This window comes from Trifolium pratense, linkage group LG2 (genome assembly GCF_020283565.1).
Source record: "Trifolium pratense cultivar HEN17-A07 linkage group LG2, ARS_RC_1.1, whole genome shotgun sequence".
In the NCBI taxonomy this organism is placed as follows: domain Eukaryota; kingdom Viridiplantae; phylum Streptophyta; class Magnoliopsida; order Fabales; family Fabaceae; genus Trifolium; species Trifolium pratense.
The window spans coordinates 19,620,875-19,750,584 of NC_060060.1; the positions used below are offsets into that span (position 1 = coordinate 19,620,875).

General features: G+C 34.0%; 11 protein-coding genes, 1 long non-coding RNA gene and 1 pseudogene across 20 annotated transcripts; 6 read left to right on the forward strand and 7 right to left on the reverse strand.

Moving 5' to 3' along the window:
- Positions 1 to 12,500: 12,500 nt before the first annotated feature.
- On the reverse strand, positions 12,501 to 38,003 carry LOC123903889. 7 transcript variants are annotated; one of them, XR_006808215.1, is made up of 7 exons: positions 37,766 to 38,003; positions 37,256 to 37,547; positions 14,273 to 14,429; positions 13,738 to 13,945; positions 13,401 to 13,643; positions 13,191 to 13,274; positions 12,501 to 13,089 (listed from the first exon to the last, which is right to left on the reverse strand). It is a non-coding gene; the product is annotated as an uncharacterized LOC123903889 (long non-coding RNA). The 7 variants fall into 7 exon arrangements; XR_006808216.1 differs by having other exon boundaries at positions 12,501 to 13,113; XR_006808212.1 differs by having other exon boundaries at positions 12,501 to 13,274; positions 37,256 to 37,522.
- Positions 38,004 to 39,042: 1,039 nt separating this feature from the next.
- Positions 39,043 to 40,499, reverse strand: LOC123903893 (crooked neck-like protein 1). Its single transcript, XM_045953575.1, has 2 exons — positions 40,482 to 40,499; positions 39,043 to 39,671 (listed from the first exon to the last, which is right to left on the reverse strand). Exon 2 carries the CDS (start codon positions 39,663 to 39,665, stop codon positions 39,171 to 39,173), a length of 495 nt encoding a protein of 164 aa, XP_045809531.1. The 5' UTR covers positions 39,666 to 39,671; positions 40,482 to 40,499; the 3' UTR covers positions 39,043 to 39,170.
- Positions 40,500 to 40,842: 343 nt separating this feature from the next.
- On the forward strand, positions 40,843 to 43,441 carry LOC123903892 (annotated as a pseudogene).
- Positions 43,442 to 43,618: 177 nt separating this feature from the next.
- Positions 43,619 to 47,911, reverse strand: LOC123903891 (probable LRR receptor-like serine/threonine-protein kinase At3g47570). Its single transcript, XM_045953574.1, has 3 exons — positions 44,599 to 47,911; positions 44,135 to 44,485; positions 43,619 to 43,975 (listed from the first exon to the last, which is right to left on the reverse strand). Exons 1-3 carry the CDS (start codon positions 47,375 to 47,377, stop codon positions 43,956 to 43,958), a joined length of 3,150 nt encoding a protein of 1,049 aa, XP_045809530.1. The 5' UTR covers positions 47,378 to 47,911; the 3' UTR covers positions 43,619 to 43,955.
- Positions 47,912 to 53,271: 5,360 nt separating this feature from the next.
- Positions 53,272 to 54,586, reverse strand: LOC123903894. Its single transcript, XM_045953577.1, has 2 exons — positions 53,704 to 54,586; positions 53,272 to 53,392 (listed from the first exon to the last, which is right to left on the reverse strand). Exons 1-2 carry the CDS (start codon positions 54,578 to 54,580, stop codon positions 53,358 to 53,360), a joined length of 912 nt encoding a protein of 303 aa, XP_045809533.1. The 5' UTR covers positions 54,581 to 54,586; the 3' UTR covers positions 53,272 to 53,357.
- A 7,283-nt stretch (positions 54,587 to 61,869) lies between these two features.
- LOC123903895 (ABC transporter B family member 26, chloroplastic) lies at positions 61,870 to 71,632 on the reverse strand. Of its 2 annotated transcripts, none has more exons than XM_045953579.1 (18): positions 70,939 to 71,632; positions 70,679 to 70,817; positions 69,544 to 69,586; positions 69,302 to 69,346; positions 69,078 to 69,200; positions 68,878 to 68,981; positions 68,569 to 68,623; positions 68,408 to 68,478; positions 68,217 to 68,319; positions 67,855 to 68,065; positions 67,492 to 67,565; positions 67,318 to 67,374; positions 67,157 to 67,231; positions 63,711 to 63,785; positions 63,350 to 63,631; positions 63,091 to 63,155; positions 62,952 to 63,012; positions 61,870 to 62,515 (listed from the first exon to the last, which is right to left on the reverse strand). In XM_045953579.1, exons 1-18 carry the CDS (start codon positions 70,979 to 70,981, stop codon positions 62,435 to 62,437), a joined length of 1,707 nt encoding a protein of 568 aa, XP_045809535.1. In that variant the 5' UTR covers positions 70,982 to 71,632; the 3' UTR covers positions 61,870 to 62,434. The 2 variants fall into 2 exon arrangements, with proteins under 2 accessions (XP_045809535.1, XP_045809534.1); XM_045953578.1 differs by having other exon boundaries at positions 70,690 to 70,817; positions 70,939 to 71,581.
- A 2,181-nt stretch (positions 71,633 to 73,813) lies between these two features.
- On the forward strand, positions 73,814 to 74,542 carry LOC123903896 (60S ribosomal protein L27a-3-like). The gene has a single exon (XM_045953580.1). It carries the CDS (start codon positions 73,885 to 73,887, stop codon positions 74,329 to 74,331), a length of 447 nt encoding a protein of 148 aa, XP_045809536.1. The 5' UTR covers positions 73,814 to 73,884; the 3' UTR covers positions 74,332 to 74,542.
- An 11,082-nt stretch (positions 74,543 to 85,624) lies between these two features.
- LOC123904341 lies at positions 85,625 to 86,422 on the reverse strand. The gene has a single exon (XM_045954019.1). It carries the CDS (start codon positions 86,420 to 86,422, stop codon positions 85,625 to 85,627), a length of 798 nt encoding a protein of 265 aa, XP_045809975.1.
- A 5,686-nt stretch (positions 86,423 to 92,108) lies between these two features.
- LOC123903897 (60S ribosomal protein L27a-3-like) lies at positions 92,109 to 92,742 on the forward strand. Its single transcript, XM_045953581.1, has one exon. It carries the CDS (start codon positions 92,169 to 92,171, stop codon positions 92,613 to 92,615), a length of 447 nt encoding a protein of 148 aa, XP_045809537.1. The 5' UTR covers positions 92,109 to 92,168; the 3' UTR covers positions 92,616 to 92,742.
- Positions 92,743 to 94,535: 1,793 nt separating this feature from the next.
- On the reverse strand, positions 94,536 to 100,230 carry LOC123903898 (protein DETOXIFICATION 29-like). The gene is made up of 8 exons (XM_045953582.1): positions 99,812 to 100,230; positions 98,873 to 99,414; positions 96,058 to 96,144; positions 95,848 to 95,904; positions 95,503 to 95,741; positions 95,178 to 95,296; positions 94,835 to 94,921; positions 94,536 to 94,723 (listed from the first exon to the last, which is right to left on the reverse strand). Exons 1-8 carry the CDS (start codon positions 100,154 to 100,156, stop codon positions 94,646 to 94,648), a joined length of 1,554 nt encoding a protein of 517 aa, XP_045809538.1. The 5' UTR covers positions 100,157 to 100,230; the 3' UTR covers positions 94,536 to 94,645.
- Positions 100,231 to 104,347: 4,117 nt separating this feature from the next.
- Positions 104,348 to 109,882, forward strand: LOC123903899 (copper methylamine oxidase-like). Of its 2 annotated transcripts, none has more exons than XM_045953583.1 (12): positions 104,348 to 104,859; positions 105,616 to 105,725; positions 106,051 to 106,359; positions 106,539 to 106,651; positions 106,739 to 107,069; positions 107,158 to 107,373; positions 107,459 to 107,695; positions 107,841 to 108,026; positions 108,109 to 108,249; positions 108,343 to 108,611; positions 109,116 to 109,197; positions 109,469 to 109,882. In XM_045953583.1, the coding sequence occupies exons 1-12, from the start codon at positions 104,751 to 104,753 to the stop codon at positions 109,589 to 109,591; spliced, it is 2,226 nt and encodes a 741-aa protein (XP_045809539.1). In that variant the 5' UTR covers positions 104,348 to 104,750; the 3' UTR covers positions 109,592 to 109,882. The 2 variants fall into 2 exon arrangements, with proteins under 2 accessions (XP_045809539.1, XP_045809540.1); XM_045953584.1 differs by lacking the exon at positions 104,348 to 104,859 and adding an exon at positions 105,382 to 105,405.
- A 7,052-nt stretch (positions 109,883 to 116,934) lies between these two features.
- Positions 116,935 to 117,747, forward strand: LOC123903900 (ATP-dependent DNA helicase PIF1-like; the record flags this gene model as incomplete). The annotated part of the gene is made up of 1 exon (XM_045953585.1): positions 116,935 to 117,747. A coding segment is annotated over one exon (813 nt), but the record flags the coding sequence as incomplete, so codon positions are not given.
- Positions 117,748 to 119,870: 2,123 nt separating this feature from the next.
- On the forward strand, positions 119,871 to 122,379 carry LOC123903901. Its single transcript, XM_045953586.1, has one exon. The coding sequence runs from the start codon at positions 120,163 to 120,165 to the stop codon at positions 122,014 to 122,016; it is 1,854 nt and encodes a 617-aa protein (XP_045809542.1). The 5' UTR covers positions 119,871 to 120,162; the 3' UTR covers positions 122,017 to 122,379.
- The last annotated feature ends 7,331 nt before the right edge of the window (positions 122,380 to 129,710 follow it).

The window sequence follows — 129,710 nt, forward strand, 5'->3', positions numbered from 1 at the left end:
AACAATACTACAGTTGAGGAAAGCTCAAAGCCATCCCTCAACGAAGGCTGTGTCTTCGCCCATGAGAAGCGCGCCTATACAACGGAGGAGTGCTTAGGTACGGGCATGAATCTTAAAATATAAAACAAAGTCGAGACATTAGGAGCTCGATGATGTTGGCGAGGAAAGTTCTAGACCACGGAACACCATCGTCGTAGTACACGACCGGTAGAACCCCAGCTCGCGATGGGATGTTCACACCCCGAGGAGGAAAGCTTAACAACAGCCCCTCTCCTCGTTACTAGTTTGGATAAACATCTCCAAACACTTAGAATGGTTCCTCGCACCTTCTAAGCCCGGCATCAATGGTACCATCTATCATAACGATGACCACCGTCCAGACACACACTAGCGCGAAGAAACGAATAGTTCGGCGTATAGAATGTTTGGAAAATTACTTAAATTAAAAACCTCACTCAGTCGAATACAAACAAAGACAATCAAAGCGTGATCCTAAAAGCGTCGAGCATGCAAACATTCGATTCGACATTCAGGGGAAATTAAAACATCGCCATACAAAACCTAAATCTAGATGAGATAAAGGTAAAAGGGCAGGTGAATAAATAAAAGTACTGATATTTAAAGACCACGAAGGGTCATAATTGTCAATTACATCAAAAAAGGGCAAAACAGAACGCCCGAACAAAACAAAAGAAAGAAAAACATAAATTACACTTCATCATCAGAAGGGGTGACAATAGCTCCATCACGCACCTCCTTCTCCTCATCTAAACCCTCCTCGATCAAACTGGGGTTGAGAATCCTGAGCTGGGCCATTGCGTTGTTGAAACTAAAAGTAGCAGCAGCAACCATGTTGGACTCAAGCTCTTGGATCTTCGCGATCAAAACAGCACGAGAGGAGGAAGCATACACCCCCTGAGGGTCGAGCTCCTTCTCCCCATCCTCAACAACCCAGTGACTTGGAGCCTCTCCAATTTTTCTTCCAGCTCGCCAATCAAAACCTTCTGCTCATCAACTTTCTGCACAGCACTGTCCCTCTCCTCCGACACCGTCTTGAGCCTGTCCTCCGCCTCCTTAAGATTGGCCGAGAGGGTCTTGCGCTCCTCCCTGTAACCCTCGCAGGAGGCCTCGGATTCTGCCAGCCTTCGCTCCAACAGAGGCAACTCCTTGCGAGCTTCATCCCTCTCCTCCAAGTACTTGCACTCTCGACCATTCAAAAAAGTCGCCACCTCGACCAATTTGAGCAAGGCCATGGACTGGGTGGCAATTTCAGAGCGGAGAGCCTCGGGACCCATGTCTGCGAGGATGGCCTCATCTGCTGGATTAATCTTCACTTTGGTTTCTCCGGTCAGCAGCACGCCATGGGCATAGATCGGAGGAAGGATGAAATCCTCTGCAGGAACGCCAGCGGACAACCTATGGGGACCAGAGTGCGGAGGATCATCGTGGCCAGAAAGATCCACTACTTCATGCTCCTGTCGGGAAGAGGTTTCCTCCTCCAGCCGTATCCTTTTCGAACGATCCATATTAGAGGCTGTGGGGGACTGAGGGGCAGAAGAGGTTGTAGCAGCACTGCTCGCTTCCCTTTTATTCTTGGCAGCGCGAGCTTTGCGAAGAGCAGCGGCACCACTGGTCATCGTACCTACACAAATCGGATTAACAGTTAGCAAAACAAAGACGAGCAAATAAAAGAAGCAAAACAGTTGGTAAAAAGTAAATAATAGAAAGCTGCGAGCATACTCCAAAAAACAGTCAATTTCTCCGGAGTGTCGCAAGCGATCAACTCCTTCGTAGCAATCACCTTCGGGCAGGTCAACCTTCGACCATCTACCCCAAACAAAGGCTCGCCCCCAGGGTCACTCAGAAGGTAAGGAGGCAAGCCCTCCACGAACTCTAGCAATTTTCTATAATCAGCTCTCTCCTCAGCAGACAACGCTCCCAGCGTAAAAACAAACTCCTTGGTCGACATGGAGTAATGATCTCTGCGCCAGTAGAATGGAAATCTGGCGAAATCCTCCTCTATTGGGAGCCCCTGTTCATCGAGCACTTCCTGCCCCAGCTCGTCTATACGGTGCCCCCTACGGACGAAGTTATTCCAGCCTTTCGTCGTTATGGGTCTGACTCCATAGAAAACGGACTTGAACCCCCGCACCGATTCATCGTACATATCAAAGAGGCGCTTTCGTTGCCTCAAAGAAACCCAACCATGTTTGGTGTCCGGTAGCAGGGCTCCTTTCGCGAGCTTCCCTTTCGCCTGTTCCCCTCGAGGACAGCTCCGTTGAAGCCAAAATGATAAAAGAATAAAGGCAAGGTGGGACCCAGACCCAAGTACTCGGCGGTCCTTTCAAAAGCCTTGATAAAGGTCAAAGAGTTCGGATGAAGTTGAGAAGGGGCCAGGCGAAGATGACGGAAGATGGACACCTCTAGATCCGTAAAGGGCAACCTAATCCCCAGATGCTTAAAAGCAATCTCATACATGGGAATCGTCCCCCAAGCCCAATTGCTGCAGATCTTGTGACGAGCAGTAGGAATCCGCACCTCGAAATCTTCGGTAGGAGGAGTCTGTATATCCGTGCACATCGTCTCCGGGATATCACTCTCACAGTTCTGATAAATTGACTCTGTCTCTCGAGGTTCATCCGCCACCCATGAAAGGTCGGCTCGAACACGAATCGACGAGGATGGTTGTTGATCTATAAACGAAACTTGACTTTGAGATCCCTCAGCCATCTAAAGGAAAACCTGAAAAAGCAGAGGAAGGAAAATGAATTCGACATTCAAATCCACCCTTCCACCGCCAAATCAAGTGAAAGGGCGAGGATCCCAACAAACACTTAAAAAACTACGCGAAACCTGAAAGGGACAAAATAACCTCTCCGGGCGCTAAATTCATAAAACAACCGAGCACGAAACGCATGTGGTGCTGGACACTGTTCTAAAGCTAAAACCCAACCGTCAGTGGGTAAAAACAGCGATTTCTCGCCTGAAAACCGCGAAAAACCCTTATTTTGGGGGGAAAAGGGTGCTAATCACCACCTACAACCCTCAAAAAGACTACCCAAGTTACATGAAAAACACACTACAAGCCCCTACCGCGTGAACTAACTACACAATCAAAGTAAAATCCAAAGCAAAATCTTCAAAGATTAACAGGGATAAAACACTTACTTGTTGGTTAAACGAAGATGAGGGAAGGAGTGTGTAGTATAGCAGCAAACAGAATCACCAAAGGGAATGGAAGCAAGAAAAGCAATAAGGGAGATGAGAAACTGTAAAGTTTCAAACAAAAGAACCTCCCTCTTATATATAGGCCAACGCACCTACACGAGCAAATTCGCGCCATTCCCCATCTGAACCGTCAGATTGATCCAACGGACCGGATCGATGACAAACAAGCGGCTCAGATTTAATCTCCAGAGAAACGAAAAGGCGCGAAAATCCGACGGCTGTCGATGACCTCGAGATTCAAATCTCAATTAAATAGCCACTCGAGTGCTATTCGGATAGCCTCTACACGTGGCAAGAGGAAAGCGAAGCGACTCGTCCTTTCAAGTCACATCCCTCTGCTCGCGCAAATCTCGCGAAACCCAAGAAACCACATCCCGAGAAAATCGCAACCAAAAAGGAAATGCAAGATCCTCGGGATCCAATCCCCTTATTTTTTCGCTAAAAATACGGGGAAGGCCGCAGCTACCAAATGAAAACACCACGTTCCTCGACAAGCTCGCAAAATCGAAAACGTGCTCGGATGCGAATTCGATCGAAAAAGTCCGCTCGGAATCGTTCGAAAAATTCACGACACTATTAAATTGAGAGCATACATAAAGCACGAATGCAAATAAAATGTGCTCGAAACATTTAAAGTAAAAGCGATCTTTATTAATAGGAAGCCAATACAAGGGAAGAAAAAGTTACAAAGGACCCGAGCATCTAATCCTCATGCTCGGAATCCGAATCAATCGCGGAATCCGAATCGGTCTCCAGCACCTCCCATGGCCTCATCTTGGACTTCACCTCATCCCGAGACCTTCCTTCACCGAGAGAGGGGCAAGGAGGGTAGAGGTGGGGAAACTTGTGAGCCCTCAGGAACTCCTCAATAAAATCCTCCGATTCATCGGAGCTTGAAGTGTCAGAAGTTTCTGAAGAGAGGATGATCACCTTGGCCTCCTTTCCCTTCTGAGAACGAGCCACCGCAGCCTTGGGAACTTCCGCTCTCTTCTTTCCCCTTTAAGACTTGAAGCTCTCAGCAACAACCTTCTTGGAATCCTTCTTATCCATCGCTGACACTCAAAGCACAAAATATGGGAGGCAAAAGAAAAAGCAGCAAGTATTTATAAAGAAACTTGCCGCCCAAAAGACCTGTCATCATGCCTGACGCCCCATAAATGCAAGAGGCGGCTACTGATACCTAGGATTGACCACTTGGGAAAAACGCTTTCCCTTTTTCCAAAGCTTGACTTTGACCAAAGGGAACTGCGAAAATTCGGCCATCCAGCTCGAAATAGTTATGTTCGACAAATCGAAATGAATCGATAAAGCTTCAAGTTATTATCCTCACCTACGAGCATAACAACTTGGGGGGCTCCTGTTCTGGGCCGAGCATCGAGCTCGAGCATCAGAGGGTGTCGAACAACACGATCCGAGCAAGACTCCAACGGTCTGATACTCTTACGTATCGTAACGGCCGTAAACCGGAATGATGAGCATTTACTGCACATCAAGGCCTTCCAGCCGTTTTCCGGCAGCCACTTGATGGCCATTAATGCCATCAAGGGTCTTGGCCCAGCGCTGAGGGCTATATATATGTGACTCCACTTCATTTGCAAGGTACGCATTTTTTAGCCAAGAAAACCTTCTCAAACACAAACTGACTTGAGCGTCGGAGTGCCTGCAGGTACACAACCCCCCTCCGCTTCAACAGGGGTCTCAACGCTCTCAACCACCGCAAACGCCGGCAAAGTCGCACTCTTCTGGTCTACACGATCAGATACAAATGTGGATTTAATGGTATTTGTATACGTGGATAACCGTATCCGTAGTTAAATTAAAAAAATTATACAAATATTTGTATTTATCAAACATAAAAGATGAGTCTTTTATAAAAATATTCAAACTTTGTGATCAACTCTCTTTTAATTAGAAATAAAATGTATGAATTTGATTATATTTTGGTAAAAAGAAAGAAAATGAATGTTTGACTTTTTATCGTTAAATTGAGAGTGAACAACTGTATGCATATTATTATATGTTACTTCTTCCGATTCCTTTTATAAGAGACTTCACATTTTTAGATTCATTAAATAATAAATGCATATGATCTATAATATAGATTAAATTAATTCATTAATGATTTGTAAACCACAATTAAAAGAAGATAAACAATTTTCAGGTAATAAAAATAAAAAATCTTTATGTCCACAAATATTAGCTTAACTAGTAGAAAAGTCGAAATTGTTAAGTCAGACATTATGACCGAGGTTCGAACCCTGATTCCTCCACTTTGTGTGTATGAGTTTTTAATGACTTGTCATTTCATTTATCTACCCAAAAATAACTTTGCATAAATCAATTTTTTTTTAATATAATTATTTATGGATATCTATAAATATTTACGGATATCTCAAAATCTGTAGATTACCTATTTAACGGATCTCCCTCCGTTGGTGTCTCTAAAGATAGATACACATATAATTAATAATGTTTTAGAGTTTTTGTTAAGATATAGTGTCTAAATAATCACTTATGTGTTGCTCAAAGTCTAATATAATAATTTTCATGATCCAACATGGTATCAAAATATAGTTATACTTAACGGGAGAGCAGAAGTGAGATTCTAGTCATGTGGATCAAATGAGGTAGGTGATTCACACTTAAAGAAGATGTTGAAATTCAAGTGAGTCGATAATCACACATCGAGTAGGACACAGGGCTAACTCCCATATTCAACACACAAAAGTGTCAAATATATTTAAGAACGAAATATTATTATCCAAATAAATTTTATTATAATTTGGGCGACAATTTAAACCAATCTAGAGAATATATGATGATAAGTATTCTCATAGTGGATTTAAAAAATTTAAGTTATATGATGATAAGTATTCTCATAGTGGATTTAAAAAATTTAAGAAAAATATAAAATAGTGCTCCCGGAACATTAATTAAGTTTATTAATAAGGAAATTTTGTCTTAAAACTTGTGCGTTCAACAAGTAAAAAATTATTTTATAAACATTTTTTTTATTCTTAACAAATGCCTCGTGCCCTATGAAGCACGAACTCCGACACGGACACCGCGATACCTCTAATGTAAAATATATAGGACACCGACATCGCTATATATTTATAAAACATATAAATTGAGAATCAAAATATATGATAGTATTTTTAGCAAGTTACTTCTTAAAAAAAAAAATTAAAACAGGATATGATAGTATTTTACCTTTATTTATCCATCTACTATCGAAAAAACTAAAAATAGTGTAATCAAAATGTAATGCCTTAAATCTGTCATTGATCAATATTATTGTTTCGACACATCTTTAACGCTGGTAGATATGTCTGATATGTGTCTAAGGAGACCATAAACAAAAATAAAAAAATTGTGACACTTGTCCGACACGGGTCATACAAGTGTCTTACAGGTGTCGGACACCGATCAAAGAAGTGTCAAAGTAAAGAAAAAATTGAGTTTTTTCCGACACTGCTATAAGCTATCCGACACGTGTTGTACGAGTATCATATGCGTGTCGAACACCGACACGTGTCGGACACCGCGACACGTCTAATCATAGAGGTGTCAGTGATTCATAGCTCGTGGCACTGTTTAGCATCATTGATGACCTATTCGCAAGTGTACGAATGCGTCTAGTAGTAATATAAAGAGTTGTCGATCCACATGGATTGTATTAAATTCGCATGGATATCGTATTTGAACAAACAATTTTTAAGCATAATTTGGGGGTGAATTTTCAAAAGGATTTACTATTTCTTAGTTTCAAGATTTTTGGAACGATTGAGAGTTTTCGGATCGAACTAATTCACAAGCTACATGCGGAATCACACACAATAGAACCGGTTAATCTATTCAATGTTAAATCGATTGTAAGTGGACTCAATCTCTTGCAATCCACTTCTCTCAATCAATCAAAATTCCTTAATCTCTTAAGTGAATTGTGATTCATTGAGAATTGAAACACATGATTCAATTAACATAATCAAGAACATTCAATCTCTTAAACATACATTGATTACTCAAAATTCTAAAGTCTACAATCAAACCATATTCTCACATGCATTCAATTGATCAAATCATTTGTGTAATCAGCTACAAGACACAAAAGCATTAAACACATAAGAAGTTCTGAATTGAATACATTAAAACCAATTACAATTGAGTACGAATCCGCGCGAGAGCTTGATCCTTAGTCTTCACCTCCAACTCCCAATCATGGTGCTTAGTGTGCCATAATATTGCACTTGATCACCAATTGGCTTTCATCTTCCATGATCTTCATCATCTTCAGCTAAAAGAGTAGAGAAAAGTACGAGATGGAGCTTAATTCTCAAGTCTGGATCCCAAAAACAGTCCAACCCTGCACCAGAAAACAGAACATGTATTTATAATAAACGTACCTGCGCCATGCGCAGGCCCCTGCGCCCTGGCGCAAAGAGGCAGTTACAGCTGCGCTGTGGCGCAGGCCTCTTGCATTGTGGTGCAGCTTCCAGATCAAGAATTCATCTCCCAGGTGTTCATCATGCGCCATGCGCAGCTCTTCTGCGCCACGGCGCAGCTCACAGAGTTGGAATCTTCCTAAACAAGGCTTAATTGCGCCATGTGCAGCTATTGTGCGCCTTGGCGCAGGTTCCAGTGAAATCACCTTCAAGAAAGACCAACAATGCGCCATGCGCAGCCTAGTGGCGCCATGTCGCAGCCTCCAGTTAACAACACCTATTCAAAAGCTCTTAATTGCGCCATGCGCAGCCAGTTGGCGCCATGGCGCAGCCTACAGGGGAACTGAGTCTTTAAAAAGGATCAATATTGCGCCATGCGCAACCTCCTGCGCCCTGGCGCAGTATAACCCAGTTTTTCCCCTGTTTTGCTTGCGCAACACTCAATCTAAAGTTCGGCTTCATTATGATCATTCTACTCAACTTCTTAACATTATTTCCTAAAAATCACCTTAAAAATGCTCAGATAACATGTCATGATGAGGATTCATCAATCATCCAAAATATAAATTATACAAATATCTTTCTTGTTTTTTATCAATTATACAAATATCTTAAAATGCATATTTTTGGTCAAACTTCAAACACTCTAATTACAATAGATTAGTAAAAATGAAATATATACTATTTCTTATTGGCTGAAAGAAAGAGTTGGAATAATCAAAATTTTGATCGACAAAAGAATATTTAAAGGCCACATGAATTCTTCCTTGACTTAAAGCCAAGTATTTGATGATCGACAAGGAGAGGATATGGAATTATTTGTCATCCATCATAAATAAATATGATGAAATTTAACTGTGAATAAAACCCCATCACAAGAGTTTATATGGTGTAACTATAAGGCCACGTACTACTTTGCAACAATAATATTACAGCCACAGCCACACCACAATACAATTCATACTTAGCAGCAATTTGGATGGGTTCCACATACAGTTGGTTTCAAGAGATAATAACATTGACCCGGCTATAAGATATGCTTCATGGGTCTATTTTATGAGATGGCATAATGCTCTTTGATGCCATTATATTTTTTAATATATATTTTTATTTTATATTTGAAACAAAACAAAACTTTATATATCCATATATATCCTTTGTAATCATTTATTGTGAATGGCTCTTGTTGTCTTAAGTATACATATATTTGAAAGTTGGAAAGTCTATCTAGTAATACGTATCCTATATATCCTAATATTTTTATATGTCTCAAATTATATCTTCCTATCACTTTAACAATTTTACATAAACTAAAAATATAATCGTCCCCGTGAACTTAACTCAGTTGGTATAGGGAGATCACACTATATGTGCAGGAGTCCGAGTTCGAACCCGGGACACTCAATTTATTCGCCTTTAAGGTAGATTTTCTAGCCACTGAGACATCATACTACTTGACAAAAAAAAATATAATCAAGATATAAAAGTTTCATTAAATAACACCTACAAAATTCAATTCTATTCTATACTATATTATAAATTTTATCAATTGAGTTATGATCACGTGAACGAATAAAAACTTAATTATTTTTATTGGTTTGATTTAGTTCACATTAAAACATTAACTATCACCAATTATATACAAACAAAATAAACCCTCAACCCATAAACCCAAATACAAAATAGGATTAGATCGAATTGGTGGTGGAGGGAGCCCACCCTTACCACCCCACCCCTTGTGTATAAATAAATTAAATTCATGAAAAAAAATTATTTTATGATCGTTATTTATTTGCATATATAATGTTTTAAATTATTAGTATGCATGTGAATCCGAGTACACATACATTTTTTATTTTTTTTTGAAAATGTTAAATAGTGTATCCGGTGTACTAGTTAAGCATACAAAAAAGAAAATTTTATCTTGAAATTTGTGCATTTAATGTATTGAAAGTGTAAAAATTTGTTTTTATCAACATTAACTTTATGTTTTATTTCTATTTTTTGTATGCTTAACAAGTGCACTGGATGCACTGTTTAACATGACCCATTTTTTTTCCCACTAACTCTCCGTTTTTTAGAAAAAAGGGACTTAATAATTTAAAGTTTGGCAGCAAGGTGACTAAAGTTTACCCATAAAATTGTTCTACGAAAGAATCGAATTTGAATTTTCTCAAATGACCCGTCATTTAATAAAGTTGATTTACCATTAGAGCTCAATTACTTAGTTATATTAATCATGCAAATGATTTAATTCAAGTGATTCATAAAATTTAACTAAGGTCAAATAAACCAAATATATGATCAGTTTGATTTTTTATTTTTATTTTATTAACTAGTCTAATTTTTAATATTGCAATATTCTTATCTTGCAATATTCTTATCAATTAAGCTATATGTTCATGTGACATCCGAGTTTAATTTTTAATTAGAACAATCATTGACCATAATTTATTAACCAATCAATTAAACACCAATTGTAAAAGATATTGATATGTGTATATCTATGTTTCAATAAAATAATATTTGAATTATTGAATAAATTTTAGTTTGCATGTGGATTGAATATCTCAATATATTTAATTTACATAAATTTATCTGTATTGTATATTCATGTAGTATTTCTATTATTAATTTATTTTTTTATAGATTTGAATTTTTTTCAAAAGAAAATAGGAAATTGTTCGATTTTATTTCTCTTTTTGTGATGATGCTTTCTTTCAGCTTCTTTTGTGATATCATTTTTTGGTGATATCGGTTGATTTTGTGTGATCCTGCTTTTTTTTTTTGGTGATGCTCCTTTTTATTTTGTTAAAAATGATCTTTTATACTTTTGGTAGAGAGACAGAGATAACTTGTATGTTTTTTCTTTTAATAACAACAAAATTTATTGAAAATAATACCTGATTTTTAATTTGTGTGGATACATGTATGTTTTAAATGTGCCATAATGTAATCGTCATATATGAAAAGGAAATCAGAAAATGGAGGTAAACCAAATATATGGTGCATAGTGCTGGAGATGCATGGATGGAGAGGATGCATGAATTAAGATTTAGCATTTTCTAATTGTAGAATGGATCATGTGGTCCTATCACTCCTATGATTGTCATCTTCAACTACAAACCTATATATGATGACTATAAGGTGTAATCCATTTATGGTTGGAAATTTGCTGAACCGAATTTAGGCATTTTACCGTGACGAAGTTTAGATAGATTTTTTAAGGGGATCAATGAGTCGTAACGTATCATAATTACAACATATTATAATTAAGGAAAATGTTAACAAGTATCTCTTAAACTAAATATGATTAAAAAAATAAATTAGAATTTGTATAACCTACTGTTTAAAAGTATAAAGAATATGTCCCCGTAAGTTTAACTCAGTTGGTAGGGACATTGTACTATATGTGCATGAGTCTGAGTTCGAATCCGGGACACTTCTCTGAAAATCTTGCTTCACTCTCGTAACTGATTTGAGCGTTGGAGCACCTGCAGGTACACAACCCCCTCTCATTCACCGGAACGAGAGAGGAGCACCACCGATGAGGTCGTCTCTGATCCAGGTACGATTACTAATATTCAGGGGCGTCTCCGGGTTTTAGGAGACCCTGCGCAAAATATAAAAGTGGCCCCTTAATATAAAAAATTTATTTTTTTATAAAAAAAACTGTCGATTTAAATTGCGTATAATATAAAAAAGTCATTTTTATTCTTGTAAACATATAGATTAATTGAGATAAGAAATACAAAATAATTATCTTTGTATATAACGTCAAAAAGGAACCTCCTAATCTGAGTTTAAATTTTATGGAAAGATTAAAATGGACTAAAATTATATTTCCGAGTATAGATAACTAATCTATTGATACTCATATGATATTATATGAACATTAACAATATATAACTATTAGATTAGAGCCTAAAAATTAATCTATTAATATACATCTGATATTTTATAGGTATAAATAATATATAAGTAATATTATAGGACCTCAAAATTTTGAATCGAGGCCCTCAAATTTTTGAGGCCCGATAATATTGTTCATCATGTCATCTCCCACATATCCAAACAGGGTCTCTTCTTACGCCTGCTATAGGTCTTTTAATTTATTCTCTTGGAGATTACATTAGAAGGATAATATGCTCTCTCAGGATGATCTCAAAAAAATTAAATACTACTACTTGATTGAATATTTAAATACATGGTCAGGATATGACACTAAGATGTCAAATTAAAAATATGACAACTTTAATAATTCTTTAGGGGATAATCACCTTACAAAATTGACCGTTGTATTGAACTATATTATAATATAGATCATGTCTATAAAACATTACATTAATCGGAAATAATTTGATATGTCAATGAGATACATTAAAATTAACTCATTTTTAGTTTTGATGTATCTCATTGAGGTATCAAATGATTTCCTATTAATGTTATATTATATATACATAATCTATGTTATAATATCTTTCAATTCAATGGTCGATTTTGTAATACGAGTATCCGATAAAGAATTATCGGAGGTGTTATATAAAAAGTTTGACATCTTAGTTTCATTTGATCCTAATTAACCCTTTTATTATATATGTGAGTGATGTTACACTATTTAATAATGTTTTAACGAATACAAATTTTATAAAATTCATATTTAAATTTAAAGGTTATATCATATAGATCTTTAATGATTTATGCATTTTTACTGAGCACCGTTAGTCTTAACGGATTTAAAAAATATATAATTAAATGATTTTAGATTTCCTTAAAACTGAACATGTGTATGACCTATATGAAATAAATTTTTAATTGTATCCCACATCTCCTTAACTTCATGATCATTCCCACCTTTCTCAAATATAAATTTATACCTTAAAGTGAACACTTCCTAACATGCAATACAATAATACATGATCAAGCAATGAAGGCAAATTAAATTAACAACAAAGTAAATTCTATACAAAGCACTCGAGACATGTCAGAAATCTTGAAGATTTTAGGGTATGGATTGGCATTTGAATGTAGACACCAATGCTTTCACGGATTTCGATCCTCTCTAATTTTCCCTCATGTTTTCTCTTTTTTTTCTTAATCTAAGGGTTGGTAAATTACAAAGAATAAAAAGGAGAGAAAATCAACCCTTGGATAAGAAAAAGGAGAGAAAACATGAGGGAAAATTAGAGAGATCCAAATCCTGCTTTCACATGGTACCCTTGGATAAGAAAAAGGAGAGAAAACATGAGGGAAAATTGGAGAGATCCAAATCCTGCTTTCACATGGTATTGCAGATAGGTGCAAATCTTACAAGGTGTAGGGATCAACTTCCACAGGTCAAGCAATCATCTCTGTTTGTCAAAGAGCACACCATCTGCGCCATCTTGGTATCATCATCTCCATCTGGCTCCTCATCCTTAGATTGTTCATGCATTCACAACTAAAACATTTAATTTCAAACTGTACAAACTACAAATCACATCAATGGAAAGATCGACCACAACAAAGTCTAATTACTTTAATGGTAGACATATCAACGGTAATTTTGATGGCATCACTCGCAGCTCGAGTTTGGAGGTAGTACATACCAGTTTTCAAACCCTTTCAAGACAAAATTGAAAATGATGATAACATCAATCAGCAAACAGTTGATCTAAATGTCACGGCAATACATTTAGTAAGAGAATATTGCCATTTTTAACTTGCTCCAATTTGAAAAGTTGATACCTTGGACCAGGCATAGAAATGCAAGGAAGTAAGCTTTCCAAAGTTGGCTTTATCGATGTGTATATTTAAGCTTTGACTCTGGTCTATGTAGAGTTAAGTTTCTCTCATACTTGTATATGAGTTTCACTGCGATGGGTATTTCTGAGAGATTATGTACTGAACCATTGTCGTAGATAATCTTATTCTTAAGTGCAGGATTCCGCGGTCCCATTTCAGTCAAGTCACGAAGAAGATGCCGGTTCACTACAACAAATTCACCACTTAAATGCAAAGAGTTAACAAGCAAGACAAAGCACTAAGAGATTTCAAGATATAATAATATGGTATGGCAATATACCTCAGCTCTGCGATTGTAGATATTAGAAGTATATGGTTCAAAACACTCATTGTTGCCTAGAATTTGACTGGTAGATGCAGTTGGCATAGGGGCAACAAGAAGTGAATTTCTTACACCCGTCTTTGGTATCAAGTATCAACTCCCGAAGTGCACCCCAGTCCCACAAATTGGAGGGTGTCACAACCTACATATCAGGCTGAAGAATTCCCTGCACATACAAAAATCACCTAAGCAAACCACAAACACCTTGGATATTTAGTCATTTACATATCTGATTTTCCGCCTAAGTACCCAATATGACAGAAGACTTTTCTTAGAACAGAAAAATTCGAACCCAAAATAAAACGTTCAAGATCTTTGTTGATTGTAGTAAAGAGATGACATACAATAAGCATAGAGTCTCCAACTTATGGAGTGCTGTAAGATTCACGTGAATGTCGACACGAGCTTTTGGCGTCATTATACTCTCATTTTGTGGCAAAATGATGTATAAAAATAGTTTATTTTTTTCTTATCTAGCTGAAATGAAAGATACCTCAAAGATTCTACCATTGGCATTGTTTAGCTTAACAGGAACTAGCTCAACCATATAGTTCGTAGGAGACAGTAACAAATCCATTTCTCTTCGTCATTTTTGCTCTTCCTTTCTTCAGATAAGGGTTCCAATTTTCCAAGCTCACCAAAAGACTGGACTGCAAATGATCATATAAGTAAATAGATTGGCTTAAACATAAATGAGAAGAGCAAAAGAAATGAATACTCTATCCATTTCTTTTGAACTGTTGAATTTTTAGGAAAGTTTTGTTTCTGCTCATGTCATTTTCAAACGTAAAATGCAACATTACCTATTATTTTTATCAATAACTACTTTTTTCTTAACTATTTACTGCAGGTTGGAAAATATTGATTAATTTCAATAAAAGGTGACAAAAGTTATTGATTTCCTTCATTCCTTGATTGTGTTAAACAAAATTTGAAAAGAAATGGGGTAGTAAGAAACTGTCAATGTACTCTTGCCAGTGAAATCCTATGATTCGATTAGTTTAAGATATTTTTCTGCTTTCAGCATTTGAAAATAACAACTTTATAAATTTTTCTATTTCAGTCTTAAATTTCCAATTAAACAAACTCAATCTATCAATTCGAGTAAACCAATGTACTAATTAGAGCTTTAATATAGTTCAAAGATAATGTAAAGGTTTTGAATTTCGGAGTCACTACCCTAAGTAGAGAGCCTTACCTAACTAACAACTGTTGGAATTTAACTTAATATTAATCATAAAACATGCTCTCAATAATAAAGATTAAAATCATAATCTTACTTTAGTGCGGAAGCCAAATAAACATATGAGCATGTATCTTTAAACAGGATCTACGACATGTTGATTTATCAAGATTATAGTAATAGGAATACCTGGATGATGAATCCATTAGATGAACTAACCACAGAGTCTCTCGGTAGTAATCCTGAAACACAAAGAGAGACGGACGACGAGCATCCGTTGGCTTGTATGGTTCTTCCTCAACCGGTACTCCTTATGCCTTTAGGACTCTTCTGATGGGGAGAAGAGTCAATATGCGGTGTGTACGGTATATTGAGGACCATAGCCTATATATAGTGTGATGGCCAATTAGGGTTCCCATTATTCCGAAATGGGCCATCCTGACATCCACTCATATTGAGTCCATATCCAATTAATTAATTCTCAATAGAAATCTAATTAACCTTATAACTTTATTTGATCACTTAATCAATTAAGGCTCCTAATTGATAAATAGCTAATATAATTATATAAAGATATTTGCCCACATAATATTATTGGAATATTATAAAATATTCCAACAATCTCCCACTTGGGCTACATATCTAAATAATTATATCATTATTCCTTAGGTGCGCATCCGAATGCTATTTATCTTTAGATTTCAACCTTACAATCTGGTTCATCTCATACATCAATAATGGGACCACCGCGGCTGTCGTCACTGACGTATAACGTGACGGAACCCCGACGACCACCACATCAATGTACTTGACGACATAGATCTGATATGGATGAGTGGCATGAAAATTTCATGCAATGTGATCTCTATATCATGCCTATTTCCAACTGGTCCAACTGAAAACTTTAGTGAGATCAAACTGAAGTTTGCAAATTCAATATTTGCACAAAAGATACCGAACCGGTTATTACCTATAATAACCTCAAACTTTATTTCTGCAGAAAACCTTAACAAAATCTGTATCAGTATCAAAACCAAAGTTAGAACACAACAAATTAGAGACTCCCACTAATCCAAGACATCCTTAGTGACAAAAATAATATGAAAGACCCTAGGTGTCACGTCTTTGATTAGTGAGTCAGCTAGCATAAACTTTATCTTGATATGTTCTATCATCCAACAACAACTAATAAGTTGACAAACTTTATAAAATAGTTGTTGAAACATTATCCGACTGACTTATGTCACAATATAACTTGAGTTGTCTTTCAAAAACTTTTACTTTATGCAACCAAGTGACATAAATACTTACAGTCAGTTCTTGAGTTAAAATGTCCATTATATATAGACATCCAAAAGGATCAGAGTCAAACATCTTGATGATCTCCAAATTGTTAGATCTCCGATATGTGAGCACAAATTATTGTTCTCTATAACAATCTTTGTTGTTGCTGTTGGAACAAAATTGATTTAAAAATGTTAGCCCCTAAATCTATAAAGGTTTTGATGATAACAAAGTATTAATAAACAATTGGAAGGACTAAAAATTTATTTTAAGTGCGCAGATATAAGCATCAGATAAGCTCTGAGTGAAGCTCAGAGGATGTGAATTCAGAAGATCACAAGCGCTCAGAAGATGTTGGAGTTCAGAAGTTACAACCTTCAGATGATGAAGTCTTCAGAACTTCTTGAGTGACTAAAGCCTCATCAACCTCTGAAGATCTTTTTGATATCTGTGAAGATTCCCTTTGCAAGTCAACTCTTCTACCAATGAAGAAAAGGACCTTTCAAGCCTGATCAGTTCAGCTACTCTCGTTTTGTCTGTCCTCACTTGAGAACGTGGGTCTTCAGACTTGTTAGCTGAATAAGGAAAGTCTACTCTGCAGTAGTCAAAGTATCTGAAACTCTTACTCAGTTTAGATACAAACAAACTGCATCAAGACAGACTGCTTGAAGACAAAAGATTATCAACTCCAACGGTTCTTTTTGCAACGACTCTTTTCTGGTGGTATATATACTAGAAGGATCAGTTGCATTAATATAACAATTATTAAGGATTGAACGTGCGCTGAACAAACTCTGAATTCTGTGTATACAAGCTCTGAACCTCTTATCAAGTGTTTTTGCACTTTAGTCAAATACTCTGTACTCTTTGTATTTGCTCTCTTTAGGTTCTTCTAAGAGCATCTGTATACTTTCATATACTTTACTATTACTTGAGGAAACTTAAGCTTGTGCGCTTAAGTGTGAAGTCTTAAGCTTGTGTGCTTGAGCATTGATGTGAAGTCTCTTGCTTGTGTGCTTGAGCAGGTGTAATCTTGTGTGATTATAGTGAAATCCCTTGGAAGTGCAAGGGGACTGGACTACTCTCGTTTTGTGAGAGGAACCAGTATAAATTGCCTGTGTACTTTCTCTCTCTATCTTGTTACTATTTGTGTTTTTTATCCGCTGCTAACTTAGTTGAGTTAAGAACTTGAAAAAGTTTTAACTTAGCTAAAACACAATTCAACCCCCCCTTCTTGTGTTTTCACACCTTCAATTGGTATCTAGAGCTCTGGTCTGTTACTTTCACTTAACAGTGTGACAGTAAAGATCTTGTGAGAACACTATGTCTGGAGGAGACGATAGTAGCACTAGAACAACCGGTGAAGCCGGTGAGGCTAGTGGTGCTGGTGGTGGTCCTAGAAATGCTTTTGGTTTTGACTACTTAAGTAATGAATCACATGAACATAGTGGCAATAGGAAAGCCCCTATATTCAATGGTGATGCATCATTATTTGAGTGGTGGAAGGAAAGACTGTATAGCAATATTACTGCTATTGATCATGAGTTGTGGGATTTGGTTGAGCTGGGAGTAACTTTTGAAAACTTAAATGAACATGGAAGATTGTCCATTGAGCATAGAAAGTTACTCACACCAGCTAACTTAAAAACCTACACTAAGCATCATAGAGTAAAGGACATTGTTGTTGGTGCTATTAGACATGAGGATTATGTCAGAATAGAGAACAAGTCTACTGCTAAATCTATCTTTGACTCTATGTGTGCTACCTATGATGGTAATGAAAAGGTTCAAGAGGCTAAGGCTAGTCTCTTGATAAAGCAATATGAACTATTCACTATGCAACAAGATGAAAACATTGAGACTATGTTTACAAGGTTTCAAATCCTTGTATCTGGTCTTAAAGCTCTTAAGAGAAGTTATTCCACCTATGACCATGTTCAGAAGATTCTGAGAAGTCTTCCTATTGCTTGGAGACCTAAGGTCACTGCAATAGAGGAAGCTCAAAATCTCAAGACTCTGAGTCTTGAGGCTCTGATAAGCAATCTCAGAAGCCATGAGATGGTTCTGAATGCTGATTCAGAAGCTAAGAAGAAGTCCAAGTCTGTGGCTTTACAGTCAACTAGGACTCCTTCTAAAGCTCTTAAGACTCAGCTTCTTGACATTGAAGAGGAATCTTCTGCAGATGGTCAAGAGGAGGAAATGGGTGAAGATGAGTTTGCTTTATTCACTAAGTTTCAGCAATGGAACAGATTTAACAAAAGAAATTTCAGAGGTAACAGCTCCAGAAATTTTGTCAGTAAAAAGGATGATCAGAAGAACTGCTTCAACTGTAAGAAGCCAGGACACTTTATTGCTGATTGTCCAGAAATGTCTGCTAAAGACAAAAGCAAAAGATACAGCTCAAAGAAGCAACAATTCAAGAGCAAATTGAAAAAGAGTCTGATGGCTACTTTTGAAGAGCTATCATCTGTGGAAGAAGTTGAGGAAGAAGAAGAGGCAAATCTAGCCCTGATGGCTTCAACTGACTCAGATGCAGATTCAGAAGATGAATCAGAATCAGATTCAGAAGTAACTGATGAGGTATTTTCTGACTGCTCTAAATCTCAACTTATAACTGCACTTAACAAGGTCATTGAGAAACATCTCAGAGTATTAAGTAAACAAAAAGTTTTACAAGAAAAGCTTAACACTCTGACTGAACAAGCAGAACATTTTCAAGGTCTATATCAAGAAACTCTGAATAGAGTAAATGACTTTGAAAAGGGTTGTGCTGTTTGTCACAAACCTATTGATGAGCAGGAAATAGCTCTTCAACAGTTTGTGCATCTCAACCTTGGGAAGAGCAAAGCTGCTAATAGAATTTATAATGTTTTGAGACATAGAGGAGAAGGACTTGGCTATGAATATGGTAGAACATATTCAAAGCTGAAGACCTTTGCTAAAAAGGTTGGAAAATCTTGGGTTTATTATGTTGTTCCACCAAGTGAAGAGGGAAAGAATCCTGGTATTGTTGAAAATGACAATGATGATCTGAGTGATTTAGAAGCTGACAGCTCAGAGGAACCCAGTTCCTCAGGATCTGGAAAGAAAAGTTCAGAAGATAGAAGTTGTTCAGAACCTGAGAACATTAGTTCAGAAGTTTTGAAAGCTTCAACATCTGAGACTTCAAATTCTGGATCCAAAGGAACTTCAGTACCTGAAGCTAGTCAATCTAAAAGATCAGAAGTTTTTAAAAGAAAAAATTCTAAACCTCAGATGAAATACAGGACTCAGATTATTTATGATTCTAGAGTCAGTAGATATAATCAATCAGAACATGGGATTGATGATAAATACAAACCCTGGAATCATAAACAATCCAAATCCTGGAATAATAACAGATTTCAAAAGAAAAGTTTTCAAAAAGGTTATTATTCCAAACCAAGATCTTTCTCTAACACTAGACAACATAGTAAGCATTTATGGACTAACAAGCGTGGACCCAGAAGATGGGTACCAAAAGCTGAAATAATGTATCATTCAGATTTACCAACTAGGAAAGGATATGTCCTACCTAGAGTATGGAAACAAATCCTATGCAAAGGAAGAAGGGCTTATGTCCTAGACAAATGGCTAACAAGTTCTCAAGTTAACAATCAGAACTTGAAAAATGAAGAGGAAGAATACTGGGATGACTTTATCATGAACTGTGATGAAGAGTTCTATCGCAATGATTAAAGTTGTTTCTCATACAGCCTGCCACTCAAAGAAGTATCATGAATCGTTCATGGTATCTGGATAGTGGATGTTCAAGGCATATGACTGGTGACAAACAACTATTTTCTAAGCTGACTATGAAAGAAGGAGGATCTGTTGGCTTTGGAGGTAATCAAAAAGGAAAGATAATAGGTACAGGTACAGTAGGTAATTCTTCCCTATCTATTAATGATGTTTGGTTAGTAGATGGACTCAAACATAACTTATTGAGCATAAGTCAATTTTGCGACAATGGTTATGTAGTTGTCTTTAATAAGGAATCATGTACTGTATCTAAACAATCTGATAACTCCATTATATTCAAAGGTCTGAGAAAGAACAATGTTTATAAATTTAATCTTTCTGATTTGAATGAACAAAAAGTGATGTGTCTTTTGACCTTGAGTGAGGAAAAATGGATCTGGCATAAGAGGTTAGGCCATGCTAACTGGAGGTTAATCTCTAAGCTTAGTAAGCTTGACCTTGTCAGAGGTTTACCAAAAATCAAATATCACTCAAACACACTTTGTGGTTCTTGTCAAAAAGGAAAAATTACAAAATCATCTTTTAAACCTAAAAACATTGTTTCTACCTCAAGACCATTGGAACTTCTTCACATTGATCTTTTTGGGCCAGTTCACACTGCCTCTATCAATGGAAAGAAGTATGGATTAGTAATTGTTGATGATTACAGTAGATGGACTTGGGTAAAATTCTTAAGAACAAAAGATGAAGCTTATGATGAGTTTAGCATCTTCTGCAAACAAATTCAAAATGAAAAAGGCTACACTATTTTAAAAGTTAGAAGTGATCATGGTGGAGAATTTGAAAATGAACCTTTTGAAAACTTTTGTGAAAAATATGGCATTCTGCATGAATTCTCTTCTCCTAGAACACCTCAACAAAATGGGGTTGTTGAAAGGAAGAATAGAACTCTGCAAGAAATGGCCAGAACCATGATGCATGAAACTAATGTAGCAAAATTTTTATGGGCAGAAGCTGTAAACACAGCATGTTATGTTCAAAATAGAATCTATATCAGATCTAAATTGAACAAAACTGCTTATGAATTGTTCAAAGGAAGAAAGCCTGACATTTCTTATTTTCATCAGTTTGGATGTACATGTTATATCTTAAACAACAAAGTCCATCTAAAGAAATTTGATGCTAGAGGTTATAAGGATATCTTTATAGGATATTCTGAACGCTCAAAAGCATACAGACTGTATATTTCTGAAACACACACTGTGGAAGAAACTATGCATGTCAAATTTGATGACAAAGATCCTGACCAAGTGTCAGAGCTTGTGGAAGGTTTGTCTAGATTTCAGGTATCAGAGGATCAATATTCAGATATTCCAAACTACTCAGAACATCCTTTCTCTGAAGAACCTCTGAACATAACAGTTCCTACAGACTCTGAACAACAAAGAACTGAAGCAACTGCTGAACCTGATGTTGATGAGTATGAAGATGATAAGCCCCCAAGAAATACCTTCAAATACAAATCATCACATCCAGAGGAACTGATCTTAGGCAACAAGGATAGTCCAAGGAAGACAAGATCTCAACTAAGAAATGAGGAATCTTTAGTTGGTCTTATCTCAATGATGGAACCTTCAAAGATTGATGAAGCTCTGAAAGATGATGCTTGGATTGTAGCAATGCAAGAAGAGCTGAATCAATTTCAAAGGAATGATGTATGGACTCTAGTGCCCAAACCTTCACACAAGAACATTATTGGAACAAAATGGGTATTCAGAAACAAGCTGAATGAACAAGGTGAAGTGGTAAGAAACAAGGCTAGATTGGTTGCACAAGGTTATAGTCAACAAGAGGGGATTGACTATACTGAAACCTTTGCACCAGTTGCTAGACTTGAAGCAATCAGGTTACTTCTATCTTATGCTGTTAATCATGGAATAACTTTGTATCAAATGGATGTTAAGAGTGCCTTCTTAAATGGTTTTATTTCTGAAGAAGTGTATGTTAAGCAACCTCCTGGTTTTGAAGATGTCTCAAATCCAGAACATGTTTTTAAATTGAAGAAATCACTGTATGGTCTGAAACAAGCTCCAAGAGCTTGGTATGATAGACTCAGTAATTTCCTTCTTGAAAAGGGTTTTGAGAAAGGGAAGGTTGACTGCACACTCTTTAGAAAAACAACCAAAGAAGACATTTTAATCATTCAAATTTATGTTGATGATATTATCTTTGGTTCAACTAATGCTTCCTTGTGCAAGAATTTTTCTAAGATAATGCAGGATGAATTTGAAATGAGCATGATGGGAGAATTGAAATTCTTTCTTGGAATTCAAATCAATCAGAAGAAGGAAGGAACTTATGTTCATCAATCAAAATATACCAAGGAACTTCTGAAGAAATTCAACCTAGATGACTGCATGATAATGAACACTCCTATGCATTCAACTACCAACATGAGCAAGTCAGATGATGAAGGAAAAGTAGATCAAAAGGTCTACAGAGGTATGATTGGTTCCTTACTCTATCTGACAGCCTCTAGACCAGATATTTTATTCAGTGTATGCTTATGTGCAAGATTCCAGTCAGATCCTAGAGAATCTCATCTTACTGCTGTAAAGAGAATCTTTAGGTATCTGAAAGGAACAACTAATCTTGGACTTCTCTATAAGAAATCCAATGATTATGTGCTAAATGGATTCTGTGATGCTGACTATGCTGGAGATAAAATTGAAAGAAAATCCACAAGTGGCAATTGTCAATTTGTTGGTGAAAACCTTATCTCCTGGGCTAGTAAGAGACAAACTACTATAGCTTTGTCTACAGCAGAAGCAGAATACATTTCAGCAGCTAAGTGTTGTACACAACTACTCTGGTTAAAATATCAGTTAGAAGATTATCAGGTAAGCAGTAACAATATTCCTTTATATTGTGATAATACTGCAGCCATTCATTTATCTAAAAATCCTATCCTACACTCTAGAGCCAAACATATTGAAATCAAACACCATTTTATCAGAGATTATGTTCAGAGAGGCATTATAGATATTAAGTTTGTTGATACTGAAAATCAATGGGCTGACATATTTACTAAAGCCTTACCTGTTGAAAGATTTGATTTTATAAAGAAACGTCTGAACATGTTTTCAATCTCTGAATGAAAATTTTTTTTTGGCAATTAAAGTGTAAGAGGTTATGTATATCAGAACTTATGTCTTAGAACATCTGAAACACAAGCTCTGAAGTACTTAACTCTGATAGAATATTTTAAAAACTCAGAGGCTCTGAACTATTTAAATGGAAAACGTTTGGTATTTGATACTGAACAGTTGTCCATTAAAATAGCAGTTACCGAGTAATTTTCTGCACGTGGTCTACGTGTGTCAGGTAGTGGGTGGTTAATGATGATTTTTGGTATTCAACTTTCTGTCAATTAGCGTAACTTCCCAAATTTGCTATTTTCGTGTTAACTGTGTGCATTTAAATAAAACTTACACAATACACTTGCACACTTCTCACTCTCACAACCTACACTTTCACTTTCTCTCTAAACCTTCAACAAACTTTCTTTCTCTCTCATTAGTTCAAAACCCTACCCTAATCTCCAACAATGGCTGGTGCTTCGTCTTCTTCGTCAACAAAGATTCCACCGTTTATGTTCAAAAATCTTCAGATCGTTGGGAACGAGATGGAGTTTCCAGAATCTGAACTCACTTTTCTTTCAGAGAAGATGGTTGATTTCGACGGTCTACAAGCTAATGGGTTTGACATTAAAAAGTACTTTATCACTCAGGGTTGGGATAAGTACTTCGACATGCTTAATGGTCCTATATATCCATATTTGCTGAAGAAATTCTGGATGAAAGCTAAGGTTTTTGACAAGCATGAAGCTAAGAAGGAAGAACTTGCTGCAATTGAAAGGGATCCTAGTCTGAAAGGAAAAACTAGGAAGGAAATGGGTCTGTTGGAATTCACTGGTATACAGATTAGGTCAAATATCTGTGGGATGAATATGGCATTCTCGCCTATTCACTTCAATGCTTTACTTGGTTTGCCTAACTCTGGGATAGAGTTAGATGCATTTGAGAAGGATACCAGATACAGAGATGATCTTCTGCATCTCATCTGCACAGATTTTTCATTGAAAGGCAAAGTCAAAGGACTGACTGATGAATGCAGAGTTCTTTTTCATTGGTGGGACTGATACAATCTCCTGGACTCATCGTCATCTGCTGTATTTCCTTCTGACAGGAAAGAAGGTGAATCTCGGAGACTACTTTTTTGAAAGGATATGTGAAGCAATCTTCGCTAGCAAATCTCAGAGGAAAACAACTATTGTTTATCCTAGGCTGCTATCAGACCTTCTATATCAAGGTCATGTTGTTGAGAATCTTAAGAAGTTCCATCCAGAACTTGTGCAGAAGAAGTTCTCGCCTGAAATCCTACATGCCAGTTTCCTTACCAAGATGCGTCTTATTTCTACAAAGCTGGTTGCACCTCCACAAGAATTATCTGCTCGTCTTGAAGATCGTTTGTATGTGGATGGATATCCAGTTATTTCAGAAGCTGATGCTGAGCACATCATTCAGGACTATTTGGAAGTGCTCAGAGAAGAAGGATTCACTGTTGATAGGAGTATGATTCCTCCTGCGCCTGCAAACATGTATAATCCTACAAGGAGACCTAAGAGAAAGGTTGTTTCTCAAGCTGATCAACCTAAGCCAAATCTCTTGGCTCAGAAGAGGATTAAGGTGGAGCAAGCTGCTGCTGAAAAGAGAACCAAGAAGAAACATGAAGAAGTTGCAAACAAGGCTGCTGAAGGACCTTCCAAAGAGCCTATTGTTGTTGAGGTAGACAGTTCATCTGAAGAAACTGAGTCTGAAGATGAAACTGAATCAGATGAAGAGACTCTTGCTGCCAAACTTCGTAGAAGACAAGTTCCTGTTCCTAAAGGTAAGTCTTCTAAGTTTGTCTTTAATGAAGCTGAAATTGGAATAGGTTATACAAAACCCCTTAGGACTATACTTCCTGAACCCACAATTATTCCAACCTCTGATAACCCTCTTTCTGAATTAGAAAAACATCTTAGCCCATACCCTCTCAATAATCAAACCTTTACCCATAAATCTTCATCACCCCCTAAACCAAATTCACCTCAACCCCAATCACAAAAAGAAACACCTACCATTCCATCATCTGAACCAGAATCACATATTCCAATCATTGAACAAGCTTCTCCCACAAAACAACCCTCTCCAATTAAATCTCCTGAACCAACATCCACACGCAAATCTCCTGAACCATCTTCTGAACCTCAACCAAACCCAAGTGCTGAACATGCTTCTCCTGAGCGTATTCACACTTGTGCTCCCAAGCCTTCAGAGGCAGAAGTTGTTATTATTAACAACCCTGCTAATGAATCACCAAACTTCTCTACCATTCCTAATCTCTCACCCTCTTCATCTAACCCTTTTGATAATCTATCCACTCAGCTTCATGATGACTTACTTAGATTATCTAAGATAAAGGACAGGTTCTTAGTTTGTCCCTCTGATGTGGATTTAGAGGTGTCAAGTCTTAAGGCCAAGATTTGCAAGGCTTTGGATGCTGTAGGTGAAGACATTAAGGCTGCTATTGGTAAGAGAGATCTGGATGTGATAAGCTTTATGAAGGACAGTTTGGCAATGGCTGATTTGAAGAGATTGACTTCTTATAGTCATGAGGAATTTGAGCGTGCCAAACTTGAAGCCATTGCTGCTGCTGAACAGCGTTTATCTGCTTTCAAGGTTTGTTGGGTTGATTCCAAGCTTTTTCAGAGTCTTGAAGCTCACAGGGTTGAGAAGGAACGTCTAGAAGAAGCTGCTGCTAGAGTTGCCCAGTTGGCAAATGAGCTACATCAAGAGGATGCCCCAGAAGAGGATGTACTGGATGTACTGAATCAGGATGATGTTCTGATGATTGATTATCCAGAGGAAGGTGAACCCTCCTCTGATAAAGGCAAGGCACCTTTGGTTGAAGATCAAGCTCCTGTAGTTGTTGATCAGTTGCAGATCTTTCAAGAAGCTCTGAGGGAGCAACAAGAAGGTTTGGAAAGGCAAAGGACAGCTCACCTCAACCTGGAATCTAAAGTGGATGGTTTAGTTTCCAATGTGGGATCGCTGAATGACAAATTTGACCAACTCTTAGCTTTCCTTAAGAAACCCTAGGATTCTTTGCACTTTATGTTTTTTTTGTTTTTATCTTCTGAACTTGATATTCATATTTTCTTTACTTTGTCTGAACAATTTCTTATTTTCGGATTTTCACTTAGTTATGTGGTTTGTTATATTTTTGTTTGTGCTTGATGACAAATCGTCACACTCTCTAATCCATGCCTATTTTAGCAACATTAGATACATTTTAGTAGGTTTTTAGCAATAAATATAAGAGAAATCTAACCATAAGCTTGATTACTTGATTTGCAAGAAAACAGGAAAAATTGCAGGAAATGGAGGATTTTCACTACGCTGGGGGCGTAGCCCATCACGCGCCGCGTGATGGAGCTCACAGGGAGCCAAGATTTTCACTCTGATCACGCGCGGCGTGATGCCTTACCACGCGCGGCGTGAAGCCTGGTTGAAAGAAGAAGATTGCTCTCTGACTTGATCACGCGCCGCGTGATTCTGTTACCACGCGCGGCGTAGTTGATGGATTTGCAACCACGCGCGGCGTGATAGATCTGGCGCGCGGCGTGGTTGCCTTCTGTATATATAGTTTCTGCATAATTCTGTTTTCGGGTTGGAAAATTCTGCGAAATTTGACTACATTCTGGTCTTGGAACTTGAAGATCGTGATTCAACACTCCAGCGGAGAGCTCCAAGCACATCGAGAGCATGGATTCACAAGCCATGGCGATGAAGCGAGGAAGCGAACGAAGAACGATGAGGAGCTAAGCTTCCTTGGAGGTAGGATCTAGGATAGTCTAGAATGTAGATAGATCAGTTGTAATCTGCTATATGTGTAAGAATCTACTCTTTTCATAGTGTTGATTTAATGCAATTCGATGTTTAATGCTTTATAATCCTTCATTAGTGTTGTAATGATTTCGAGTTAAGTCACGTGCGAGAGTATTGATTTAATTTCTGAACTGAATTGCATTGAGCGCTCGAGTGTCTCCGGTCGAGAGATTGAGGCATAGAGTGTAGCGAACGATTGACGCGCGTTAATATCATTCGTTGTAGGTAGCTTCCGCCCGAGAGATCGGGGGAGTATCGACAACGAATAGAGTGGATTTTGACAAGAGATTGCGATTCACTAATTTGTCGATCTAGTTGTTAACACTTGAGTAGATTCCTATGATATAGTAGATTGTATGTGGTTTAGCTATAGACTAGGCGATTCCGATGATTCTACCTCGCTTTTCCATTATATCAAAGCACGTTTTCTAACAATTCATCACTCAACATACCCCCAATTTATGTGTATTTCTTGCATAATGTCTATGAGCACTATTCGACTAGTTTAATCACACAATCCCTGTGGATCGATATTTTTATTACTACGTGGTAATTCGTTCACTTGCGAAATAATCCATCAGTGCTAATTTTCTTTGATAAATAAGAACATAAGAACACCAGATGCTTTTAAACGAATTTTTTTTATTAATGATCTAACAATGTTGAGTACATTGGTAAAACGAAAAAGAAAAAGACAACCTAATCCTAATCAGATGGATAATACTCAGAAGAAATCTCAGATTTCTCCTCAGCATCCTCTGATGAAATTTCTATGGGATCTGGGTTTTGCTCTTCTTCTTCTTCTTCTTGTTCTTCTTCTGGAACATAGCCAGCCAAGAACTCAACATAGTCAGCATCATCTTCATTCTCTTCAGCTTCAGAATCTGATGAGATGATTATTATCTCAGCATCTTGTGGTTTCTTGTCGTCTTCTTTATCTTTCTCATCTTTTTCGCGTTTTTCTTCTTCTTTCTTTCTCCGAAACTCTGCGATGCGTGAACTAAACCTTCTCATTCTTCTTGATCTTTCTTGATATACTCGTTTATTCTTGTTTTTATGTGAAGAATGCATGTTAACTTGTTCACCTTTTTATAAACCTGTGAGCGCGTTGTTTTTTCTTTTTGAAATAAATTCACCTTTGTAACAACCACTCTTTTTCTTTCACTGTCTTGGTTATATAAATTTTTTTTACTTTTTGATAATGACAAAAGGGGGAGTAGTTACGCATTAATTGATAAGTGATAAGTTTCAAAGCTGAAACCACGCTCACGCCTTTATCCATTAAGTTAAAAGTTGTTACTTTTAAGTTATTTTACGTATTTCAATGTGGAGACTAAATTAGTTGAAACTGAAATAAATTTCATAAGTAAGGATAAGTTAAGAGTGCAATTTTAACTTAACCTTATGAGACTTAGGGGGAGAGCTTGCAAACCTCTCACTCTGAAGAAAGATATGAAATTTGTTTTATTTCAAATTATCTTAATCTTATACTAAATTAAAATATCATGGATATAACTTAAAGCTTTGGCTTTAAGAAGCATCAATCTTAGGGGGAGCTTGCAAACCTCATAAACCTAAGAGAAACATGATAAGTTAATTTAACAACAATTGTCAATTAATACTTATGTTTGTCATCATCAAAAAGGGGGAGATTGTTGGAACAAAATTGATTTAAAAATGTTAGCCCCTAAATCTATAAAGGTTTTGATGATAACAAAGTATTAATAAACAATTGGAAGGACTAAAAATTTATTTTAAGTGCGCAGATATAAGCATCAGATAAGCTCTGAGTGAAGCTCAGAGGATGTGAATTCAGAAGATCACAAGCGCTCAGAAGATGTTGGACTTCAGAAGTTACAACCTTCAGATGATGAAGTCTTCAGAACTTCTTGAGTGACTAAAGCCTCATCAACCTCTGAAGATCTTTTTGATATCTGTGAAGATTCCCTTTGCAAGTCAACTCTTCTACCAATGAAGAAAAGGACCTTTCAAGCCTGATCAGTTCAGCTACTCTCGTTTTGTCTGTCCTCACTTGAGAACGTGGGTCTTCAGACTTGTTAGCTGAATAAGGAAAGTCTACTCTGCAGTAGTCAAAGTATCTGAAACTCTTACTCAGTTTAGATACAAACAAACTGCATCAAGACAGACTGCTTGAAGACAAAAGATTATCAACTCCAACGGTTCTTTTTGCAACGACTCTTTTCTGGTGGTATATATACTAGAAGGATCAGTTGCATTAATATAACAATTATTAAGGATTGAACGTGCGCTGAACAAACTCTGAATTCTGTGTATACAAGCTCTGAACCTCTTATCAAGTGTTTTTGCACTTTAGTCAAATACTCTGTACTCTTTGTATTTGCTCTCTTTAGGTTCTTCTAAGAGCATCTGTATACTTTCATATACTTTACTATTACTTGAGGAAACTTAAGCTTGTGTGCTTAAGTGTGAAGTCTTAAGCTTGTGTGCTTGAGCATTGTTGTGAAGTCTCTTGCTTGTGTGCTTGAGCAGGTGTAATCTTGTGTGATTATAGTGAAATCCCTTGGAAGTGCAAGGGGACTGGACTACTCTCGTTTTGTGAGAGGAACCAGTATAAATTGCCTGTGTACTTTCTCTCTCTATCTTGTTACTATTTGTGTTTTTTATCCGCTGCTAACTTAGTTGAGTTAAGAACTTGAAAAAGTTTTAACTTAGCTAAAACACAATTCAACCCCCCCCCTTCTTGTGTTTTCACACCTTCAGTTGCCTCATTTTAACAATTCAAATTTTGAATTGCTCAAGTATCTGCCAAATGATCTTATTATATACACTATTTCCAGATGTGTATAAGTAAGATCGTACATAAGTTTCACAAAGTTGAAGCATATATGAAAATACTTTATTTTCTAAATTTCCAGATTTTTCTTTTGAACAATGATTGAGACTAAATAGTCTCCCTTTATAATTAAGGCAATTCCTTAGTTTATTGACTTTCATGTCGAATTTACTTTCAACTTTATTGATACGGCTCTTTTGTTATACTCGAATGATACATTGAGAATAATTTCTAAGTATCGAAATGCCTAATACAAAAGAGATGTGCCCAAGATCTTTTGTCACTAAACTTTTGTTAGTGATTTCTTGATTTTGCACAACAATCATATATCATTGTTGACTAAATAAAATAAAATCGACTCACTAAACTGTAAGAAATATAAGCATACTCCCACTGAACATGTATAACCCACATCTCTCCAAAATATACATCTCAAAACCAAATGAGACAATAACTTTATGAGACTTTTGTGGTATCAATAATGAGACAATTTTCTTAACAAATAAATGGATTGCTTTTGTTTGCACATTATCTACTTTGTGTCTATTGACATAAAGTGTCATCTAATTGCACTTTATTGTGTTTCTTTATGTTGCCATCAAGGAACACTCTCTTAATATCCATCTTATTTAGCTCCAAAAAATCATAATAAGTAACAAGTGTCGTGACTGCCCTAATAAAGTTTTCAAAACAAAACAAATATGATTTCTCTTTTCAGTCAATACTTTTCGACACTTGATACTTTAATTCTTGAAGGTATTGAGTTTGATCTTCATGAATTAATCTCTTAACTTAATTGAGAGAAAAAACACTAATATCCTTATGAGAACCCAAATTTACTATATAAATAGTAACCATATGAATTGATTTATAACCAATTCTTCCTCACTCAATTTTGTTCTTTTACCATATCTCTCCCACAAACTCAATATCTTCAAGAGACTTTGCAATTTCCGTCTCATAATGTTCATTAACATGGGACCAAAGTTTATATTTCTCAAATATTTCAAAAATTCTAGATTGTCACAAGTCATAACTGAATTGATTATAATAATATTTGAATTTAAAAGACAAATTGAATCTCTCGTTTAAAATAATAATAAAGAATTTATAACATTAAAACAAAACTTAATTCACATGATGATTCACCAAATTGTCTTTTAAATACAAAGTAACAACAATCTAACAAATAGTTGAAAATCATCAATCTTTGCCGACTTATTTCCCCACTAGATTGATGTGTCTTTCAACATCATTGAAAATTTGTCAGTTTAGATCATATTTTCTTATTATTCTTCATTTGCCTTTATCCTTTGAGGTATTTACATAATGAGCACTATTTTATTTTCTCTTGCTTCAACTGTTTCTTTATTGCACACTTTATAAAATGATTCTATTAAAGAATCGTTTCTAACTTTAATAGTTATAAGACTAATTGTGCAAATAGAACTGATTGTCAAAATTATATCGCTTTAGCAAGATTAAATAGTTACCTAATGTGCTCTTGAGATTTTCTTTGCTTAATACTCCGAATGAAATATTATCTCTCCGATGAGAGCTTATTTTTCGCTTTATTGCTTTAGAAGCACTTTAATTTAAGCAAAGAAAACATGACAAAAATTATGTCATCTTAAATAATACCTCAAATGTCTCTGGAATTCAAAACTTTATGATCATGACCTATGTCGTTCGGAGTATACTCGCCTTTTATTGAGTCTCACTTTAAAGTTATCGAATAGTGAGAGAATTTGAGTTTCTCCATCTTTACATAAGTTTAGATCCAAGAACACAATAGAATTTTAAGAATTAAAATTCTAACATGATTTTGCAGATATACACAAACTATAGTTGTCTATAGAGAATAAAAAAATTACTCACCAAAAAATACCTAGTGCACCATTGATGTCAAGCTCTTAGAAAATCACATCAATTGCTTGTGGTATTTTGTGACAATGATCAAACACTGACGGTCAATATTTATAAACCATATAAACCATAAATCCTTATAATCGTCATATGTTTACCGTTATAAGTGTGAATGCAATCCACTAAATACTTATATGGATTTACACTAACACGTCTTTATTAGGCACTTCAATAAATTATGATAGAGACATGCTCAACTTTATTTGTAAATTATAAGACAAACAAGATACCAAACGCACCATCAATCCCCAATCTTTGATTGTAAGAACTAACTGCAAGCGGTACTCTCAACGTAATGATCAAATGTTGGTAATAAGTCCTGTCAGATAATGTGCGCCTTTGACACCAACCATTACCCACATGGATAAACTTAATAATTACCACACATTTACCATCACATGTATGTATATTATTCGGCCAAACTGCACGTCTTCCTTTTGACCGACTGTAACAGCTGGCATGAATAATCTCATACTACATCTTTTATAATTTCAATTGAATATAGTCTACGCACCGGAGGTTGCTTTATGCAACTTTTTGTTTCGACAAACTCAATCAAAATTACTAGACAATTTAATAAATTGAATATATATATGCATGTAATTATTCGGCCGAACTGTGTCTACCTTTTGGTAGACCAAAATAGTTTGTATGAATAATTTTATACATCCTTATGTGATTCTAATTGAATCAAATCTACGCAACAGAGGTTACTTTTGCAACTTGTTTCAACCAAGACAGTCAAAATCACCTGACAATTTATTAAATCAAATGGGAAGAGTCTTAAATTTACAATGCACTACTCACAAAATGTAGACCTTATTTATTAGTGTCAACTTTTATGATGTAGTAACTCTCTTGATTTGTAGAAAAATCTTCTCAATCTCTCTTATATAGTCTGGTAATTGTTTACTATATGTAGAGGGGAAACAATTGTATATATGTTTTGTATGATGTGAGCTTTTATGTTGTAACTTTTTTGGTTTGTAGAAAACCTTCTCACTTTCTCTTTTGGTTTTGTATGATGTGAGCTTTTATGTTGTAATCTCTAATATTGATGTAATTAAGCTTAAGTTACAAAAAAAATCCACCATTTCTTATTCTATTAGTCGTTAAATATGCTAAAAGCAATCTCATAAATCATAGTGCTTCATCTCATAACAAATAAAATTATAGTGCTTACTAACGAGCACTATAAAAAAAATTATGAAAGGTGAAAGATAACCCTTTTAATGTTGTTTTTTGTGTACTTATTTTGAGTGTCAAACTTTTATGTACCATCACTCCTCATACATATATGGGCATCTGAAATTTATATTTGGAGCTTGGAAGAGTTATTAGGTTTGTTGTAGAAGAATAGTAATTTTCTAAAATTTTGTGATCTCATTGTATCTTTTTTTTCTTCTTTTTCATATTCAACGAGTGAGACATTGTTGCAATGCATGTTGTATATACAACTCTTATGTTTCCTTAACATATTGTACTTTACAAAACTTCATGTTTCCTTATACATATTGTATATATACATGTTTCCTTCACATTGTAACTCTTCATTAACTTTTATATTTCCATTTATCATTATACCAATTCATGCATCTTATCAATCTATTGATTTATTGAGTGTGAAGCTACTCTAATGAAGTAGAGTAATGAAGTAGAAAATGTGAATCAATGTTAAAGTTTTATATGGACTTATGATTGCAACCTTTCAAAAATCTCTTACCCTTTGATATTTTTATCGAGGTGCTTGAACACCCTATAACAATCTTTTAGTTAAAAAAATGTCTGCCAATTTTTGACACAACTAATCTTTTAATTTTTGAGTAAAGGTGTGTTTGATTTTCTTTTTATTTGTGCCGGATATACCTAATAAATTTTCCTTTAATTAGTTTTTTTTTTTAAATTTTGCGTAACAATATTCCTTATTTTGGGTAACAATGTTCCTTTTTGTTTATCATTTTTTTGTAGTATTAGCTATTTTCGTTGTAGTATTAACTCTTTTTGTTATTATTAAAATAATTATTATCTTTTAAAAATCACATCTCTAAATAGTATATATTTTTTTATTCAAAAATATGAATTTTATAAGTCTATTATTTGTCAATATTATAAGTCAGACTATTATTAAAATTTTAAAAATTGAATATCATATTATTTTATTCAATAAACAAATTATAAAATAAAAATTTTAATTTTTAATGTAAAGACAACTACATTTTTATATAATAGCTAACCTTTAAACAAAATTATCTTATTTCCACATCATGCAAATGCAATTGTAAAAAGAGGATTTTTATTTATTATAATGATGATGATAGGAAAAAACGAAGTAGAAATGAAAGAGACGATGTTTAACAATAACAAATGGTTGTTACCAATTAATTGAGGGAAAATGAAGAGTTAGTGGTGATTACTTATTAGTATAATTGAAAGGATAACTCTGCCCTTACGTATTCTTTCTATTAAGTTGACATCATTAGCCATATTTATTCATTGTGTGTTTTCAATTTTTATTTTATCAAATTCATAAAGAAAAAAGAAAAAGATATTCTGAATCAATGATTATAAATGCTAGAGGTTCAAGATAAATTTCCCTTATTTATCTGAAGAATATTAGATCATGTATGATTTCTTTTCTCTTTTAAAAAATATATTCTTTTATTAAAAATGTTCTTTTGAAGTTTAGCTCTAATATAAAATTTGACAAAGTTGATTTCAAAGCTCTTTAAATATCTATTTTTTGTTTTGTCAAATAAAAACACTATATATTTATCTAAAAATATTAATTGAGTTTATAAAGGTCAAAGACAAGTGTCTATATTTTTTTTTTTTTGAACAAACCAAAATGATATATATATATATATATATATATATATATATATATATATATATATATATATATATATATATATATAATAAAATAAACCAATCATCCCCCCCAGCACAAGACGTGCCAGAAAAGACTAAGTAAGGTTACAAAGAGTCAAGATACATGAACCAAAAGAAACTAAACAAGGCCCAAACAAAGCATAAAGTGTCTATATTTTTTATATACTAATAAAATAATACGAGAAACATAGAGAGGATATAAGTCGATGTCGATCCTTAAAAATATATTAGTAGACTATACTATAGTACGTCTTTATAATAAGTGTTTTTATTACATGCTTAGTGAATTCATGATGTGAACCGAAAGTTGCCAAAATAATGTCAAACCGATAAAAATTAAAATGAATAAGATATTCATAGTGATGAGAATAAAAATATATACGATAAGATATTCATTTTTAGTGCATTTTTTTAAAGTCTCCTTTTACATGCTTAGCGATCTCATAATCTCATCACTTTGTTTGATCAACAATACGACAAATTTATTCAAGCAGAATTACAATGAAATGTTTTGATAATATTTTGACTTTGTATGGAGATTAAATCTTTCATTTTAATAGTGTTTTGACTTTAATTTGAAATATAATTAGATGATTAAAAATATATTTAATAACCCTATAAAATACTACTTACATTGCATATGCATGACAAAGTTGTTTCGAAAACTCTTTGAATATTTAGTCTAATATAAAAAGCCTCTTTAAAGTATAAAAAAATTTAATACTTTAAAATAATTTACCATTAATTAACATGTGATCTTATTCTTATAAATTAAAGGTCAAGACAAGTATCAACCATTTTTTCATATAAAATAATAATAAGGAGATGGGAGTATAATTAAGATAAAGATAGAGAGATACAGAGAAAAATAATCCACTATATTTTCATAAAAACAAAAAATATATTAAAATAAAAATTACACTAATTTGAAGATATATAAATCAAACCAAGAAAAAATAAGATTAATAAAACAAATTTTTAATATAATAAACTAATCCACTGCACTTCTATTAATTCTATATACGTACACCTGAACGACACATTGTCTGTATTTAAATCAATTTTTATCTATCTATCTATCTATCTATCTATATTATAGATTCACTTGAATGGAGAAAAAAAAAATTTAAAAGTCACTTTTATAATCAAAGAATAATTCAACACATCTAAAAAAATTATTATTTTTAATACAATTTATTATAAAACACAATTTTTTTTAAAAAACATTCTAATCAAACCCGTGCAACGCACGGGTTGAACACCTAGTAACTATATATAGCAAGCTTTATACATAATTCAAATCGAAGTATTTGATTTGATTAAAAAATTCACCAAAATCACTAATGAAATCATGATGGTCACGTTTGTATTTGGACCCCAACAATATGTGATCAAAACAAAATTAGTGATAAAGCCAATCTATATGATTGATTTTAGGTGAATACATCGTTTGTACTTTGTATGCTGCAAGTCCCAAAACCTTATTTCTTATAACAATGATATTATAACAATAAGAAACTTTATAAATAAGGGCAACCTGTGGTTTGAAAACTAAACATTACTGTAATTCAAAACCCAAAATTAATGAGTAGAAAATTGAAAATCAACCGAATCAAATTCATACTCAGATCCATATCCTTATTTATAAAAACAAACCTAACACGCATGTCAATCTCGTCAAATTGATTTTAACAAAATTATTAAGGACATTATCACGTTCATTGATCCAAAGGCTTTGCAAAATCATGTATAAAAAAAATAAAAAATTGATTGACGGACAAATAAAAAATTATTGCTATCTTAAATATACAGTGAACACATAACTCTATATGCCTTTTATCCTAATGCATACAGACCACAAATTCATGTATAACTAATATGTTAGGCTTTGTCAAATTGAGCAGCAAGACCAAGCGCCAGAATTTATAAAAACATAATATATGGTTCATAAAATAGAATCCCAATAAATCAAACATGAAGAACTGCTCTGATACCACTTGTTGGAATTTAACTTAATATTAATCATAAAACATGCTCTCAATAATAAAGATTAAAATCATAATCTTACTTTAGTGCGGAAGCCAAATAAACATATGAGCATGTATCTTTAAACAGGATCTACGACATGTTGATTTATCAAGATTATAGTAATAGGAATACCTGGATGATGAATCCATTAGATGAACTAACCGCAGAGTCTCTCGGTAGTAATCCTGAAACACAAAGAGAGACGGACGACGAGCATCCGTTGGCTTGTATGGTTCTTCCTCAACCGGTACTCCTTATGCCTTTAGGACTCTTCTGATGGGGAGAAGAGTCAATATGCGGTGTGTACGGTATATTGGGGACCATAGCCTATATATAGTGTGATGGCCAATTAGGGTTCCCATTATTCCGAAATGGGCCATCCTGACATCCACTCATATTGAGTCCATATCTAATTAATTAATTAATTAATTCTCAATAGAAATCTAATTAACCTTATAACTTTATTTGATCACTTAATCAATTAAGGCTCCTAATTGATAAATAGCTAATATAATTATATAAAGATATTTGCCCACATAATATTATTAGAATATTATAAAATATTCCAACAACAACCACTTAGGGTTAATCCATAGACCAATAAATAAACAGCTACTATTTGGAAGTATATATTGGTACCTGAGGTAATGGAAGCTAAGCTACCGTCTTTTACTATGCTCCCAACCAAATTTCAAATCAATCACAATGCTCCCAACCTATAACCTTGATTCTATTCGGAAGAACAAATGTCAGATCAACATGCTTGGCTCACTTCTCAGTTAAGAATAATGATGATCAAGTGAGCCAAGCATGCTGATCAGGCATCTATTCCATCCATCCGCCATCTTTTACTATACGGCACACTCGTGTCTCTCCATTCGGTTCGGCTTCCTCCATACCAAAACTCTGTTTTCACCATTTAATCAAGTGCCTTCAGTCAACAACAAAAATACAATATAAATTGATGTGGTGCACAAGTTTACTATTTCATTCCTCACATAAAAAGACACTATTTTTTCTACACTATAAATTAGACACTATTTAAGATAATTGTTGTATAATCAAGTACCAAATCCTACAGTTAAATGCCTCCAATGCACTGGAATATAATTTGTTTAAGATTGTTCAACATTACAAGACTATTATTACCTTTGCATGTGCATCTTTAAGAACTGCTGGTACAGGTATTTCAAGCAACACATTTTCATTGATAGATTTGCCAGCCTTGAATACTTGCATACCACCCTTCCCTAATGACCCAGCCTCTTTCTTCTGGTATCAGAAAGACTAGTTTTTGGTACCTAAGGTGATGGAAGCCACCATCTTTGGATATGTAGAACAGTCATGTCTTTCCTTTCAATTCGGCTTCCTCCATCTCCATACCAAAACTCTGTTTTCACCATTGAATCAAGTAACTTCTGTCAAAATTAAAAATAGTACAATATAAATTGACGTGGTGCACTAGTTTACTATTTCATTCCTCGCATAAAAAACCACTATTTTTTCAACAATATAAATTAGACACTATCAATAAGCAAATCCTTAAAAGGATGAAATGATCCTAATCAGTAATTCAAGAATTTTGCTTTCTCTGGTGTTATATCCACCAATATCACATTTCTTACGAAAGCTAGCAAAAGTAACAAGCCTAAACCTATTTCAAAGATGCATTGATATATTCAAGAGTCATGGATAGTACACCAGAAAAATAAAAATAAAAAATTCCATGGAAAGTCAAGTAAATTAATTGAAACAAAAAAAAGTATTCTCTGTTCGGACTAGGGAATTCGCTTAATATGCCCCCAACCAAAATGTTTCAAATCAATCCCAATGTTCCCAATCAATGTACCTTGATTCTATTTGGATGAATGGATGGCAGTGCGGCATGTTTGGCTCACTTCTCATTAGGAATATGATCAACTGAGCCAAGCATGTTTATAAGATATCTATTCCATCCACCATCCTTTACTATGCCGCACACACGTATCTCTCCCTTCTGTTCGGCTTCCTCCATCTCCATACCAAAACTCTGTTTTCACCATTGAATCAAGTGCCTTCTGTCAAAATTAAAAATAGTACAATATAAATTGACGTGGTGCACTAGTTTACTATTTCATTCCTCACATAAAAAACCACTATTTTTTCAACAATATAAATTAGACACTATCAATAAGCAAATGCTTAAAAGGATGAAATGATCCTAATGAGTAATTCAAGAATTTTACTTTCTCTGATGTTATATCCACCAATATCACATTTCTTACGAAAGCTAGCAAAAGTAACAAGCCTTAACCTATTTCAAAGATGCATTGATATATTCAAGAGTCATGGATAGTAGTCAATAAGATGCATGCATCACTTTCATGGAAATATAGAAAAGAAATACACATATGTTATGACTAATTTCAATGTGAATGAATGAATCATGGAAGTCAAATATTTAACATTTATATATTGATCATATACTGTAACGGCACATAGTAATTGTTTGTAACGTAATGAAAATTACAATGGAGGAAAATTAAAAGTATCCTAGCTAAAAAAAGAAAGCTAATCAGCAATTGATTCCCTTAGGAACATGATGGTGAAGTGCAAATTGATATATGCATTCGGCACGGTGAGTCTCATTGCAACTTGCTTCAAAGTCTGCAAAAGCAAGAAAAAGCTTGTGAGCTTCTTCATCATCAACAACCTTATCCAAAGCTCTTTCAAAAACATTTCTTGTTGAACAAGCATCACCGTTCTTGATCTCAAATTTTGCATAACGGATCCAAGAAGCAACGGTAGGATGGCATAGAACAAAACGGTCGAATAAGTCTCTTGCATGTTGGATTTCTTTGTATTTGAGTTCAAATTTAATGTAAGAGAGCCACGCATGACGATCAGGCATCCATTCCATCCACATCTCGAAAATCCGTCTAACTCCGGCGACATTGCCAAGCATCTCCTCCATATGAATGTACTTGTACCACAATTGATCGACTCTGGGCAAAAGGGTAATAGCACGATGCCAGACATTCCTTGCATGATTGATGAATCTATTCTTCATCTCAAACTGTTGGAACATTGTTGAACAAGTTAGCAACTTAGCTACTTGTATGATGAACTTGGCATAGATGTAAACACAAGTGAAAGAACTAAAGGTGTGAATTTGAAAAAGTTCACTTTTAAGTCCCACATTGGATGGGTCACTACCTTTAGTAGTGTTTATATACCACAAAGTGGCAACCAAGGGTGTGCCCTTGGGGTACCCACTTTTGTAAGAAAGGGAGACCGCACACAATGTCGAATATCACACGCGCGCCGCCTCGGTTCGGTTCGGGCTTGGGCTTGGGCTTGGTGATATCTTAATTTTTAATACTCAGAAGTGAAAAAATTAATTTTCACTAAGTGTGCTTACCGTTTCAAATGCGCACATGTTTTGTGCCCTGATTCTCTCCCACTTCTTGCTCCACATCAGTTGCATTCTTTCCCTATAAATACACATCAGTTCTCACAATTAATTTTGACGTTAAAAACTGCAACTCTCTCTTCTCTCTCTCAATATTCTTACTTCAAATTATTTTTCCTTGTTGTTTCAGAGAAAGTGGTTTACCACTTCGAATTGATATTTGCATATCAATCTAGACTGTAGTAACCATCGGAGGTGTTTTTCTGGCCGTTTTCTACAGTGCAGTAGTTAACGGTATTTCGCTTGAATTGGCTGTTTTATCCTGGGGACTTCACGGTTGATAGTCTACCTTGCACAATTTGGGTAGTGCCGTGAAACGTCTTAAAGAGAGCGTATCGAACCGCGACTCGGCCGATAAATTCACAGTTGCTATTATTTTCAAAAACGATTTCAAAACCGAAAAATAACACAAACTCAGCGTATTTTAACCATTCTTGTGATCAACTTCCAATACTCTTTCCCAAACGGAACGTGCCCGATTGAAATCTTTTTGCGATTCTTCCCAATCTGCATATTTAACCCACACCTTTACGTTCCATCCAACTCGCCTGATTAAATCTTCAAATTCCTTTCGCTTGCGTAGACGGTACTCCCCTAGCTCTGTTCCATCGTTTATTTTCTGCTTCGGTGGACGGTGACGATGGATCACGGACTCTTCCAGTTCCCTGGCTTCACGAACAATCTGCTCCGCCGTTATTTGAATCGGAGCATAGTTTTTGTTTTTTGCTCCACCACAAATTCTCATGACTGATTTAATCAATCGATCGATCTCTAACAATGACTGATGTCATTCCTTCTTAGTAGAAGTTCATAGTATTACTTGTCCTCGCGATTGAGATGGTGATCAAATTGGTGTTGGTTCAACAAAAAATAGGGAAAAATGAATATTAGTGACTCAAAACTCAACTTATAGTTGTTTCCTTTGGTTTTGTCGAATAAACACCAATTTGGTGACTGTCTCAGTAGTAAGGATGTGGATTGTGGAGGACTCTGAACTTCTACTTCAATTCAGCGAGGTTCTTTGTCATCGAAATTTTAAGTGATTTCAAGTATTGGTCGTCATGACTCATGACTGAGATAGTGACCCAATTGGTGTCGGTTTGGCAAAAAACAATGAGAACGAATATTAGCGCATCAAAACTCAGCTTATATTTGTTTTTCTTGAATCAAGGCCCGATTAAGGAGGATGTGAAGGTTTATGAATTCTACTTAAATCTGTGTTATATATGACAATTAAGTTGCAGATCATGTGATGGTTTTGATTAATCCCGACTCTCCTTTCAACTATGTGCAGATTCGGAATGTTAATACAAAGCGATGCTTGGGTGATCTTCCCTCATTTCTTGCTCCAATACTTGAAAGAATATCATCATGTCAAACTTTCAAGAATGTTGACCCTGATAGCATAGTTTTGGACCAACTTACGGTATGATAAAAAATTATTATTTTTATTTGTTTATTCATTTGTTGTTATTATTTGAACACCATCCAATGCTTTGAGTTGTAATCATTGTCTCTTTGTTATAGGTAAATGAGTACCCACCTGGAGTCGGTTTGTTGCCTCATATAGACACTCACTCTGCATTTGAAAATTTAATTTGCAGCCTTTCATTAGCTGGGCCGTGTATAATGGAATTCAGACAATATGAAGATGGTGATTGGCGCCCTAAAGTTGCCTCAAGTACTACTACAAAAGGAGAAAGTCCAGAAGATGGTTCAAATTGTATAAAGAAGGCTATTTATCTGCCCCCTAGATCTTTGCTACTATTATCGGGTGAAGGACGATATGCATAGCATCATTACATTCCACACCACAAGGTTTAATGTTTAAGAAATGTTCATATTCTTTCTATCTTTGCATGCTGAAAGTAGGTTATAACCTAAGTGCCTAACTAAAACTAAGACGTTGGTTACAGCATTTTGTTCCATCAGTTTGTATTTCTCTTCTTTTTCTTTTATGGTAGGGAAGTTTGTTTTCCTAATTTCAAACATTTCCGTTTGAAATCTCCTGTATTCTATTCTCGGTAGAAAACTTAGGATTGATCCTCTGCTTCATGTGCATTTATATATTTGTATCTGAATATATTTTCTCCCCTACAGATAGACAAAGTGAATGATAGAGTCATCAGAAGGGCTTCAAGAAGGGTATCTTTTGCATTACGTAAGGTGTGTTGATGTCATGGCTATTTTTTGTCTGCCTATACGGATATTAAACCTTTGATATATTTGACTTACAGTGATTCAATATCTAGTTGTTCAACACAACACAAAAATAATGAAATTTTCATTGACAAGTGATTTAATCCCATCAGCAAAGTCCCCTTCTTGATTATTAATTACTTAATTAGAAGCTGCATCTGTTGTTGTGACTCAAACTCAAAATCAAACTATTTTTTTTTTTGGCTTAACTATACATTTGGTCCCTTACGTTTATTTTAAGTTTCAATTTGGTCCCTTACGTTTAAAAAGTATCAATTTGGTCTCTTACGTTTATTTATTTTTTTGATAGAGAAAATCAAACTATATTTGATGCTACGACTTTTTGCATGCACTTTTACGTCTATTTTTATTGTTTATTTTCTGTTCTAGTTAATATGATTTGTTGTTAAATCCAATGAAATGATTAGTGGATTTGAAAAATGAACACTCAATTTTCAAACTCTTTGAGAACCATTTGTATGCTCATGTTTCATCATTAGTGTTTGTTGTGAACCATCATACCTTGAAACTTAAGTTGTTGAGTGAACACACATGAATGGTTTTATAGATGATGCACAAGCTATCTTACCTTATTAACAGGACTCACAAGCTATCTTACCTGTAAACTTATGGATGAACACTTTGAATAGTTGTGTCGAAAGTAATCGTTTTGTTAGAAGAATGTGAGTAGCAAGGACTAAAAATAATATGATACAAGCTACGGTATTAATTTAAGGAAGTGAAAAGAGAAGCATATGTTGAATACTGTGTATTTGAACTACAGAACAGACTTCAAATTTATATAAAAAATGTAATAATTACAAAGATAAAGTTGTCCTCATTAGTTTATTTATGTGATTCAATGAACTAGTATTACATAATGATACGCATCTATGATGGTATTGAAATATTAAGAGATATATCAGCGCCTGCAACCTTTTACTTGTAATAATTACTAATAACTAATCATTTGTTCCGTCATTTTTCTTTCTTGTGTTCAAAATCATGTTAAAACTAATTAATTGTGTACTGCATACCAGGTTAGATCAGGTTTGTGCAAATGTGAATTTCCTCAGTATTGCGACTCTCAGAGATGAGGTTTCACCGAAATGGCAGGAAGGATTAAAATATAATTTATAAAATATCCGTCGTCGAGAGTTGCAATGAATATTTGAGGTGTGTTCTGCATTCTTTTGTTGTTTCTTGATACTATAATGCCATATATATTGTTGAAAACTGGATTATGAATCTTTAAATAAACAGTTATACAATGGCTGTTATACTGTAATGCCATAAAAATAGAATTAATCTCATGAATGATCCTGCTATTTTCTAGTTGTAGCCATACTATCTTAAAGACCATAAAATATTAGTGATTGGAGCATTAATCTCATAATAGAGAGTTGAGTTCAAACCATTAATTGGCCTATTACTAAAAATACATACAATTCTGCACCTGCAATTTTATCTACAGTGCCAATTCTTAACAAAATGAAAGTACATGACAATGGAATGAAGATAAATTTGAGAGAAGTAACTCTCACTTTATCGAATTAAAATGCAATACAACATTACTTATAGCAACTAGAAATCAACAATGAACACAATCACACAGATTCACAAAATCAAATGTTGCTGAATAACTTCTCTTTCCACAAATGACTTGGAAACTTGGTTCAACTTTAGATCCTAATTATGAGTGCGAAAACCTGAAATTCAAATAAAGAAGCTCATTATTATGTTGAATTTTGTAGCTTAGGAATTTTGAAATGCACAATAAGATGACAAAAATTAAATTATAACTCCAACGGTAATTAATGCGTTAGTTATGATTCAAATAAGCATATAAAAACATCAGTTTATCTCACCAGTGAGATAGGTCTTTTTGATTATGCTAAGGTCTCTAGTGACATCCACAATATTCATTCTTTCCTTCGGCGATTCCATTGAACAAATAAGTCCAATCCTAAAAAGTGAAATTAAGCACTCCGAATTTTCAATGCTTCCATCTTCTGTCACTTCTGCATCTCTTGATACAATATGTGGGTAAAAAATATTTTCAAGATTATCAGGAAATGAAATTGCAACAAAGTTATGCAGATTTTGACCATCTTTGAAAACTTCATCAGTGGGTCTTCTACCGGTAAGCATTTCCAACATAAGGATTCCAAAGCTATACATGTCACCACACGTGGACACTTCAGAACCCATTCCATACTCTAAAACATGTAGCGAAACAAGGGGATATTATGTCAGTAGTAAAATATTAAGTCTACACCAAAACTTAAAGAATTCAAAGAAACAATGGAATATTCATGAATTTAGCACATACCTGGAGGAGAATAGCCAACACTCCCTTTGATTCCAATTGTACTACTGTTACCACAAATGGATGAGACAAGTCTTGATATGCCAAAATCACTCACATGAGCAACCATGTCTTCATCAAGAAGGACATTGCTTGGCTTTAGATCACAATGAATGACCAATTGCTCACATTCTTCATGAAGATAATGTAATGCAGAAGCAACATCAATAATGATGTTTAATCTAAGACTGAGGTCCAGTGATGTTGGAGTCTCTGCATTTAAAATCTCAGGATGCAACCATTGTTCTAAGCTTCCATTTTTCATGTAATCAAAAACTAAAGCTTTAAATTCTTGGCCTTTGTAATCTGTACTTGAACAACATGTTAAAATCTTAACTAAATTTCGGTGTCTAATGTTTTTGAGTGCATTACATTCAACAAAGAAACTCTTGTGAGCTCCCTTCTTTTGGAGGTTAAGGACCTTCACAGCAACAACATTATCTTCCGAAACAAGATTTGCTCTATAAACAGAACCAAAACTTCCTGATCCGATCAAGTTTCTAGCTGAGAAACCATCTGTTCCTCGATGTAAGTCTTGGTATGAAACCTTAGCTAGTTGATCAATTGTTGGTGAATCAACATTTCGTTTTAGATTTCTTTTCCTTATCCAATACATAGTTATAATAAATGAAAGCATGAGAAGAAAAGAAACCACACTAACGATCACTGCTATCAACCTGAACTTACGGTGTTTTGCATGTTTCCTACCCTTGGACAGGCATGGTGGTAGATGCAGCTGTGAAATACCCCCACAAAGCTTATTGTTTCCAATAATTGCCACTTGAGTTGCATTTCCAAATACACCATCTGTCGGTACTTCACCTTCCAACATGTTGAAAGAAACATTGAAATATTCTAGGAAAGAAATATTTTGCAAAAATTTTGGAATTGGTCCAGACAACTGATTTCTAGACAGATCTAAACGTTGAAGACCTTTGAGCGATGTCAAAGAGGATGGTATGGTTCCTCTAATAGAGTTCCCTTCCATATAAAGATATTCTAAACTCATGCATTCACCAATGGTTCCAGGAATGTCCCCGGACAAATTATTCTCAGAAACATCTATCATTTCAATATTTTTTAGCATACCCACTTCTTTTGGTAAGCTACCACTCAATGAGTTATGTGACAAGTTTAGGGAGTTTGTTAAGGACGAAATGTTAAAAATCTCTAAGGGTATGTCTCCTTTGAGGTTGTTTTGTGAAAGAGTTAAGTATTGTAACTTTTGACAATTTCCAATATTTGGAGGAATATTACCTTCAAACATATTTCCATCTAGTCCCAATGCATACAATTGACTGAGGTTGCCTATGATAGATGGTATAACCCCTGATAAATTGTTTCCGTACAATATTAACGCTTGTATCTTTTGAAACTTTCCAAAAGTAGTTGGAATTGTTCCTTCAAAATTGTTATATTCCATGGACAAGAGACTCAAGCTAGTTAGATTTCCTAATTCTGTAGGAATTTGTCCATATATTTGATTATCCCCAAAAGACAATCGATTAAGCGAGGTGGACAAATTACCTATAGATTTTTGCAAACTACCTTCAAAATTATTAGTTGTCAAATCGAGTAAACGCAACTTACTACAATTAGTCAATGAGTTTAAAAATTCCAAATCCTCTTTGGAATTGTCTCCTAAATTGTTGTAAGCTAAATGTAGGAATCTAAGACTTTGTAGCTTACCTAGATTTGGAACTTGTCCGACAAAATGGTTTGTATCAATGTCAAGTAGTGTTGTCAAAGTAGAAGCATTTGCAATGGAAGTGGGTATATGACCTGAGAAATTATTTCCTCCAATTGAAAAATATTGGAGATTGGGAAGAGTGTGGAACATATTGGGTGGAAGAGAGCCACTAAATTCATTGGATGCAATTGAGATCACATTAAGAGATGATATATTATAAAGACAAGAAGGAAATATACCAGACAATTTGTTAGCATGAACCGCTATAATTTTCAACTGTGTTAGGCTGCAAATTTCTTGTGGAATATTTCCCTCCAAATTATTAAAACTCGTCATAAAAATAGTAAGGGATGCAAGATTCTTTATGGATGGTGGAATTTTTCCAGATAAATTATTTTTGTCCATCCTGAAATGTTGAAGCTTTTGAAGATAACCAATTTGGCTAGGTATTTTTCCAATAAGTTTGTTTCCAACTAACATCATCCTTTTGAGCTCTGAGCACTTTGTCAAGTTTATTGGAAATTCTCCGGACAACGAGTTGTTGAGTAGAAGAAGATATCTTAATCTTGACAAACGACCCAGCTCTTGTGGAATGTTTCCGTTAAAGTTGTTATCTCCAAGGTTGAGGAATCTCATATGTGAGAGATTGCCAACAAATGGAGATATGGATCCATGTAACTTGTATCCTTGCAATTTCAACTTTGTAACTCTTTGATGCTTGGGACTGCATATGATTCCATGCCAGTTGCAAAAGTGAGTTGAACTATTCCAAGAATCTAAGATACCATTTGGATCACTAGATATTAGTTGCTTGAATTGGAGCAAAGCCAAATGATCTGTTTGATTTCCTAGTGCCATTGTCAAAGTTCTGTTTGGACCAAAACACATTAAAGTTAAGGTTAATAGATTAATCAAATGAAGGTATATATACCAAGACATAGGTAACAAGAAAATATAAGGCTTCATTTGGTTGAGAATAAGAGATTGTTTGATGAAATACAAAAGTATGTCATTCCCTCTCTTTCGGTGTGGATTAAATAATAAATGCAACATGTACGTAGTGGGAAATGGAAAATTTATTTTGACACAAGATAAAAAGATGCCATCAAAAGTCAAGTCAATTAATTGTTTAAAATCACACCAATAATACTTTGATGGTTGGAGCAAAAGAGCGACAACCAATATCAAGCGGATAGCAATAATAACCACAAGTAAAATAAAAATAATAAAGGAGAAGAAGAAACAACACACGATAATTTGTTTACTCAGTTTGGTCCAACAATGACCTACTCTGGGGGAGAAAGCAACCCTCCGTTCTACTATATCAATGAGTTTGGTTAGAACGAGATTTTAAAGGCTTTTACAAGGATTAAAATTTAGTCATCCTTAAGCAATAAATAAAAATTTTATTCTGATTGTGGCTTTAACCAGTGGAAGGCAGCATGCCTAGGGATGAAACTATAATTCCAAATCCACTAACTCAATTTCCATGGACTTCAATTCCACTAATATGGACTTCAATTCCACTAATTTTTGCTTTCAAAAAAAAAAATTCCACTAATTTCCATGAACTTTACTTATTGGTCTTCCTGGAAATTGTGGAAAAGTTAGTACTAATACATAATTCAGGACAGCAAAGTGTGTATGTGGAAATTGTGGAAAAGTTAGTACTAATAATACATAATTGTGGAAAACTTTATGTTTTTGTTTTTTTGCTCCACCACAAATTCTCATCACTGATTTAATCAATCGATCGATTTAGAGAGAGAGAGAGAAATTTTAGGTTTTCTAATTGAGTATGGTTTCCTTTTCTTTACTTCTCTACTATTTATAATAACAATCCTATTTGGGCCTTACCAACAATATCCGGCCCAATTAATCTAATCTAATATCTTTATTTATCTTATCTAATTTAGGGGATACTTCAAGTGAGAGGAGTGTCTTATTATGAGAGATGAGAGGAACAAATATAAACCATATGATGCAAAGGAATGGTCATGATTAAATGTTCTCAATATGCACTCCAATTATACTTCCGTGTTTCCATCTTCTTGAAAGAAAAAAAAATCCCTCTAGTCTTTTATTCTCTTTCTTCAAGATGATGAAAATTCCTTTCTCAGATCTCCCTATTTCATTACTCCCACACAATTCTTCATTTTCTTGTATCAATTTTGTGCACCTCTCAACAGTTACAATTTTTTTCAATCAAATCGGTAAAGGGCCATATGGATTCAAATGTTGAATTGAAGGATAGACCATTTCAATTCAATTTATTCATGGTCGATTTCGTTTTTGGTGGGTCAAGATTGCGTCCATGATAATATTCATAATCACACAAGCTTATTCTTGGTTAAAAGACAAAACTTTATATAATAAAAAAAACTAGAAAAACTTAATTAGATTTCAAGATCATAATACATAGATGTTGGGCTGTGTTCTTAGGGATTCCAATTAGTTTTGAGAAAAATAACAGAACAATAACATGGATGACGACAGTTAGGAATATGAATTATTGGAGAGATAATTTGAAAACAAAAATGCAGTCGAACCACAAACGATAAAACACGCATAAAGCAAATCGAGCAAACAATTTATTGAGCGAACAATTATTCTTTCAAGAAGATGGAAACACGGAAGTATAATTGGAGTGCATATTGAGAACGTTTAATCATGACCATTCCTTTGCATCCTATGGTTTATATTTGTTCCTCTCATCTCTCATAATAAGACACTCCTCTCACTTGAAGTATCCCCATCTAATCTAATCTAATATCTATATCTTTATATCATATATATATATATATATATATATATATATAGAGGATGTATATTATGAGAATGGTAAAGATATATGAGAATATGAGAATGAAATAATAGCCATTGGATCAAAAATGGATGGGTAAGATTAAAAAACCTCATTATGTGCCTCTCTTACTCTATTACTATTTCTTTTATACTCATTTTCCCTTTCATCTTCTTCAACGCAACTTTCATCCATTACCTTGTCTCTCTTAGATTTATTTCTCTTCTGCAAATTAATTCCTTCCCGGCATCTCACGACTGCTTGTTGCACTCAATTACTCATTCTATTTTTTAATTTTGATACAAATGTTGATTCAAGCCCTGTCAAATACTACAAGCTGTTTTGAAACAATCCAATTTGTTTAATTTGAAACTAATTACAAAATAAATGAAATTAACCATTGCAGATCCAAACTATTTTGATATACAGATGAGAAATCAATGAATTAAAATAAATTTCTAAGAGTAGCCACACAAATATGGTGGCGGTGTAATAGGGACGACGAAGAATCTTGGCCGCTCGTATTCTTCTCTTTCGTAGTCGTCATCGTCGTTCGTCGACATGAGCGTAGGGTTGCCGTTGTTCACCGACATGAATAGTTATCCGTCTTTCGCCGACATGAACAACACAAGGTCGTCGTCGTTCTTCCCCTCCGTAACGACGAAGAATAAGAAGGACCTGACTTTGAATCTCAAAAACAACAAAAACTAGAATTTCATTTAAAATACCAAATGAAGTTCAGAAAAAACCCAGATTGCTTTGATTTGATTTCTATTATGATTTAAAAACCCAGATTTGGGTGGAAACTGGTCGTATTAAGTTGAAGAAGATGAAAAGGAATAAAGAGAATTGCCTACATGTGTTGTTTAAAACTTACTTTTAATTTCAACCTTTAGATTTTGATCTAAAGGCTATTAATCATTCTCATCATTCTCATATATCTTTTTCATTCTCATAATATACATCCTCTATATATATATATATATATATATATATATATAGGGGAGGGATCAAATTACACCGGTGTAACATTTGAGTAATGTTACACCGCTCAATAACGCTTTAACGAATTCAAATTTTACAAAATTCATCGTTGGATTGAAAGTTTATATCGTATAGATCATCCATGTTGAATTTTACAAAAATCTAAAATCGTTTGATATATTATTGAGACCGATCAAGATTAATGGTTTATGCGTTTTTATTGAATACCGTTAATCTTGATCTATCTCAAAAACATATCAAACGATTTTAGATTTTTATACAATTCAACATATATGATCTATACGATATAAGCTTTCAATCCAACGGTGGATTTTGTAAAATTTGAATTCGTTAAAGCGTTATTGAGCGGTGTAACATTACTCAAATGTTACACCGGTGTAATTTGATCCCTCCCCATATATATATATATATATATATAGAGGATGTATATTATGAGAATGAAAAAGATATATGAGAATGATGAGAATGATTAATAGCCTTTAGATCAAAATCTAAAGGTTGAAATTAAAAGTAAGTTTTAAACAACACATGTAGGCAATTCTCTTTATTCCTTTTCATCTTCTTCAACTTAATACGACCAGTTTCCACCCAAATCTGGGTTTTTAAATCATAATAGAAATCAAATCAAAGCAATCTGGGTTTTTTCTGAACTTCATTTGGTATTTTAAATGAAATTCTAGTTTTTGTTGTTTTTGAGATTCAAAGTCAGGTCCTTCTTATTCTTCGTCGTTACGGAGGGGAAGAACGACGACGACCTTGTGTTGTTCATGTCGGCGAAAGACGGATAACTATTCATGTCGGTGAACAACGGCAACCCTACGCTCATGTCGACGAACGACGATGACGACTACGAAAGAGAAGAATACGAGCGGCCAAGATTCTTCGTCGTCCCTATTACACCGCCACCATATTTGTGTGGCTACTCTTAGAAATTTATTTTAATTCATTGATTTCTCATCTGTATATCAAAATAGTTTGGATCTGCAATGGTTAATTTCATTTATTTTGTAATTAGTTTCAAATTAAACAAATTGGATTGTTTCAAAACAGCTTGTAGTATTTGACAGGGCTTGAATCAACATTTGTATCAAAATTAAAAAATAGAATGAGTAATTGAGTGCAACAAGCAGTCGTGAGATGCCGGGAAGGAATTAATTTGCAGAAGAGAAATAAATCTAAGAGAGACAAGGTAATGGATGAAAGTTGCGTTGAAGAAGATGAAAGGGAAAATGAGTATAAAAGAAATAGTAATAGAGTAAGAGAGGCACATAATGAGGTTTTTTAATCTTACCCATCCATTTTTGATCCAATGGCTATTATTTCATTCTCATATTCTCATATATCTTTACCATTCTCATAATATACATCCTCTATATATATATATATATATATATATATATATATATATATATATATATATATATATCGTCTCTAAGTAACTCTGATTCAACCTTAATCTTAACCCTAATAATTCATATTAAAATGATAAAAAAATTCCTCAGCAAAATTCGAACTCATGACCTTTTAATTACACTTCTTATTAGGTTTACCACTAAGCCGTATCAATTAATTTGATATATTTTGTAACCAACATATAATCAATATGTTTTAAATGTACAATTTTTCTTATCCTATATATTTATTGTCTTATATCACCTGCCACGTTTTTTTCTTTCTTTTTAGATACAAATCCCTCTTTTTTTTTTTTATCTACAAATCCAAATTTATGTATGTAATCCAAATTCAAATTACCCCATTTTATTTATTACCTCTCCCACTTTTATATCAAATGAATGTATTTGTTTGCAATAAGTCATTTCACATTGGTAACGATTTAACACTTTTATTGATGTTATTTTAGGGTGCGCAGTCATGTTGCCAAAAATGTTTTCATCGAATTTTCGTGACAGTGCAAATCATATGTTACACTAATTGATCCAAACGGAATTCAATTTGATGTTTTCGTTGAAAAAATTAATGGCACTATATATTCATTCTTTTTTTCGGTGATTCCATTGAACAAATAATTCCAATCCTAAAAATTGAAACTAAGCACTCTTCAATAGTTGGAATAAGATTTTCACGATTTTTATCTTGTATTGCTACTTGTACTTCTCTTGATACAAGATGTGGATCTAAAATCTTCACAAGGTTATCTGAAAATGAAATTGAAACAAAATTATGCAGATTTAGACCATCTTCAAAAACTTCATCAGTAAGTCTTCTACCGGTAAGCATTTCCAACACCAGGACTCCAAAGCTATACATGTCACCACATGTTGAAACTTCATAACCTGTTCCATACTCTAAAACATTTAGCAAAAGCTGTTAATACTATGTCACTAGTAAATTAATAAGCCTGCACCAAAACACAGGAGAGGTGATAGAAACAATGTATGATTCATGAATTTATAACGTACCTAGAGGCTAGAGGAGCATAACCGACAGTCCCTTTTATTCCAAAATCGCTCACATGAGCAACCATGTCATCATCAAGAAGGACATTGTTTGGCTTTAGATCACAGTGAAGGACCAATTGCTCACATTCTTGGTGAAGATAATGTAATGCATAAGCAACATCGATAATTATGCTTAATCTTTGATCAAGGCCCAATGTTGTTGGATGCTCTTCATTTAAAATCTCGGGATGCAACCATTGTTCTAAGCTTCCATTTTTCATGTAATAAAAAACTAGAGCTTTGAATTCTTGACCTTTGTAATTTGTACTCAAACAACATGTTATGATCTTAACTAAATTTCGGTGTCTAATATTTCTAAGTACATTACATTCAACAATGAAACTCTTGTGAGCTCCCTTTTTTTGGAGGTTCAGGACCTTTACAGCAACAACATGATCTTCCGACAAAAGATTTGCTTTGTACACAGAACCAAAAAACCACTATTATTTCAACAATATAAATTAGACACTATCAATAAGCAAATCCTTAAAAGGATGAAATTATCCTAATCAGTAATTCAAGAATTTTACTTTCTCTGGTGTTTATATTTGTTAAATTTGTATATTTTTAATTTTGCTTAAACTTCAATGGAATTTTTTTTTTTTTGGTTAAGACTTCAATGGAAATTTTTTTTTTTTTTTGGTGATAACTTCAATGGAAATTTTATTTGGAAAGAATTATTATTTCCAAATTGCTTATAAAAAAAATATATATTTCCAAATTGGAATTCCACCGATTCGTTTTTCCATATAATCCATAGGTCATTTCAGCGACACCAATCATCCTCATTGAGTTTGTATCCTGTATCAAGCATTTATCATTATCAAACATTAGTTGACATTTCAAAATTTTAGTAAGCTTTGGAACAGAAATAAGATTGAATGTGAACTCAGGAAAATATAGGACATCAGTTAAGTAAAAATCTTTATCAAACAAGATAGTGCCAGCAAAATTAGTAGACACAATGGTACCATTTGGTAATGTGATGTTAATGGGATTAATTCTTTTCATGCACTGAAAGAAGTGTTTAGAGTAACATATAGGATCTGTTGCTCCTGTATCTAAGATAAAAGTTTCTGACTTAGGTAAATTTGGGAGAGTACACAAAATACCTGAACTGGAGGAGGGTTGTGAGGTTATGTGATTCACACTATGAGATTGCAATGTGCTAGAATGTTGTAAAAGTGCTAACAAGGCCTTGTGTTGATCTGGTGTGAAGAATAGTTTCCCAGAATCAGTATCTCCTACTTCATCATCATAGGCTATTGATTTAGCGTCATCTTCATTGGTAGTAGCACAATTATTCACCATTCCATTGTGTTGCATATGAGGTGGAAATCCATGGTTCTTGAAACAATTCTCAACTATGTGATTAGTCATGCCACAGTAAGTGCCGTATTTTGAATTTGAATTCCTACCACGACCTCTTCCACCATTGACTCTACCTCCTCTACCACGATTGGATTGTGATCTACCAGCATATTGAGATGTGGTGGATGCCAAGATCTTGGATTCATCCAAAGGAATGATTGCCTGTCTTTCTTGCTGGACAAGCAAGGAGTAAACCTTACCAATATTGGGTAATGGCTCCATCATCATGATTTGAGATCTTACAGCTGAATATTGCTCATTGAGCCCTTTAAAAAAACGTATAACTTGGTCACCATCTCTGTATTCACGCATCTTGGCAGTGGCTTGACAATTTTCTAAGCAATTGGAATCAGGAATTGGGCGAAAGTTGTCCAATTCTTGCCACAATTTTTTCACCTTTGTGTAATAAGCAGAAATGGTGCAATCACCTTGTTTCAAGGTGTAAATCTCTTCTTGAATATCTGAAATACGAAAAACATCACCTTGGTAAACGAGGACATTACCAGGATTTTCATTCAGATGCAAGAAATAAGGATTCAAAGTATCATTCTGATATCCCTTGTTTTGATTGTTTGAAGGAGGTTCATTGACACTCCCAGCAGTACTATCCATAGACATGATGAAGAATCAAAGTGTTCTTGAATGGAGGATCAAAGAGGAACAAGAAAACAGTTCCAAGAAGCAAGAACAAAGAAAAAACAAGGGGTGAATGAAGAAGAGAAAGTGAGAAATGCAACAAGAAGTTGCAGAAAAGAAAGAAAGAATATTAGGAGTTCTGTGAGCTTTAGAGGTGCAGCAACAATGGTGAAACCTACCACTAATTGCTCCTGATACCATGTAAGAAGGAAGAATCAACCTTCATGAATGCAGCGGATTAAGGAGAAACTCATAGCAATAGGCGCAAAGCAAGCTCAAGTTTTATTAACTCACAAAACTGATTTGGTACAATAGAGTAATCTCCTATATATAGGATTTAAAACAAGATATTTGTTAATTAGATCAAGGTAATTTGCATGAGCACAAGCAGATAAGGAAAAATCATAACAGTGTATTAAGAAGAATGTGAAAAACACATCTAAAATGAGAAAAATAAGTATAAGAGAAAGTCTCACATTGTCAGAATCGGGCAGATCTCGGAGCCTTCTTTTAAGCAATGGTATGCCACTCTCAAATCATGGTAAAATGTTATCACCAAAGTAGAACCTCTCCTGAATTAAAACAAATAATCAAATAATTATAGCCAGGAATTTCGCGAGACAAATAAAGACATAGTTTTTGCGACAAGATAAAAAGCTTACCCTAAGTTCTACATCAAATAAATTTTAGAAAATCTATTTCATTCGAAATCACAAATGACAAGCATTCACCCAAACACACACCTAGAAACAATTGTTGAAAGCAATTCTACCAATAGTACACCTGCAAAGCATGAATGTCAAATGTGATCAAACTTGTTGGTCCTCCTCTAGAAATTGGTATGTTTGACAAAAGCCTAGCCAAAGTAAAAGCAGTGGTGATATCCCCTTCATCCTCCATTCTTTCAGAAGTACCAGTCAGGAAAAACGGAAGCACGAGCGTAAATGAGGAAACAAACAGTTTTGGCAAGGCATAAATGACTCAAATATCACTGCTGGAGAACTGAATGAAGCCATAAAAGCCACATGCTGTCTGTGAATGCCTTGAGCATTGGGAATGAAAATGTTGGGGAAGCCATCCGGAAACTTACTGAAGTTTTCAATTTCATAGAGCATTTCAGTGAAATCATTAAAAAACTATATTCAAAAAACACCAACAACCAATGAAAAAATAAAAATAGATAAACAGAACCGATGTACCATAGCAACAGCATTTGAATAAAAGCTCAGGCATCAATAATCCAAACAAAAAAAAAAAACTCAGGCATCAAGGTAAAATCAACAGTTCCAAATATATACTTGGCTCATAACAGAGTAAGGGTCTATTTAGATTGCCTTGAGCTTATCTACTGACTTAAACACTTATGAGATTGTTTGAGTAAACTTAAGGAATAAGCTTATGACATAAGTTTACTCGTGGTGAGCTTATTCCATGGGATTGCTAATTTGGCTCACTTATGAGATTGTTTGAGTAAACTTATGCTATAAGCTCACCATGAGAGTTTATAAAAACAACTTAAAACTTATATGATTTTTTTTTTATTGGGTGTAAGCCGGGTATTCTCTACGGTAAAATAATAGAATTTCAGAAACATACCATTCTTCTCAATAGAAATTTCACTTGAATTAAAACATTTTAGTAATCCAATATAATGATTTATTGCATTTATGGTATAAATTAAAACATTCCACTTACTATCTAACTCTTGATTTATCCACTCTTGATACAATTAGGGTTAGAATTAGTGGTAGGAGAACTATCTAAGATTTATATATATATATATATATATATATATATATATATATATATATATATATATATATATATATATATATATATATATATATATATGGGGTTTTCTAACTTAGACCCTAGTTAGGTCTAAGTTAGCAAGGTGCACCTTTTCAATTGGACCAAAATACCCATTCTTTTAATTTTTGAAAGAATAGAGCAACAGGGGCATTTCTGTAATTTTACCAACCATATACACGCGCCCCACCTTCTGAAACCATTAAGAGACGCGGATCCAGTGTCGCGCGCGTACCGAAGGACCATGGTTACAGACCGTTGATTTCCATCAGACAGCCAAGATCTGATCTCATCAAGACTGTCTGATCAATCAGACAGCCCAGATCATCCTGATCCATCAGATTCCAGCGCCTGCGACACTGGATTACAACCTGGAGAGAAACATTTGCTTTTTAAAAGTAGGACACGTGTCACACAATGGTTGGCTGGGCGTGATTTTTGTTCATTTAATACTTTGAACTCAATTATTTCGTTGTAAATTAATTTTTTATTTTTTTATTTTTATACCAAAATTCATAATTTTTTTTTGTCTACAAATAGAGACTTGGTTCGTTTGATTTGGACACCGAAAAAAAAACGCAATTTTTCACTACCTTAATCTCATTTTTTGTCTACTAAATACGTTACTTGTATGTTGTAATTTAACACGCACCACTCAACCAACTCACTGAAACCATTATACCAGGAAAATAGTAGATAATATTCTGAAACTTTTGGTATATTTTATGAAATTTTTGGAGACCTGAAACTATTTTTAGTTAATTAAATGAGATAAAACGGTAATTAAAAACTAATGTTTGCTTCTGAAACCATTTTACTGGTAGAATGGTTGCACATAGTTGTATTCTGAAACCATTTTACTGGTAGAATGGTTTCAATGAGTAATTTATTAATTGTGTTTGCTTCTGCAACCATTTATCTAGTACAATGGTTTCAGAGAGTTGTAATCTGAAACCATTTTGCTGGTAGAATGGTTTCAGTAAGTTGATTATTAGTTATTTGCTTCTGAAACCATTTAGCTTGTAGAATGGTTGCACATAGTTGTATTCTGAAACCATTTTACTGGTAGAATGGTTTCAGTGAGTAATTTATTAATTGTGTTTGCTTCTGAAACCATTTATCTGGTACAATGGTTTCAGAGAGTTGTAATCTGAAACCATTTTGCTGGTAGAATGGTTTCAGTAAGTTGATTATTAGTTATTTGCGTCTGAAACCATTTAGCTTGTAGAATGGTTTCAGAGATTTGTACTCTGAAACCATTTTCCTGGTAGAATGGTTTCAGTGAGTTGATGTAAGGTAGTGAAAAATGAGATTAAGGTAGTGAAAAATTGGGTTTTTTTTTCTGTGTCCAAATCAAACGAACCAAGAAAAAAAAATTATGAATTTTGGTATAAAAATAAAAAATAAAAAATTAATTTACAATGAAATAATTGAGTTTAAAGTATTAAATGAAAAAAAAATTAACGCAGTCAATCATATGCTGACACGTGGCCTTTCTTTTTTAAAAGGTTTCTCTCTCCGCGTGTGGCCTTCACCCACGCGCGCCTGTCGGCGCGTGTGATGCACGCGCTTGGATTTTGTGCAATCACACGCTGCCACGTGTCCTGGGGGGTGGGAAAAGAAGGTGGGGGCGCGTGTACTGTTGGGTAAATTACAGAAATGCCCCTGTTGCTCTATTCTTTCAAAAATTAAAAAAATGGGTATTTTTGTCCAACTGAAAAGGTGCATCTTGCTAACTTAGACCCAACTGGGTCTAAGTTAGCAGCCCCCATATATATATATATATATTATTGTCACAAAATGTCATAGTGAGTAAATGACTTTTTTTTATGAGAAACTGACTTACTAACAAAAGTAGTTACTTTGAGAAAACAAAGAAAGAAAAAGAGAGGTAGTTAGAGGAAGTTAAGGGCATTTATGGAAAGATAAAAATCCAACTCAAACTCACCCATCCTTTTTGGGAATTTTATGGTACACTTATCAAATTTTAATGTACCGGTACAATAGATCACTAAATTACTAGATAAATGAATATTTTTTCGAAAGAAATCATTTTTCTATTATTTAAAATATTATAATAACTAAATACTATTTATCAAAATTGTAAAAAAAAAAAAAATTGAATTTTTTATCACTCATAATAGTTATTATTGAATTTTTTTTATGAAAAAATGTAAAAATATTAGCATAATGCTTATAAAACAATGAAATCGTATTTTTTTCTTATGAAATAATCATTTATTATATACAATAATTGACAAATAGTATTTTGAATTTTGATACATAAAATAATCGTTAATTTAATAATTATTTGATCTAATGTACCGGTACATTGAAATTTGATGGATGTACCGTAGAAGCTCTCATCCTTTTTATATATTGTTATTGTTATAGACATGTAAAAGATGGTCATGGAGAGTAATTACGGACCCTGATCCTCTTATGTAGAATTTATCTTATTTTCTCTCCTTCTCTAAATCTGAACAATGTATTAATCCAACCGTGCATGTTAGACTTGCCCCCTAAAGTAAGAGTCTAATTAGATTAGATGAGACTCTAATAATATCTGGGACTAACTCAAACCAACAAAATTGACTTATAAGTAATTGATATCTTCTAGTTATAAAATACTTCCATCTATTTTTACCTTTATTGTGTGTTTTAACAGGAAATTGTCTCCTTTTATTGTCTTCTGATTTTGGATCAGAAGAGAATGTTAGGAAATTGTCTCCTCATATATGTGAGACTGGTGCTTTTATGGTTGACAGTAACATCAGAAAACAACTTGGTCACCTTTATGTCATTTGTGTATGGTGGCATGATGTTTCCAATGCCATAGGTGATATGTCTGTAGTAGTTTTTTCGATCATGCAATTCTTAGAATACAAAGTACAATATAGTGTTTAAATACCACAATATGGTTTACAAAACTACCCATGAACCGTACCGCAAGGTACAAAGCCTGACTCACCAACTCTCCTAGTTCTAGTCGTAACCTAACTCATGAATGAGCCAAGTTGAAAGTGCATACGCTTGAGCGATTGTCCACTTATTTGTGAATACGAGTCATACTCAACATTATGAAATGGTAAGCCTGCATAAAAAAAATCCTATGATAGGAGTTATAAAAGGAAAACAAAAAACAGACATTACACAAATCATATAGAGAGATCATCCACAGTGGCAAGGCTAGGTTTCCATCCTAAACCCTTATAATATCTTGCCTTAGGAAGTGGTGCCACAAAAGGTTTCTTCCCTCTTATTCCTTTTCTTCTTGAATATCTTGTTGACTTACCCTTTGAAACATAAAACTCCTTTGCAGTAAAATATGATTCATCGGCATCTTCTCTACCTTGTGATGGATCCATCTTTGAATTCACTCTATCTTCACCTATCCAATTTGTCTCCTTGGCTTCAAAGTTCTCATAGATTCTGCTATCATAGGGAGGTACATTTACTCCATTAACACTTAGTTTTGTGTTCTCTTTGGTTTTATTTTGGTGTGGATGTTTACGCTTCGCCTTGTTCTTTCTTCTAGGATTTTCATTAGTGTGTTCCACTAGGCCAAAAGAATGAACAACGCGCTTCAGCATAGCCTGCAATGTTTCATCCTAGTCTGTAGGAAACAATGTTGGTAAGGAAACAAGCATGAGAAAACTAGAATACTAGTAAAGAACTATATATAATACTAATAATATAGGTAACTTTTGTTTCATATAGCCAGCTGTATATTATGACTTGATATTTTCACCCCTTAAAAAACATTGATAAAACCAAGGCTTGGCACAATAGTAAACAAACACAGGGTGAGTGAGGAATGAGGACTTGGGAGTTTCTTCTTTCATATACTCTTCCTCAAAATTGACGATATGGTTTGATGTTGTGCCAACATTACAGGTGCATTTTTTGTGTTTATTTAATGTTGTTACTTGTTTGACACATCTAAATGCAGACATAATGAAGACAATGACATTATGGGACTTTTTTATTTTCATTGCTTTTGTGTAAGGACTTTTTTATGGTTACCTAGTTTCTGAAAAAGATTATGACAGCTTGGGACATCAATTTAATCATACTTGTTCTTCTTTGTATTTTCAAATTTTTTTGATGTAAAATTTCTTTCTGGAGCATGTTTGTTATTAAGGTATTGGCAAAAGATATCTGTGAAATGATTTATAATGAAACATATTTTCTGGAGCCATGTATAATTTAGTGGTTCTATTTTATATTTAATACATGTTAAAAATAAATTAATAAAACATGCACAACATAGCAAACCACAGTTGTATGAAATTCATTCATTGAGATTATCTCTTGGATCCTACATGGTCTACAATGTGTGGAAGTGGAACCAATGGCAGCAAAACTTTTTGGTTTAGTTCTTTGGAAATTATGGGGTGCTAGAAATAAGTGTGTCTTTGAAAATAAACAAGCAGACCCCATAGAAATCTCCCAAGGGGCAATGGCTTTCTTCCAAGAGTATACTGACTGCATCTCCGGATAACCAATCTCTTAATGTTAGTAATGTCAATGCTGCAGACAGTTTCCTCTTTGTTGATGCTGGTTGTTTTGACAAGGCTAGTTCCGTCATCTTCAGTGCCTGTTCGGCTGACAGTATCGAGGTCGAACCAGTTATGGCCGAGACGATGGAAGTACGTTGGAGCTTGCAACTTGCTTTGGAGCACAATTTGAAATGCGTCTCTCTTGCTTCTGATGCGGCTATTGTCAACTGTAATAATTTTAATTGTTTTGTTGCTGCCATAGAGCCTATTATTTTAGATTGCAAGTTTGAGGTTGTTATAAATTTCTGGTCCAACAGAAAATTTTACTCTATACTCTTCAAATTTACTCACATCCCTATAAATTCAGCAAAACTTAAATTTGCCTATGACATTTTCTCAAAATTTGACTTTGCAGGAACCAATTCCTATTCCAGCAAATTTAAAGTTTGAGTTTGTTGAACACATTTGTGTTCAGTTTGTGTTCCGACAAAGTTAAAGCTTTAATTTTTTGGAACTCATTTATATTTTGACAAACTCAATTTGTCTCTGTTGAGACACAAATTCAAAGTTTGAGTTTGTCAGAACACATTTGAGTTTGTTGATCCCAATTTTGGTCCATGTCATCTATGTATCACAGAACAATATCAAGTTTGTTCAAATTCTACTGCACTATAGAATGAAACTTAGTGATACAGAATGAAATTTTAAGGGACACATGACATGATAAAAATCCTATAATATACATAGATATAGATGTATTGAACACATAGATAAAGAGTTCCTTTTTTTTTCAAGGGGAGTTATTCTCTTGTTGAGACAGTATGAAATTTGGAATCTCAGATATTAAGTTTCCATTCATTCATCATGTAATAGCTCTTCCTTAACATTAAAAAGCTCTCAATCCATGGAAATAAGAAAAGAAATATCATAGAATACCGAAAACTCATTGTATAGACAAGCTTGAGAATGAAGTGCCATCAAATAGGCAAGTGGTATTTCTTTCAATCAAATATATACTGAAGCAAAAGACATTACATTTACAGCTATAAAATAAACAGTTATATATATAAGGTCAACTATAAGGATGACAAAATATCAGCATTTTGACTATGAATACTCCCCAACCCAATTGACTAAACATGTGTTTCTTACAGGTGAAGAAAGTTGCCACAAGCACAAAAAATGCAAATCCGAAATCCGAATGAACGTTTTCTTGAGTGAATCTTTTTACCCTTCTTGTCAAATTGTATTTTGCCAAATAAAACAAACATATCCACAAGTTTTTTTATGCTTTTGCATCTGCATGAGATGAGAACTTGGTAGTGTGAAATCTACCCTGTGCATTTTGATCCAAAACTAATGCAGATTTCTTCTTTGCTGAACTGTCACCAACCAACCTTTTTGTATAAATTACTATAAATGCATGGGTCAGCAATAAAAAAAATGTTGCGTGCCCCACTATACTGCCGCCTTTAAAAGGAAAGATGTAAGGAGAGAAATTGAATATCTGCTCTGGAAGCACAGATCATTCCATAGAATCAGCTTGTTTTCTAGTCAACCGAGCATATAAACCGTCTTTCAAGAGAAGTTCCCTGTGACTTCCATCCTGAGAGGCACACAAATATGTTTAAGGTTAAGGCAAAGAATGGATAATAGAAAAGTAAATAAATGTATCTTTTCATTCAAACACGTGAAATCCAAATAGTTCCAGAATTACATGCGAATTTAAATAAGCCTTATTCTATTCATATGCTCTATGAGAGCCCAACCAGATAAAGTGTGGCAATAGTTATTCTCTTAATGGTGCTATACTATGATATATCCATCATGATCCAGCAGAAAAATTTAAGGAGTTACATTTCTATTTTAAAAAAAAATGCAAAGAAATGTTAAACCTTGCAGCTCAATTTTTCATGTATGGACTTTACAATGTCGGTAAATAAAAAAACAGGTGATGAATATATGAAGGATAATAAGAGGTTTAAAAAGGAACATTGGTAAGAATGATTAGAGCGTTCAAAATAAATCATCAAATTACCAACCTCAACAATTTGACCCCTATCCATCACAATAATCCTGTCGGCAGCTTGTATGGTAGAGAGCCTGTGAAGCAGATCATACATTTCAAAACTGATGCCAAAATATCAGTACCACTTAATTGACACTGAACAAAAGTATCACCTGTGTGCTATGACTATGACACTTCTCCTTGATGAAGAATCACTTCTAACCGATCGAAGAACACCCTGCATGTAATGGAAACTGAACCATCAATATCCTCACTTATTATTTATCACCTGTGAAAGCACTAATATAAACACAGACACACACTGACACGTAGAAACCAGTAATAATTTATAACAATGGAATTTATTTTATGTAATCGCATGTGTCATTTCATGTTATATCATTTATTAGGTGTCATCTTCCATAATCATACCTTCACATTATGTTCACTTTCAGCATCCAGTGCACTAGTGGCTTCATCAAGGATCAATATTTTTGGGTCCCTAAGAATGGCCCTAGCAATAGCAATTCGCTGCTTTTGTCCGCCACTTAAAAGATCGTCATCAACAAGTGTTTCGTAACCATTAGGAAGTGCTGATATAAAGTCGTGAGCATAGGCCTGTGTCGCAGCCCACTCAATATCTTCCTGCTTTACATCTCGGGTACATCCATATCTGATGTTCGAGCTAATGTCCATCCGGAATAGCTTCGGTTCCTGTACAAATCAAATTCCCGGTATAAGAAAGGAGTTATGCCGACTAAATGAATTTTGTCCCTGTTAGTTTCTGAAGTACCTGTCCCACATAACCGATTCTTTCTCTCCACCACATGACATCCAAGTCTTTGTGAGGGACACCATCTACCAAAATCTGCAATAAACATTTTATTAAAAATCAAGTTAAAAAGGTATCTTCCATGAACTATTACTATTTACTAGCATGACAATAGGTATGATATATGATAGAGCAGAGATCGAACAGAAAAAGAAAAGCGAATTATTGCATATATGATTAGTGAAAATTGTGAATACAACCAGAGCTAAGGCTCCTCAGCAGAGAAAAGATCTCTCTTACTGCCTAACCAAAATGAGGAATACAAATTGGGAGTTATCATAACTAACTTCTCATGCACTACTTATTGAATGGAATATCCTAACAAACTTCCACCTCAGCACTCACACTTTCTTCATGACACCCTTCTTGGCCCTTCTCTCATACACACGCCACACCATGGGCCCAGCTTCATTCTTATTGGTCAACACATCACCCCCCCCCCCCTACAAAAACTGCCTTGTCCTCAAGGTTAAGATCAGGAAATTGACTTTTCAACAACACTTCTTCCTCCCATGTAGCATCCCCCGTATCCGTTCCTTCCCATTGCACCAGCCATTCCCTAGCGTGTTTCCCAGCTGCAAACTTGTCCCTCCAGGATAAAATTTTGGCAGGTATCACATCTCCCTTCTCTGGTTCCAAACTAGCAGTAGTTGTAGAATACTTTCCCACTGTTTTCTTCAACTGTGATACATGAAAGGTAGGGTGAATTTTGGAACCATCTGGCAGAAGTAACTTATACGCAACTGAACCAATTTTCTTGAGAATTTGAACCACTGAGTCACTGATTGCTGTCTATGTGGCTTTAGTTTGAGGAAAACCCAATCTCCCACTTCAAACTTCACCTCTTTCCTCTTCTTATCCCCGTGCAATTTCATTTGTTCCCGCGCCTTCAAACCCATTGCTTTTTGGCAAGTTGGTGATGAAATCCATAGAGATTTCACTCCACACCAAAACTGGAATAGGCAAGGGTTGTAATAAGCCATTGGGTGTGGTAGCAGCGTACTTCTGCCTTTGACATGTATCACAGGCCTTGACAAACTCTTGAACACTTTTCATCCTGCCTTGCCAATATAAAGTCCCAGCCATTCTTCTATATGTGCGAAGGTAATCAGAGTGTCCTCCACTCGGGGAAGAATGGAATTCTTTGAGTAAATCATTAATAGCAGATTTTGCAGGAATCACCAACCTATTTTTATAAAATAAGATACCACCCTTAAGTGAGAAACCCAGTTTTGCATTAGGGTCAGATTTCAGTGCTTCTATGATGCGTTGCAAAACTGGATCCTGCAGAACTTCCTGTTGCAGTTGACCTCCCTGTTGCCAGATTGGATATGAGCGCAAAGTTGTTATCTCAGCATCCCCATGTCGTATAGAAAGCACGTCAGCTGCCTTATTTTCCATTCCAACCTTATATACTACCTCAAAATCAAACCCCGGCAACTTTGTCATCCATTCCTGTTGATTTGAAGTTGTGATTCTTTGGTGCAACAAATGTTTTAGGCTCTTTTGATCGGAATAAACGACAAACTTCCTACCCAACAAGTAATGACGCCAATGTTGAATAGCCAAAACTAGTTCCATTAACTCCTTATCGTAAGCTGATTTTGAGAGCTTAGTAGGCGACAAAGACTTACTAAAATAGGCAATGGGGTGCTTCATTTGCATCAATACTGCTCCCACTCCTTTCCGGACGCACGAGGGTCATTATGTGTACTTGGTAATGCCGTTTGGCCATACTAATGCACCAGCTACGTTTCAGGCGGTAATTAACACGATTTTCAAACCTTAAGAAAATTTGTATTGCTTTTCTTCGATGATATACTTGTGTATAGTGCGGACTGGTCAGCTCATTTAGGACAATCCGGAGGCAGTTTTACAAGTCCTAAAACAGCACCAGTTTGTAGCTAATCGTCAAAAATGTGTGTTTGGCCAAAGAAGGGTCGAATACTAGGGCCATGTGATCTCCTATGCTGGGGTGTCTATCGATCCGACTAAGGTGAGTAGTGTGCTGCAATGGCCAACTCCTAGAAATGTGAAGGGTGTTCATGGATTTCTTGGATTGACAGGGTACTATCGGAAGTTCATTGCAAATTATGACAAAATTGCCAAACCATTTACTGATCTGACTACGAAGGATGGATTTAAGTGGAGTGTAGCAGCAGAAGGGGCTTTTTTTGAACATTTGAAGAGAGCAATTATGTGATGCGTCTGGGAAAGGAGTGGGAGCAGTGTTGCAAATAAAGCTAAGGAACCTCAGCAGAGAAAAGATCTCTCTTACTGCACATATGATTAGTGAAAATTGTGAATACAACCAGAGCTAAGGCTCCTCGGCAGAGAAAAGATCCCTCTTACTGCCTAACCAAAATGGGGAATAGAAATTGAGAGTTATCATAACTAACTTCTCATGCACTACTTATTGAATGGAATATCCTAACAAACTTCCACCTCAGCAGTCACACTTTCTTCATGAGACCCTTCTTGGCCCTTCTCTCATACACACGCCATACCTTGCGCCCAGCTTCATTCTTATTGACCAACACATCACCCTCCTTGAGTAGGCCCAGCCCACTTCCTATCAATATATCTAAATATGAGAGAAATCTCAAATCAATATATGCAATTGAGAGAAACGCTGCCTTAAGCTTAACAAGTTCACATTACAAAACAAAACAAAAATAGTACAAAACTAAATATAATCAGTCAAAGTTGATTTTGGGTGAAAGTAATTCAATCCAGTACGAGAAACTCAATAACTTGCCAGTAAGGAATCTAGAACTTAAGGTACATACACCTGGATTCAGAACCCGTAATATTCTCTAACATGGTTATCAAAAGCTCTTAAGTGCATGCTTGGTCCCTCTAGTTTGGGCTATGAGTGATTTTGGTCTTTCATTTGTTTTTTGAGCTATTTAGTTTAGTCCATCAATTTTAAAAATTATGCAAAGTATTGCCGTACTAACAATTTTAAAGAGTTTCAAACAATTAGAAAGGGATAACAATTGAAAATTTGAGTGGCTCAGATCTCTCAACAAAATATTGAAGGATCAAAGTAGCACATAATCCAAGCTAAGGCGATCAAAAGTGTAATTAAGCAAGCCTATTAAAAAGCACGAAACATAGAAATCATCTCATGTCTTTCAACTTCTTGTTCAACTCTAGAGATTATCCATACAATGTGATATGAAACATCCAATGGAAGAGAATATGGTCATTTTTGCAAAAGGTAGAGGATATCTTCTTTTGACTGCTTACATAGATTTGGCAAAAGAGATTCCCCTTCCCTTAAAATACTTCAAAAAAACGTTGTTTTATTTCTGTCATAGTTTTTCATTCAAAATCAAATTCAATATTTTTAATTAAAATCGGCCGAGTCCAATCTCAGACTTAGTAAGATAAACAAACTCTACCTGACCACTTGTAGGCTCATAGAGACGGAGCAAAAGATTCACCAATGTGCTTTTTCCGCTACCACTAAGACCAACCTTTGCCAAATGAAAAAACCAGCAGATTAGCTACTTAATCGCAATGCAGGGAAGGAATGAATTGAAGAGTAGAAGCAGTTTCTTACAATGGCAACCACCTCACCAGGATTGACAACAAAGTTTACATGTTGCACTACAGATACCTGTTGCAATTGAACGTCAATAATTGATCTTGTATAACAGACAACGATAAAAAAAGAGTATCAAATATACAAGCTTTCAACACTATATGAGTCAAGTGATAGCTTTATGAGGTTTACCGTTGGCCTTGTAGAATAGTGAAAAGATACATTTACAAACTCCAAATGTCCCATTAAACTTTGCAACTTCATTCCTGTAACAAAAATACATCCAACTTCAATATATTTGAAATACAATAATAGTAAAACGTTTTGTGGTAATTCATTTTGTCTATCTATCATATGAGCTTCTCTTATCTATTCTTTAATTAGTTCTATTATATGATACTACTGGTAGACGAACGGAAATAGAAGCAATAATTAGAGTTGTATATTATAGAGGCAGAACCAAACACCTACTAATATGAAGCATTAAAAGGATTAAATCAATATGTTGTGTACAATGAAATAGCTGAATTGAACATAGCGCTTAAAAATGCTTGCCTCTTGTTATGAATTGGCTGCTAGGTGAGAGATCCATTAAGTTGAACACTTTTTCACTCGCTCCAACTGACTGCATCAAATTGGATATGTTGTCTCCTACCCACCAGGTTGAATAAATTAACCATTCACTGTATAGTATAAACTTAGTAAGTTTCTCTGCTGTAATTTGACCCGCAAGAATAGACATTCCTCCAAATAGCACAGCAATAACCTATAACATTAAATGTTTCCATAAAAGCAAAAGTCAAGAACAAAGGTTTAATTCTAGAATTTTTTAATTCAATATGTAAGATCATAGGTTTAAAAGGAAAAAGTAAATAAACAACAGAAAATGTCATGATTTTCAAAACCGTTAGCCATACCTGAGTTGAATGATAAAGAGTATTGAAGCTAAAATTCCAAAATCCATATGCAGCGCTTTGTCGTAAGCTTATGTCAGCTAATTTTTCCAGCCACCATTTGTACCTGATAGAGATGGACAAGACATATGATTACAGCATAAACAATGGGAACAAATGGATCATAAATGTTATAATTGCAATAGCATCGTTACCTTCCATGTTCTTCTTCTTCGGTTCCATAAACTCGAACAGTTCTAATAAGAGAGTATGTCTCTTGAGCTACCTATGATTTAATATTGAGAAAATTGTTATCATGGTGTCAATTGGGAAAAAAATAAAATGAATTACTATAGTATAAGGCATCTTATTCTACATTATTAGCAGAAGCAGTGACTTCTTGGATCAACCTTGCTGCCTTCTTCTGGTACCTATGCAGAAATATATAATCAAATTAACGCCGGAGACAAGGAAAGAGATAGAAGCCAGGAAAGGAACTAAAAAACACCAACTTTTCAGTTTTAGTATGCAATATATGAAAATTTCGAAAACACGTTGTATTGGACAAAGCTTCGTACTAGTCAACTGTAAGCTACTAGATTTGTCAAAAAAAAACTGTAAGCTACTAGAAATGCAATATCAAGTTGTAAAATGAAAAATTTGAAGAAAATCAACCAAGAATTACCATCCATAGGGTAGCATGACAGCTGCTAATATAGAGCATATCACCAACGTAGATAAACCAAGTGGCCAAGACAAAATCAACAAGTAGATTAATGAACCTCCCCCCTAAGAAGACGGAAAAAAAAAATCACTCCAATTAAAGCCTCCATTGTGTGGGATAACTTCTATTAGCATAATTACATCTTTTGTAAATAAATCAACCTGAAGGAAATTGCGCAGTATTAAATTAAGATCATTTCCGATAACCCTTGAAACTTGCTGACAATCTGCCCCAAGTCTACTTGTCAAATCACCTACTGTTTCATTGTCAAAAAATGATATATCCTACAATAAGGGCACTACCAAATGAGTTAAACCATGCACCAAAAGAAGAAGAAAAAACAAAAAATGCAGCAAGAGAGATCAGTTATTAAGTGAAGCAGAACCTGAAGAAGAAGGGAAGAGTATAATGTTTCTCTCATTCTCTTAACCTGCACATATAAATTATTTAAGTCAAATTCAATGGCCCATTGGGCACAGGGGAGGGGACTGTAGAGTGGTCATTGCTCAAGTACGATATTATTAGTTTTATAGCTATAGTTCTTAATTCCTTATGGTAATCGAGTCTATTTGATATGATTGTGAACCATCTGAATTATCATCCAAAATTATCAACAGAGACACTCACCAGGATCATGTTTGCAATGCCAAAAAAGCAACCTCGTATCCCACTGAAGCACAGAAAACACTTGTCAGGTAACCTCATATCTCAATGTGCAGAATAAAAAAGGTTTAAAACTAAAAAGAACTAAGCAAGCCAGCATCAGTATATGATTAGGCTTAACCAAATAAATACTACTAGAGACCCTAAAACATTATTTGCAACAGGAAAAACACACAAATCAAGTGTTTGGACGGATTTAGATTTCTTGTAATTCACAAATCCTGAATTTTCCGCAGTCACACATCTTGTACCATCCCATCAAGATTAGATGGCTAATGTTTCAACTGCGTATTTTGAATCCAATTCACTGAGTTGAAATATGAGTCATCCAATCCCAAGTTGCATGACAATTGCAATTTGCAAATTATTTCCCAAGTGCAGGGAACCCAGATTACTATTGTACATGTTGTGACATCCCCATTTTAGTTTCACTAAAATGTATCACTTTTTTCCTTTGTCTCGTCTATTCTACATTTAAGACATACTACTTTGTTTGGATAGACAGCTTAATGAAGCTATATTCTGATACAGAAATGTTATCAGAACAACTTTCTTTAACAAAAATACAACTTCATACTATCACTATTCATTTATACATCAATTTTCATTTTTTTTTTATTTTTTTTATATAACATGACCACTAACCATATAAGTGCTTATGTAAAAGTTATTTCTATGAATGACAAAAGATAAAATAAATTCTAAATGTTTTCATATAAGTTATAAGTTGTTTTCATAAACTATCTTAGATAGCTTGTGGAAATAAGCTTAAAATTAAAACAGCTTGTGAACATGTCATAAGCAATTTCCGTAAGCTTTCACAAACAGTCTCACAAACGCATATGTCAGTAGATAAGCTCAATTAAGTCAACCCAAACATGTGACAAATGGACATGGATCCTCTCCTTTTCTTTTCTCTTCTTCCCTCTCCTCTCCTAACCCTCTATCTCTCTCTTAATCTCAGTCTCTCTCATGATCTACTTAAGGTAAAGCATATGCCATATGAAGAAGGCCTAAATCAAACAATAATTGACTAATTGAGAAAAATGAGATGATATGATATGAGTGTAAAGAAGTTAGAAGGGAGATTTGACCATACAAGATTTTGACCTGCAAATTCCAGAAGTAACACACAATAGAATCAACAAACGCACATTCCCATGAAAAACTGCAATATCCCCACCCTGTGCTGAGAATATACAAGCTGTCAAATAATGTGGTATAGAAATCTCCGAAACCTGAACAAACAAAACAAACAAAAGTTGAGAAATTTAATCTCATAATCAAAAAACACAAAATGGGCACCAAACAAATCCTAAAGAAAATCATCCAAGAAAAAAGGGTTATATTATAACGTACTGCTGCAATAATAAGAGCAGAGAAAGCAGCGAAAATAACCCATCTATCTTTTGCAACAAGATTCCACATTTTCCCCAAAGCATACCAAACAGTAACGGGTTGACCATATAACTGAACATCATCGTCATCGGAGAAGTTCCACCAGGTTCCACCGGGGAAAATTGAAGGAATGAAAGAAACCAATTTTCGTATTTTGTTAAGAAACTCATTGGAAGCTTCTGAATTGTTATGAACGGATACTTCATTGATAGATGCTGATTTTATAGGATGGGAAAAGAGAATGCGGTTGGAAGAGGTGAGAGCGATTCGGCTTGGGGTGAAATGGAAGCGGTGGTGGTTGGAAGAGGTTGTGAATAGAGGTTTGATGTGGTGGTTATGGCGGTTGTGAAGGGTTGGAGGTGGAAGTAAGTAATGGTGTGTGCCTGCGAGTAGAGAAAGCATGGTGGTGAATTGGTGAAGAAGAAGAAGATGGGTTTTTGTTTGAGATAATGAAAAGCTAGGAGGTTGAAAAACAGAGTATTTGGTCCATGTGAATCATGAGCGGCAATGGAATGGTTGAGGTTGAGTTTTCAATTTCCAATGTTGGATTTTGATTGGCTTGTTCTTTCTCCTACCACACAATCATATGTGCATGTACTGCCATGAGTTGAGTTTGGTTTGATTTGATTGAATTTTAGTAGGAAAAAATAAAATCAATGTTTTTGTTTATTTTTTAACTTTTTATTTTATGAATATTCTCTTTTGATGAAATTTTCAAGTCCTCTCTTTATTCAAAGAAATATCTCAATTCAAAATTGATCCAAAATTCGAACTTTGTAAAACAAAAGTGTCAAAAGATGTTTCGATAAAATAAAAATGGGTCTTGCTAAACAGTGTCACCGGGGCACTCTTTAAGCATTCTATTTAAAGAAATAATTTACTCAAAAAATGAAATATTTCAATTTTCGAGGCGTTGACTTCACACATTTCCATAAAATTTTAACAAAAACTTACTATTTAAGATGCTTAAAGAGTGCTCGGGGGCACTGTTTAGCATTTTCCAATAAAAATTGTTCATTTTAGGTGTTGTGTGTTTTTGATGAAAAATAAAATCTCGATCTCTGGAAGCGTTTCCTTTCCCCGCCGCATCTCTATTCCTTCGTCGCGTCTTTCCTTTAATGGTTGGGACTTGGGACAAGCATTCCCTTATCTAAACTTGGCGGACATTCTTTTCGACCTTATTCAAGTGGTGGTGGTGGTGGTGGTGGTGGTGGTGGAGGGTTCGGTTGGTTTGAACATATGATACACTAGGATCAAACATGATATATATTAAAGGGTATGTATAGACCTGACACAGAGGCTCGGTCATTAATGATAAGGAGACGGTTACGAGATTCTCATCAATGACAAAAGAGAATCGTTGTCATTAAGGCCAATTACAAGGAGACAAAGTTACATGCGAGTTGTTCTATTTGTTGGAGTCTGATCGGGGTAGATGAGTCTTTAAGATGGGCTAATATAGTCCTTGATATTAGGTCGGGCATGATTTGCGAGCATGAGCTTTGAGCCGATCCACAACACGTTTAAACAATTAACCATTGTAACTCGTGAGTAGAGCGGGAAAATCAAGTGTTATGATTATGATAATCTCATGATTTGTTATGATGTGCCTATAATATATATCTTTGATTTATTAATTAACAGTTGATATTATTCACTATTTACGCTTTAAAGTGAATCACTCGCTTTAGAGGAGTCTAATTCATCATTTAATAGTAATTTTATGGACCAAATTGACCAACAAATAATACATTTGATGACTACCTAAAAATAAATTCAAGGATCAAAATGACTAATAAAACAAGACTTTTGTAGATCTATTTACAATTTTGATACATTTAAAGACTACTATAGTAGCGATTAGCGAATTACATATTTAACAACCAAAAAGTTGGTTAAGCTAAAGATTTCTTGGACATGCGTCTATTATTTAATCATTTAATTTTATGTTATTTTTTATATTTAAATATTTAAAAATAAATTTAAATGTTGAACTATTTCTTTTTGTCAGATAGCATAATTATTAGATTTACGCACTTCAGTAGTGGGGAAGTGGAAAATGTAAAGCTTAAACTCTGATCTCTCTATAATAACATCTATAAATTAATTTTCTATATAGTATACTTTGTACCAAGAAAATAAACAGGTTTACCAAACAACTCTCCTTTATATTTTTGCTCGTTCCTTTTCTTCAAAATGGGTGGTTCCTATTGGATTTCATGATACACAAGTACGTATATTGCAATTGTAGGCATTAATCAGTGTAGAATGAGGGGGGTGGTTGAAGTCCTTTAACCAAAAAACGAAAGATCAAGTATTTGTAAAATAAATATTTGCAAATGGATCCCTAAATTAGGGTAACCTTGTTTCCCTTCACTAGAAGTCTAGAACTCCTTTTCCACCACCACCACCGGCACAACTCATTCAAAACACCATGAGATTAGTGCTTTTACAGTTGATTTGAACTGATTGGTCAAATCAGTTCAATTTGAAAACCAACGAGAGAACTTGTTCAAACAATTTAATAGATTAGTTATGCTCTGAAACAAACATGGACCGTTGTGACTTAATCGAGTCTGATAAAAATGTGACCAATGGTCACTCTCAAATTATTATTTTCTATTTTGCATTCATATAATAAAAATGCATAAATTTAATATTTTTATAAAAAATATTTTAGAATGATTTCATTCGATGGATTAGATAAAATGAAGGGCAAAAAGGAGTGGGTGAGGGGTATGAAAAATAAAGAACTCTAAATTAACCCAGGCCATAGAATCAGACACGAAAAAAGCCCAAGCCCAATCTATTCATAACCTAAATCCCATTTCAAATCACATATGAAACCCTAATCCCATTTCGTGTTTCTACGGCGAAACCAGAGAAGGAGAGAGAGCAACAACCACAATGACGACCAGATTCAAGAAGAACAGGAAGAAGAGAGGCCACGTCAGTGCCGGACACGGTCGTATCGGAAAACACAGAAAGCATCCCGGAGGTCGTGGTAACGCCGGAGGTATGCATCACCACCGTATTCTCTTCGACAAGTACCATCCAGGTTACTTCGGTAAAGTTGGTATGCGTTACTTCCACAAGCTTCGTAACAAATTCTATTCCCCAATTGTCAACATCGACAAGCTTTGGTCACTTGTTCCTGAAGATGTTAAGGAAAAAGCTGCCAAATCTAAGAACACTGCACCTGTTCTTGATGTTACTCAACATGGTTTCTTTAAGGTTCTTGGTAAGGGTGTTTTGCCGACTAATCAGCCTCTTGTTGTTAAAGCTAAGTTGATTTCTAAGATTGCTGAGAAGAAGATTAAGGAAGCTGGTGGTGCTGTTATTCTTACTGCTTAGGTTTTTTTCAATTTTCAATTTTATGTCGTTTGTTTTTTCCTAGATTTGTATTTGAGATTATGTTGGTTTTGTTTTGGTTTAAATTTGGGAAACCACAATTTTCAGGATAATGATATTATATGCTTTTGGGACATAGTTGGTTGTTTATGATTCTGAGTTTGAGTCATTAGTTTCATCCATTATGCAATGTGTGTTACAAGTGTTGTGAAAATTATGTCTTCTTAGGATATATAGTAATTGTGCAATGTTTGAATTTGTGGTTTAGGGTGAAATGAAATAAAATAGGCATGATTAAAAAAAAAAGTAAAATTTAATCACCAGATACTTCGACGATATGCATCGGTGTCTGATATTGTATCTGATGCATGCAGCTTCCTAGTATATTTGATGCTTGTGTTTTTAGTAGTCTTGTTCCTTGATTGGAATTTCAGAGTTGTACTGTTTGATATTACCCATTGCCTCTTAACAGAATTTAATTGTGAGTGTGGTGGTTCATGAGCAAATGGTAGAGTTAGCTAACTTTCATTTCAACTCCTTTTACCATATTCTATATCATAACCATTAACTCTCTATGTCTAGAGACTTCCACGAGCTAACAGATAGCTATGGTTCTATGCAACAATATTTAAATAGAATGACAACACAAGAGGTTGAATTTCAAGGTGATTTTTTTTTATTGAATTAACTGGGAAAATTTGTGTTGTTAATTGTTCCTTCCAGGGATCAATATACTACTACACTTATTACAATGCCCCTATCGAACAACCGCCAAGGTGATTGGTTTTTTTTTTTATTAAACCAGTTTGTTTCAAAGCCAACTAATGGTGGCTCTGTTACCTTGCACGCTAACTATACTCTCTGCTCCCTTCGCAAAGTTACTGAAAATTAGAAAATTTAATTATGCTGGTTTTGTTTTGGTTTAAATTTGGGAAACTACATATTTCAGATTATAATGATACTATATGTTTTTGGTACCTACTTGTTGGTTGTTTATGATTCTAATTTTGAGTCATTATTTTTATCAATTATGCAATGTGTGTTACAAGTGTTGTGAAAATTATGTCTTTTTAGTATATAATTATGCAATGTTTGAATTTGCAGTGCATGGTGAAATGAAATGAAAGACTATTGGGATTTTCAAAATTGATGTTATCTCATTTTATTTCACACTATTTCATACTATATCATCGATTTGGACAAACTCTGTGTAATGTGGCGTCTATTTTTTATGTGTGATTACACAATTGGTAGAGCTGGCCTAGGAAAATAATATTGAGGTGTTTATTTATTTTGATGCTGGTGTTTTTAGCAGCCTTGTTTCTTGATTGGATTTTCGGTGTTGTACTGTTTTATATTATCCATTGCCAATTGTGAGTGGTGATTCAATCGTCTATTTTGTTTGTTGGAGGTATGAGCCCCTTAGGGTTGTGTTTACTTACATTGAATATTATAATTATCAGGTTTCCTCTCCTTTAGATTTGTGCATTTCTCTTGTTCTTGTTGCATTTCAACACACCTTAAGAGTAATTAATGTCATGTTTGATTGTGGTCTGTGATTTCTCTTGTTCTTGTCTGCACATTGTGAATTATCTAAGGTGTCAATGTTTGGTGATACTAGTTCTAAGTCATCTATCTCCTTTGCCTGAGTGCTGCAATGATGAGATGAGTTGCTCATTGCTAGGTAGTTTGTTTCAATTCCATTGTAAAAAATGTTTGTTTATCTTTGACTGGGTGTTGTACTCCATTTGCTCCGATAGGCTCCATGTGGACCTTTCACTGGTCAATGATCTTACCTTTTTGAGGTGGAGCACGATGAAGTCTAATCTTTGAACTCATCAAACTTAGCGTTTACGATCAAATGGTTGAGTTAGCTAACTTTCATTTCAACCCCTTGTCCCAAATTCTATATCATGACTATTAACTTTCTATGTCTTGAGTCTTCCACGAGCTAACGGATGACTAACTAACACCAATGCAAAATATATTTAAATAGAATCACAACATAAGTGGTTGAATATCAAGGTGATTCTTTTTTCCATTGAATAAGCTGGAAAAATGTGTTATTAGTTGATTCTAGTAATCAATATTTACTAAATGTCCTTGTTGTTCTTGTTACATCAAGAGTTTTATTAGATAATAAAAAGGATTGTTGATGTTGTGCTCAAATAGTCAATAAAGCTTAGGAAACAAAAATGAATGAGTTGTTTGTCTGTTTACTTTGTTTTGAGAATATTTATGCTAAACAAAATAACGCATATCACAATTTGAAGGCTCAGTTTCATATCAAATTCCATACAAAAAGGTCACTTAAAAGAACCAAGTGTGATTTTTCTCAAATCAAACATCACACTATTTTCTGCTACTCATGTAGTTTCATGTCTCTCTATCAATGCATAACTTTGACGATTAATATTTTTAATCCGTCCCAAAATGAGTGATTCAGTTGACTGTTTCACGCATACCAATGCATAACTTTGACGATTAATACTTTTAATTGTATTATAGTAAAAATTATAAAAATTTAATATTTTGAAAATACTTATCGAGACGAATCCAACAACATCTTATATGCTAATATTTATTGTTATTTATTAGGAGAAAAATATGGTCAAAACTATATGTGTGAATAGTGCACTATAGTCAACTGGGTCACTCAATTTGGGATGGAGGGAGTATGTTGGGTTCAGTCACTTCTTGACCCCCACCCCAATTTCTTATCCTATCTTCAGCAAGAGAGGCCTGCAATTATGCAAGTATAAGCACAACTAATATATAGTATATGCATGCTTGAAAAACACATTTTCTTGAATTTGTGAATGAAAATGAGTATACCAAGAATATCTTACCTCTTTATTCCAGTTAGTTTTGTAAACCATAAACCATTAGCAAGAGAACACATGTCTGCAATATAGTCCCTGACATCATTCCACACCAAATTTCCTGAAATATAACAAAGACTATTGCTTATGACCAAGTGTTTTTGAATTATGACGTGGTTAGCACATTTTAATCATTATAGCAATTTTTCAAGAGGTATTATATGATCTTTTCAAAATAATAAAAGGAGATATTATAAGATGTGGTAAATGTTGACATTCAGTTACTTGTTTATGAGGATCAAAATATTTTTTTCAAGAGTCTTTTTTATTTTATTGTAAATATGATTAAAAATTACTCATCAACTTGGTTATCAAAGGGGAGACTGGAGAGCAAAGCAGTAAACTCAAGGAGGGAGTTTCCTGCTAGTATGATATCATCAACGTAGACAAGCAAAGCCGTAAAATCAGAACCATTGCTGAGATTAAAAAGAGAGTGATCAGAAGGTGCTTGTCTATAACCTTCCTTGATGAGCAAACTAGTAAGCCGTTCGTACCACTTTCTACTGGCCTGCTTCAAACCATAAAGAGATTTAAGCAACTTGCATACTTGATTGGCCTTGGGAGCATTAACACCTTGTGGAGCTTCCATGTACACATCTTCTTGTAGCTCCCCATGTAAAAAGGCATTATTTACATTCATTTGATGTAAATGCCAAGATTTTATGGAGACCAATGCAATGAGCATCCTGACAGTGGTTTGTTAGCGGCCAACACTCGGTGGGATTTAGTCCCACATCGGATAGATAGGACTCTTGAGAAGAGTTTATAAAGAGGAGGCAATCCTCACCTTATAAGCTGGTTTTGTAAGGATAAGTTAGGCCTCGATATTCGTGACATGGTTATCTTGGCTACCAAAGAAAATGTGTCAAAGAAATCCAAACCTTCAACTTGCTTATAACCTTAGCTACCAAGCGTGCTTTGTAACGTTCAATTGTGCCATCAGCCTTGTGTTTAACCTTGTACACCCACTTAGACCCTATGGGCTTAATATGTGCAGGAGGATCCACAAAAGTCCAAGTTTTGTTTTGTTGTAAAGCCCTAATAATCTCAGCTTTCATTGCTTCAATCCAACACTGCCGTTGACTGGCTTGTTTATAGTCTGTGGGCTCAATGGTAGCAGTTATAGACATAGTATAATGCTCAAAATTGCTAGATATATTTGAATAAGAATGAAAAGCAGATATTGGATAAAGTGTACCTGGAGATGTTGATGCACATGAACTGTTTGATAGATTGCATAGGTAGTCTGAGACGTGGGATGGTTTAATGAATGGTCTATTGGATCTTCTGAGGGTAGGTATATGTGTATGTGGATTTTTATGAGATGTATTTGAGTCATGGGGCAAGGCTGGTGGAGAAGTAGACGTGTCTTGTGCATCAAGTAATCCAGTTATAGACATAGTATAATGCTCAAAATTGCTAGATATATTTGAATCTTTTACTAGTAAAAGGAAGGTTGAATTGCTCATAGGCCTTCATTGTGATGATGTGACATGCTTTAGAGAACTTCTCATATCTATTTAAAATTTGTCCCACAATTTATTTTGTGTGTCCATTCATCCTCCAAAGTAATTATCTATATGTTACAATAATAATGGCTCCCAATAATAATGAAAGAAAGAAAAAAAAAAAAAGACAAATTACAAAAAGAACAATGAATAGATATATGCTCTTTCATATTTTACACTACCAAACATAAAATATAAATCATGCATGTGTAAATATGATTTGCAATTTGCAAAAATTTACTTTAAATAAATAAACCAAATAAAAAAATTACTCCTCAAAAAAATTTCATGCTTGACAAAATAAATTTTATGAAAAAAAAAATACTTTAGTTGTTGAGTTGCTCACAAGCATGCATTGTGATGATGTGACACTCTATAAGAAAAGTTTATAATCTCTATTAAAACCTTTTCATATTTCATATAATAGAGTTACTCTAATAATAATAATATATTAAAATATATATTGTATGTTACAATTCCCTATTAATGCAATTGAAAACAAAGAATTCTTGGAGACACTAATATTGAATATGTAAATTTAGCTAATTATCAAACACAAGCTCTATATAAAGTTAACCCAAAAGCTAATTATCACCACCACCATATCAGGAAGTCTACCTTCTATGTTTTAACAAAATTTTAATTTGTCTATCTCATGGCAAAAACTCTATGGTTTCTTTATCTAACATCTCCATGAGAAAAAGTTATTCATCTTCACCTTCCATATGTTATAGTTACACATTATAGTGTCTTGAATTGATTTAAAAGCTATTGTGTGCATATATATAGTTACATCGTAAGTATATTGGTTTTTGTCCTTGGTAGGTGATGGTGTCTAACCTCTTAGAATATCAGGTATGTCTACATGTGATTGATTAAGAAATTGATATACATATATGTGATAGTTGCCTATTAATATGTTTGTAAATTGAAATTTTTCTATTAATCTGAGTTTGGAACATCTCTAATCATTTTTTATATTTCTTTTTTAGGTTGGATATTTTTTAAAATATCAACCGGTGTTTTGTTCGATGATTAATTAAACTTTGAGTTGAATCGATTAATATGAATATGACTATTTTTTCATGTGAAGGAGGAGAACAGGATAAAACATACTTCTATTTTTGCTTACGTTGCATCCTTGCTCCTTATAAAGCCTATGAAATGGCACCTCATGTAAGGATGTGTATTTAACTCTAATGGCAGTTTGTAAACCATCATTTTTTTTAATTGATATAATGTTTGTAATTAGACAACTTTTCTTTTTCATTTATTATTTTATTAGTCTAATGTTTTAGCTTATTTGTTTCTTATTTTCTTTTTCATTTATTATTTTATATAAGATAAAAGATTTGTATAAAAAATTGTTGATTAATGGGAATATAATTAATTTTTGTCATGTAAATAAGTTGAAGAGGATAAAAGAGACTTCTTTTTTATTGATTTTGAAGTGCCTTAAAATCTTTTACAAGTAAAAGGAATGTTGAGTTGCTCACAATCAAGTATTTTGATGATGTGACACTCTATAAGAAAAGTTTACAATCTCTATTAAAAAACATTTTCATCATTTCCTTTAATTAAATCATTTTAATTTTAATTATCTTTAATTAAATCATTTTAATTTTAATTATCAATATATCAAATTATCACTATATAACCTTTTCATCATCTCCTTTAATTAAATTATTTTAATTTTAATTATCTTTAATTAAATCATTTTTATTTTAATTATCAATATATCAAATTATCACTATATAACTTCTTACAAGGGACCAACTAACTAAAATGAAAAATTATTAAATTAAAATGGACCAACTAATATATAAGATTTATATAACCACAAAATATTCATGACTATTGGAATTCTTTCAATACTAATAAAAAAAGGAATCATTATATTTCAAGCAAGTGACTCACTTTGATATTCCAAACCTCTTTGATCAATCCCTTAAAGAACTGAATTTAATAATAAAAAAAATGTGTGTCTCTCTTGCTTGAAATATATTCTTTCAATACTAAATGAATTAAAAAGGGATCATTCTTCATTACTTATATTGTTTAGAAGAGATTGCTTGAAACCAAAGGGATCATACTTCTACTTAGCCTAATGAATTAAAAGGGATCATACTTCTAATTTTATAACTCTACTTAGACATATAAGTTATTGTGATGATGTGACACTCTATAAGAAAAGTCTACAATCTTTATTAAAACCTTTTCATATTTCATATAATAGAGTTACTCTAATAATAAATAATAAACAATAATAATATATTAAAAAAAAACTAACACAATTTATTGTTGTTGAATTGAGACAAAAATGAATTGCAAGTAATGAAAGGTGGAATGATGCATCATGTTATTGTTTTAATTGCATTGCAATATCTTATTAAAATATATATTGTATGTTACAATTTCCTATTAATGCAATTGAAAACAAAGAATTCTTGGAGACACTAATATTGAATATGTAAATTTAGCTAATTATCAAACACAAGCTCTATATAAAGTTAACCCAAAAGCTAATTATCACCACAACCATACCAGGAAGTCTACCTTCTATGTTTTAACAAAATTTTAATTTATCTATCTCATGGCAAAAACTCTATGGTTTCTTTGTCTAACATCTCCATGAGAAAAAATTATGCATCTTCACCTTCCATATCTTAAAGTTACACATTATAGTGTCTTGAATTGATTTAAAAGCTATTGTGTGCATATATATAGTTACATCATAAGTATATTGGTTTTTGTCCTTGGTATGTGATGGTGTCTAACCTCTTAGAATATCAGGTATTTCTACATGTGATTGATTAATAAATTGATATACATATATGTGATAGTTGCCTATTAATATGTTTGTAAATTGAAATTTTTCTATTACTCTGAGTTTAGAACATCTCTAATCATTTTTTTATTTCTTTTTTAGGTTGGATATTTTTTTAAATATCAACCGGTGTTTTGTTCGATGATTAATTAAACTTTGAGTTGAATCGATTAATATGAATATGACTATTTTTTCATGTGAAGGAGGAGAACATGATAAAACATACTTATATTTTTGCTTACGTTGCATCTTTGCTCCTTATAAAGCCTATGAAATGACACCTCATGTAAGGATGTGTATTTAACTCTAATGGCAGTTTGTAAACCATCATTTTTTTTATTGATATAATGTTTGTAATTAGACAACTTTTCTTTTTCATTTATTATTTTATTAGTCTAATGTTTTAGCTTATTTGTTTCTTATTTTCTTTTTCATTTATTATTTTATATAAGGTAAAAGATTTGTATAAAAAATTGTTGATTAATGGAAATATAATTAATTATTTTTATGTGAATAAGTTGAAGAGGATAAAAGAGACTTCTATTTATTGATTTTGAAGTGCCTTAAAATTTATATAGATCGAGGGTATATTGATGTTGGAGGAATTCAATTAAAAGAGGACAATCCAAATAATTTAGAAATATAAATATGTGTCTCATTTTTAAATACTATATTGTCTACAATGTGCATGTGATCTACTTGATCTCGATCAAGAGAAATATAGAAACAAAAACAAAGTAGAAATTAAAATAAGTTTTTTTTTTTTTGTAGTTGACACTCAAGTCTTGCGGTTTTTATAATTGTAATACATGCAAGAAGTTATATTGATTCAAATTGACTTAGAGGTTGTCCAAATATATAATATTCATGCATTTATCGTATAACACTTGCCTAAATCTGGATGGTACAATATGAGTATATATGAATTTTAATGGACGGTCCTATTTTAATCTACGCATGCCATCTTATTCTTACAACCATAAAATGAATCGATGAAAAGAATTGTGCTAAAAACATGTTAGTTTAGAAATTGTGCTAAATACTTTTTCCTCCCACTTAGAATTGTACTAAAAACTTTCTAAATTAAATTAAAAAAAGACAAAAATTATTAAATAAAAATTGTTGATGCTCATTTGTCAAAATAAATTTTAGAAATTATTAAAACCGTAGATGTTAAAATATATTTACATATATTTAGAAAATATAATCACACATATATTTAAACATATTTACACACAACTAAAATTCACCAACAATTCAAAAATTATTAATTTAATTTACATAATAATATAACTTTTTGGATAAATTAAGTACATATTCTAAAAGAATGTTTACGTTACGGCTGAAAATAAAATAGTAGAATATTTATAAGAATTATAAGATGACATTTTTTTAAGCAAATAAGAAGATGACACATGTTAAATCTTAAATTCATCTATAAGACTTTATTTACCTTAACCAAAATTCAAATATATAAAATCTTCGTCCAAACTTATATATTGACAACAATAAATATTCAAGTTTATATAATATAATAAGAAAATAAATGTTCAAGAAAATATTAAATAAGAGGGACAAAAACTAACAATAATTTTGAAGAGACACAAACCTCACCAAGAAAAAGAAAAACAAACCAAAAACAAAAGGACCAAGCAAAAAAAAAAAAGTGAACCAAACAATAGACTAAAAAATTGGGACTAATAAAGTTGGAATAAAATTTAACCAAGTGAATAAGTGAGAATAAACTCCAAGAAAACGAGAGATGAGTAAGTAGATAAGCTATTTGGAACCTTAAATTGCATAGAACGTAGTAAGCAAAATATGCTATTTGATACATAATTTTCAAAAAATGATAACACGTGGAATAAATAGTCAAAGCCACCATATATGAATCATATTCTATAATCAAAACTTTTTTTAACATTTCTCATGAGCAATATTGTCTACAAGTATAATTAGGTATACCTCCAACTCTTATTGAAAATAATAAAATAAGGGATACATCAAAAATAAAAAACAAAGTGACATTTGACTATAAAATTGCAACTCATATAAAGAAAACTAAAATCTTATATTATTACACTAATAAAATAAAAAATGATACATCCTTTCAAACTTATGAAATATTATAAGAGATCTATTACATTAAAATGTAAACAAACTACGATATAAATTAATAAAAAATCTAATATTTCTAAACAACTTTTTTTTTACTCATATACTAATATTAAATATAATCATATTTTAAAATAATATCTATTATTTAACTATATGTGATTATAGTTATCGCAATTATTATTTTTTATTTATAAAAATATTTTAATTTTATATTTTAATCAAACCCGTGCAACGCATGGGTTTATCCCTAGTAAGAATGAAAAGCAGATATTGGATAAAGTGTACCTGGAGATGTTGATGCACATGAACTGTTTGATAGATTGCATAGGTAGTCTGAGACGTGGGATGGTTTAATGAATGGTCTATTGGATCTTCTGAGGGTAGGTATATGTGTATGTGGATTTTTATGAGATGTATTTGAGTCATGGGGCAAGGCTGGTGGAGAAGTAGACGTGTCTTGTGCATCAAGTAATTCAGATGTGTCTTGTGCAGCAAGTAACTCTGTCAAGTTGTATCGGTGAAGCTGGAGGTGTGTGTGGTACATCATCATCATCATCATCATCATCATCATCAAAATGTGAGTTATTAGTATGAAAATTTGGTTGACTGATGTGGTCATTTAAATTGAGGGGATTGGTAATGTTGTTAGGTGGGTTCGTAGAAGTGTCAGAATGTGGTGCATGATAGGTCCAATGAAAAGTAGTGTTTGGAGCATTGTAGGGTAATATATGGTCATAATGTGTGACATTTATGGAGACAAAAATGTTTTTGTTGTGAAGATCAAATAGAATCACCCCTTTCATGCCAGGCTTATAAACAAGAAAAATGCATTTCCGTGCTCTAGGGTCAAGTTTCGTTCTTTCTAATTGAAGTGTAGAAGCATAACACAGTGAATCGAAGACTTTAAATTGGCTAAGGTCAGGTGTTTTATTGTATAAGAGATGGTAAGGTGACTGGTTTTGGAGTAAGGGAGTGCAGACTCTATTTATGAGATATATATGTGGCATGAGTCAAAGCATAAGACCAGAAATGTTTAGGTAGTTTGGACTGAAACAAAAGGGATCTACCAACATTCAATAAGTGTTGGCGTTTGTGAAAAATGCCTTTGGAGGCAAAGAATTTGGTAACAAGAAACTCAGGACCATTATCTGTACGAATGGTCTTGATAATAGTGTTGCATTGTTTTTCAAACATGGTAACAACATCAATAAGAACATTACTAACTTCAGACTTTGATTTTAAAAGAATAACCCATGTGTATCTACTAAAATCATCAACTGCAGTTAAAAAATAATGATGGCCATGAATAGATTGAATAGAAGTTGGACCCCAAATATCAAAATGTATTAATTCTCCACATTTGCAGGCTTTATTTACACTGAGTTTGTATGATATTTTCTTTTGTCTATCTAAGTGACATATGTCGCATACAGCTTGATTATGAAGAGTTGCAAAAGAAAAATGAGATTGCATAAGGAGTAACCTAGCATGAGACAAATGTCCCAGACATTCATAAGGCTTGTGTGGGAATGTGAATGTCTGAATGGTGAGAAGAAATAGTGTGAGTAGTGGCTGCAACTGGTTTGGAGGTGTTTGGCTTGTGAGTCGAACTATCAAATATAACAACAAATTTGGATTTATGAGTTAGTCTAGGAACTGACAAAAGTTTGAGGGAAAATTCTGGAACTAGCAGAACATTATCAACAATAAAATCAAGTCCTAGAGTTATGCTTCCAGATTTCTTAGCATAGCTATAGTTCCATTAGGCATATTTACTTGCAGAGAAACAATGTCATGATAATGATCAAATAAGGCTATACTAGAGCAAATGTGACCACTTGCTCCTGAATCAATAATCCATGCTCCATGGTTAGAATTACTGCAATAATAGGCTAGTTTGGGAATACCTGTGTTTGAATGAATGTTTGTATTGGCTAAATTTGAAGCAGACGCACCATTTACTAGACTGGAAGAGCCAGCATTCTGATTATTGGTTGTAGATTGAAGCAGATTGATAAGATGTTATCATATCGAGACTTTGTAAAAGTAAAGGCTTCATTGCCTTTGGTGCTCTTAGAATCATCAGTATCCAATGAATCTTCTGCATTAGCATTATTAGCCGAAGTATTCCTGCCATAGTTTGGTGGAAATCCATGCTTCTTATAGCAGTTTTCCACCACATGATTGTCTTTCCCACAAAAAGTACAATATTTCTTCTTAGATGAAGAAAACTGGCCATGAAAACCACCTCTACCACGACCCTGAGATCTTCTACTATCAGAAGCATTAATTGAAATCTTTGAATCTTCAGTGTCTAAACCAGTAATATGAGGAACAAATTGTCTTTCATGTTGAATAACCATAGAAAAGACCTTGTTCATAGGTGGTAAAGGATCCATGAGTAAAATTTGTGATCTGACCATATCAAAGCTATCGTTTAAACCAGTGAGGAATCGAATTTTTCTAAGCAAATCATGTTGAGATCTAGCATTGATAATACCAGTAGCACAAACACATTTTCTTGGACAATTACAAACTGGTGTAGGAAGATAAGCTTCTAATTCTTCCCAAAGAGTCTTAAGGACGGTGAAAAATTCAGAAACAGAACGATTACCTTGCTTGAGGCGATGGATTTCAATCTGCAACTCAGAGATCCGAATGAAATCACCACGAGAAAACCGTTCTTTCAATTCGTTCCAAACATCAATAGCATTACCAGGAATCTGCGACAGATCTGGCGGTGGCACGTTGCGAGACATAACGGAAACGGTTAGGATCGAGGAAGAGAAAGAGAAAGCGCAACAGAGCTTATTGCTCTGATACCATCATAAAGACGGGGGAATTGAAGCAATTCATCTTGATAGAATTCACAAACAATTGAGTTTTCTAACTGAATGTAAGAAAAGTACAAGATAGATCTTATATACAGACTATGGAGAGTAGCTTCTAGAAACTAGGTGAAACCAACTATCATGGAGAAATGATTCATAAAATACTAGATGTGCACAGTAATTACCATAAGTCTTCTTTATTCTTCAGTTACTTCTTGTGTAAGTAATTCAGATGTTTCACTATTGTCTTCTGCCTTTAATAGTTATGGCTCCTATAAGTTGCAGTGGAAGTCACGACTGGTCATAATATTGGTTGCTGTTCAGGTTAAAATGCTCTTTCGGTTTTGCTGGCTGGTGCGTTTTGGTCTAGTCTTCATTGCCGTGTTGGTAGTATCTCATAAGGTCTTGCTCGTTATGCTCGAGCTTGAAGCCATTGCTTCTCACGCTCTTGAGTTATTTGTGGCTTTGGCGAGAGATCCCGGCACACGGTGTTATGCTAGGCTATTGCGTTTGTCTGATTCAACTCTGTCATCGTTCTACAGTCATTACGGTGAGTTTCTACAGAACTGGATGTTTAAACACAAGGGTTGATTTCAAAATTCTGTGTATGAGGTATTTGATAGAATGGATTATTATCTGTTATCTTTCTAATGGTGTTGTGACTGATATAGTTATGTTTCGGAAGTCCGAGAGTTATTTTGTGGCAAGACGACGAGATCCTAATACGCTATATATTAGGAATGTTGCTGCAGGTGCAATCATGCAGGGTCGAGTTTTTGACCAATCCTTCAGCATAGCTCTTCAACTGTATTCTGGTTGCCTACCATGGACTGGTGTGTTTTAGTTCATGGGTTATATTTGCTACCAAAGCTTCTTAGAATTTTTATCTGTTGTTGAGCTGTTTCTTTACATGGATATTGGCTTGTATTTTGGTAGCTTAGTTTTGGTGCTTTTGGTATATCAGTATCAACATTTTAATTTTAGGGAGGACTTCTTCAATTGTACTTGTTCCATTTGTATCCCTCCATTTTGTCCTTGAGAAACTCTGTCCAAAGTCCAAACTGTTTGCAATTGAAGCAATGGTAAAGGACTTGTGTCAAAATAAAAATCAGTCTCAATGATAATATTTGGTAGTGACCTGTAAGTCCTAACTCAACTAACAAATACCAAAATTGTCCTATATTCAGCAAGAGAGGCCTGCAATTATGCAAATATAAGCACAACTTAAATATGCATGCTTGAAAAACACATTTTCTTGAATTTGTGAATGAAAATGAGTATACTAAGAATATCTTACCTCTTTGTTCCAGTTAGTTTTGTAAACCATTAGCAAAAGAACACATGTCTGCAATATAGTCCCTGACATCATTCCACACCAAATTCCCTGAAATATAACAAAGATTAGTATTGTTTATGACCAAGTGTTTTTGAATTATGACGTGGTTAGCTCATTTCCATCATTATAGTAATTTTTCAAGAGGTATTATAAGATCTTTTCAAAATAATAAAAGCAGATATTATAAGATGCGGTAAATGTTGACATTCAGTTACTTGTTTATGAGGATCAAAATATTTTTTTAAAGAGTCTGTGTTTTTTTTTTTTTTTTACAATAGCAAACTTACTTCATTTCAGGATTCGACTCGAAAATACAACGATTAGACAAAGAATAGGCCGCCCTTGCTAAAGAATGAGCAACCATATTCGTTTGTGGCTTAACAAACTTGACCTCAATGTTTGGTACTAACAATAGTAAAGACTTAATATGAGAAATTAAAATACTAAATTCGGATGTTCCTACTTGTCTAGAAGAGATAGCATCAACAACAATTTTGGAGTCACTTTCAAATATGACATGTAATAGTCCTCTATGCATTATTTCACAAATTGCTTCCTTTAGTGTCATTGCTTCTCCTTCCATTGTGTTGAATCTTCCTTGAATGAGGTTTGATCCTGCAAGAATAAATCGACCTCGGTGGTCTCGAATCTCGAACCATCGCCCATTCGTTCCACATGTGTGCCACTTGCAAGCCAATTTGCCGCGCATTCAGTTTGTTATTATTCCCCACCATACTGTTACAGTTCTGCCATAAGGTCCATAACATCATTGCCAATCTGCCTACTACCTGTTTGCTTTCATAAGAACAAATTTCAAAAATTAAGTTTCTTGCATTTTGAGAACTATGCAACCTTGCTTGTATGATACTATGGTGATGTAGGAGGATTTCTTCTGTATTTTATTATTTTAGTTAAATTTAGTTTTATTATATTTTAGGTTGATTCCTTATTTTTATATTTCACCTAGGTTAGTTATTTTTATATTTTAGGTAGATTTGTAATTTTTATTTAGCTAGGTTTGTTATTTTTATTTTTACAATCTTTTAGGAGATTTGTTAATTTTATTTTTCACTCATATTTAAGCTAAATTATTGTAGCCTTGAAGGCAGTTTTTTGATTCAATAAAATTATTCGAGTTTTATCTCAACTTTCGGTGGACTCCGAAACCCTATTTTGACAAGTTTGTGTTTGCGGCTTGTCTTTATCCATTAGGTTTAGCGTTTTGCTAACCTAGCGCTTCCGTACTGCGTCAGTTGGTATCAGAGCAGGTTTCTCCTGTTCTTTTCTAACGTGATCAGATGGGAGATCAATCGGTGACGAAAGCAGAGTTTTACGGTGCCATGACGGCTTTAACCGCGGCCATCACAGCTCTGACAACACAGGTGACAACGTTATCCAACAACAACCGAAACTACAACAGCAATAGAAACAGTAACAACAACAGAAACGGCGACAACAACCGCAACAACCCATCTACTAATGACTCGAGTTCTGAGGATGAGGAAGTTGTGTCCGAAAAGGGAGGTGAAGAGAACCCAACTAGGATAAAAAAAATTGTCTTGTGCAAGTCTGGCGATCCACAACTTAATGTCGACCTACCTGTGGCGGCTCCGTTTAGGCCAGATGTATTTGTGCGAAATCCGGCAACAACCTCACCGCCACTAGAACCTCCAGACACTAGGATGCAGGCGGCGACTTCCATCTCAGCAAAACCTCCGCATCACAGCCGTCACATTGAACTCAAGGATTTGCTTATAGATCGGGTTCAATTCGGATTTTACCTTAAATCTTATGGTTTAGGCACTAGCTCAAACATGTTAACTGAGTTGGGTCAAATACCCTTTTGTGATAAATTTCAAATTCTGTGTTCTATCTTTGAGCAATGGAACCCCGGTGGTTATTTGGATGTGTTGACACGAGACAGGTCCTCTCACTTAATTCAATGGGATCCAGGAGGGTGGTCTCTTGTTCATTGGAGGAGTCAACCTGCAAAGGAAGCTCTTTATCAAGACGAGAACTCGGGGTCGAGTTCTTTTGAGGTAGAGGAGTCTGATGTAGGAGGATTTCTTCTGTATTTTATTATTTTAGTTAGATTTAGTTTTATTATATTTTAGGTTGATTCCTTATTTTTATATTTCACCTAGGTTAGTTATTTTTATATTTTAGGTAGATTTGTAATTTTTATTTAGCTAGGTTGGTTATTTTTATTTTTACAATCTTTTAGGAGATTTGTTAATTTTATTTTTCACTCCTATTTAAGCTAAATTATTGTAGCCTTGAAGGCAGTTTTTTGATACCAACTGACGCAGTACGGAAGCGCTAGGTTAGCAAAACGCTAAACCTAATGGATAAAGACAAGCCGCAAACACAAACTTGTCAAAATAGGGTTTCGGAGTCCACCGAAAGTTGAGATAAAACTCGAATAATTTTATTGAATCAAAAAACTGTCTTCAAGGCTACAATAATTTAGCTTAAATAGGAGTGAAAAATAAAATTAACAAATCTCCTAAAAGATTGTAAAAATAAAAATAACAAACCTAGCTAAATAAAAATTACAAATCTACCTAAAATATAAAAATAACTAACCTAGGTGAAATATAAAAATAAGGAATCAACCTAAAATATAATAAAACTAAATCTAACTAAAATAATAAAATACAGAAGAAATCCTCCTACATCATATGGTCTAATCATATAGCTCTCCAAGCTTCTCTACTACTCTCACATTCAAATAATAAATGTTTTTCATCTTCCGATTCCGTTAAACATAAATGACATTCTACCGGACATTGAACACATCGAAGTGTCTGTTTTTTATTTTATTGTAAACATGATTAAAAATTACTCATCAACTTGGTTATCAAAAGGGAGACTGGAGAGCCTTCGGTGTTTTTTTTTTTTATCGGTCACGGACAGATCCAGAAGCTTATCACACCAAGACCGAAAAATAGTAAAATAATAATAAAAATGAATGTAGATTTTTTTATTACAGTTGTCCATGTATTTTTTTTTATGTTATCGTGTTATATTTACGAAGTTCTTGTTTAATGGTGACCGATGACTAATCGCCTCCGGAAAATATGTGCGGCACAAAAAATAAGTTCTTCCCCTCAATTGAATTTTGTGCATACGCAAGAGCCAAATATGAAACTTTTGACCACTTGCTTAAGAGACTCAAAACTCTTACCACTCGAAACAACTACTTTTTTTGTTTATTAAAAGGCTATATTTTTAATGATTCAACACTTATAATTGTTCGACAATATAAATATTTTTACACCATAAATACAATGTAAATAATAAATAATACATATATTTACAAATTATAATATACTAATGATATATGATATATTATGTATATGTATGTATGTAGATGAGGGGGAGGGGATCTTCGCCACTGCTAATCCCCCTCCAGGTTGGTCCCTGGTATCAGGCAAGGTATTTTTTAGCAAAATGTAAGAGCTCTTAAATACAAGGAAATTATGAACCAATAATTAATAAAATTATCAAGTAACAAAACATCAAAAGTTTTAAGTGTACATAAATTGAAGGAAGAGGAATATGACTTACCTTGACTCCCTCAAGTCAACCTTGTAACCCAAAATTTGTATACGTATTAAATATATTTGACTTTTTTGGCTTGTTTTTGTTTATATTTTGTTTTAGCAAGAGTTAAAATTATATTTAAAAAAACTTTTAATTTTTTAAAAAGTTAAATGTACGATTTTAAAATGAACAATTTTTTAATTAAATTTTTTAACATATCTTCTTAAGACATAACTTAACTCTAATAAATAATTACAAATATACATGTAGGGTCGTTTCTCTTCACTAGAACCCATTTTCCACCCATATCTCACACCACTAATAGTAATACGACCTACTAAGAAAATCATGAGATTGAAACATTGTCATTTAAGGCCAACGAGATTAGTATTTTAAAAATTGACTCAAATCGACACTCAATCAGACAAACTCGATTGAGAATTGAAGAGATAATCATCTCAAGCAACCTAATAGATTGAGCTAGTTCTAAAATTGGAACGAACTAATGTGACTTGGTCGAACATGATTAAAATCGATGACTTGGAAGGATAGAAGCGCCGAGAGAGTGAGTGGGGGGGGGGGTATGTAAATAAAAAATGAAGATGAGACTAGCCATGAATTTTTAGACACGAAAAAAGCCCAAATCCGAAATCCATTTTCCCAACTCTTACAACCCTCAAACCCTAAGGACAAAAGCGTAAACCTGATCAAATCACGTATATAAATCAACACAAAACCCTAATATTTCGTGTTTCAGCGCCGAAACCAGAGAAGGAGAGAGCAGCAACAACAATGACTACCAGATTCAAGAAGAACAGGAAGAAGCGAGGCCACGTCAGTGCCGGACACGGTCGTATCGGAAAACATAGAAAGCATCCCGGAGGTCGTGGTAACGCCGGAGGTATGCATCACCACCGTATCCTGTTCGACAAGTACCATCCAGGTTACTTCGGTAAAGTTGGTATGCGTTACTTCCACAAGCTTCGTAACAAATTCTATTCCCCAATCGTCAACATCGACAAGCTTTGGTCACTTGTTCCTGAAGATGTTAAGGAAAAAGCTGCCAAATCTAAGAGCACTGCACCTGTGCTTGACGTTACTCAGCATGGTTTCTTCAAGGTTCTTGGTAAGGGTGTTTTGCCGACTAATCAGCCTCTTGTTGTTAAGGCTAAGTTGATTTCTAAGATTGCTGAGAAGAAGATTAAGGAAGCTGGTGGTGCTGTTATTCTTACTGCTTAGGTTTTTTTTCAATTTTCAAGTTATTTGTTTTTCCTAGATTTGTATTCGACATTGTGTTGGTTTTGTTTTGGTTGAAATTTGGAAAACTATATATTTCAGGTTATAACAATATTATATGCTTTTGGTACCTAATCGTGCAATTTTGATTCTGATTTTGAATCATTTTTTTTTATCAATTATGCAATGTGCGTTATAGTGTTTGAATATTATGTCTTTTTAGGATATAATAATCGTGCAATGTTTGAATCTGTGATGTAGGGTGAAATGAAATTGAAATGAAACAGACATGATTAAAAAAGTAAAATTTAATCACAGATACTTTGATATGTATGGTGTCCGATATGGCATCTGACCTGATAGTTTCGGGGCTTGTGTTTTTTTAGCAGCCTTGTTCCTTGATTGGATTTTAAGAGTTGTACTGTTTTATATTACCAGAACTGTCCCCCGAACCAGATTAAATTGGTAGCAAAAGCAAAAAAAAAATTCAATTGTGAGAGTGGTGATTCAATTGTATATGTTGTTTGTGGGAGGCATGAACCCCTTATGGTTTGCCTTTCACCACTGGCTTAGAATGGTAATTGTCATATATTTATTTGATGTTCTTGCATTTCAATCCTTATGGTGTTTGGGTTGTTCTTTTTGTTTTTGTCAGTTATTCAATGTTTGTTGGAGTGTTGGATTGGTTGTATAGGGTTGAATGTAGTGAAGTGAAATGGAATAAGCTAGTTAGATTTCAAGTAATGGATGTTATCCGTTCCATTTTACCCTGTTTCATGCTAGATCTATAATGTGTCTATAAGTTTGGATTACAAAATTGTTAGTGCTGTTTTAGGAAAAATAATATTTAGCTATTTGCCATTGATGCTGGTGTTTTTAGCAGCCTTATTCCCAGTTGGATTTTTAGAGTTATACCAATTTATACTACCCATTGCCTCTAAGCAGAGCTCAATTGGGATACTGCTGTTTATATTGTTTGTAGTAGTTATGGACCCCTTATAGGTTGAGATACTTACCATCTTGAATAAAACAATTATGAGGTTTCCTCTATTTTAGATTTCTGCATTTGTATTGTCCCTGTTGCATTTCACTGCACCTTAAGAGTAACTAATGTCATGTTTGATTGTGGTCTGTGATGGTAAATTGTTGTCTCCTGTTTGCACATTGTGAATTTTCTGAGGTGTCAATGTGTGGTGATACTAGTTCTAAGTCATCTATATCCTTTGCTTGAGTGCTGCAATGATGAGATGAGTTGCTCGTTGCTAGGTGGGTAGGGTCAATTTAATCATAAAAAATGTTTGTTCATGTCTTTGAGTAACTGTTTTACTCCATTTGCACCGATCGAAAGGCTCCATGCTCACCTTGCACGGGTCAATTACCTTACCTTATTGAGATGGAGCACAATAAAATATAAGCTTTGGGCTTGTCATGTTTAGCGCTCACAAGCATATGGTTGAGTTAGCTAACTTTAATTTCGATCCCTTTTCCTAAATTCTATATACTGATTCTATGTCTAGAGACTTCCACGAGCTAACAGATGGCTATGGTCCAATGCGACATATATTTAAATAGAATCACAGCACAAGTGGTTGAATCTCAGGGTGATTCTTTTTTCAGTTGAATTGGCTAGAAAAATTTGTCTTGTTAGTTGGTTTGGTTCCAATGATCAATATTTTCTAAATGTCCTTGTTGTTCTTGCTACATCAATAGAGCTTTTTTTTTTTTTTCGGCTTTTCACCACCAGTTGAATCTGGTTCGGGGGTCAGTTCTGGCATCAAGTGGTTCCAGCCCCCTCCCGATCGTAGTTGTGGGGGATCGAACCGCGGTCCTCCCTACCAAGTTCAGCACCAATCACCACTGAACCAACTAACGATTGGTTACATGTTGTGCTTAATACAATCAATAAAGCTTAGAAAACAAAAATGAATAAGTTGTTTGTCTGTTTACTTTGTTTTGAGAATATTTATGATTAAACAAAATAATTCAGATCACAACATAGTAGAGACATGACACTATTTTCTGCTACCGTAATTTCATGTCTCTACTATGTTGGTTTCAGTCACTTGTTGACCCCCACCCCAATTCCTTATCCTATCTTCAGCAAGAGAGGCCTGCAATTATGCAAATATAAGCACAACTTAATAGATAGTATGTATATGCATGCTTGAAAAGCATTTTTTGAATTTGTGAATGAGAAAATTAATATACTAGAAATTTCTTACCTCTTTGTTCCAGTTAGTTCTGTAAACGATTAGCAAAAGAACACAAGTCTGCAATATAGTCCCTGACATCATTCCACACCAAATTCCCTGAAGTATAACAAAGATTATTGTTTATGACCAAGTGTTTTTGAATTGTGATGTGGTTAGCTCATTTTCATCATTATAGTAATTTTCCAAGAAGCAAGAGCTATTATAAGATCCTTTCCAAAAATGAAAGGAGTTATGGCAAATTTTGACATTCAGTTACAAGAAAATTATGAAACCAATAATTAATAATTATCAAGTAACAAAACATCAAAAGTTTTAAGTGTACATAAATTGAATGAAGAGGAGTATGACTTACTTTGACTCCCAAGTCAACCTTGTAACCCAAAATAAGACCCACAGGAATTCCAAATAGGTAGTAGCATGCAATGTTCACATATGCCACAGCTGCTTGCCATCCAGCCCCAATAGCCACCCCTGCACAAAATTATAATTACAAGACAATGATGTCTAACTCTTTAAAAAAAACACTTATTTATCATTCAATTTTCTCTTTAATTTATTGTTAGAGACATAAAAATTGGAATCAACTTCATTTTTTCTGTTTTTTTCCTTTCATAATTCAATTTCTTTAAGTAATGATGTGTTAGACTGATCAGTCAATTTGAAAGTTTTAATCTTACCTGAAAGAACAGGTTGAACATTATTAATTACAACACATAAGGCCAACAAAGGAGTGAGATCCTTGACCAGTTCTGCCACTTCTGTGTCATTGGTAAAAAGGGCAGGGTACTTATCGCGGGAGATTATCAAAACAAGAGCTAGTAAGAGTCCGATAAATATTGATGTAATCACGGCCACCACCAACGAAAATCTGGCTGTTCTTGGGTGAATTGCTCCTAGTTCATTTGAGACTCTCACACTGCAAAATTTTATTCATTGAATTTAACCTTTAACATAAGAACAATTTTATAAATTTTTATTTTATATTATGTAACGAGTCTTATATATATAATGCGGAAGCAAACCTTACGGCGACGTTCATCCCAAAAGACACCATGATGGTCCAGCCCAATATATTCATGCTACAACGCATATTAAATGTGTGAGTTTATGATGATTTTCTCATTTCGTTTATGTATAAAAAAAAAATTGCAAGTAGTATTAAATATATTTGGCTTTTTGAATCGTTTAGTTTATATTTCATTTCAGAAAGAGTATATTAGTCATCCACATACCAAATAGAGAAGGCGTCTACAGAGACTTCTGCATTCTTGAGATATCCAGCGAACAAAATCAGTGCCATAAAGTACCATGTTTCCAAGCTGAGCACAAGATGCATGAAAGCAAACATTTATATTTATGTAATATATAAACGTAAATATTTCTTCTCTTTAACATACTAGGAATACAACACACCAATGACAATTTGCCACATGTAATTTACAAACATAGTATAAGATATTTTTTTATCTAAAAGATCATTTTTATTCCAATTGCAAATTTACAAATATAATAATTTACTTATTTGATTAGACTTTTTATTTTATATCAAATAATCCGATGACTAGACATTCCACCTTAAAGGTGAATAAGTGGAGTATTTAGAATTCGAATCCCGATTCATACATATATATATATATATAATGCGATGTTCCTACCAACTGAATTAAGCTTACGGGAATTGTTAGACTACTTTGTATATATATGCATGTGTAAAATATGGAGTCCTATCCAATTAAGGTGATTAATTTGGTGGTTGAGAGAAAGAGACAAAAGAAGGTTGTGAATTTTCACTTACAAGGTACAGTATTTCCCTTTCACAATTTTTTTTTTCTTAAAAGAAAAACTTAAGTAGTTGCATTTTGCTACCTAACTAAAAATAATTAATCGATGCCTAACACATTCTTATGAGATATAAATAGATAAACAATGCATGTGATCAATCAAAACTAGTAATTAAAAAAGATAGAAATATATATCTAAATATACAGATGCCTTTTAAAATTCAGTCATAATTAATTGTTGATGTTTGTTTGGTTTTTTATATGCACTATGAGGATGTTAGATATTAATTTATTTATTTTTTTGACAAAGATATATTAAATTAGCTGTGCATTCAAATCTAGTAATTTAAAATATTATAATTATAGGAATTATAAGAATTATCATAGGAAAATGTTTTCGATGCTTTCATTGCATTACTAATGTGTATAATATACATGTCTTACAATTATATATTAGGAAGCTAATCAAGGCTTATGAATACAATGATATTTTGTGACTAATGCTAATGATTGTACATCAGTATTTGCTAAATATACACATATTCTATCATAAAATATAACTAATTTGTGATTGTGACATGTTAATAGATTTTAGAAGTGTTCCTACATGAATTTTAGAGGTACTATTTAGTGAGACCTAATAGGGTGTTAGGTATTGATATTGTTTTTTCTCTGTGTTTGGTAAAAGAAGGAACGTACGGAGGTTTGGCCTATATATAAAAGAATATGATGAGAATAATGGGCTTAAGTAGTTGAGATCATGAGAGAGGAGGTGACTCTACGTGTTTCTATTTTTTCGGTTACATCTTGCCCTAAGCCATGATTGAGTTCATCCTCATACAGTGGGATGATAAACTAAACACGAGATATCATTTCCCAAGGTATATCGGACCTTTCGATCTATGAAGCGCATTGAGTCCAAATAGGTGAATTAGGCCTTAGGCGAATCCGCGAATAATTCCGGTATAAAAATATATCTATAATTTTGTCATTAAAAATATTTAGAATATAATGCAATTAGAAATATCAGGAATTATATATATATATATATATATATATATATATATATATATATATATATATATTTGCAATTTTTATTTCTAAATTACCACTTATTAATACTATAAAATTTGTGCAAGTATCCGGTAATAGTGTGTATAAAATTCGCAATCGTGTTAAGTGTTTTAATAATCCTAATCAATTTATGATTGATTAAACCTATTCTTAAAAATGATATGATTTATAACATCAAGACCTTCAAAGCATTATACTACTCTAATATTTCCACACCTTTGAAATCAACTTTTTAACAATTAATTATTTTGTTCCTTTAAATTAAAAACAATTAATTATTTTTAGTATTTATTTTTTAAAGGCTCAGATTGGACTGAACCCTCCATTTACCAGAGAGGATCCGATCTCAGAACAAGAAATGATTTCCTCATATTCCTCATGTGTGAGGATCCACACCATTGAAATCAACTTTTTAACAATTAATTATTTTTAATATTTATTTTTTAAAGTTTCAGATTGAACTAACCCTCCGGAGAGGATCCAGTCTCAAAAAAAAGTTGCACGAACATCTATCTAGTACAAGATTAGGTTGAAATTTCAAATTGTTGTTTGCTCACCCACCAACCCATTCAACGAAGAAAAAAAATGATTGGGTCAATAATTGAATTTTCCCCTAAGACTGAAGAAATTCAATACAAAACATGTTTTGATAAAGACTTTGTACGTTTTTTAGCAAATATTTTCAAAACACTTGCGAGTCATGACTTTTGATAAACAACACAATTAGAAGATGATTAGAATAAAGTAGTAATTTCTTAACCAAAAACGAAGTATAATTTCAGTTTGACCCTTAAATCAACGAGCAGCCATTATATTTGTCGTTTAGTAGCACTTTACTTGTAAGAATAATTTAAAATTAGATATAGATATAAAAAATTGTAAGGGCTCGTTTGGATTAACTTATTTTTGAGCTTATGCAAAATAACTTATACACAAATGAATAAGTTTTTATGTATTATCATAAGTTTATCGAGATAGTTTATAAAAAAAATAGCTTATAAAATATAGTTTTCGTTAGTGAAATCAACATAAAATCTTATTTGCATAAACTGTTTTATATAAGCTCAAAAATAAGTCAATACAAATGAACCTAAAATTCGATTGTTTCAACAAAAAATCTCATGAATATTAGAAAGAAAAAAAAGTTGTAAAATCCAGAGAGGAGTTTTATTAAAGTTTGGAGTTAACTCACCAAAGCATCACAGCAGAAGCTAGAGAAAGCCTAAAGAATCCCCAAAGGTTCCTAAATGCTTCAAAAGAAAATCCATTCCAAGCCACACCACATTTTCCACTAAACACATACCCCAATTGAACCACCACAATGAACCACCATGATCCATTAAGAACCACCGCAGCACCCACCAATCCCCAACCAAATTTCACCATAAACAACCAACTAAACACCGGATGCAACACCATAGCCACACCCGATATAATCGCAATCACCATCACCTTACTTTGCGCTTGTAGAAATTTTGCTACCGGAAAATTCAGCGCATAAGCAAACAATTGCGGAATCATGTACAAAGCAAATGTTCCTGCAGCCTCGGATATTTCAGTTGTTTGTCCTATTAATTTTAGAATGGCTCCGGCAAAGATGTATAAGAAACATAGTGGAAATGCCATGGAAAATAGTATCACCCACGATCTTTGCATGTATACTCCTAACATGTCGAGTTTTCCTGCTCCAACTGCTTGTCCACATAGTGTTTCAAGCGCGCTGCCCATCCCAAGCTGTTCGAAATTCAAATCAAGGTGGCATTAGCTCACAATTAATTACTAACATTTGTGATTAAAAATATAGTCATGTTATATACATACATAGGAATAATTTTGCTTTATTATGAAATGCGCAAAATATTATTGTACATGTACAATTTTGAAAGTGGAAATTAACTTTGAATTCAATTTTTGGCAGAAATTACATAACGCAACTAAAAACGTTAAATTGACGAGGAAATTTTAAAGATAGAAAACACGAAATCTCTCATTAAATTCGTCAATGAATTTAGATAGCGATTTCATTTTCTCCTAACTAACATTTTGATGCTAGTTTTAATTTTTGTAGTAGTGAAAGCTAGATTAAATATAGATTAAAAGAGACCGAATATCACATATTGACTAATCTTACCATCAAGCCGAAGGAGAAGCCAGCAATGAGGGAGTTTTCAACGGAGACGGCCGCAAGGTCAATGGTACTAACATGGCCGGCGAAGATTTGAGTGACAGCTCCGAGGGAGTATTTGGAGACGAAGGAGAAGATAGCAGGACCGGCGAGGTACCAAAGCTTCTTCGACTCAACAATAAATTGTGTGAAGAAGTCTCTTGGGTTGGTGATTGGCTCCATGTCAAGGGCTGCCGCGGTGAATATTGCGGTGTTGGATGGTGGTTGGTTTGGAAGGGGATAGTTTGTGTTAGTTTCATGGTGTTCTTCTTTTGATTTGGTTGTGAGAAGTGGCTGTGTGGAGTCATCCATGTTGAATGTTGCACAAGAAGGAAGATAGAGAGAGTTTGGGGCAAGTGGGGAGCTAGAGATTGTAAGAGTAGCGGAACAATATCCTTGCGTTATTTATAAGTGTTATTTTAATGGCATGTTTTGAATAAAGTATATTTTTGAGATTATGCAAAAATAAATTACATAAATAAATAAGATTTTATATGTCGATTTATAAGTTTTTACTAATGCGTCAAAAAAAAAAGTTTTTATTAACGAAAACTATTCTTTTATAAGCTATATTTTCATAAACTATTTTGACAAACTTATAAAAATAATACATAAAAATTTATTTATTTGCATAAACTCAATAATAAGTTATTTCTAAGGCCATAATAAATAAAGTAATTGATTATCATATATATATATATATATATATATATATATATATATATATATATAGATATTATTTTAATAAATAGTTTAGAGATAAAGTGTTGTATAATGAAACAGTCACTTACACAATTTGCTTCAAAATAATTATTATAATGAAAAAATAATAATATTTATTTTGGTAAAACTACATTATAATTAAATTAAAAAAAACATATTTATTCTTTAGATTTAGCTTTTGACTAACTTTTCATTCAAAAAAAAGCTTTTGACTAACTTTTGCACTCATAATAATTACCAAAAATAAATTTAAACAAATCATGGCAATATTTGAGTCAAAAGACACTCAAATGCAAAATAGATTCGGAAGCTGTGGTTCGAGTGATTCAAAATAGAAGGTCTAACAGTTCGATGGGTAGCTCGGTGATGAAGCAAATATGGCGTTTCATGGAGATGGATTGGATAATTGAGATTTCCCATGTTTATCGTGAAGCAAACAAGTGTGCGGATGCGATGGCCAATATAGGATGTTGTCTTGATTATGAAGTTGTGTACTATGATGCTTGTCCATCACAGCTTGCAGAGACTTATGCAGCTGATCTCTTGGGGATCACTACCCCTAGATTTATTTCATTGTAGTCTTTTTCTTTTTGGGCAATAGCTTGCCCTCTTTGTTATCAAAAAAAAAAAAGACACTCAAATGCAAATAGTAATTTTACATTGAATTATTTGCGTTAACAATTATTTCGGGGGCATGGACGATAGTAAAAATATCACCTAAAATGTCACGTACACAATTTAAGGTATTACAAGAAAGATAATAAAAATAGGGGAAATAGTCATTTTTGTCCCTCAATGTGTAACTCGGCACTTGCTGTTATTCTGATCCCTGACTAAAGAAAAAATACAAAATAGTCCCTGACTCTGCAATCCGTTAGTCATTTTGGTCCCTGACGTTAAAATTGACCGTTAACTTTACAAAAAAACTGACGTGATATTTTTTTGGAGACACGTGTCACAGTATATTAGTTGTACACTTGTACATGTGGCTTTATGAGACCTGTGCATATATAGTGGTAACAGGGTTGTCCTTAGTGAGTGTTTGTCCTTTTGGGAATGAGATGCTTAAATTTATGTTGTGTTGGCTGGCCATATTTTTTGTGTTAATTTTCATCTATAGTGAGACAATTATTTGGTTGGATAGTTTAGGAATTTAGGACCTTAGCTAGTTTTGTGCAAAAACCAGTTGTAAAAGGGGAGACTCTTGTTTTTGTATTGGTGGTTCCTTTGGCATACGGTAACAAAGTTACCCCTTTTTTCATCACATACTCTTGAATTGATGAACGTTTTATCATCTACAATTGCATGAACATAGAAAAAATTTATTCTGATTTGTGTTTCTTAAACTAGTTTCCAATACTTGAACCATGGTTTTTAGCTCCAAGATCAACATACACAATTTATGTTCTTCACATACTTTATATCAATCATTGATGATGCATAATTTATGTTCTTGACATACACATGAATGTATGAAAAAGTTGAAGAAGAATGAGAGGAAGAAGATAAAGAAATGGGGAAAAAAATTACTGTCATTTTGGTCCTTCGCTATGTCATCAGGTCATTTGTCCAACTAATGCCTACTTAGCGTGTCATGCGTCTCCAAAAAAATGTCACATCAGTTTTTTTGTAAATTTAACTGTTAATTTTAACGTCAGGGACCAAAGTGACTAACGGATCGTAGAGTTAGGGACTATTTTGTATTTTTTCTTCAATCAAGGACCAGAATTACAGCGAGTTGCACATTGAGTGACCAAAATGACTATTTCCCCATAAAAATATTTTGGGAGGCCCGTAGTCAAACTCTTAAAAATATAAAAAGTTTTTTTTTTATTTTATGAAATAATGTGAGTTTCTTTTAGTTTAATCAATGTCATAGATTCGATTTCTGATTTGAACATGTAGTAATGTTAAAAGTTTTAAAAAGAGTTTATCATTCATTTGGGTCTCATAAGGCTCGAATGATTAATCTCCGCAATTACGCATAGATGATACATGGTTTACACCAAAAAATATAAAAAATGTTATTTTCAATATTAAACTTATTTCTTTTAGTTTCTTAATCAGTGTCTCAGAAACATTAGTTAGTATGATCCTAACACTTATTTTTACTAATGTGACAAATGTGTGGTTGAACTTATTTTTACCATGAATCTTGTGCGCACTTGTATCACCGCCGCTTCACCCAGCTCCTACGCCTACCACAAATCTTGAACTTGAAACCATCGTTATGACTTCACTCATTAATTTTTTCAGTCTGACCACTAAATTAATCTTATAACTATTCATAAAAAATGAATTAACGAATATTATAATTCAGTGAACATTGATACATTATTTTTGTCACACCACCTCAACATCTCACTTGTCATACTCTTTTTTATTTATTATAAATAAACTAACTCACTTCACTTGTGAATTGTCATACTGTTGTAAAAAAAGAATCTAACTTATCATATCAACAAACATAAGCTCCAAATTCACTTAGGGGAGAAAATGACTAAATGACATATATTAGTGCTATTAAATTAATTTATTGAGACCGACGATGATTTCATCAACAAATTCTGTCAGAATTCCATTAAATTTGAGGCTTATTTTTACGGATGTGGCAAATGAGTATATTCTGTTCTTCATCCTAAAAATATAAGTAAAAATGAGTTAATTTTTTTTTTTATGTATTTGGTTCAAAATTTGATCTAAATAAATTCATTTTTATGATCAAATTTTACTTATATTTTAGTTATAATATTACCTCTTTAAGGCTATATAAGGCTGACATCAAAACCAATTAGGCATTATTCTAATTTTTTCACTCTCCTTAAGCTTTATTTTAAGAAAAATATTAAACAATGTCATCGGAATACAGTTAAGTATATCAATATGAAAATTAACACAATGATTTATAATAATTATACTCATTTCGACTTTGTTTTATTTTTACATAGTAAGGAGAATCATTTCTCAAGCTCTCTTAATGAAATTACAAGGGAGCTGAATAACCAAGTTGAAACATCAGGGAAACTCAAACATTTATCCAAAGTATATCCATATGTAATTGTTAACAATTTTTTAGTCGAGACCTTATGCAGAAGTCAATATTTATCGTACAAGTCAAACTCTACCTTGCTCTTTAGCTCGAATGAGAGAATCCCGATCATTTACTTCAACGAGTCAGATTCTCCACCTAGCTCTTCTGCCCAACGGGAGAGTCCTAAAAATCGGCTTTAATAAATTGGATTCTCACCTAACTCTTTAACTTGGACAAGAGAATCTCAACTATCTACTTCAACAAAATGAATATTCCATCTAGCTCTTTTGACTCGAACGAGAGAATCTCATACATATAAGTTAAGCCCTCATTCATGCTACTACACTTGGTTTGAGAGAGTATCTCGACTCTTAGCATCAACAAGCCATACCTCCACCTAGATCTTCAACCCTATGTTTTAACAATACACGAGGCCAAATTCCTCCTACTTATGAGAGTGATGAGCAACATTTCATTCATGATAATATCTTGAATACTGTTATTAAACGTGAAAGTTAGCAATGTAATCGGTTGATATTTCTCGTCCGCTATCAACATTATCTCCCTTTTCTTCAAACAATTATGGCGAGGGATGAAATATATCCCTCAACAATTAGTTTTGCCTCTAAATTTTTTCAAACAAATAATTTATTTAACACTCTTGAGTACATGAGCAACATTTGATTGGTCACAACCCCAAAATAAAAAATGATTTAGAAAAAACCTTAACATTTTCATTTATTTAAACCGCTAATAACTGAGTTATCACATTTACATGACATCATTCCAGAGTTTCCTCGGATTTTCAGTCTATTTCTTTATAGGTTGCTGCTGATTACCAAAAACAATGTCCCAAACAGTACAATAGCTGTTTTCTTCTTTGTCACAAACAAACAATAACATGGAAGAAGAAATGCTGTACAAAAAGCAAACACTTTGACATTGCTTTCAATCTTCACGGATAAAGCAACAACCCCTTCACCACTTTGTGATCTCTCTTCATTCAATGCGTTGAAAACTAACACAATCATCTTTCAGCTCCTTCTTCTTCTTCTTTGCAGTTTCAGAGAGAGAGAGATAGAGAATCATTTGCTGTATGTCAGTAGAATACTATAGTACAGTTTTCTACGCTGAGCTTGCTAACCCTTTACAATGGCCACAACTCAGGAAAAAACGACGCCTGACCCATCTCAAGATCCGACCCGAAACTCAACTTCCCTTGATTCATTTGCTTCTAATACAACTCCTACTACTACCAAAGGTTTTATCTTTACCCTCTTTTCTAGCTAGTTCTAATTTTGCTCTTACTTTGTTCCAGAAGTTTGTTTTCTTCTTAGAATAGATAGATAAGCAGGTGGTCTGGGTTTCTATTTCCTGCGTATGAAAAGAATTAGGTTGGGAGTATGCTCCACAGCTTCTCCGATAGAGATTAGTCATAGTTAACTGCAGTGGAAACTCCTTAACAATATTATGATAACCCAAAAAAAGATAGATAGATAATTGTATTAATTATTAAAGAATGTGAAACTTTCATGTTCAAAATTTACTACTTAGTTTGAGTTTATGTATTTGTTTGGAATATTTACTATTAGTATTTTGGAATAATTGTATTAATATTCCTTGTCAATACGAAGGACAATGTCACGAACTTTCTATTGTGTCAACTTGATGTGTAGTTTATGATGTCCTTTTGTGTATGTTGTCTTTCCTTTAAATTGTGATGTGAAATAGAGACATGTTTTTTTGGCTTCTTTGAGGTATTCTTCTCATGGCACTTCACGTGTGTTGCTAACATGAATTTGTAGAGGTTCAGAAACTTAAAACTTATGTTACTAGTCTTAAGTCAAGGCACAAGATTGCTTTAATATCTCAAGCACAATTACTTTGCTTCTTTTCCTGTTTTTGTTGACCTTTTATTTGTATTAGCATTGCTTGTTATGAAGAATTTAATGATTTATCATCCGTTCCCTTGTTGTACTTGTATCAAATTATATATTTTGATTACTTGCTTTCATAGGTATCCCAGTCATGATGAGAGCTCAAACCCACCATCCTTTAGATCCACTATCTGCGGCTGAAATATCAGTAGCTGTAGCAACTGTTCGGGCAGCTGGGGCAACCCCTGAGGTAGATTGCTCTAATTACTTTTTTAATGTAGATTAAGCTTAAATTTAGACTATTGTTTGGATAAACAACATAGTTAAGCACTTATAGCATAAGTGCTTATGTATTAGCTATTTCTATAACAAAAGATAAAAGAAAGTCAAATTGTATTCATATAAGCTATAAGCTATTTTCATAAGCTAGCCTAGAGAGTTTATGGAAATCAGTTGAAAACAGCTTATGGACATGTCATAAGTTGTTTTCACAAGCTTTCCCAAACAGTCTATACATTGTCTGCACTGTGTGCTTTGTTTGTATGTTGATGAGGTTATTCGGCTACCTTATTTAGGTGAGGGATAGCATGCGCTTTGTTGAAGTAGTCTTAGTAGAACCTGTTAAGCAAGTTGTTGCACTGGCAGATGCATATTTCTTTCCTCCTTTCCAACCGTCATTGCTCCCTAGGACCAAAGGAGGAGGACCTATGGTTCCTACTAAACTTCCCACAAGGAAAGCACGGCTAGTTGTTTACAATAAAAGGTCAAATGAGACAAGCTTATGGATTGTCGAACTTCGAGAAGTTCATGCAGCAACTCGAGGTGGCCCTCACAGGGGCAAAGTAATTTCTTCTCAAGTTGTGCCAAATGTTCAGCCACCAATGGTAAATATTTACTATTTAATTTTATACTCGGAATAAAATTGTGTTGCTTTTTTGTTGTAGATTTGAATGCAACTAAATAAATAGTTTGTCATAATTACTGCAGCTACCTTGCTGACCTTCAAGTCCTTACATCCATTAATTTCATATGAAGATACATTTGTGTTACCCTAAACTTGCAGGATGCTATGGAGTATGCTGAATGTGAAGCTGTTGTGAAGGACTTCCCTGCATTCCGAGAAGCAATGAAGAGAAGAGGGATTGAGGATATGGATCTCGTAATGGTGGATGCCTGGTAATTGCTCCTTTGAGATTATTTGAATGACATTTTATGAGAAATAATTTCAGAAATGCCTAATATGTGAGAGGCTGAAACTTTCAGGTGTGTTGGATATCACAGTGAAGCTGATGCTCCGAACCGCAGGCTTGCGAAACCACTAATCTTTTGTAGAAGTGAGAGCGACTGCCCTATGGAAAATGGCTATGCCCGTCCTGTTGAAGGAATCTCTATACTTGTTGACATACAAAATATGGTTGTTCTTGAGTTTGAAGACCGCAAACTGATCCCCCTTCCACCTACTGATCCACTAAGAAATTATACTTCCGGTGAAACTCGGGGAGGGGTTGATAGAAGTGATGTGAAACCCTTACAGATTATTCAGCCTGAAGGTCCAAGCTTTCGTGTTAACGGGCACTTTATTCAATGGCAGAAGGTGATTGTTTATATATGTACTTTTTCAAAATCTCATTCATAGAAGCTGTACCGTAAAGTTGTAAAAGTAAATGCCTTTTGTTTTGTAGTGGAACTTCCGTATTGGTTTCACTCCTAGGGAAGGTTTGGTTATTTATTCAGTGGCATATATTGACGGAAGTCGAGGGCGAAGGCCAGTTGCACACAGGTTGAGTTTTGTTGAAATGGTGGTCCCATACGGAGATCCAAACGATCCCCACTATAGGAAGAATGCATTTGATGCCGGAGAAGATGGTCTTGGTAAAAATGCTCATTCTCTCAAGAAGGTCGGTTATATTCTTTTTTAAACTATTATCCATTCTGGATTTAGATGAAATTATAAAGTTATTTTACAAGATGTCGTTATTGCAGGGTTGTGATTGTTTAGGCTATATTAAGTACTTTGATGCTCACTTCACAAACTTTACCGGAGGTGTTGAAACAATAGAGAATTGTGTTTGCTTGCATGAAGAGGATCATGGTATTTTGTGGAAGCATCAAGATTGGAGAACAGGTTTGGCCGAAGTTCGAAGGTCTAGAAGGTTGACAGTGTCATTTATATGCACTGTAGCTAACTATGAATATGGATTTTTCTGGCACTTTTATCAGGCAAGTTATATTCTCAATTCATTTATCTGATTCTGTAGCTAAGTTGTATATATATGTGCTTAATTCCAACAATTTTCAATGTTCAAACTTAAGCAGACTAATTGGCTGTCTTCTAATACTTTATTCGTTTGTTTCCTTCTTTTAGGATGGGAAAATAGAAGCTGAGGTAAAGCTCACAGGAATTCTCAGCTTAGGAGCAATGCAACCAGGTGAAACTCGAAAATATGGCACGACTATTGCACCGGGATTATATGCGCCTGTCCACCAACACTTTTTTGTTGCTCGTATGGATATGGCTGTTGATTGCAAGCCCGGTGAAGCATTTAATCAGGTCAGATTGCACTTTTATTTTTCAGTTACAAAGTCTTCAATTTCAAATCCCGAACGGATATATCCTACCTTTCCCTTCTCAGGTTGTTGAGGTGGATGTCAAAGTTGAAGATCCGGGAAAGAATAACGTTCACAACAATGCATTCTATGCCGAGGAGAAACTGCTCAAATCAGAATTGGAGGCAATGCGTGATTGTAACCCTTTATCTGCTCGACATTGGATTGTATGTTTTTTCAACTAGTTTTATATAAAAATTACTAAACAGAAACACTGATAGCTTGCACCTATAGTTGCTCAAGTGGATTTTGTGTTTCAGGTTAGAAACACACGGATGGTTAACCGTACCGGACAGCTAACAGGTTACAGGCTAGTACCTGGTTCAAACTGTTTACCTTTAGCTGGTTCAGAAGCCAAATTTCTGCGGAGAGCAGCTTTCTTGAAGCACAATCTTTGGGTCACTCCTTATGTTCACAATGAAATGCATCCTGGAGGAGAGTTCCCTAATCAAAATCCGCGTGTTGGAGATGGTTTGGCTACGTGGGTTAAGCAAAATAGATCACTGGAAGAAGCTGATATAGTTCTTTGGTTAGTTCACTATATTCTATTTCTGCGAGGGTTGATACTTTGCAGTTTACACATGTTCTTAAGTAGAGTTTAATAGCTATGCATTGATAGTGTAAACCAATTATATACATGTATGAGAAGAAATGATATGCACCGTCAGTGTAAACTAGTTTTACATTGACATCCAATAAAAATAGAGTATTTGGTGGTTATCTTTAAAAGACGGTTACAAATTAGGCCTACATGGCAAGATGATGGGTTCCTATTGGATGACAGTGTAAGAATATTGTACACCGTCAGTGCATAGTCCTCACGGTCACGGTTTTGTCATTGTAAAAGGCGCATCAGTGAGTTGAAGAGTGTGTGTGTTTATAAACTACTTTAAGCCTCGATTTCCAAACAATGTGGGACTTTTCGTGTACTAGAACACATTTTACAAAATTAACCTTTGGACGACTAGAAGACATATTTCAGATTTATTTATGTTCTTTATGAAATGTTATCTGAAGTTGTGAAATGTTGCAGGTATGTATTTGGAGTGACACACATTCCACGATTGGAAGACTGGCCTGTTATGCCAGTGGAACGCATTGGTTTTATGCTTATGGTATTCATCTCAACATTAACTTATTTCATTTCCATTCTTTCTGTGCAAATTTCAAATGATATTTAAATTAAAATACTTTGAAAAATGATATTACTAAGACAGAATATGTTCCAGAGTTGGAGCATGTTACTAATATTTGGCATATGTCTGTTGGAGCATGTTTTAGAAGCACATGTAGAACTTATTGTTGTTTGCCTGTTTGGTATTAAACTGATATTGATTTTCTGATGATAATGTTGGAATTAATCTAGTTATGTTATTCATGATGCAGCCACATGGATTTTTCAATTGCTCCCCAGCTGTAGATGTTCCCCCAAGTGCAGGTGATTTGGATGATAAGGAGATTGGAATGCCTGCTAAGCCCATTCAGAATGAGCTCATTGCAAAGCTCTGAGTGAGCTAAAAGTATAAACAATTGTTATGTTTATCCTATCTGAGTGAGCTATATTGAAATTTGGGTTGGTCGATGTAGATACATTTTCAGGTCGTATCTCATTTAATGTGAGACTCTTAACACAGTGTGTCAGTGAGTGTGCAACAATTTGATTTAGTTCTATTACTTGCTAGTTAAACTAATTAAATGTTAACTGTTAAGCTTCATGGGGGATATTTAAGAGTTTCTATTTAGCTGTGATGCATCTGATCTCAATGGAAAATTATAATATTTAAGGCATATTTCGAATCAGTTAGTTTGATGAAATCACATTAATACTATGATTTTATTGAATTTCTAAAGTGTAGCATTTGTCAAAATCATCGTGACACATAGATTAGTGATTGTCAAACTTACCGTCAATTCAAATATACATTTAATAATTTATTTTTTAGGTTCATAGAATATTTGATATATCTGATTTATGATATACATTATTTACGTAAAAAAACAAACTTTTTCTTATAATAATGACACTAGAGTAATAGGGTTTTTCCAAATTGATATCACGTTCTTATTATAAAAGTACAGAATATAAGGTTTTTCACTTTAAAAATTCAATTAATATTGACATAAATTCAGTATATTCACATAACTTATTCAATTAATATTGACATAAATTCAGTATATTCACATAACTTTCCTTGAGGTGCTTACTCATCGTGTGTTGGTTTGATTATGATCATGATGGCTTATATGTGTACCAAAGATAGTCGAATTATGGAATATACGCCTAGTTTAAGGCTCATCTATGTACCAAAATAAATTGGTATATGACGAATATTTTAATTGATATATCTGATTTATTATATACATTTATTTTTTATTTTGAAAATATATACACATTTATTAATAATCACTATATTAGCGATGTTGTTGGCCATCATAAGCATTATTACATTATTATCTTATTGGTTGATTATTGATTGATAATAAGGTTTTTTTCTAGTATTGTCTCAACCAAATCACTTATCTTAAACTTTTGAATAAACCTTTTAAATCAAGAGTCACTAAAATCAATCCTTTTTATAATTGTACTCCACCAAGAATGTAAATTAATAGAAAAGATTATTGGTCGATTTTTTTTTATTAGATGGCTCTGCGATACAAACACAAAAATAGACACCAACTACACTGACACATCAATGTTAATAATAATTTAACTAAATAAAATTAATAATTATAATTATATGTGTCAGTAGTATTATGTAGAGGTCACTATCATATGTGTGTGTCACTGCCAAGTTTGTGAGGGAATGGGAGCTTCTAGACTAGAGAACATGGCTCAATAACACTCATTCTCATTTTGAGCCATAATAGAGTTCAGTTTAGATTTTATTTTTCAATATAACTTATATGAACAAACAAGTATTTAATTTTTGTAAAAAAAAAAGTATTTAATTGAATTCTCTAAAATAATTTACGAAATAAAAGTTGAATTAATAAATTGTTGATTAAAAATTGTCTTTCCTATATTGTACTTATGTTTTGCCAGAAAACTAAGTTAAGTCTTATTATCTGGCAAGAGTGTTCGCTGTCTTGTTCTTTGTACATATCTAACAATGCCACCATCATGTACATGTCTTAATATTCTTGTCTATTTTGTTTCACTAGATTTGTGGACCAATGCCATCATCATCATGTACACATCGTATTCCAATGTCGACACATAGTTAGTGTACAAGTTTGTGTTGTTGTTCTAATAACAATAGTACATTTTTGTTGCTTATGTGTTGTTCTAGTTTAAACGTAACTTATATCATCACGTTTATTGCAACGTGCGTGTTGAGAAACAACAATGTAAAGAGAACGGAATGATGGAAAATTTCTCATCCCACTACCCACTTTCTCACCACACCCTTGGAAATTTTATTTTTGTCCTTGGTCAAAAAATTCGGAATGCGTTTTCCGAATTTTTTTTGCCTTTAAAAACAACTTCATAATGTGTTTTCTGAATTTTTTCTAAATTTGAACTAAAAAAATTCGGAAAACGCGTTCCGAATTTTTTGACCAAGGGCAAAAATGGAATTTTTAGAAGTGTGGTGAGAAAGTGGGTAGGTGGGATGAGAAATTTTCGGAATGATGAACATGGAATACGGGCTCAAAAATGAATTTTAAGTTCAAACTTCCAACTTCCTAGAAAGCTCTATGGAAAAATCTTGGCTTTATTTATATATATTTCGATCAATTATTATCTTTATTGTCATATTTTCGTCTCTTTTATTTTAGAGTAGCACTACCAATAGGAATTTAGAAAATTCAAAGGAAGCTTAGAATAGCACTACCAATAATATTCACCTTTTTCTACGGAATGATGGGTTCAAGTTCAACGTTGTTGTTATCACTGACCTCATATTTGATGGTGTATAATTTGTTGACCATTTTGCACCAGTGTCGATATAACACATACCATACTCATACCAGTGTCGTTCCTGACATTTTATGGACCATAGGCCAAAAAAAAACTTCTTTCATTTTTTTTTTTTATTAAAGGGAAAATAAAAAGACAGCAAGACAATAATTAATACATACTATAAAAAAAAGCATTAAAATAATAATAGTTTTATAAAATATAAAAAAAATATAAAAATTTACATCTTCTGAGCTTCAGATGGAAACAAAAAAAAAAATTCATCATTTTAGTTACGTTCGGCACATCATTAGGAACAATTGAATTATCATCAACTTCATCATTTTCATGATCCAAATTTTCGTTTGACCATTCAAATTTTCATTGTTGTTGTTATTAGCCAAATTTTCTTGGGTATCTACCTTTTTTATAACAAATTTTTCAAGAGCTCCTTGTTGTGATTTTATTAGCTCTTCCTTTCGTTTTTTTTTTTCGTTTTTCATTACCAGATAAATGTTTCTTATGCAACATCTTCTAAATTTCATATAGAAACAAAAAAAAAAAATACTCAAGTAGAGAACAATAGCACCTGTCAAGTAGAATGTTGACTTCGAAGAACAATTGAAAATTGTAAGATCCAAATGGTTGAAATTGAATGCAAAAAATAATCTGTTAAGTATTAACAATTTGTAATTAAATAACTTGTTAATAAAATTAGAAACACAAAAAATAAAACAACGCCAAAACCTAAACAAGAAAAACCTATAACATTCATACATACCTTACAAGAATGCAAGAATCAAAAAGAAAAAAATAAATAGGCCGAAATTAGGAACAAAGACAAGAATGCAGGATTCTATTTTAATCTCGCCAATATGCCTAATTATTTACCAAGTATTAAAAAAAAAATTGGACATCAATCACATTTTGAATAACACCCATTTTCTAGGCCTAATCGTGTTTTCTTTCCTTAAATATAATTGATTTTATTTTTTTTATAATAGTATGTTTTCTTTCTTTAAATACAATTGAATTTTTTTTAATAATAGTAGGTAGGTTTAACAAAAAGTTTTGGGCACCTAAAAATAATGGGTCTTAGGCCATGACACTCATTGTCTACCCTCAGGGCCTGGCCTGACACATACACAATGCAAATAATTACAATAAAATGTTTTTCCCTTTCTCAATTTATTAACAATTTATTTTAATAATAATAATTGATATAAGATCCGTCAAAAATAATTGATATAAGAGATTTGTATCTCTTAAATAATTGGTGTATACAAAAAAAGATCGATTCAACCAGTCATTAGTTGATTCTGTGGTGAATGGCGATGAACGTGAAAGGCATGATCACGGTTCGATCCCCCGCAACTGCGATCTGTAGGAGGTTGGAACCACTTTATGTCAAGACTAACCAACCAAACTAGGTTAAACTGATAATGAAAGCCAAAAAAATATTAAAAAAATCGATTGAAAAAGACTAGTTTCAGTGGGGTATCATACATTACTAATAAATATCCTTACAATTGCCATGTAATACTTATGTAACTGACTAGTTTTAGTGCCCGTGCTAACGCACGGGTAACACCGTCTTTCTCCAATGGGTGATACCAATTTGGGTATCATACATTATTAGCAAATGATCCCTTTTATATTTATTTTTTTAACTTAAATTAATGATATTAAATTGAAGGTACGGTACCTTAAATAAGACACTGTATCATCAATTTTAATACTCTATATGTCACGTCATGGAACTCCAATGATAAAAAAAATTAAGGTACGGATCATTAACATATGATACTCTGATACTCTTATTGGAGATGCTCTTATATCTTAATAGTGAAATTTATATGAAGAATTAAAAGTTATTAAGGAGATTCTAAGTTCTAACAATTGAAAGTATAATACTTAACTTTTCCTTAACATTATATATTTATAATTATATGACTTAAAAAAATGGAACACCAAAATTATAATTTGCATAGGGCACCCAAAATCTCATAGATGACCATGGTCCGATCTGTATTGTCTTGGTTACCGTGGCAAGTATCTCACTTGGAAGGTAATTATAATTATTATGTTTTTATCTTATTTTTATAATAATTATTTTCTTGATTAATAGTCACATAGAACCAGCAACCCCGACCTAAAACTTTGATGCATAGGGTGTATCCATTCATATATATATCTCAATCATACAAGTCCTTTTGATATCATGAATGTCCTCATGAAGCTTGTGATAAACAACGGCATAAGCAACTATGTTCGTTGTTTATCACAATGGAGTTGCATCTTTGTTCACGGGTCCAGTTGCATTTTATGCGAATAGGTACATAATATAAGATTATATCCTACTCTTAATTTAATTTTATTGCTAGGGTTGTTAGGAGTGTTCATAGTTTGACTCGCAATAAAAATTTTCCAAATCTAACTGAATTGAAAATACATATATAATTGACATTAACTAATACTTGTTAACTTGAATTTTCTCACTTGGAAGGTTATGTAAGGTTATAATTGAATTCTGGCTATGTAAGGTTATTTTGGAGTTATTGAATGTAATTGTTATAATTTTCAATTCAGATTTATAGTGTGAAACAATTTTGGTTTGAACATGTGAAAAAATTCTTGTTTAACCATGTGTATTAATATTCTGAACTTTATTATGATAAGTATTAATTAATATTATTATGATTTGCTCCTGAATTTTCTTGTTGATGTCTGATTGTTAGGGTTTTCTCCTTTGTACTCTTAGTTAATCCAGAAGGGTTATGGAGGGTGTTCTAGAGGAACGATTGCACAGAGCACCCAAATTTTAGGGGCACAAATTTTATTTTTACTTAGTGTGTGTATGTGCGTGCGTGTTAAAAAATAAATTAAATAATTAAATAACTAGATTTTAAAATATATAGACTTAGACTATTATGATCTTAATAGTGAAATTTATATGAAGAATTAAAAGTTATTAAGGAGATTCTAACAATTGAAAGTATAATATTTAACTTTTCTTTAACGTTATATATTTATAATTATATATATGACTTAAAAAAATGGAACACTAAAGTTATAATTTGCATAGGGCACTCAAAATCTCATGGATGACCCTGGTCCGATCTGTATGGTCTTGGTTACCGTGGCATGTATCTTTTTATTTGACGATTTGCTCCCACTTGGAAGGTAATTATAATTATATTTTTTTATCTTATTTTTATAATAACTTGTTTTCTTGATTAATAGTCACAGAGAATCAGCAACCCCGACCTAAAACTTTGATGCAGAGGGTGTCCATTCATAAATATCTCGATCATACAAGTCATTTTTGCTATCATGAATGTCCTCATGAAGCTTGCGATAAACAACGGCATAAGCAATTATGTCTTCGTTGTTTATCGCAATGGAGTTGCATCTTTGTTCATGGGTCCAGTTGCATTTTATGCGGATAAGTACATAATATAATATTATATCCTACTCTTAATTTAATTTTATTACTAGGGTTGTTGGTAGTGTTCATAGTTTGACTCTTAATGAAATTTTTCCAAATCTAGCTGAATTGAAAAAATATATATATAATTGACATGAACTAATACTTGTTAACTTGAATTTTCTCACTTGAAAGGTTGTGTAAGGTTATAATTGAATTCTGGTTATGTAAGCTTATTTTGGAATTATGGAATGTAATGGTTATAATTTTCAATTCAGGTTTATAGTGTATTTTGGTTTGAACATGTGAAAAAAATTCTAGTCTAACCATCTGTATTAATATTATGAATTTTATTATGATAAGTATCTTTTATATTATAAGCTTGTATACACAAGCAAACCCTAAACCCTAATTTGTTTTCCATGTTTTCCCTTCATTTTATCTTGTAATTTTTATTAAAAAATAATACAATTTTGTCTTGACTAAGATTCGAACCCGCAACCCTTCAGTGCAAAGCAATATTTCCAACCACTATGGCAAGTATACCAATTGTGATTAAAATTATGTGCAATAATTGATAAGCAATTATGCTAAATCAATTTTTTTTTTGCAATACAACCAAACACAATCATAGTCATGTCACTAATCACATTCATTATTTTGATTTTAACATTGCATATTTAATATTAATCGATGATCAATTAATACAATATGCACTAGCAGATATTGAGATGATGTTACGTAGTTGTGGAAAGAGTTTAAAAGATTATCCTCCAATGCCTAGAGCAAACACATTATTAGTTCCTGATATACAAAATAGTTTAATACACGACGAATTGAATTATAACAGACAATCATTAGCTGAGGAACATGTTAGATTGATGTCAACTATGACTTCAGAGCAACGTGAAGTATATGACACAATCATGACAAGAGTTAACGAAAACAAACCTGGTGTGTTTTTTCTTTATGGTTATGATGGTACAGCGAGGACATTTATCTGGAGGGCCATGTCAGCTGCATTACGCTCAAAAGGTGAGATAGTTTTAACAGTTGCCTCAAGTGGGATTGCTGCATTACTTATACCTGGCGGTAGAACAACACATTCAAGGTTTTGTATTCCTCTAAATGTTGACGAGTTTTCAACATGTACCATAGTTCCTAAAAGCCTTTTGGCGCTATTAATACAAAAAGCAAAACTCATTATATGGGATGAAGCACCAATGATGCAAAAACTGTTTCGAAGCTGTTGATCGAACTTTAAAATATATTCTCAAGTCTGTTGATGAAAAAAATAAACACATTCCCTTCGGTGGAAAAGTTGTTGTTTTTTGCGGAGATTTTAGACAAATTCTACCAGTAATACTCAAAGGTTCAATGCCATAAGTTGTTCATGCTACTATTAATTCTTCGGTTTTTTGGAAATTTTGGGAAGTTTTAACATTGATTAAAAACATGAGGCTTCTCGGTGGTGCTTCGAGTGCAGACGTTGAACAAAGAAGATTGTTTTCTGAATGAGTTTTGGGTGTTGGCGATGGAGAAATTGGAGATGACAACGACGATGATTTAGAACTTGACATTCCATCAGATTTATTAATTCCAAATTCAGGTGATCCTCTTGCTTCTATCGTTGAAAGCATTTATCCCCAAATTTTACAAAACATGAACGATATAACGTATTTTCAAAATAGAGCTATACTAGCTCCTAAAAATTCAATAATCGACACAATAAATGATTATATGTTGGATTTAATTCCTGGTGAAGAAAAAACATATTTGAGTTATGATACTCCACTCACACAAAATGTAGACGGTCAAACAGTGGATGATGTTCATACTCCCGAATTTTTTAACACAATTTCTACGTCGAGACTTCCAAATCACAAGTTGAGACTTAAAGTTGTAGTTTCAGTTATGCTATTAAGAAATTTGAATCAAAAATTAGGATTATGCAATGGAACAAGACTTATTATTACGAGATTGGGAAAACTTGCTCTTGAAGGAAAAATTATTTCAGGAAGTAATATTGGTGATCAGGTTTTCATACCTAGATTTTCTCTGACACCATCTGGCGTGAGAATTCCTTTTAAATTTCAACGGAGACAATTTCCTATAATGATTTCTTTTGCGATGACTATTAATAAGAGTCATGGACAATCTTTAAAGCATGTTGGGATATATCTTCCTTCGCCAGTGTTTTCACATTGTAAGTTGTATGTTGCAATTTCAAGAGTTACTTCTAGAAAAGGATTAAAAATATTGATCATCGATGACGACGGTGAAGATACGACTAAGACTTCGAATGTGGTCTATAAGGAAGTCTTCCGTAATATAACATAATTTTCTTTGTATGAATATTTTTCCAAAATAATTGTTGAACTATCGTTTAATGTTACTCAACTTTTTTCATATACCTTACATTATTGGAATTATCATATCTTATTTAATCATTATATAACTTACAGCTAATCAGACCCGTGCACCGCACGGGTCGATGTTCTAGTTAATTAATATTATTATGATTTGTTCCTGAATTTTCTCGTTGGTGTCTGATTGTTAGGGTTTTCTCCTTTGTACTCCTAGTAAATCCAGAAGGGTTCTGGAGGGTGTTTTAGAGGAGCGATTGCACAGAGCACCCAAATTTTTGGGGCACAAATTTTATTTTAACTTAGTGTGTGTGTGTGTATGTGCATGCGTGCGTGCACTCGCGTGTGCGTACGTGCACTCGCGTGGGCGTGCGTGTTAAAAAAATAAATTAAATAATTATTATAACTAGATTTTAAAATATATAAACTTAGACTATTATAATAGTTCCCAATACAAATTAATTATCAGTACTAAATTACTTTTTTGAAGAAGATTAGTACGAAATTACTAAAAGACAGAATGTTCATACTTATAAAATTGTCACATAAATAACTCACTTGAGTTGATCTGGTGCTATTGACTTGGGACCTGGGAGAGTATGCTCCTTCTTGAGGTCTCAGGTTCGATTTTTTGTGGTGTCAATTTGGATGGACTATTTTAGCTTTTTAAAAAAAATGGTAACATAAAAAAATCAAAAAGAAATTGCGTTCAATACTCTTGGATCTCAATATAAGTAAAATTAATTTTAATTCTATTCTATTTTGTAGTATTGTAAAAAATAAACTATTCTAAGTAAAATTAGGATTTGATTAATATAAGCTTGTTTTTAATAACTTATTTTAATCAAACAAATTTCAATTTAAGATTCTTTTAATAATGCACAAATTGTTTGAAATTATGGGGAGACTAATAAATACGCTGACATCATAGCAGGACAAGGTTGCTCCGTACTAGGACACGATGAATTCACTGATGGTGGTCTTTCGGTATGTTTCCGATGATGTTAGAGGTGTTGTTTTCTCCCGGTTAGTTTCTTGTTAGCTTTTCTTTTTGGGCTTAGGTCTCTTTGTACTTAAAAAAAAAATGTTATCTATACTATATATAAAAAGAATACAAAAAAAATTTGGTGTGAATTTTTCATAATACTAACAATATCATTGATTTTAGTCAAAAAAAATAAATACCCTTGATTTTTTTTTTAGCGGCAAAAATCTTTTATTAACAAACCCACTATAAAATAAGGCATGTCTTTTTTTTAGCAGCAAAAATCTTTTATTAACAAACTCACCAAAACATAAAACATGTTTTTTTACATAAGTTTGCATAATAGACATAGACAAACGCGGAAGGCGCCCTCTCTGACCGCTAGTTTGAATAACTACTTTTGACAATTTTTTTTGACAACTTTATCTCTCTTACTCACGTTATATTTTTATTCTCTCTCCATTTTTTTGACCAATAAGAAAAGGAGAAAAACAAAGTTGTCCCAAAAGTTGTAAAAATTAGTTTTTTTTTATAGGTAAATTGTTACTGGTCAATATATTATAATTATGTTAGTTTTTCTGTTTGTCAGAACTTGAACCCTGAACATTCAACTCATTAGTTGTTTTTCTCCTTGTCAAAATTAGTTGTTTACATAGCATTCCATAAAAATTAATCTTACAATAAGAATAATCATTTTTCGACTAGTTAGAGCATCATGACTTAAATTTTGTTCTTTAAAGAAAAACATTTTTATACTTTTTTTTTTACAATATTTTTATACTTACGGTCTTTATTACAAAAAAAATTATTTTTTAAATTTATATAATAATTAATGTATTTATTTTAATCTATAATATAGATTAGATACATTTTCAATAAATTTAATAATAGTAAATTTACTAGATGGAGTAGACAATTTAGGTAGAGTAATTCTATGTCGAACAAAAACGTTACTTAACCTAGATGACGTTTGTCTTTTCAAAAAAAAAAAACTCAATTAAAAAAAAAATCAATTAATTTAATAATTAATGTATTTAACCTATAATACGAACTATATACATTTTCAATAAATTTATTAAATGGAGTAGACAATTTAAATAGATGACAAACAAACTTAATGAGAAAAAGAAAAAAAAAAGAAGAGTAATTCCATTTCGAACAACAACGTTACTTAAACTTAAACTAGATGACGTTTGTCTCTGCAGACAAACAAACTTAATTAGGAAAAAGAAAACATCCGTGGCTCAGTCAGAGAAGAATCTAAAAAAAAAAAACTCTTATTCCATATCCCAACTCGGATTCCACCTGACTCACCGGTGACTCACTTGACTCGTTTCTTCACCAAAATCCAAAACCCATCCTCGACCATCACGAATTCCCCAATTCCTCCTCATTCCGGCGAACATGTCGTCGGCACCGGAAGGAAAACGATTAGAAGAAGAATTATCCTATCCAATTCTAATAGCAGAACGAATTCGCTTAGCAGTAGACGAAACCGACTCATTCAAACCCGAATGTTCCGATGTCTGGAAACAAGTCGAACGTCTCCTTCAAATGCTCCGAACAGTTGTCCGATTCGCCGCCACAACTCCTCTTTACGAACGTCCCGTCCGACGAGTAACCGCCGAAACAGCAAAAAATCTTGAACGTGCTTTAACCTTAGTTCGTAAATGTAAACGCCGTAGCATCCTTCATCGTGTTGTTACAATCGTCTCCGCCGCCGATTTTCGGAAAGTTTTGAGTTATCTTGATGCATCTGTTGGTGATATGAAGTGGTTGTTAAGTATGATTGATGGTGAAAGTGGAAGTGGAATCAATTTAGCACTTCCTCCAATTGCAAGTAATGATCCTATTCTTTCTTGGGTTTGGTCTTTTATTGGTTCAATTCAAATGGGTCAATTGAATGATAAAATTGAAGGTACAAATGAACTTGCTTCTTTAGCACAAGATAATGATAGGAATAAGAAGATTATTGTTGAAGAAGGTGGTGTTTCACCACTTTTGAAGCTTCTTAAAGAAGCTACTTCACCAACTGCTCAAATTGCTTCTGCTACTTGTTTGTGTTATTTGGCTAATGATTTGGACAGAGTTAGGGTTATTGTTAATGAAGTTGGTGTTCCTGCTGTTGTTCAAGTTCTTGCTGATTCGCCGATTAGGGTTCAAACGTTAGCGGCTAATTTAGTTGCTAGGATGGCTAGACATGATCCTGTTGCTCAAGAGGATTTTGCGAGGGAGAATGCCATTAGACCGCTTGTTACGCTTTTATCGTTTGATACTTTTATGGATGAGCAGTTGGGTAATGGTCAGTTGAGTAATGGTAGGCAGAGTATTCATTCTATTTTTCAGATTAATAAGGAGTTAGGGAAGAAGTCGACGGATAGGTCTAGTACTGGTGGTAGTAGTCGACAGTTTGCGAATTCGTATTCTAATTCGTATTATTATACGGAGGGAAGTAGTCGTGGTGGGAATTATAGGAAGGAGAGGGAGAATGAGGATCCTGCTGTGAAGCTTCAGCTTAAAGTTAGCTGTGCTGAGGCGTTGTGGATGCTTGCGGCGGGGAGTGTGTCGAATAGTAGGAAGATAACTGAGACTAAAGGGATGCTTTGTTTGGCCAAGATTATTGAGAAGGAACAGGGTGAGTTGCAGCAGAATTGTTTGATGACTATAATGGAGATAACGGCTGCGGCTGAATTGAATGCTGATCTTCGACGTGCTGCGTTTAAGACTAATTCCCCTCCTGCTAAAGCCGTTGTGGAACAGCTTTTGAGGATAATTAAAGAGGTTGATAGCCCGTCGATGCAGATTCCGGCAATAAAGTCTATTGGTTCGTTGGCTAGGACGTTTCCTGCTAGGGAGACTCGAGTAATTGAACCTCTAGTAGCACAGCTGAGTAATAAAAATACAAATGTAGCAGATGAAGCAGCCGTTGCTCTTACCAAGTTTGCTTCTCCAGATAATTTCCTATATGTCGAGCATTCTAAGAAAATAATTGAATTAGATGCAGTTCCGGCAGTGATGAAACTGCTGAGGAGTAACGAAGTTAACCAGATGCATCATGCGTTAACTCTCCTTTGCTACCTTGCACTACATGCTGGCAGCAGCGAGTCCTTGGAACAAGCGCGGGTATTGTTGGCTCTAGAGGGTGCGGATAGAACAACTCTTCCTCAGCATATAAGAGATTTGGTGTCAAAGGCGATTGTCCACCTCAATTTGTATCATGCAGGAAGGAATTCTCAACCATTGTCATATATTCCTTGAGCACAAATTCATCTGTTTGTAGACCCTTTGTTTTCAGGTTCATCGGTATATTATTGAGTTGGTTGCATCTACAGCCTACTCGTTTGGGATTGGGGGTTTTGTTATATAGAATCAAAACATAGTTCAAAAAAATACATTAGCTTTTCAGCCTCGGCTGGTTTTTATCCCTTTCCCCCCTCATGAAACTAGTTAATGGGGTGTGGTTGTGCAGAGATTATTTATAATGGATAATTAACTTTCTTAGTCATTCAAATTTGTTGTTTGTGTATTTATTTTGTTCATCGAGTATGATCTCTACATCACATTTTGACAGTGCAAATTCTTATCACATGATAGAATTGTTTGAGGTTTTATTCCTTCAAAGAATGTGCCATGCAGTTTCGCCCAATTTGAAGTATTTTTACCAGTTTATTTCTGACCTCGTGTCTTGAATAATGGTCAACATATAAACTGTGATTTTTTGTTAATCAAAATGTGCTTTGTTCTTAGTCTTTGGAATTGTATGTGGACAGACAAAATTCACCCCTTGTAATATCTTGACGACCAATGCAGAAGATGACGATGATCACCGTTGTCATATAAACTTCTTATACAGAAACAGGAATCAGACAATCAGTCATTCCCGTTATATCCGATTGTATTGTGCTATATCTCCTCATGTATCTTATGCAGAGTAGAATTGGGGAAGGCCAGATATGAAGGAGATAATTTGAAGCTGGCCCGGACATTATATTGGTCTGTTTTCACGATATATGCTAAGGTAAGATATATGAAATTTTATCAATTGTGCTTCTCAAAAAGTAGCAGCAAGCAATTGCAAAGGAGCATTTGCAAAAGTCTCTTATTTTTGTAAATATAAATTCCGCCGAAACCATTCATTCTATATCTCTGATAATTGTTGCATCTCAGTATACAAAAAAATCACATGAGGTTGCTGATTGCTTTCATAACCCGGTTGTGTGACCTATTTCTACTCTGCAAAATTGTGTTTTCCTACTTTAAGTTTACCTTTTAGTGTGCCAAAACAGTTTCCTTCTTAGCATCATGATCTTTCTTCTTAATAGGAGAAGTATGTGTGCTTCAGAGTTCCACGCAGCTTTACCCTGTACTTAATCTTGACAGTTGACTTCAACTGTCAAGATTACATATTTTAGCTAGTTATACGATCTCCTTCACACTGATATTGAACCAACTCCAAATCCAACAGAGTATACACATCCTCCTTGTTGTAGTAGCAAATAATAATAAAAACTTGGTTTGGTATAACTGATAAGGAACTGACTCATACACAACACAGATGTGAGGTCAACTCCTACTCTTAGGGTTAAAAACTCGTTGGTGGGCAATCGGTAAATAACTGTGTAAGCGCTCTTTGAACTTTGAGGTCTGCACTAGTCCTGATGAGCAATATAGTCAAACATGGAATTTTAAGTAGGATCGGTAGGATGGTGAAAGATAACACTCATAATATGACTCGTAACATCATACCGAAGAACAAAATTGTGCTTCTACATATATTCACTAGGGATAGCTAATGGATCAACATGCAGTACCGGCAAAAAATATATACAGTGGATATGGTAAAAACTCGCATTATGAATATGAGTATGAGTAATTATCCACAAAAATAAGAGGGTATGAATGCGGATATTAGTACCTTAGTACCCACCCGCCTTATATCTGCATAATATATATATTTATATTTTTTAATTTGTTTTTTTAGTACAAATATTTATGCCAAAGCTATTATTTTTGTTGACATATTTACATTGTGTGCATTATATTTTATATATTATTTGTTTTGAAACTGCAAATATTATTACGCACACTCCAAAATGAGCGCAGACACAACAGCAACACCCGACCAATCCAACCACCACCTAACAACACCGAAAGATTAATGCAAAAGGTATTCTCCCGGGTCCCAAGTCCATTCATAAAACATGCAAGGTGAAGTCTTCAATCGAACTAAACTCCACTTCCAACTCAAAACTTTAATCTCTTCAACTATATCCTTGAAACAATCGGAACATTTGCAAACATCGAATTATTACGTGCCTTCCAAAGAGCCCAAAGAATGGCATGCCAAATTAATAAATAACCTTGACGGAGTTTTTTTATTTCTGGCCACACCCCTAAACACCTCAAAGAGCAAAAAAAGCGACGGAGGAATTACAATAACCTCACCACACCACCATAGCATTTGAAAAAATACAACACTGTTAAATCAGTACACACTTTAAATAAAAATGTTTATTTATTACATTGTGATTATGTCAATAAATATAAGACTTTAACATGCTTAATAAGATGGTCATTGGGGTCTAGGCTTGGTCTTGGATAGGGAATTTCGTAAGGGATCCGATAGTGTGGTGTTAGCTGAAGCTCTAAGTTTACAAGAAGCTGTGAATTTTGTAATCGACAGCTAAAGAAGATGGTGTTTGAAATGTATGCTACCACCATTCTTTGAAAACTTAAATTCTATTAAAATGATATAATATTTTTTAATTGATAGATTCATTAGAACTGCGTATAACTTGTATGGATACTTAGGTACGGTTCTTGTAAAAAACAAGGGGGTTTGTATTATTTGATAATGATAGAAATACAAAGCTCTCCTTAGAGAAGAAATTGATAAACTTTACAATAATAAAAGAATGGTGGTTTCTCCCTCTCAGAGTTTTTTTGTTCTCTTGAAGAAGATCCTATTTATAGACAAAATATCTCCTTCTTGTTGCTTGATAACCGCCTTACTTGGAGAGGAATTCATGGGTAGTGGGCGGTTACTTTTCCTTCTTCTCCAAGCTTCTTCCTTCTTCTCCAAGTTTCTTCCTTCTTCTCCAAGTCATGGTGGATCATGCTTATCATGTGTTTTTCATGGTTGTTTTCATGCTTCTCCTTTAGATGCTCCCATTGGGCTTTCTTTGTATTGGGCCTTAACAAATCACCTTTTGGTCCATGGCCCGGTACACAGCCCCCCAAGCACGAGGCTTCGGGAAGGCGAAGTGCTTTTAATTGAAATCACTTGGCGATTATTATGCCTCGGCGTTGTTCTATGTCGCCTATTTGTTGCCGACTTATATTCTTCGTTTGCTTGTCGCCTTATCCTTCCTTTTGTTGTTGATATTTCTTAGCTAATTTGTACGTCCTTCTATGAATTTTGAATATCTTGATGTACGCCATTTGTGGCTTTGAATATTGTTGTCATTGTTTCTTGGCGACTTTGAGCAAGTTGGCGAGTCGCCCTTCCTCTTTTTTCATTGTATTTGCATTTTCAAGCTAGCGTTGTCACCAATCTCGCCTCTTCATCTTTCGCGATTCGTCCCTCCTTGTCTTCTTGAAATCAAATTGAAACTTTGTGGCTAGTAACTTTGTTAGTCTATACTTCTGCTTCTTCTACTCAACATGAGTTTCTTATTTTCTTTGACACTCTATATTTGAGGATTGTAAGTATTCTGGCGTAATCTGTCTCGCCACTTCTTTGTTGTAGTTGATTTTCGTACTGCCAGGCTTGCACGCCTTATTTTGTAACTTCTTGGCGATTTAAAAAGAATTGGCGCTGCTCGGAGTCGCCCTTCCGTTATACTTTGTGTTTGGTGTTGAAAATAATCTCGCCTTTGAAATTTTTAACTTTGCACCTGCAATGTCTTTAGCACTTTAAATATAATTATATATCATTTATGAATAACTTTATACCTGATGCCTTTTGGTGGTTGCAAATGATTTGGCGTTATAATGAATCGCCTTGCTTTGGTTGTGTATAAGCTTTTTCTGGCGGTGTTGATAATCTCGCCTTTCTTCGCTGTATCTTTTTCTGACGCTCCCTACGGGTAACGCCAAGGCATTTCGACCTTGTTTAATTTCTTTTTCTGACGCCCCCAACTCGTAAGACTTACAGGTAACGCCAAGGCCTTTCAACCTTGTTTTATTTTCTTTTTCTGACGTACCCAACTCGTAAGACTTACAGGTAACGCCGAGGCCTTTCAACCTTGTTTTATTTTCTTTTTCTGACGTACCCAACTCGTAAGACTTACAGGTAACGCCAAGGCCTTTCAACCTTGTTTTATTTTCTTTTTCTGACGTACCCAACTCGTAAGACTTACAGGTAACGCCAAGGCCTTTCAACCTTGTTTTATTTTCTTTTTCTGACGTACCCAACTCGTAAGACTTACAGGTAACGCCAAGGCCTTGCAACCTTGTTTAATTTTGCTTTTTCTGACGTACCCAACTCGTAAGACTTACAGGTAACGCCAAGGCCTTGCAACCTTGTTTAATTTTCTTTTTCTGACGTACCCAACTCGTAAGACTTACAGGTAACGCCAAGGCCTTGCAACCTTGTTTAATTTTCTTTTTCTGACGTACCCAACTCGTAAGACTTACAGGTAACGCCAAGGCCTTTCAACCTTGTTTTATTTTCTTTTTCTGACGTACCCAACTCGTAAGACTTACAGGTAACGCCAAGGCCTTTCAACCTTATTTTATTTTCTTTTTCTGACGTACCCAACTCGTAAGACTTACAGGTAACGCCAAGGCCTTTCAACCTTATATTTGGTTCAGAGCTTTCACATGAGTTGATCTTGAATAATTTTTTGTTCAGAGTCCGCAGCTTAATCATGATTACTGCAAATAAGCTTTGATACATTAGAGGTTCAACGATAATAATATATGAAAAATAAAACAAACGAAAATGATACCGCCATGGGTGGTTTGTTGCGGCGCTCCTCGCCTAGCAAGAAAAACAATTATGTTTTGGCGTGGTGAGACTGAGTTCCATTGCGGTAGTCATCGCGGAATATGCTTCAACCTGAAATATTAGTTGGCGGCTTCTATCTCGCCGAGTGATAATTACTGAATTTTCATCTCAATTTTCCACATTTGTTCGTTACCCTGTGCTATGATCAACTTGATAACTTTGTTAGGTACAAAGGAAATAAAACTATCACAGTATCATGCATCAGATGTTCTCTATAATAATCAACAGCTATACTATCGAGAAATTAAAAGATTAAACACCAAACATCATAGAACTTTTGGTAGTTTGAGGTTCTAGCATCAGAAGCATATAATCGCTATATCAATACAGTATAATGTCCCACTCCAAATATTGTCCTTAGTTTCATTTTCTATTGGTACATTACTATCACTAATTACATCAATTTGTTCATCACATTGATCAAGTTGCATGGCAAATAAATGGGACAATGCAGGAAGGGATGATATGAGTTCAACGCTTAATAGTTTCATTGTTTCAACTTATCCAGTACCCTACTAATAGAATGCAACATGATCTCATGTTGCTATGCAGTTTATTTTTGTGGTGCTCTAACAGTTTCCTTGAATAACTAAGAAGCATTTTGTGTTAATTATAAGTACAAATAACATATTATCAAAACAGAAGGAGTGAGAACTATATGATTAAATGGTAAGTTGCAAGAAAAGAACGTTAACACCTGATCGAGATGAACAGAACGACCGACGGTGAGATGGCGATTCCTCCATAACCGACCGCGGCGATGACAATTTCTCCACAACTGACGTCGGAGGCGATTTCTTAACGAATATAACGGCGGCGATGGCGACTTCATTGTTTCTGCCTGGATTGAGAGCAGAGTTGCCGTAAAGAAAACAATGTGTTAGTGGCGGCGTGGCGGTTCTTGGATGGTGTGATAACAGATGCATGGCGATGCAAAGACGAGGACGCGATGCGATTCTCCGTATACACGCTTCTTTCTTTATTGATGAGTGGAGCCAAACAAAATCCTCCGGATCAAAACTATAATAATAATAATAATAATAATAATAATAATAATAATAATAATAATAATAATAATAATAATAATAAGAACATAGAGATATATCCAAAAGAGATGTCAAGTTGTAACGTCTGCTTCTTTCTCATCTGCCCTTTCAGCCTTGATGACCGCAATCTGAGTTGTTTCCATGTTCTCCAGCCATGTGGAGATGTTTGATTTTTCGTCTAGTTGCTGTGATAGGCTGGGATCAAATGATTTTACCGCAGCCCCACGGTGGGCGCCAAAATGTTCTGGTAAAAAACGAGGGGGTTTGTATTATTGATCAAATGGTGTGATTACACTCAGTTCAATCCCAACAACCCTGGGAGTTTAATCAGTCAGAATTCGATCTCTTTACAGATGAAAATATGAAACTATTTATAGACCACTAAAGTCTTCTTCTCCAAGCTAGGGTTCCTACAAATCCGGTCTTCAGCGCCTTTTCCGGTGATGCAGCGTGAAAGTAGGAATAAAAACCTTGGTCTCCAAGCCATGGCAGTTTCAAGGAGTTGTTTTCTTCATTCCCAAGTTAATCGCCAAGGCAGGGAAGGAGGAAGATATTTAGTTATCGTGGGTAAATCCGTCTTATAGGCGTTATCAGTCATTGCCCACCTCGCCCAGACCTTATGTCGCCGAATGGATGTTTAGGATTTAATTGTTTTGGGCCTGTTTCCTTTCTCATATTAATTGGGCTAGTTTGATTTTGCTTTTAGGCCCGTTGCCCAGTCCAGGTACCATCTGGTATGAGGAAGGATACAAAGGATGTTACGAACACATGTATTTTTTAAACTGAGAACATGGGAATGAATATTATAGTACTCCACTTATACTCCACCCATTGTCATCCCTTATATACGGAATTGGATTCAGAGCAGTCAGCCATGGTGCAGTCAGGCTGCAGTCAGCTGCTCCGAACCATTTGATGAAAATCAGACGGCTCAGATCTTATTGCAGTTTTAGTTTTATAAAATATAAATATTTTAACTTTAAACTTTGAACCGTCCGATTGTAATCGGACGGCTATGATCTACCGACCGCATGCGGTCACAGTCATTGACCGCACCCAATCCATATCCCTTATATACACACATAAGCATAAAAACTATCATATATGAGTTTTATTTTTCGCACCCCCGGCATACATGCACTCCCCCTGATATTCTGAAATTACCCCCCTCGCTACTTAGAAAGCGAGTGTGTGAATAGCAAAAATTGAGGGGGGGAAAGAGTTCGTTTTCTAGATAGCAAACTGCAGTTGAGCTCGCTTTCTGAATAGCAAACTGCAAACTGAGTTCGCTTTCTAGGATGCGAACCTTATAAAAATCAAAAAAATTTGTCCTCTTCACCCTTTTCTCATCTCCCATAAAATAACTTTGAAAGAAACATAGTTAGCAAGTTAAAGTGTGAACCATTTCTTTTCCCACCCCCTAAGATCATTATGTTTAGATTGCCTGTACTTTTCCCTGAATGGGGTTTAATACCTCTTGTACTTGTATCCATTTTGTATCATTAATATAAAATCTTTGTTGTTCAAATTTTTTTTTTTGCCAAGATCGCAAGACATGGAAGAGGGAGAATGAGGACATGAGTACATCATTTGAAGGGAGGGGATAGAACCGACTCCATTTAGGTTTTCGCGTTTATATCTCATGTTGGATTATGAAAAAAGAGTTTTTTCAACCAACCTTGACAGAGACCCGAGTGTGAGGAATAAAGGGAAATGGCTATTATTATATAGATAGATAGATAGATTATGGTTAGAATATATGGTAAATAGTGTTAGGGTAAATAGTGTTAGATTATGGCAAGTTTGTTATTATGCATTAGTATTATAAATAGTGTGGTGAGTCAATTGTAGTGGGAGATGGAAGATTTTAGTTGGAACCATTGTGGTTAGGCAAA

Coding starts and splice junctions, on each gene's coding strand:
- LOC123903893 (XM_045953575.1), bottom strand. CDS start 39,665: ATGAAGAATAGATTCATCAATCATGCAAGGAATGTCTGGCATCGTGCT.
- LOC123903891 (XM_045953574.1), bottom strand. CDS start 47,377: ATGTTGCATTTATTATTTAATCCACACCGAAAGAGAGGGAATGACATA. Junction 44,486..44,598: donor TGTTGGCTATTCTCCTCCAG/GTATGTGCTAAA, acceptor TACATGTTTTAG/AGTATGGAATGGGTTCTGAA. Junction 43,976..44,134: donor CAAAAAGACCTATCTCACTG/GTGAGATAAACT, acceptor TTTGAATTTCAG/GTTTTCGCACTCATAATTAG.
- LOC123903894 (XM_045953577.1), bottom strand. CDS start 54,580: ATGTCTATGGATAGTACTGCTGGGAGTGTCAATGAACCTCCTTCAAAC. Junction 53,393..53,703: donor ACAACCCTCCTCCAGTTCAG/GTATTTTGTGTA, acceptor TGCTTGATACAG/GATACAAACTCAATGAGGAT.
- LOC123903895 (XM_045953578.1), bottom strand. CDS start 71,379: ATGCTTTCTCTACTCGCAGGCACACACCATTACTTACTTCCACCTCCA. Junction 67,232..67,317: donor CTGGTGAGGTGGTTGCCATT/GTAAGAAACTGC, acceptor CATTTGGCAAAG/GTTGGTCTTAGTGGTAGCGG. Junction 62,516..62,951: donor ATAGGGGTCAAATTGTTGAG/GTTGGTAATTTG, acceptor TGTGCCTCTCAG/GATGGAAGTCACAGGGAACT.
- LOC123903896 (XM_045953580.1), top strand. CDS start 73,885: ATGACGACCAGATTCAAGAAGAACAGGAAGAAGAGAGGCCACGTCAGT.
- LOC123904341 (XM_045954019.1), bottom strand. CDS start 86,422: ATGTCTCGCAACGTGCCACCGCCAGATCTGTCGCAGATTCCTGGTAAT.
- LOC123903897 (XM_045953581.1), top strand. CDS start 92,169: ATGACTACCAGATTCAAGAAGAACAGGAAGAAGCGAGGCCACGTCAGT.
- LOC123903898 (XM_045953582.1), bottom strand. CDS start 100,156: ATGGATGACTCCACACAGCCACTTCTCACAACCAAATCAAAAGAAGAA. Junction 96,145..98,872: donor GCTTCTGCTGTGATGCTTTG/GTGAGTTAACTC, acceptor TCTTGTGCTCAG/CTTGGAAACATGGTACTTTA. Junction 94,922..95,177: donor AGGTTGACTTGGGAGTCAAA/GTAAGTCATACT, acceptor GTTATACTTCAG/GGAATTTGGTGTGGAATGAT.
- LOC123903899 (XM_045953583.1), top strand. CDS start 104,751: ATGGCCACAACTCAGGAAAAAACGACGCCTGACCCATCTCAAGATCCG. Junction 106,652..106,738: donor CTCGTAATGGTGGATGCCTG/GTAATTGCTCCT, acceptor TGAAACTTTCAG/GTGTGTTGGATATCACAGTG. Junction 109,198..109,468: donor GCATTGGTTTTATGCTTATG/GTATTCATCTCA, acceptor TTCATGATGCAG/CCACATGGATTTTTCAATTG.
- LOC123903901 (XM_045953586.1), top strand. CDS start 120,163: ATGTCGTCGGCACCGGAAGGAAAACGATTAGAAGAAGAATTATCCTAT.